Raw genomic sequence first — 144,179 nt, forward strand, 5'->3', positions numbered from 1 at the left:
ATATGATGAAAGAGAATCCGATTTCTTTGTGTTGAAATGCTACTATTGAAGTATATAATATCAGATCAACCATGATTTGTCGATATCATATCAGATTTGATTTGAGGAACACAAGGATGATGAATATAAATATGTACGGAATGAAAACAGAGAAGAAGAAACAGAATTAGTATTGAATGAAAGATATAACTTTTGAAGCTGAAACTGAATAGTTAAGCAGAAAAGTATTCTTGAAACATCATTCAATTCAGAAGTAAAACAGAGCAGAGTTGTTTTACAGATTTAGAATATGAATGAGAATACTGATTTTGAAGCGATGAATAGAATAACGGTGTAGACTTGATATATCTTCTATACGGAGCATAGAATGATATCGAGAAAGAAATAAGTCGTTACTGAAGTTGAATTTCACTGACTGAGATATCAGATGGAATTGATGGTGTGAATGAAAGATTTCTTCTTTTCAGTTTAATATGATGGATTTGATTTGTTTCACGTATCTATGTGAAGTATCAATCGATTTTTCCTACGTGCGTTAATCCGGTGAGATAGATATTGAAAAGATTCTGAGTTAAGTCGATTATTCGACAGATCCTTGATTGAGGAAAGAAACCACTCAGAAAGAATTCTTATCGGTTAATTAAGTACACGAAAATAGAAACAGATTCGAAGTAATAATCTGACAAGAGATTGAAAGATGAAGTGAGATACGAAATGCAGAGTTGGATGATTGAAGTGGGAATAACTGCAGATAAGCATTCAGTCTATCAGACTTGATATTTGGATTGACTACGATTTCGAGGACGAAATCATTTATTAGAGGGGAGGAATTGTAAGTTCCGAAAATATTAAATTATTAATTATGGGATTTGAGAATTTAATTCCATATTATGGGCTAATATTGAATTGAGAAGTTATGGAAATGATAGATTAAATTTTCGAACCGAAAATATTTAATTTGAGAATTTACGGATTTTGAAAATTAAATTCCGAGAATTCTTAAATTAAAAGAATAAATATTCGATTTGAATATTTATGGGATTTAAGATTAAATTTCATGTTTCGGGAATTAAATAAGATGAATTTTGAAGATACAACCCGATCAGGGACTGAGTTGCAAATATCAAAGTTGCAAGGGCTAAAGTGCAAAAGGTCAAGATTATTTAATTAATCCAAATTTATTTAATTTTAATCCGAGTATATTTAATTTGAGAATATTTAGAGTTTCGATTTTAATTCTAATATTCTTAAATTATTTAGGATTGAAATTGAATTAAAAAGAAGGCCGAGGATTGAATTGTAATTAATGACACCTTGAAGGACTAAATTGCAATTTATGCAATACATATCAGATTCTTAATTTGATTATCAGCTTGCAACGTGTATCTTGGACATGAAAATCAGAAATGAGAACAGAGGAGCTTGAACCCCTTTCTTTTCATTTGCTTTTCGATTTTCAAATCGCCGTAACTTTTGCGTCGGTTGTCCGATTTCGATTCAGAAAGATGTTCTGGAATCCTTGAGACGAGGGCTTCGATCTTGTATAAGTATTATGATGTTTGAGTTAGGTTTCGAAATCAGTATTTGACAGAATCAGTACGTTTGAGTTTATGACTATGTGTTTCAACGTATATGCGATTTTATATCGAAACCGGATTGATGAGTTCGTATTCAATGTATTCCATCATGATTCCAGCATGTTTTTGACTTGTTAGCAAAAGATTATAGCTGCTTATATGAGTAGTATGAATGATATGAAGTGATTAGAAGTTGATAAGAAGTTAATAATGAATTCGATACCGTGTCGGTTCTCAATTTTCAATCGCTACGCCGCCGGTTGATGTTTTGACATCGTTTTGATAGCCTATAACTGAGTTGAGATAGTTGTTTAGATGTTATGAATGTTATGGCATTTTTATTTCTCGCTTTCAGTTGAGTTTCGAAGGCTAACGATTCACGACTCCGAGTTGTACCGAATAAGAAGAAGTAAAGTTTGAAATGATGTTGATTGAATCTATATTGATGATTTTGATTCAATTCTGAAATGATTGAATAGAATGAAGTTTGATATGCATGTTTTAATGATATGTTTCGGAGTTTAATAGGAGACTTTGACTCAAGAACCTCAACTTGAAACCGAAGAAGAAGTGATCAAGATTGAAGTGAATTTGATTAAAGATTGATTGATGTTTGAATGATCAGATTCTTGTAGGAGTTGATGTATTTTCTATCCAGATGTGGAACATGACAAACTCGAGAATGAAAGGTATAAGATGACATCGAGAGTCAGGGATTCGATACTTGAGAATGATGATTTTTGAGTTATCCCGAACAAATCACATACTTGTTTAATACTTGTTCTTGAGGTAGAACTTATGTTATTGTCGATCCATCACAGGTAGTGGATCTTTATTGCTTTTGATATGATTGTATATTGAATTGATTCTATGCCAAGGTTGCGGTTAACCTTATTTTCTAGCCCGGAATGGCTACGATAGATGGATATCCATGTCAAGATCGTTTACAAATCTTGATGGCAATGAAGTGATAAGAATCAATTCTTGAGATAAGCGCGCTATATAAATTGAAGTCTTGATTTGAAGTTTGAGTCGATTTATGCGTTATTTTAACTCTATTCTTGAATTGACATGTTTAGAGTTGATATGAATTTATTTAACGCATTTATATATCGATTATACTGAGAATGATTTCTCACCGGAGTTTATCTGGTTGTTGTCTTGTTTTGTATGTGTGCATGACAACAGAGAGAGCAGGAGCTGTTCAACGACGTTATTGACAGCTGGGAGAGAGTCTAGCACGTGAAGACTCGGGTTGTAGATGAATTCTTGAGATCTAGAAGCATCAAACCTTAGAACTTGTTGGTTTTGAAATGCATGTATGAACTTGAGATAGTTTATGTCATTTATCGTTATTTAGAGACTTTTTCGATGTAACAAATGCATGTATAGATGCTTGAGATCTTGTTTATGTTTATATGCATGATTTGGATCTTATATATCATGTTTTAGACTTGAGTTTGATGGATTGAAAGGATCAAGTTGCTGATAAAAGTTTAGAGCAGAGTTTCTGCCCAGGATTCACCCGAGCGGCAGAAAACTACAGCCCGGGCGCACCCCGGGGCTTAGCCTACTGTTTTGGAAAAAAAACAGAGGCGCCCGGGCGGTTGTTTTTAACCGCCCGGGCCCACCACCCTTTGAAAAAAAAAATTTTTGATCCTTATTCTTTTCTTATTAGATTAATGATGCTTATTCATTAATTGCCCTTAAGATTTGAGATTAGCAACCCGAGGTCCTCACAGAAATGATGGACCGGGGTACGTCATGAAGACGTATAACCATTGAACAAAATAACTCCGCAACCTGACTTGCTTGGGATGTTGGCAGGAGACCAAAATGAGCATACTTCGTAAGCCTATCAATGACCACCAAAATGACTGTATACCCCTTTGATCGCGGCAATCCTGTTATAAAATCCAGGGCTATGTCTTCCCATATTTGTTCGGGGGTCTCAGTTGGTTGTAACAGACCATATGGTTTCTCAGTGGAGTATTTGGTAGTTTGACAAACTTAAAATTTAGCCACAAATTCTTGTGACTTTCTCATCCCTTCCCAATAGAAGTTTGCTGATAGGTGCAAAAATGTGCGTTTTACACCAGCATGGCCTCCCATGGGGGAAGTATGGAATTGTTGCATCACCAACTCCTTTAAAAGAAGAATTTGGAGCTAAATAATACCGCCTGCGAAACAAGAGCAACCCATTCCTCACTGTGAACTTCGAGTCAGATACTTGTGGATGGTCACTCATACGTTGGTGCAACTCCAATCTTGGTTCGTTTACGTATGTTTGGTACCAACTGTATTGTTACGTAGTACTAATTTGGAAAATCGTGGTACAATTAAGACTTTTTACAGTAATAAAAAAGTTAAATATACATCATATATATGTGTATCGTTATGGTCTTGGTTCTTTTACATATTTGCAGTACCAGTTACATTATTATGTATTATTAATGTGGTAAAATGTGGCAAAACTAAGATTAGTTGCAGTACCATAGTTAAAAATGGTACTGATACATATATAGTTTTTTTTTTTGACGGACATACATATATAGTTAATATACACATAAACTTGTCATCAACCAAAATATCGCATTGATTCAACTAAAATATATATTAATTCAACCAAAATATTGTTTCGATGCAACCAAGATATATTATAAATTCAACCAAAATATCGTTTCAATTCAACAAAGATTTATCATCAATTTAATAAAAATATACTATAAATCTCATCAATATAAAATATCAATTCAACAAAAATACATTAGCAATTCCATATATTCCTAAAATCCATTTTTAACAATCCATATTTTTCACTTATGATGTTTGCGGTAATGAGTGCCCTAATAGTGTCTGTGTTGAAATATTCTGATGGTTTCATGCAAAGAGGTTGTCACGACAAATAACATTCTACCCAGTGATATCTAAATACGCCACAATCCAAAACAGTCTCACCGTCTCTGCATTTTGGAAATCCTTGGACTTTACAAAATCATATTTTTCATTTTCAAATAAATATTCACAGGCTGTTTGACATACTCTAGCCTCATCACAATGAAAAACTCTGATGACATAAAACAAACCGATATATTATCTCCAACATTGAAGGACACATGAGGAACATCAAACCTTTTGAGCACGGTTTCAATTTTCAAACAATTGAAGCTAATTTTGGCATGTTTAACCATTTCGAAAAAGGAGAATCTTTGATTCACTGAGTTTTTTTCACCGATTATAAGTGAAATTTATTCAATCACACTACGAAACTGCGGTAGAGCAACGGTTCGGTGACTTGTACGGGCTACGGGTACTCGGTTTGACTTCATCTCCTCCTTGTTTCCAGATCATTTCTATAAATAAATTTAAAAAATTACCATCCCATTTTCATTTCATTTTTTGTTTTCAACTCTCCCACTATTCATTCGAACACAATACAATTTTCTTTCTAAAAATGATAAAAACTCATTTTAACATTAGAAAATTAAAGAATTGAGCTACATTTTTTAAAAACACTTCTTCTTGAAATTAAAGTAGTCCGAAAATTAATAGATCTCGAGGCAGAGAGAAACAAAAACTTTAAAACTTTTCTTTTCTTTTGTATTCCTGCAGGTGAGAGCGGTGAAAGTAGGATAAAATTACAGGATAATTTTTCAAAATCTCTCAATGATCACGCCGGTGAGGACAATCACCGTCGTCGGAGAACTTTGATGGTGAAGCTGGAGGAAAAAAACAGATAGAATTCTTACTTTATTAAAATTTTAATACAAATAAATGTAAAACAAAACTTTTATGTACCATTTAATTGAAATAGGGAGCTAGAATTAAAAAAAATTAACAGTAGGGAGCTCTTAATATTGAAATTTGACAGGGGAGCTGGAACTAAAAAAAATTGCAGCTAGGAGCCCTTAATAAAATATTCTGACAGGAGGACTGATTTGTAAAGTGAAAGTAGTGAGAGAGATTTTAGGCTAATTTACCGTTAATTAATTTATATTTATAATTATTTAATTAGAACAATGTGTAGAATAAGAGATAAGAAAATATATAGTAATTTGTATTCGAAACATTTTATTAATAGACAAAACCTTAAATATGTCGGGATTTTTTCTCTTTACCTGACGAGATCTCAAATATACAGGTCCCGAAATATATCGGATATGGGATCGAAAGAAAAAAAAAATCTCCTTATTCTTTTCGTGATGGAGATTGGGTAGGAGAGTTATACAAGTCCCAATCCGATCTAATATTATCTTTTAAAAAAAATAGATAAAAAAATTCCCGTGTCATATTTTTTAACTATCAACCAATCTAATTGATTCTGTTGAATACCTTCAACTAAAGCTAAATCAAGTAATTTAAAATAAAAAATTATTTTATAAAAGCATTACGTAAGATTTATAACTTGCATTACATACATGCGTTGCATGTGCCCCAATCACTAGTCATAAATGGAAGAAGCGAAGGGAAAATCACCCAGTAATTGGTATCTGCAAGAGGGACCAGAACTTCATTTAATTCAGATCAAATGTCAAAGACAATAAATACAGCGACATATAACATTTTTCAATACTATTGCCAGCGCAATCTGTACTAAATTTTCCCCAATCCATATGAAAAGGAAAAGGAAGTAAACAACACAAACTATATATAAAAAATTTTCACAGCTTGAGAGGCTTCAGCCCCAGGGAGGCTCTAAGCCTGTTTTGTTCTGCTATCTCAGGATCAGGATGGTCGGTTCCATCATCCTTCTTTGCCTTCTTTTCTTTCTTCTTTTTTGGTTCATCCCAAGCATCATCAGGCCCCTCCCCTCGCCTTTTTGGACTGACACTACGATGCTTCTTGCGACGGTCATCACCATCACGATCCTTGCGATCTCTGCTTCTACTTCGGCTCCTTGAATAACTTCTTCTCCCACGCTCCCTGTCTCGTCTCTCCCTCTCCCTGCCTTCCCTATCCCTTTCCCTGTCTTTCTCACGACCATAATCATCTTCGTCTCTTAAGCGATGTCGATCCCTGCCTCTTTCTCTATCCCTGTCTCTTTCCCTATCCCTGTCTCTATCTCTATCACGTCCTCTACCATAGTCTCTATCATATTCTCTGTCATAATCCCGGTCTCTGGCATAATCTCTATCCCTGAAAGTTCACGCAATTGATTAGCCCTACCTTCATCACACCGCTTGAATTCAATGAATCCTTTCAGGTAACCGAATTAAAACAATTAGAAGGCCTCGTTTTGGTTGTTTGGGTAGGGGCAGTCGAGATAACACTGCTTCTAATCACCCAAAATCAAGAAAAATAGAAATTTCATCAAATGGATCAGATAAAATGCAAACAAAATTTTTAGAACTATCCACTCTCGTCAAAAGGAGAATTAAAAATATAGGCAAATATCATTCAAAATCCTGCAGAATTCAAGATTGTATTGGGTTCAAACAAAAAGAATTCAAGATTGTACGATCCATCATACTTCTCAGCTGCACACTGCCAGTGCAGAGAAACCTGGCAGGATCATAATATAATGCTATAGGAAGCTGTACACGCCACTTTTGGCTTGAAATGCCACATTGGTTGAACACGTGAGTACATGTAATTCCTTAAGTTTGGTTTAAACAACAGCTTCCAGCTAATTTGTTGCTTGGATGGAAATGAAGAGAAAATTTAAAAGTTGAGAACACAATTTCTAGTCTCATATCATGTTACAACATTAGCAAGCATGTTGTGCACAACATCAATAACCATCACAACCAATGATACAAATCAGTGTCCAATAAAACAATGGAGCAAGTTCACATTTCAAACACCAGAAGTGGATACAATCAGTGACAATCCAACAGCAATTGAATAAATCACCTGAATGTTAACAAAAATATGAGTATTCCAAACCAGTTTAAAGACAAAAAATAAGACGTTCATCCAACACAGACAAAAACTATGTATGATCCTGTGTATGGACAGAAAGTAGCTTTGAGTGTTGGAATCATTAAATGACAAGAATGTCACAACTCAACTGGACGAAGACAATGAGAGGCCCATGGAATAAGGCATACCTGTATCTATGGCTTTCCCGTTTCCTCTCTCGATCTCTGTCCCTAGTCGGACTTCGTGCACCATAGTAATCCTGCACGTAAATATAAGTTATCAAACAAGAAACCAGCAGAAAAGAAACCAACTTCTACCAAAATGGATGATTACTGGACCTTGTCATGATCCCCAGAATCTATTCCATTTGCAAGCTGGTCGTCTTCATCCTTTTCTTCATCCTCCTCAAAATCATCTTCAAGAGCACTTCTTCGAGGTTCTAGTGTACCAATGGCTTCAAGTGTCAGTCTGAAAAAAGTAAAAATAAATGGTCATGAGTAGCTAAAGCATGGCAGAGTGACCATAACATCCAGAGCTTAAATTAAGGCAAGGAAACCAATGAGGAAGAGGAGAGAACAATACTTGATGCAAGTTAAAACAACTATCAAAAAATCAGGACCTGAGGAATGAAGATGTTCAAAGAGAACACAAGCTGATTATAAAAACGGATGCCAAGGGTTAAAAATAGTACTTGATAATCCAGATACCTTTTCTTGATCCGTGGCAATGCAATATCACAAGAGTAGTCTCTCGTTAGGAGTTCATCAATATACTCATCAACATGTGTCAACGTGAATTCTGGTGTAAGTCAAGCAAGGTAAGAAATAAATTAGGATGACACAAAATCATTGTCTATACAAAGACCAAATAATAAGGAAATAAAAAGGTCAAAAACCTTACTTCCATCATTTAGCTTAAGCCTCAGCTTTCTGTAATCATTATACAATGGTTCGAGGTAATGATACACGTCAACATCTGTCCCTGTGAGCCGCAAATAAAACGCTCCTAACACACGAACATATCTGCAACCAAAAACAGAGATGCTTGAGTTTTGTTCGCCAAAGCAAGAAGAAAAGAATCGGACAACATATATTCTTCTTCTTGAACCTGTAATTGAGCAGATTTTTTTAAATCCCATCAGAATGGATCGATTCCAAGAAACACAAAGGCCACTACCATATCATTAACAAATGAGAATAGAACTTTATTTTCTTTGACTCCAGCGGGCACATAGACAGATAATTTGCAATAGAACTAAAACAAAACAAACTAGCTGAAATTTCCTATAAGTTCGCCCAAGCAAAATTGAAAGAATCCCGACTCGCTACCGTCACAACTGAAAGGCAGAAAAGAAGTTGAAAAATACTTGTATTCGGGGTTTTTGATAAATTCAACGACGATTTCCTTGTCGGGCTGAATCTGGAGCATCTTCATGACGAGACAGATGAAAGGGGTGGGCTTTCGGTTCCCGCCGTGCGTACCGCCGAGGTGGTCGAGCTCCATGGCCTTGTCAACCAGCGTCTCCGCCGTGAGACCGAAGCACTGCTCCTTCCAGTAGGTGTTTTGATATATCTTAGAACGCAAAATCTTCTCTACCAAGTTTTGAGGGTTCGTACCTCGTATGCTCTTGGCGAGGGGATCTGTTCGATTCGCCATTGGAGAAATTTCCCAAACCCTAAAACCCACAGGCCACAGGTTATATTTATTTACATATATCTAGGGGTATAGGAGAAAAGCACTTTAAAAAAAAAAAAAAAATAGCTTTTTCAGTTAAAATAAAATGTTTGGATGGCCAAATAATAAGTTAAAATTAAAATTTTTCAAAAGCCAAAAATTATAGTTTAAAATAACATTTTAATAAATAAAAAATATCTACAAAATCTAAACGGGCTCTAATCAATCCAAAATTAAAATATTTTTATTGAATTTTTTTTATGATAGACTTTTGTATTGATTTTTATCAAATCCCAAGGAGTTCGTGAAAAGAATTCATGAAGTTTGATAAATTTTTTTGCAAAACTTTGCTGAGATTTATTTATTTTTTTTAAATAACAAACTTTCGATATAATTATCTTTATATATATGATTGAGTGTGTCAGTGTGTGTTGGTTTATGCATGTATCTTTTACTATTTATTAAGGAGTAAAATGTATTTTGGTACATGAACTATTGGTAAAATGTCATATTGGTACACGAACTATTGAAAATGGCTTAATTGGTACATTATCCAATTAAAAGGTCAATTTTACCCTTAATAGGAATTAATATTATATTTATTAATTTTAAAAGAGTAAAATGTATTTTGGTACACGAACTATTGGTAAAATGTCATATTGGTACACGAACTATTAAAAATGGCTTAATTGTTACATGATCCAATTAAAAGTTCAATTTTAATCTTAATAGGAATTAATATTATATTGATTAATTTTAAAATATCGTATTTATTTAAAAATTAATTATATATATAATGATAAACAATTGTTAAGTCAAATTATACAACAAATATTATAATATATTGATATGATAAAAATATATATCATCGAAGTCTGTTGATCTTGTGTTTAAATGATTGAAACAAGCATAATCACCGTTTTAGTTTTTCAAAATTTAGTATAAAAATTTTCAACATTAAAGATTAGATCATGAAAAAACAAATATCACAAAAAAAATCTCACTCATTATCTCAATTTACGTACTTCTAATAACCCAAATTTTTGTTACTCGATTTAATAATTTGTAATTTTATATTTTTTTACTCGCACTTAAATTAAATATAAATAAATAAATATTTTATCATTATTAAATATATTTTAGTCTAGCATATGATTTATTTATTGAGTTTGTGATTTTATTATAATATAATTTATATAAAAATTTTTAAATGGATAATTATTTACATAGATAGCAAAAAATACCATTTTATTTTATATTATTAATATTTTAAAAATTAAATCATGTACCAATTAAATCATTCTTTTATAGTTCGTGTACCAAATTGACATTTTACATATAGTTCGTCTATCAAAATGAATTTTACTCAATTAATTTTAAATAAATATGATATTTTAAAATTAATAAATATAATATTAATTTCTATGAATGGTAAAATTGACCTTTTAATTGGATCATGTACCAATTAAGCCATTTTCAATAGTTCGTGTACCAATATGACATTTTACCAATAGTTCGTGTACCAAAATACATTTTACTCATTTATTAAGCGTAGGCATATTAGAATAACTAATTTGGTGTCATGTTCTATTTTTTAATATACTCAAAATATCTTTCTTTTCAATTTTTTGTTTTCTCCATGTTTTTTACACGCTATCCTCACATCACCAATAACTCTCTTTGCCAATTTCAGTTCTTTTTTTTTTAATTAACCTAACCTGTTAAGCATAAAAATTCATATACATTGTAGTTATTATTTTATACACGCAAATGTGTGTGCACCGTTCCTAGTTTTTATAAATTTTTAAATACAATGAAATTATAATTAATTAATGCACAACATATATATATATATATATATATATATATATATAATTAATTAATGTTCAATAAGTGAATAAATAAATTAAATTATTAAAAATAATTTATTATTATTTTCAATTCTATGACAATAAAATCTTATTAAAAATTATGATTTTTATATGTATAATATGATAATTTATCAAGAAATTTCATGGATATAATTTGACGTAATAGAATTTCCATATTAGATGTTATAAAATAAAGATAATTATATTTAATTTATTTTAAAAAAAATTCTTTCAATTATATTAAAAATATTAATTTTTATTTTATAAAAAAATCTATAGCAATATTTGTTATTATTATTATTTTTCATCATTTTTGTGGCGTAAAATTTCTACTATTTAAAAATTAAATAACTTTGTATAGTATATTACAATTAATTGTATAAATTATGTATTAAAAATAACAAAATCATCTCCAAAATTTCATCGACCAAAATTTTTTTTAAAAATGGATTTTCAAATATTTTACGTTTTGATTTCATATTGAAAAAAGTTACATAAAAAAATTTAAAGGGAAAGAAGGAAAAGAAGAGGGAAACGAAATTAGAAATTCATTCAAATATTTGGATTCAAACAAAGATAATTCTAGACATTTTATTATTGTACCTTGAACTTGAAAGTTTGTACTTTAATAACTTTCATGGAGTCATTAAAAGTCTCTTGGAAATTTGAATAATTGTTGTTGAAAATATATTTTATATATATTAGAGTTGAATGTTGAAAATTGAGTTGTAAAATATTAAAAATTAGTGTGTGATGATGTAGATGATTATGTAATTATTTTTGGACTAATCTCAAATGTGGATCTATAAATAGGTCTTCATTTGTGATGAAAAATACAATTAAATTGAGAGAGAAAAATTTGTGAAGTGTAGAGTTTGATATATTTTGAGTTTTGAAGTTTTTACTTTTTACCATAAAATTTTACTTTTTCACAACACGTTATCAGCACGATCGCTCGTAGGTTCTCTATAATTTTCGACGCTCCAAAATACATGAAGAAGGAAAAAATATTCAACAAGTAAGAATATTTATTTTATTGTTTATATATTTTTACTATGTATATGTATTAATATATAATTTCATGTTATTATATAAAAGGATGTCTATGACACCGACCTTATAATAACGTGATATGATATATATTTATTATGTATATATACTAACTATATTAATATATAATTTCATTTTATTATATAAAAGGATGTCTATAACACCGACCTTATAATAACGTGATATGATATATCTTTATTATGTATATATACTAACTATATTAATATATAATTTCATGTTATTATATAAAAGGATGTCTATGGCACCGACCTTATAATAACGTGATATGATATATATTTATTATGTATATATACTAACTATATTAATATATAATTTCATGTTATTATATAAAAAGATGTCTATGGCACCGACCTTATAATAACGTGACATGATATATATTATTGTGTATTTATATACTAATTAACCATATTCATATAATTTTATGTTATTATAAAAAAGGATGTTTATGACATCGACCTTATAATAACGTGATATGCTATATATTATTGTGTATTTATATACTAACCATATTCGTATAATCTCATATTATTATATAAAAGGATGTCTATGACACCGACCTTATAATAATGTGATATGATATACATAATTATTTAATTATGATTATTTTTATATGCATCACATGATTATCACAAATTTTTATTCAACACATAATCATTTTTTTCTTACCCCCAACGGTCACAAAAGATAACAAAACGGCTAGTTTTTTGCCTATAAATATGTTCACTCAAACTCATTTCAATCACACCAAATTCACTCTTTCTCTCAAAATATTTTCTCCTCGGTTTTTTCGAAGAAAAAGAAGAAGATGGCGTTTTTAAGGGTATTTTTTTTAACTATTATGGTTATCATGCTTACGAGTCTTTTATTTATCGGTGATTATCCACCACGTACTTTTTCTCTATTTGTACACATACTTGTAATCTTCGTTCTTCCATTATTTTGTATTGTCATATTAATAGAAATTAACTAATAAAATGTATTGTTGTTTTTTTAGTACCACCATATCAAATTTGGCAAAGATTGAATTCGTTGCGCTCGATATCACTCTAAATAATTATATGAAATGGACTCTCGATGTAAAAATGCGTCTTGAGTCATTGGGTCTAAGTGATAGCATCAAAAAAAATAATATATCATCATCACAAGAAAAGACAAAGTCTATGATTTTCTTACGTAGACGTCTTGATGAAGGATTGAAATGTGAGTATCTCACAGAAAAAGACCCAATGATTTTATGGAAAGGGCTGAAAGAAAGATTTGAGCATATAAGGGAAGTTATACTTCCGACTGCCCGTGATGAATGGAATACGTTGAGATTCCAAGACTTTAAAAAAGTCAGTGATTACAATTCTGCGATGTCTCGCAATTGAAATTTTGTGGGCATGTTGTTACTAAAATGGAAATGCTTGAAAAAATATTTTTCACTTTCCACGCATCGAATATAACTTTACAACAACAGTATAAAGTGCGTGGATTTTTGAGATATTCTGAACTCATCACATGTCTTTTTGTGGCGGAAAAGAACAACGAATTGTTAGTAAGAAATCATCAATCCCGACCCACTAGATCAACAGCATTTTCAGAAGCAAATGTCGTAATAAAAAATCAAAATCAAAATCAAAGGCATAGACAAGATTTTGGTCGTGGACGAGGTCGAGGACGTGGGCGTGGACGTGGACGTAAAAATGATCGCGGTCGTGGTCGCGGCTGTGGATATGAAAATAATCGAGATAGTTACTTCAATAACTCATCTCAAAAGAACGTTACGAACCACCAACCAAAAAGGCAGCATGAAAACACGAGTGAAAATGAAAATTACTCAAAAAGATCTCAGAGTGTTTGTTATAGATGTAGCACTCCAGGACATTGGTCACATATTTGTCGAACCCCTGAGCACCTATGTAAGCTCTATAAAGAATCGACAGAGGGGAAAGGAAAAGAGACCAATTTTGTTGAAAACAGTGATCATTCAAGTGGTTCAACTCATTTAGATGCTGCTGATTTTTCAAATGATTTTGAGGACAATGATTAATATATTGGTGGGACTAGAATGTAGCATTCTGTATTTTTCATGTATTTTTGTATTATGAAACATGTTATATTTTTCATATAATGTCATTAATTTTCTTTATTGCATATTTTCTTTTGAAGTTCAAAATGGAAAACGGTATGAGCAAAGCTAAACAAGAAAATAATCCCATGAAAATTTGCATACCCGATAGTGGTACAACGCACACTATTCTCCGAGATAAAATATATTTCTTGGAATTAAAACCAACAAAAACAATGGTGAATACAATATCAAGTCCTGTAGACTTGATTGAAGGTTGTGGAAAAGCACATTTTTTGTTACCTAATGGTACAAATTTTTGATAAATGATGATTTATATTCACCACAATCAAAAAAAAATTTGTTGAGTTTTAATGACATATATTCTCATGGGTATGATACTGAGACGATAACTGATGGAAATCAGAAATATATGTGTCTTACCACATATAAATCATGAAAGAAATATGTGGTTGAAAATTTATCAATGCTCCCTACTGGATTGCATTATACACATATAAAGCCAATCGAATCAAATATGGTGGTTAATAGTTCTTCAATATTAACCAATTGGCATGATCGATTGTGACATCCTGGTTCAATAATGATGCGAAGAATTATTGAAAATACACATGATCATCCATTGAAAGACCAAAAGATCTTTCAGAATAATAAGTTTCAATGTAAAACATGTTCTCTTGGAAAACTTATTATAAGACCATCGCCAGCTAAAATCCAAACAGAATCACCCATATTTCTTGAACGTATTCAGGGTGATATTTGTGGGCCAATTCATCCACCATGTGGACCATTTCGATATTTTATGGTATTGATCGATGTCTCTAGCAGATGGTCGCATGTATACTTATTGTCAACTCGGAATGTGACATTTGCAAGATTAATTGCTCAAATAATAATATTGCGGAATCAATTTTCAAATTATACAGTCAAGAAAATAAGACTTGATAATGCTGGAGAATTTACTTCCCAAACTTTCAATGATTATTGTATGTCAATGAGAATTACTGTTGAACATCTTGTTGCTCATGTTTATACACAGAATGGATTAGCTCAATCATTGATTAAAATTCTACAACTGATTGCTAAACCAATGATTATGAGAACAAAACTCCTTATTTCTATATGAGGACATGCAATTTTACATGCTGCGGCATTAATTCGCATCATACCAAGTGCATATCATAAATTCTCCCCATTGCAGCTTGCATTTGGTAAAGAACTAGATATTTCTTATCTGAAATTTTTTGGATGTATGGTGTATGTGCCTATTGCACCACCTCAACGATTAAAAATGGGTCCTCAAAGAAAAATCTGTATTTATATCGGTTATGATAGCCCATCAATTATTCGATATCTTGAGCCTCAAACAGGCGATGTGTTTACAGCACGTTTTGTTGATTGTCATTTTAATGAAGAAATCTTCACAATGTTAGGGGGAGAAAAGAAACACATCGAAAAAGAAATCACATGGTATGTACCATCATTTTTACATTTGGATCCAAGAACCAAACAATGTGAAAAATATGTACAACAAATTGTGCATTTGCAAAGAATAGCAAATCAAATGCCAGATGCATTTGCAGACACAAAAGGGATAACAAAATCATATATACTTGATAAGTTCATTTTGTATGCATTAGTTCGTGATATATTTATGTCTATTTTGTATGCATTCATATTATTTTTATGTGTTTTTATGTGTTTTAGTGCATGATTGTGTATTTCACTCCTCGAGTTAATTTTGTAGGAAAATGAATTGTTGAAGAGTGAATTACGGAGCAGCCTTGGTCTAAAAATCATATTTAATTTTAGAAGGATTCAAATCCAATCTTCGCCGTTCATAATTAAGTTCCAGATGTGTTGAAGCTGCTGTCCAAATTTCAGCTCGATCCGACGGCTATATCTTGAGATATGAATTTTTCAACATCGTCGCTCGCAGCAGAAATTTTGTATTGCGCGCGAGCGAGAATCAAGCTCGCCCACGCGCGAATCAGAGTTCCAGAACTCTGTTTTCTTGTTCTGCGCGCGCGCGAGACTTATTCCGCGCGCGCGCGTGTGTTTCGGCATCAGATTTGTTCCGAAAAGTCCTTGTTTTGGAAGGAAATTAATTGGTATGGGTTGCGGACCATATAAATAGAAGATATATCATATTTTTGGGAGTTCGGAAGTTCCAGAACGGAGACAACACAGAGGGAGGCAGCTACAGGCTTGAGAGAGAAGATTTTTCTTTTATTTTCTTTTTTTCTTCTTATTTTATTTTTGAATTATTGTTTTTAATTATTGAGTAGTTTATTTTCAACCAAGATGGCGTGATTGAGCCGAACAAATTTATGTAGAAAACTTGGATGTTTGTTTGGGATTTTTCAGAGTTGATTTTATTTTATTGATTGTCATATTTATATTTGTCTTGTGAATAGTCTGATCAACTGTTTGCTTTCATGTTAATTGATTTCAAGTCGACAGAGGAGGTATTGATTTTGATCACTTTGATAATCATCATATTGTAAAATCGACTAGAAATAGAATTCGGTTTCAGTGTGCGGTTTGGGTGTAAACTGAATTTTCACAAATATTTAATGCATTCAAATTTAATTAGAATTACGAAAGATTAATCCGTCAATATTTGAATAGGTTTGATTGTTCTAGAAATAGACCTTTGAACAAGATAGGATAATTCCCGTGATCTAAGATTAAATCTGAGTCCTGAATCAACTACATGTTACATGATTTGTTTGGTACCTACGTGTGTCTTGGTTATCTCGTTTTAATTATTTTTATCTTCAGTTATTTTAATTCTTATTTCTTTAGAAGTTTTTATTTTAAATTCTTATTTTATTTAAATCAAATTGCTTTTATGATTTTGTCTAGATTAAGCTAAATAATTAATTCTTGAGAATTGACTGCAGTCCCTGTGGAATCGATACTTGGACTCTCAGTCCACTTTACTATTACTTGACCTGGTGCGCTTGTCAGTAGATTTTTATCAAACCGATTTAGCCGGTCAATACCTGCTGTAAATGCCCCTGCTCGAATTGAAATGTCAAAGAAACAAATTGAAGACACTCATGATGTCATAAAACGCTTGAAGCGTGGAAAATCAGTCGGTTCCAAGAATAAAAATCCTTGAAAAAGAAAAGTCATAGAGAAACACGATGATCACAAAATAGAAAATGGTGTTCCAGAAGAAATATCTGATGATGAAAATGTTCTATCAGAACCACAAACTGACGAGAATCGTGAAATCTCTATCAATTATATTAATACTGAAAAAATATGGAACCGAAAAGATATAGAAGATATTGATGAGATATTTTCTTATAATGTGGCATGTGACATCATAAATGAGAATTAAGATCATGAACCAAAATCTTTTGGTAAATGTAAAAATCGACATGATTGGGCAAAATGGAAAGATGTCATCCAGGTTGAATTGAATTCGCTAAATAAACGTAATATTTTTGGACCTATAGTCCTCACACCTGAAGGTATAAAACCTGTTATATACAAATGAGTTTTTATTCGAAAGCGAAATGAGAAAAATGAAATAGTAAGATATAAAGCTAGACTTGTTGCACAAGGTTTTTCTCAAAGGCCTAGAATTGATTATGAAGAAACGTATTCTCCTATTATGGATGCAATTACGTTTCGATATTTGATTAGTTTGGCAGTGTCTGAAAATTTGAAAATATGTCTTATGGATGTTGTTACAGCTTACTTATACGGATCACTTGATAGTGATATATACATGAAAATCCCTGAAGGATTTAAGATGACTGAAGCACAAAGTTCAAAACCCAGAGAATTTTATTCTGTGAAATTGCAAAGATCATTATATGGGTTGAAGCAATCCGGCCGAATGTGGTATAATCGGCTAAGTGAGCACTTGATAAAAAGGGATGTGTAAATGATCCAATATACTCTACCCTTGTGTTTTCATCAAGAAAACAATATCCGGATGTGTAATTATTGTTGTATATGTTGATGATTTAAATATTATTGGAACGAATAAGAAAATTCAAGAAGTTATGATATACTTGAAGGAAGAATTCGAAATGAAGGATCTTGGAAAAATCAAGTACTTTCTGGGTTTGCAAATCGAACAAAAAGAATGTGGAATTTTTGTTCACCAGGCAAATTATACAGAAAAAGTCCTTAAACGTTTTAATATGGATAAATCAAATCCATTAAGTACTCCAATGGTTGTTGGATCTTTAAATATAGAAAATGATCCATTCCGTCCATGTGAAGATGATGAAGTTATTCTTGTTCCAGAAGTATCATATCTAAGTGTCATTGGTGCCCTTATGTGTCTTGAAAATTGTACTAGACCTGATATATCTTTTGCTGTAAATTTATTGGCAAGATTCAGCTCATATCCAACAAAGAGGCACTGGAACGGAATTAAACATATATTTCGTTATCTACGAGGAACGACATATTTGAGACTTTTGTACTCAAAAGACACCAATCAAAGTATCATTGGTTATGCTGATGCTGGATATTTATCTGATCCACATAAGGCACGTTCCCAAACCGGATATGTATTTACTCATGGAGGCACTGCAATTTCTTGGCGTTCACAGAAACAAATACCTCGTAACAACTTCATCAAATCACGCCGAGATTATTGCGCTACATATAGCAAGTCGTGAATGTGTTTGGCTAAAATCAATGACACAACATATCCAAACTTCTTGTGGACTATCAGTAGACAAGAAGCATGTGACGCTATATGAAGATAATGCTGCATGTATTTCTCAAATGAAAGAAGGATACATCAAAAGTGACAGAACCAAACATATCCCCCCAAAATTCTTTGCCTACACTCAAGAACTTGAGAAGAACAAAGATATTGATATCTGTTACATTCAATCAAGTGAGAACTCATCAGATCTCTTCATAAAGGCACTTTCTACGACAATATTTAGAAAACATATATATAACATTGAGATGCGAAATCTACGGAATATGTGAAGAATCACTCGTGTTAACATGAGGGGGAGTTTACGTGGCTGCACTCTTTTTTCCTTGCTATGGTTTTTATCCCACTGGGTTTTTTCTAGTAAGGTTTTTAACGAGACAACATAAAATACGTAATAAAGACAATCATCGTATGACGATCATCATCACAAGGGGGAGTGTTGAAAATATATTATATATATATTAGAGTTGAATGTTGAAAATTGAGTTGTAAAATGTTAAAAATTAGTGTGTGATGATGTAGATGATTGTGTAATTATTTTTGGACTAATCTCAAATGTGGATCTATAAATAGGTCTTCATTTGTGATAAAAAAAAATACAATTGAATTGAGAGAGAAAAAATTGTGAAGTGTAGAGTTTGATATATTTTGAGTTTTGGAGTTTTTACTTTTTACCATAAATTTTTACTTTTTCACAACACTTATGAACTTTTATAGAGTTTTTAAAATTCATGGTTGAATACCACATGAATTTTTAAAACTCCATATACTTTTATTTTGGATACCACTAGATTTCCATAGAGTTTATAAAAATTTGGATTGAATACATATTGACTTTTAAATTCCACAAGACTCTTTAAAAAATCATGATTTCTTCCACTTTGAATACACACCCTATACTGTATCCTTTACTTCTTTTACTATTTATTATTATTATTATTATTATTATTATTATTATTATTATTATTATTAACTTTGAAATTTCTTGAAGGACCCGTGTAGTGCTCTGGAGAGAAGAAGAGAATAAGAATGAAAAGAAAAAGAAAGAAGAAAAAGATAGGCGTGAAGGAGGGGATGCATGGGAGACAAGCTCATAAAGAAATGGGGAACGTGGTAGAAGAGTGTTCCTTTCAACACTTAATTCGCATCGTGGTGACTAATTAAAATGCAGTCTACCACTCTTCCTTGACTCAACTGATAAAAATACTATCTTCCAACTCGTTTATTCAAAGTATATCAATATTATATTTAAAATACTTGTGAAAAGAAGTTCTAACACTTCGTTCGTAGGTTAGCCTCGTCCCGCGAGTCCAGAATCAAACTCGACCTAAAATCATTTACTTAATCAAAATTGTTAAACGTAAAATAAACAAAATCATGAAATCATAATCATTAAATCATAACTTAAACAATTTAAGGCATAAAATCATTTAAAAATTATTTTAAAATCATCGTGAGCGAGTTTAGTGGATTCGGACCTTACACTTATGATGAAGATGTTGTCCCAACTGGCGGTGAAGGTGTATGAATGTCAGAGCAGCTAGTTTAGCCCGTGACCATATGATGATAATGTTTTGAAGATTTATTTTTAAACAGTATTTCATTTTCCGCATATGTTAGAATTTATTAATGTTTATTTTCATGATTTTGCATGGTTATGGAATATTTTACGTATGCATGGATTTATGGAGGAATATTGTGTGAGTATTTAAGTTATGAGATTTCCATTCATGAATATTAATTAAGTTTAAATATTTAATTTAATGTTTTTAATTGCATGCAATATATATTTATATATTTTATGTTATTTTATGAAAAATTATTTTAAGCATAGTATATATATGTATGGGCATATATATATAGTATTAATATTTTATAGTAAAGAAATAGATTAGAGAATAAAGTATTTTTAAAAAAAATTCAGTAGTAGTTTGGGTCGTTTCCCAGAGAACTCGGTACAAAGACGAAAAACCGACCCGCCACGCCTAATGGTGGGTTGCAATAGGTTGTAGTCCGGTCCGCCCACTAGCCCGTTTTGACACACTATGTACCAAATTATACCTCAATGCATAGATTCTGGACATAGCTTAGAAATTCCTTTTCAAATATTATTACATCGATTGCATTTTTTGAACAGACGGAAATGCAGCAAATTAACACAAGGGAAACATATGCACAAATTAATATTAGAATGGTGAAAGATACACGTGGCAAATTACAGACGTTTTTTACAATATGAATTTTCTAGGCATGACAGAGCTTGATCTGACGAGGGGCAAAAGAGTGACTGAAAACCTACAATCTATACTAATTAAATACGCACTAGTGACAAATTTAGTGGCAAAACAAAAGAAACTTCATCTTTGGACCTGATCTGGTGCATGGCTGCCCGCATTGATCGATGATGAACCTGGCCTACCGTTTAACATCGGATTCTCTGCTGGAGGAGATTGTCCCCATGATCCTTCGGATTCTGGGGGTTCTATCACTTTGACAGATCCATCCGTCAACCCAACTGCAAATTGGTTTGGCTCCTGTGGATATGCAGCGACAGCAACTGGATACGCGGATTGGTTTCTGCTATGAAATATAAACCGTGTAAGCGATATCATTAACTCTTCAATTGAAGCACCAGGAAATCGGACTAAGAAAGAAATAGAGAGGGATGCCACTTAAGAATTTGAATGTCAACAAGGAGAAGAAAAAGCAGCATCGAAAAGTTCAACTGATAACGTGAAGAGATCTTTGAATTTGAAGAAAAATGAATGACATCTAAACGAGGAAGGAAGGAAAAGGGATAGTAATCAAATGTGTAGCATAAAGTCTGATCAACTGGTTGAGAGAAGCTTTTTGATCATTCATGAACCTAAACTATCATAAAAAGAGTTGAAAATATTTGTGATGTTAATCACGAGGTCAAGGTGATGGTTTTCTTACCCATTAAATGCTGTCTGGGACATATATGCAGATGGGGCAATGCGGCACCTTAATCTCAGAGTATCAGCGTCAAAAATTCCAATGTTTCCATCACAAAAGGAAGCAAAAACAAGTTGACTGTTGCAGGAGTACACAGCACATGATATAGGAGCAGAAAGAGCACCTTGTGGAACCCACTGTTATGAGCAATGTACTTAGGACACAGATCATAATAAATGCAGCCAAAAGAGAGAAAACAACACATTGTATTATGTAATTTCTTTACCTGCCGTATGCGCTCCATCTTGGAGGCATCATAAATTGCCAACTGCGTCTCATGGGATACAAGCAAGCGAACCTGGTCTAAATGGAACTGCACCCGGGTATCACCAGTAGGTGCTTTGCCAGCTGGCAGTTGCAATGGAACTGCCTTTCTTTTCTCCCATGTGTCAATGCTCCAAATGCAAAGCTGTGTACAGCCATTTGTCAAGCAAAAGAAACAACTTTGACAGACGGAAAAAAAGAACTTGCACAAAACTCTGTATAAGAGGGGAAAAAAGAGTATAAACAAACTAACCTGAGCATCAGCACCAGATGATACCAATATGTTGAGGTTAGTGGAAAAAGCTAAACCAGTAATGCGCTTCTGGTGGCCTTTGAGTTTTGATTTCACCTGTCAAAATTGCAACTAAATTATATTAGCCAATGTAAATTAGGCGGTAAACGTGTGCAGCACAACAAAAGAGACAAAGTTACAAATAACATAGAACAGATAAAGTTACCTCGTCAACTCTGACATTGTAGATGTGGATAGAAGAATCCTCCATTCCAATTGCTATTATGTTGTTATCTTGTGGGTGGAATGCCAAGAAAGTAGAAGCTGGTGGCGGTGGCATAAATGTAGTCATAACCTGCCACAGAGTATAAATATTAACACCTAATATCTGGTCAATCAGCAACACTTGGCAAATGGAATCTGTGAACTTGCCTTAAATGTCATCATGTTGAACAATGAAACTTTCCCACCAGCAGCAGACATCACATAAGAGTCATTTTTAGAAAGAGCAATGCAGGGAACTGCTTCTTCAAGGTTGACACCTGTGAGGTCATTAGTCATAACAAGACCACTGTTTGGTTGCCACTGTTGTGGGACGACATTGGCAGTGGCCTTAGACAACAGCATATTTAGATACAATCTATGAAACGGATCAAATACGCTGACAAGCATGAGTTGAACACCTGAATTCATTCCATTACCTTTCCAATTGGGTTTTGCTCATTGCGCACCCACTTCCACAGCTTCTGGATACCATTTGATCCAAGTGCTAGTATTCCAACGCCTGAATTTGTATAAATAAGCCGTGCAACCTGTACACAACAATTATAGCATCATATAGCAGGAAATGTTTACAAAAAGATAAAGCATATATTAATAGATAGATACCTTGTTGGTAGCATCAGTGCTATCTGGCATGGTTATCATGCGGCATTGCGCAGGGTCTAAAATTTCAGTCAACTGCCAGGGTTTAATCTTATCGTTAACATCATCTAAAGCTCTTGGCTTTTCCATGCTTCTAGCCATGGATTCAACACCATTCTGAAACAAGATGCCCATGATTTGAACTTCATAATCGAAAGCAAAGGAAATGAGATGCAAAATCAAATTAAAAATAAAACTCCATTGATGGAGTAGGAAAGTAAGAGAATACGTATATTCCAAATTAATCCACACTTTTAATTCAGGCAATCAACACAGACACCAAACACAATAATTGAGATCGAGTTAACAGTATCTTTGAAAATCAAAACAGAAGGAACAAAAAACTATTTAACAAGGCTTTGACCGCTTGAGCATGCCGTCGCTGCTTAAAATGAACTCTAAAGACAACTTCAAAGGCGTTGAAAATTTGACATACAAGAATCGGTGATGGCCTAACAGGAGAGCTCCTCTCTACTTTACAGTTTACAGGAGGAACATTTGCAACAGAAGATCCAGAGACCTGCTCAAAAGAAAGAAAAATATTGTCATGCAACGAGATTGTTACTCAGCAAAATATTCGGATGAACAGGAATATGGAGCACCTTAATCCCTGCTTCCATTGGAGATCTTAAAGCTTCGAAAGGCGAGGCTTCGACAGCTCTTAAGGACCGCATACCAGTAGCATTTGCTAAAATCTTTATTCCATTGTCAGCAGTGGTAACAGCAAGCAGATTCCCTTCCTTGTTAAATCTCAAGCGTGGAAGACTCTGCATCAAAATATGTTTCAGAATCGGATTTCTTAAATTTTTTTGCTATGAAATAATAATGGAGATAGTTAAGTTTTTATATGATGTGAGTCATTACAAATAAAATTCACAACTCACCGGAAGACCACCTTCCGCATCTGTGCACGTAAGTATGTTAATATTATCCATGTCCCAAAACTTTATTTGATTTTCTTCGCCAACGGCCAGAAAGTGGTTCTGGGTTGTATCAAACTGCACAACACCATTTGACTTCTTCCTGAACCCAGTATAAGTTCTCTTTATGGCACCTTCACTTTCATTCCATTCCACTAGAAAGGAGTCCCCATCTTTACCCGTTCCACAAGAGAACAACCTAGAAAGGCAAATGAATGTCCATTAATGAACAGGCAAAGCTGACAAGTGATTTGACCGTTTGTAATTAAAAAAAATAACTTAACAAAGCATATGAATCAGCTTAACCAAATGCATCAGAATTGAGCAACAAATGGTATCTTACCTACTTCCATCTGCACTATATAGCATAGTGGTGCACCAATGCCCTGGAGCATCATAGTCAACTCTGGATCCCATATTATCATAGAGCCAAGCTTTAATTTTTCCATCAATAGCAGTTGAAAAAATAAACTGCACCCACAAAAGAACAATTATTCAACACTTAAAAGAGTGTCCTTTAATTGTTAATGCAATGGATCCTGCAAAAAAATGCCTGCATTACAGTACTGTAGAAACAAGTGACCTCCTGTACAAGAGTTGAAAACAAATTGCACATGCGAGGAACTACAACTATTAATATTTCCATGAGGACCGAAGATGCTGCAAATACAGTTAATATTAATAAAATGAGTGATTTTTGGTTAGAGATGTAAATAGAAGATTTCTGTCGTCTAACCGCTTCACTTCTATTTTTAGGATTTCCCCACTATATGTTGGAGAGCATGGTTTAGCTCACCAAAAAAAAAAAGCTTTTACATTTGCGGAAGTGAGATTACTGCATTTTATTTTCCTCACCCAGCAATATTGGGAGCGTCTTTATTTTGTTCATTTCAAGTTCTTTGTACCGTCTTTGTAGATCAAGTAAACAATTCCACATCCATTGTCAACATTGTCAGGATTTCAAGAAAAACAAGATAATCTCCTGGCAAGGTTGAGGTCATTATGTGTCCTATACTGCACATGAACCTATTAGGAGACATATGGCTTGAAATTATGGCATTTGAGACCAAAAAAAAAAAATCAGCAAACTATCAAAGATATTTTCATCTCTCCATCAACCTCAAACACTTAAAATTGATTGCAACAGGAATCCTCCACCCCAAAAAGAACCAAATCAACAGGGAAAGAAATGAGAGTAGAGAAGGCCACTATAAATTATACCATTCGGTCCATTCTTCAAGCAGAAATCCTTAAATACCTGATTTCTGTAACTTTGCCACTTAATCTTCTCTAAAGAACTAAAAAATTTTACTAGTTAACTTTCTTGTAGATATTACAAGAATTAGCCAATATTGAACTTTTTTTAAAAGAAGAATATTCCTTCTCTGCTGGAATACCTGAATATTCTCTTTCTGATGAGGACAAATAGAATAAACTGGTGCTTCGTGTCCTTCAAAGTTAAAAAGTTTTCTTCCTGTTACATCCCACACCTGTTTCAAGCGTATCCTTCAGTCATTTTGTGATATAAGAATCTAAATATCATCCTTCCAAACAAATTTCGAAGTTTCATCGTCACCTTTATCAACTTGTCGTCTCCACAAGTCACAACACAGAGCTGTTTGTTTGGATGAGCAAAAGCAATGTCATTTACGCTTCCAATATGAGCATCAATCTGCAGAAACAATTAAATTATTACCTTCGTTTCAAACACTTTAATGACTAAAAAACATACACAATACCTCAAGATGCTGGCGCAGGTCATTTGGTCCCGTAAAGGCATACAAATGGATTAAATGCTTGGAAAATGCAGCTCCTGCATCATTGAGAAACACATATTACCATCAACGGATCACAAACATCATTCTACCCACAGCATTTGGGGAATATAAATTTACCACAGAAAGTCCCATCTGGGCTCCATGTAACTCGGCTCACGGCAAATGGTGCATCCTTCGCAGCAGAAGTCTGTTCAAAAGTTTCGCTTTTAAGAAAACAGTAACATAAACTGAAAAGTACAAAAGGAATGGTCATAAAAATAATTGGGAGTATATTAGCTTAAAAAAAATTGTCTTTGCAACAGTGCAACAACACTTATACTGCAAAATACCACTACTCGGAGTCTCAGAATATAAGGGCCGTGAATCATTATATGTGAAGGGGTATAATTTAATACTACTAATATTCAGCCTTCGTTATTAACCTGGAATGTTGATGTACAAGATTGTATATCCCATATTTTGAAGGGCTTTGAACCCAGCTTCTCTCTAATTCCAGCTTCCCAAAGCGTTATCTCGCCATTATTGCATCCCACTGGCAATCAGCAAAATCAAGATAAACAATGTAAAAAATTTACAGCTGGTGCAATTCACATGGAGAAACATGGTCTAGATTTGTTAAAAACACAGATTGCGAGAATGTGATACCAAGAAGCAACATATGGTGTGAAGGATGAAACTCCAAGCTTGTTACAGGAGATCCTTGATTCAAGGTGAAAGCTACATTTCTTGGTAAGTCATCCAGGGACCAAGATGCTGGTTGACGAACAGTGGGATATGTAACCTGGACGTAGCATAAAAATTATGGTTCACATATCGCACAAACAGCTTATTTTTATCGTAATAGTTGTACTCCGAAAACAACAGTCTTACCTCCTCAACTGATTGTGCAGGACGCAATCGCTTCATCAAATGCTCATGATCAGCACTCTGATACTCAACCATACCAAGTGTAGCTGGAGGAGTAATTGGGCGCTTCAAGATAGAAACTGTTGCAAAAAATAAATAAATAAAAATAAAAATGTATCAGTACCATGCTATTTCAAACGATTATCATCCCATCCTATTTGTTGCAGAACGAAACTCGTACAAAAAAAAAAAAGAAAAAAACTTGTCATCATTCAGCTTCTTCAGCACCAAATTTCGGACAAAGGTCAAAGTTTTCACCTTGATTAGGTTGCACAGGTAATGAAGATGCTGTAACAACCGCTGCTTGAACAGATGAAGTTGCAGCAGCATTTGCCATCCAACCAGCTAAAGCATTAGCATTCGCAGCTGCTGCTGCAGGCGGGAAGGGCTGCAAGTATTGAAAAGAAGTGGATACGAATTATTTGATTATTTGATGAGCATCATAACTAGATAAAATAAAATTTGATGATTGGACCACAAAGACAAAATAGAATCAGCAAGGAACATCAACATTGATCAAACATCCTTGTATACCCCGTGTGCTCCAAGTGACGTGTAAGCGACAGGCTTCACAACTGCAGTGTTTGGAAGATTGACAGGAGTTGGAGCAAGAGCCCCATTTGGAGGATTGCATGTGTGATCGGTGAACAAGGTTCTGATGTCTGGGTTTGGCCTTGGATTTTTACAGAGCTGGTGCTGCCAATTCAGACTGCAAAGACAAAGTTAAGCTTCAAATATGATACAAAATGGGAAAAGACAAGATAAATAGCAGAAAAGTATGCCACTCTCAACAATATACACATAAGATTAAACAAGGGATTGAAATTCATGGCACATGAGATAACAGCAGTTGATCTCCCGACACACATTGACATGGTTGTAGAAATCAGAGACCACTATACCTTTGATTAATAAGGGTTCTCAATCTAGAGGACTTTAAAGTAGGGAAAACAAGTTTTTCGCGGAAAAGAGGATTTGCTTCAATTAGCTTTTTGAGCTCAATCAACATTATGCTACGAGCTGTCTTAGTGTCACCATACTTGGAGAGCTGCTCATTTTCCCTGCCATCAATAACAATTAATAATTTTAGAATAAACAAAATTTTCCATCATAATTTCCACTATAACATATTTTTTTACTAATGGGTGTGTACCTTGAGGAAACAAATACTTACATTTCACAACAAAAGAGTGATTTATTTAGTTAATTAATAACTAAACCCAACAAGATAAACGCACAAGTTCCTTCATTACTCCTCAATTTTATACGTTATGTAATATCTGTCACTCATATCAGGGAAAAAAAGTTATAATTAATTAAATGAAAAAGAAACATCTTATCTACCACATAACCACCACAAATCCACGTCCTCCGACGTTAGGGAATGTGTTTTTAAAGTCACACTTCAAATTCCTAAGCCAATTATCAGTTGTAAAACAACACGTCTTCACCATTTTAATTGTATAACATAAGATAATCAAATCCAATCCCTCTTTGTTAGGCCAGAACGGCGACATATTAGTTTTGATAAACAAATTGGAAGTTCTATCGCTAGCATATTTTATGCACAGTTGGTTGTGGTATCGAAACAAAACTACGGGTGACAACATATAAAGCAATTCCATACTTAACTGACAGAAGAGCTATTCAGTTCTTAACTGATGTTGTCAGTGTTTAACTGGCAGGTTGCCGGACATAAATTTACCCGAGGGGTTGTCTTGCCCATTTGTACAAGAGTTTGTCAAGTGGATTCATTTCCGGAGTGGATGAAGAGAGGAGAAGGATTTATCTTTCAAATATCTATAGCCTTATGTGTTATTTACATTCCGCAAATTTTACGTTTCCGCATGTATTTAATTACTCATTTGGTCGAGTATTTTGAATATGTTTCTATTATTCCGTGTAAATGGTCTTCCTGCCCCTGCTATCCCTCAACCAAAGCATACCATACTGCTTCAATCCCGGCAATCACTTCGCATGTGCCCTCGGTTCTAAATCCTATTATATCTCGCCCAATATAATGTGTTCATATATTTCAACACAAATAAATGATTACATTTCACTTCACTTGGATCAATAAGAGACTACAATGTAATTTCAAAAAAGGTAGTCCACGACAACTTCAGGACACTTTGTAATGAACAAAACAATTGTGACAAAGTATTAGTCATTTTCTCAACACTCCTCTGGGCTGTGACACCATCCATAATAGAAAACACTTCATTTGCAAAATGAAGGTAAGAACTTTTAGCATGAGTTAGGCTCTTGTCAATTTTGTAATAATGAATATATATAGGTGTGTACATGTGTGTGTTTATATACACACATATATATAGCATGTGTTGGATACCAAACATAAACTTTTGTAATGAATCATAAAAACTATATATTCAGACAATCTTCAAAAGCCATGTAAATTTGTCGATATACATTGTTATATAGTATAAATAATTTCACAAGAATGATTCCTAGTCTTATAGAGACAAAAGTTGATCTCATTTAAACCTGAGTAATATGATCAAGAATGAAAAGTGAAATCTTCTTGTTGATCATCTGTATTTATTGACTCGCGGACTTCACACACATTTCCAAGATTCAAGGAGCCACAATATTCTTTCAATGTATGTTTTTATTTCTATAATAGAAATGAAGAAGATTCATAATTACATTCATTTCATTTACCATTTAAAAACATTCCAATAAAAATTAGTAAAGAAATCATACACTAAATTTAAGACAACCGTAAGGGAAATGGTGTCATCATCTGACCTTAAAGAGGCACCAATTTCCAAGACAATTATGAAAAAGGCATGAATCACAACCAGTTGATGATTTCAAGAACCCTGTTTAATAATGAATACTACCTGAAATTGCCAAGAGTTAACAGCTGAGTGATTTCTTTATACAAATCCTCGTTGAATGTTGAGAATACTTTCAAGTCATTCACCAGAATTTCGACTGCCTTTGCTTTGTCTTGCCTAATGATACAAATTTTAATAATCAAATGGGAAGAAACAAAATAATTTGGATCGATAGATTGAATTATAACATGAAGAAGTCTATTTAAAGTTTAATACCAAATACGAGTTTTGAGTTCACCTATCAAGAGCTTCAAGATACTTTTGCTTTCGTATCTCAAAAAATATCTTCATTGAATATCTGTTGTCATCAACTTTTGTAAACCCAGACAAGTATTTCTCAACTTCCTCCCAATCACCAGCATGCACTTTCTCCTCAAAGTATTTCATATTAAAGAAAAAACCAGATTCTTGCTCAAGCCTACAAGATAAAGTATCAAATGATTGCTGAAGCCAAGCATTCTTGTGTTGTATCAATCTCAAGTTGAGTTAAAACAGAAGGAAACAAGGAAGTTCGGAGTTATTACAGTTCAAAAAAACACTCTTCAAACAATAGAGACCCCAACTTCTCAACTCAATAACTTGTTGAACAGAAACAGTATTTCTAATTCAGTAATTCATGATCGTTCATTTTTCAATCCGAGAAAATTACAGAAGTAACTGTCATTAAAAATTATTCGATTTGATTTGTATTTGCCTCATTTTCCTCATAGACAGCTATTAACTGAATCTGTAACAACATTTGAAGTGATCCTAAAATGTCATGTTAACAAAGTGCCGAATCACATGTCAGAATCGAAAAACAATCAACTGCAATAACATTAGTATCGAACTGTACGAAATTCGTTAAAAGGAAAAAGTTCGTCATTAAACTTACGTAACTAAAACAACTAATCATATCAAATCACCTGTTACGTAACTAAAACAACTAATCATACCAAATCACCTGTTTACATTCTCATATTTTATTTTCGACATTAAAAATAAATAACAATAAAATACTAAAGCTCGGCGCTTTACCATCCTATTCTCATAAAAAAATCTTCAATCACGTATACTCAGACACAAAAACCCACAGGCAAACAGAGGAAAAAAAAAGTTGCTAACTTCAACCACATAAAAAAAATTAAAATATAATAGAAAACAAAAAAGACGAAAGCTTAAGATACCTGTGAACAGACTCCTTGAATTTCTCCTCCTCCAGAAACTGAAGTATCAAAAAAACTAACTCCCTGCTCAACGACGACATTTCCCACCTAAGATTCAACAAAATCAACAGATCGACACCCCCAACAACAAATCTCAGCCGCCAACCGACGGAACCTCAGCCCCGAATTTCACTATCCTCCTAGGGTTTCCTCCGTCGGGCACACGATAGAAATGGAAAGAAAGGCTGCGACCAGAGAAATCGTAGAGAGATGTAGAGAGAGAGAGAAAGACTACGATATATAGATACATACATGCGATGCGTATATATATAGAGAGAGAAAGTAGAATTGGAGGTGGTGGTGGGGAAAAAAGACTTGGTCTCGCTATCTTCGATGCGTTTGGCAGGGGTCTATCTTTTCCCACTGACCTATCACTGATAAGTAATCGTTCTTATAGATTCCCTCTGACCTATCATCGATAAGTAGTTTCAATTATCAGAAGAGTTGTAGTTTGCGTGACACGGAGGACAAAGTGTTGTGAGTGGACGGATTTGAAATGGAGGACTTAAATATAGTTAATCTTGGGGTTTGGGTTACGTCCATAGATGCTAATCTATACATAGGCCTACTGAATACTGATGTCGCTTTCCTCATTTAATTACAAGCAACAAAATTTTAAGATATTTAATTCATCATTAATTAAATTATATAAAAACTCGTCTCTTTAATAATTTTGGTATGATTTTTTATTTCACAATATCTACTATATGTTTTTTTTTTTTTTCATGAGAATCCATAGCAGTTATTTTTCGTGCACACTTGGTAAACTCCAAGACGCAATAACCTGTAAACCAAATTAGTTAGATAAAGGGTGTTAGGCAAGCCATATGCGAGAAACTAGTCTAAGAAAGCGTAAGTAAAAAAAATTGAACATCTGACCATTATCCAAATATTTACCTGTTTCACCAACGCAAACATCCTCTTGATGCATATGTTAATTTCTTAATCTCATCATACTTAGGTAATGTTTGGGAAAGCTTCTACAAAGAACCTCTCAGTTTTTCCTTAACAAAATTTTAGGTAGTGTTTGAAAGAGTTTATACTAAACACTTCTTAGTTTTTGTGAAGAAAAAACTTAAAAGTGTTTTTAGAAGTTCTCTCAAATACTACCTTAATTCTTCCTCCGTCTCAATTATATAGTTCACGTTTTTTTTGTCCCAAATATATAGTCATATATCATATTTAGTAATATTTTTTAAAAAATTTCTTACTAATATATCTCTATTAGCTACACCTTGAAAATTGTGCAATCATTTTTTAATACATTAAATAGGGAAAAAATAGGAAATTTGTATAAAATTTGTTTTCCCAATGATTTTTCTTAATCTGTGTGGAAAAAATAATAGGACTATATAATCGGACGGAAGGAGTACAATTTAGTATCTTCCCATATATTTATTATTTTTTATAATATCATTTTCTCTTATAATGATATCCAAATTATGTTAAGAGTTTTTTAATCTTCATACGTACTTTTATTTTTTAAAATAATACTTGATGCCCCGGAAAATCAGGGGTATCGGGGCTACGGAAAAGCAGAGACACCAGGGCTGGATAAAGTCGGACTAATGGCTCAGATACAAGGGAGTAGCTCACCCCGGAGGAAGGCTTCAAACCAGGAAGGCCAAGTCTTTAGGACTTGAGCAAGACCCATTTTTCAGGGGCATGATCCCCACGATTGCCATAATTTCGAGTCTGTCGGCTTCATCGTGTGTGATAGGTAAACGTGGGCAACTTCTGCACCCATTATCCAGATCGTGGCCACTATCCTTGAAATGCGGAGTGACTCTCTCACTCTAAACTATATAAATACCTTACATCAGGTATCGTAAAAGGTATGTTCATCTAAATCTCAAAAACACTATACTCATTTTTCCTAAAAGCCCACTCTATTTCTAAGTCTGACTTAAGCATTGGAGTGGCCCCGCCGAAAAACCTTCCGGCGCCCTACTAACGTGCTTTCATTTCCTTTTCTGGTGTGCAGATTATTTCGATCAGGAAAAGACAGTTTACATATCATCCCTATCAGCCCCGGTCATTCTCACCAGACCCACTTCACTACACCTGATAGCCCGGGCACTCGTTTTTATCAAACATCATCATTTATACTAAACTATATCCTTATTTATATATTTTTAATGATAGTATACTATTTATATTTAAAAAGATATCATATAAATGTTCAAATCATGTTATATTATACTAACTCCATTTTTAAAAAAAAATTGAGGGAATTTTTGTGTTAAAATTGATTTTCGAATCATAGACATTAGAGATCCTCCCAAACTGAAATTATGGGTGTGATCCAGGTCGGATACCGTAAGTTCACGTTTTTCAAGACAGCCCATTGTGTTTCTCAATTTGCCTTGTATCATCAACCTTCACCAATGTTTTGGGTTGGGGGACTTTTTCCTATTTGGCTTGTGGATGTAGCCAATAATGATATGTAATTTAAATAAAATTTGCTTATTTCAAAAAAAAAAAAAAAAAATGTAGAGTGTCTGAAAATTTTTTAGTATTTTTATTAACCAAACCTGACCCTAAAAAACCAATACTCTAGAAATTCGGGTATGGACAATAATGGTGCCCAAAATTTCAGGATCCTTCTTTTTATATATAAAAAAAAAATTGAAGGATTTTTTTTTTTTTTTTTTTTTTTTGCCTTGAGTTTCTTTTTAGACAACAATGTCCAAGGTTCTGTTATGTGGCTTATGTCTACATACTGCTACCATGGAATCATTTTAAGTAACATCTACCGTTCATTCATTTAGACAAATTACGATGATTTTTTCAAATTATCATTCAATATATATATGCTAGCTAACAGGAGTTTTGTGATTTTATATTTATCAGTATCTCGAAGCACGCGTTACATGCTTGTACAATCATAAAAAAATTTAATTTATTTTTGTTTCATAAATTTTGTAATTAAATTATAAAATAAAAAGATTTGTATAAAAAAAAAACCATTAAAGTTCGGAAGACAAAAAAACTAACTGAAGGTATTATTGATATATTAAAAAAATTTCACTAAAATTTAGTTACTATTCACCCCTCCCTTAATTAACAGTACACATATATAATATTTTCCCAATATTGTTTTATAATCGACAAAGTAGGACATGAAATAAATCAAATATAAATTTCATATCCTTAGTTAATTAATTATCGTATTAGATTTATTTTATAGAAAATTTAGGACCTATATATGTTGGTTACTCTCAAAATACTACCCAACACCAATCCGAAAAAAAAAATTATCGTGTTTGGTCGAGAATAACAAATTACCCGATCGGGTAGGGTCGGATATCAAGCTGAACTCCCATTCTTAGTGATCATGGTATGATCTGATCGGTTTATCCATAAAATTGAAACCGAATTTTTGTGTATGGTACGATTAGTTATATTTTTGAACTTCAGGTTTTTCAAATAAAATTATGTGTTCAATTTTAGTTTCAAGTGGTTAGACAGTTTTTAGAATTACAAAACAAACAAAAATAAATGAAAATTAAAGTATCTAACAAGAAACGGTATTTAGATCAATGTAGCTTGTCTATAAAAAGATCATGATTCATTATAAGATTGTTCGATTAAAATTAAGTATAATAAAAGCAATTAATCATTGAGTAATACATGATATTGACATGTGTATCTATATATAAAAAGAGATTGTTCAATATAAAAATTGGTATATAAAATACAAAGACAAACTTCAGATAAAGAATAAATATTTTTTGTCTAAATTGGATCAAAATGATTGTAACCTAATTAGTCAATTTATTTTTTTACAATAATATAATTAGTCTTATTTATAAGTTTAATAAATACCCCCATGAAATAATGCATAGACTTGTATTTTCATGTACACGTTGCTTGCTTTTAAAATCTATGTTTTTTATAAGAAAAAACAAAAGAAGAAAAGATAACTTTTAAATTAAAAAAACAAAAAATATTGTGTTTTCACTAATAAATAGTCACTAAAACACAACAAATACATCAATTTTACAGGTGATGACATTTTCGTAAATAAAAAACGTCAAATGTGATCTATCTTTCTCGGCTTTCGATATCAATTGAACAACAAGTAAATGTGAAATGTGTGAAATGACGTCGTAAACTGAAGTTGTAGTGACCCGACCCAGATCATCTATTGATTAGAACTTAAGCATGCAATTTAATTAAGCATATAAACGTGATCAAAGTAAATTAGCAGAAACTTAAACAAAAAACTAGCCCGACATAATAAAATCGGAAAATAACTATAAACCAAAACCAGAAATTATACAACCCAATCGAGTCGAATACAATACCGAAATAATGACTTGATCTATATTACCGGCAACCTCTGCTCCCAAGCCTGGCAACCTCTGCTTCCAAGCCTTGGTCACCAACTATGCATAGATCAAAATTCCAAGCAACTGCAACTGCTCTGGCGAATAGGATTTCCAACAATACAACAGAGGATGTGAGCGAGAACAATGCTCTATATTAAAGTAAGAGTATACATGAAACATCTACTACTAATAAATGCGGAATTTTTTTTTTTTTTAAAATAATACTACTATACATACATGCCCATACATATATGTATAAAATTTAAAAATAATACTAACAAATAAATTCTTTTAATAATAACTTAAATAAATAAAAATCTTGAAACATGCAATATTAATAAAAATCTGTAACTCAAAATTCAAACCCATGCATGCGAAAATAAACATAAATAAAGTGAAACGTGTTTAAAATCCTTGATAAAATATTTCGAACATAATAAAGCTCTAAGGAAACGGTCACGGGGTCCATTGCTCCATGAGCTCATAAGTCCTCACCACCGGTAGGAGCTACATAAACGTCATCATGCTCACCTGCACCATATAAGCGCAGTGAGCCTAGGGGCTCAACATGTCTAATCCTTTATAACAAGGTTAAAATAATGCATCACATAATTACTAATACATATACATGTACATGAGCATGCATGGAAATATTTTCATCACATAATAAAACTGCTGAATCATAAACTGAATCATAACCATAATCATAACCATATTATTTCTTCATCATATATAACATAATTGAGCAATGCTTTTGAAACCTGAAGATGGTCCTATCCATAAGTGTGACACTCATGTGTCGACTGATCAGTCTCATGAACCAACGTACGATGGCGGTGATAAATCACCTCCTATGGTAGTAACCTATCGAATCATATGGTGGATAACCACCCCTATGGTAGTAAAACTACCGAATCATATGGTGAAAAACCACCCATATGTCACACATACTTCAATTTCCACCAAAATTTTATTACTCATCATTTACATAATTATATACATAAAAAATTTCATGAATGCATGCACTGAAAATATGTCCGTAATATATATTTAATTTATTTTCATAATAAATATACTTATACTTAAAATATAAACTTTATGCATAAAATAATTAAATATATATTCCGGACTTATTTATTTTTCATGGGTTGGTCCAAACTGCTGGTCACTCACTCTAAGCCCATTATATTAAAATTAAAGCCCAATAATCATATCTTAACTCAAATAACTTGATTAACTTAACTGGGCCTAAATAAAAATATTTAAGCCCATTTATTTAATTAAACCCAATAAAATTCTAGACTGGCCCAAAAATCCACCGACTGGCCCAAAAATTCTCATGGGCTCCCAAGCCCATAAAATCATTGGGCTAACTTAAATAAATTATTTAAGGCCCAAATAAAATTATTTGGAGGCCCAAATAATTTTCAAAATAATTTTTAAAGCCCAAAATATACTTAAAACTATTAAATACTTAACAATTAAAATACCCAAGCCCGGCCCACCTAACCCGGACCCGGACCCTACTGACCCGATCCATGACACCCCAGACCCGACCCGGACCACCCAGCCCAAGCCCAGCCCGAAATAAAACCCAAAAGTTCAAAACTTAACCCAAACATATTTTTGCTCACAACCAACTCCGTGCAGCTGTACTAATTCCTTTCGTTCTCTCTGATCAAACAATATTTGACCATGAAACCAATTCTAGAACTTAGCCAACATCAAGACGTTTCCATCAAGCTAAAAATCAGCCAAAACGGTGGTTCGAGGAAGGAGAACAAAGCCTTGCAACATGCTATTCTCCAAGCTCGCGTCCAGCCCTGAGCGGCTGCCGTAAATCTGATCGTTCTCCCTACTACGGCCATATTTTTCTGTGAAACTACTTCTCAATCCTAGACAACATCTAGGGGGTTCAAACCCTTCACACCTCACCCCAAACCATGGTCTGAGGAGGTAGATCGAAGCCTTCTCCCTCAGAACCCAAATATGCGCGATCTGGTGCACCAGAGAAGAAGTGCTTCATTTCAGACCCTTCCAGCCCCAAGCCAACCACACCAATCGACCATAAGGACCCTCACACATGCACCCAGACGTTGTACATCAGCTTGGACCATCCCATGCATAAAAAACATGAGCATGAATCATGAAAGCAATCAAATTTGTGGACTGTTCATGCCATGAATGAAAATTCTGTACATAATCCATATATAACCTTAAAAAAATGATGATTACAAACATAAAAACAAAATACATAGCTTATATGGTGTTTAAAGGAGAGAATTCAACATGTCTTGCTAATTATTATCGAATAATATCGCGTATACGGCTCCGGGACGACGAGACGGCGAAGAACTCCACAAAAATCCTGAAGGGCACGGCTAAGGGGCTGAACAAGATGATGATAAATCTGATGAATGATGTGGGGGAGGCGGCTAGGGGATTAACATGAGTTTGGAGTTTTAGGTTTAGTGAAAAAAATAGATTTTTAGATTGATAATATGTTAATTAGGAGATAATTGCATAATATATATAAATAATACTTAATAAAATTCAATATAAAATTACCATGTTGATAAAATACTTAAATCCCGAAATTAATAAATATGCTAAAAAAGTCAATAAAGGGACTAATTTTGGCTAAAAATCAACCCTTAAATAAATATATAATTAAATACTAAAATTTTCTTGACCAAAATATCATAAAATATTATTTTTAAGGCTCATAAAATCTCATAAAATATTTTTGGCTCAAAAGTTGATATCTCGTCCGTCTTCGGTCCCGTTTACGCGATCAAATAACTTATTTAATCAAAAATCTAAAAATACAATAATTGCGGGTTAAATGCTAAAATAAATTTAAATCATGCATATAATTCACATAATAACACATAAGTGTCATTTAACCCAAATATAAATTTTAAATAATTATTTTTCCTAATTATGCATGCGAATTTACGTATAAAAATTTCCGGGTGTTACAATACACATGCTATGAGTGCGTGAATACAAGTTTACAAGGTACCGAAAACCTAACACAGGCAAACTTTACTCAGTCAAGAAGGCATCGTGGTATGAAGCACTCTTTCCCATCGCAGTAGAAAGTGGCTCAAATACCTGAATAATATGTGGATATAGGTGACCTTATCCCATACTAGCGGGTCCAATCATCCACTAAGGAAATAAGGGGCTGAACGACTCTACTACAGGCTAGATCAAGGGTACGGACTCAACATGAAAATGTATGCAGCATAATAATCATGACATAATATATGCACATAAAACATGTTAGACAAACATGCAACACATAGAACATGCATACTCAACCAAGATATCTCGGAAAGTACTTTTGTACCTCAACAATTGGCCTAGATGTGCATGCATCTACAGTCCATCACTTCGTCAAGATAACACTATATCACTAACACTGTTGTAAAAGCCTTAACTAAGCTAATAAATACTCACTAATACTATTAGGGATCTCAAACTATACCTGCGAAAGCCCTGACCCAAGAACAACTCCGCTACAAGCCCTGTAACACCTCGCTATCGCCTAACCCTTGAGTATAAGGCTAAAACACTAAGAATATACACTGAACTAAAACCAAACACCTAAAACACACACTGAATTGTGAGTTTTTCGGTTCCTATTTATAAATCAAGATCGGAAGCTCCGATCCTGAGTTTGTACCTTCCGAAATCGCATGATTCACACGTGTCAATGGAATCTTGACACCTTGCTTAGCAGTTGAGTTCGGACCTTTCGAACTAGACTTCGGACCCTCCGAACTCCAACGTGTCCGTACGCTGTTGACACTTCACTAATGTTCATGGCCTAACCTAGTTCGGACATTTTTCTCTTTAGTTTAGACGTTCCGAACTCACCCTTTGCATCCGAACACGACCCTTGCCATCCGAACTACTTTGATCTTCTGAACTCCCTATGGTTCAAGTTCGGTGGTTCTTAAATACTCATGCCCACTTTGTCCTACGGACCATTCCTAGACATTCCAGATTTGATTTTCCACTTGATTTCATCATATTAAAACCTTTTAATTATGTTTTACTATTTTAAACATGTTTAGCTAATTTAATTACGTATAACAGAATTCGGGTTACTACGGAAGTGCAGATGAAAACTGAATAGTAAGAATGAAGGGTTGTTTCTGGATGTTCGAAGACTTAAAATACTTCTATGTCACCCCTTCTTCTAGGGTTGGAAGGATTTCAATAGAATACTTTGAGTGTTACAATAATTTGAAAAACCTCAGTTAAGTTTTAGGCTTAACACTGCCAAAACTGAAACTCCTAGTATCTCAAGTGATTACAATAACAGTCATAGACTGATCTAAAGATACAATGATTTACAAGTGAATTCTAAGCACAAATTTATCTTTCAATGATCAGATACAATACTTTGAAATTGTTCTTTGAAACTTCAAGTTTCGATGATAATTTGAGTGTTGAAAGCTTGATGATTTTCTCGTAACCAAGAAAATGTGAGAGAGCTCTCAATTGAATCTCCATGGATATTTATAGGAAACGTAATGTAACAGTCATATTTTTCGAGGTTGATATGCTGCGGAAAACATTAGCCGTTTGAGTGTCTTTTTGTCCATGTCATTTGGACTATTCCTCGTACACTGGTAGGGGTTGTAGCTTTAAATATTATCGTTAGGATGTACGGAAAAGTTTATACGTAAATAGCTTGAATGACAACTAATTATACTCTGAAAAGATTTACTGATATTATTGAATATTCCTTGAAATACATCAATTTTTCTTTTCTTTAGTTGTGGTCTGGACCAGTTGAGCATCCTTCACTAGTCGATAAAATTATCGAGTTAAGGTTCAGTCAATGTGAGAGTTCAGTAAGGGATCTAAAAGTGCCATTTTTCTCATTTTTATTTTTCCATTTTCATTTAATAATATATATTATATTATATATAATAATTTTTTATTTTGTCATGGTTCGATCGCTCTACTAGCAAGGACAATTATTATTACCCAACACTCTCACATGTAGAGACTTTTGGAACATTAAAATTAGTTTCATATTGTGGTTATATTTTATTGTTGGAAAAAGACATTTAATTCCAAATTTTTTCCAGAACTTTGATTTCAGTTTCAAGACTAGTATCAAATAAATATTCTTTTATTTTTCATATTTATCATTTAGTTCAGCGTATAAATCTGATGTTTTGGAAATGATACTTTGTCCTACTTTATTTTCACATTAATTTAAAATATGTATTCATTAGTGTTACAATGTGTGTTGAAGAAAATATTGGATCTGTGGATGTAATTCGACTTTATGCAACAACTCTATCAACACACCAATGAAACAACTTACATTAAGTATTTTCAAGAATATATCCACGACTGACATTATGCAAATTTGACTGTATATAAACTACACAAAGTATTAATTTTATCATGTTATTTTATAACAGAATATGTACTATTGAGTTCATTCAACTCGATTTCTAAGCTACACTCGCATGCTCTACTTCCTTCAGATTGGAACATTTTCTGTGGAAAAAAGCATATAAAATTTATTGTACATGTAAATGGCCTGTAATTGGTGGCAATTCGAAGAAAACTCAATAATATAAAACTTTCATTTGAACTTCAACTTCGAATCATGTAACAATAAATATTAAAGATAAAAAGTACAACATACCATTGCACAAACTCGACCATCATCAAACTCAATCAATATCAAATCTCAATCTATTTTGTACTAGGTTAGATTTTTAACTCAGAACGCATTTAATACTAATTCAAATTACTCGTATCATACACGAATGGAAACCAAACTCAATTTACCACATTTTAACATAAGACACTGAAGTAAAATTCATTAACCCATTGAAGCTAATTTCCACCAAAACAAAACTGAAAAAAGAAAGGTCACAACATAATTCCAGATTCGTCAGTCGGTAGTATAAAATCATATGTAATTCATCTTTGATCCAAAGCAAGTTTTGTAAATTGGAAATGAAAGCTAACTCAATTTTCTACATTTCATATTCTAAAGATTTTCCAAATAAGATCATTTAATAAGTGTAATTCTATCTTCAAAAACACAAATAAAATCGAGTGAAATTTGGAGCAGTTTCAGTAGAAAAATCATATAAATTCATTTTACATTCAAATGGCTTGTAACTAGTGAAAATTAGAAGGAAACACAATCATATATTTGAAATTTAACTTCAAATTATGTTTCAATAAATATCAAATATCAAAAGGATAGCTGACCATTGCACAAACTCGATCAGAATCAAACTCAATCACTAGAAAATCTCAATTATTTTGTGCTAGGCTAGATTCATAACTCATTCAATATTAATTCAAATTATTCATATCATACACGATTGAAAACTTAACTCAATTTTACATATTTCAATAGAAGAAACTAAAGTGAAATTTGTTCATCAATTTAGGCTAATTTACACCACAACAGAACTGAAAGCAGCAAGGTCACAACATAATTCTATATTCTCCAGTCTATATTTTAAAAATTAGATGTCATTCATCTTTGATCCAAAACAATTTTTGTAAATTGAAAATGAAATATAACTCAATTTTATATATTTCATCTTCCCAAAGATTTTTCAAATAAGATAATTCAATATACCTAATTCTTTGTGCAAGAATACACATAAAACCCGAGTGTAGATTGGAGCAGTTTCCATAAAAAAAAATTCATATAAAAATTTATTTTATATCTAAATGGCTTGTAACTAGTGGACATTCGAAGAAAATACTGTCATGTACAAGTTTTATTTGAACTTCAACTTCAAATTATTTCTTAATCAATATCAAATATCAAAAGGACAACATACCATTGCACGAACATCATCAAACTCAATCAATATCATATCTCATTCTATTTTGTACTAGGCTCGATTTTTAACTCATAACTCATTTAATACTAATCAAAATTAGCCATATCATACACGGTTTGAAAACTAACTCAATTTTTCACATTTCAACAAAAGACACTAAAGTGAAATTCGTTCATCCATTGAGGCTAATTTACACCATAGCAGAACTGAGAGCAGCAAGGTCACAACATAATTCAAGATTCGTCAGTTGGTAGAATAAAAATAATATGTAACTCATCTTTGATTTGAAATAAGTTCTGTAAATTGGAAATGAAATCTAAAACAATTGTATAAATTTCATGTAATGTCCGAAAAATCCATAAATTCTCTCACGATTAATAGAGAGATTTTAAATAAATGTTAAATGATTTTATTTTATTTATCTATTAATTAAAACTTATATTTAATTAAATTTTTTTGTGTGATGTATTAATGATTTAAAAGTTATGTTTAAAATATTTTGTACTATGTATATTGCATGAGATTTTATGTTTCAAATTTGAGTTTTTAGGTGTTAAAATATATGTTTAAATATTGTGTTAAATGATTTAATGTTATGTAAATTTTTTAATGTTCAATGGTTGCAAGTTAGTTTTAATGTGTTTTAGGTATGAGTTTCATTCTGATGACGAAGGAATCGAGACTAGCCTACGAATGAGGTTTATGGATTTTTAAAGAGGTAGATGACCATTATGCAACTTTTGATTAAAAAATTATGTATGTTATATAATTTTTAAGTTAAAAGTATTTTTGGTTTAAATTATTTAAAGTTGGGCTTGACAGACAAGTTTTAAAGTAATTGAAGAGAATTTAAAAGTCGGTATTTTTTTATTTAATGGGTCAGCTTTCGGCCCATTAGATACAAATATAGTTGGCGTACAGAGGGAGAATTTTCTCATCCCCTGGCCACCAATCCCCATTCCATTCTCCCCCAATATTCAAAAGATCCACTCTGGAGTTTTGAAAAGAAAATCATTCAATGATCTGTTTGTGGCAAGGTTAGGTCGAGATCCTGAGGTACCGATTACTTCCTACCAAAGAGAAAAGACAAGTTTTAAATTCTTTTGAAACAAACAATCAAAAATATATGTATTTTGATATGAAAAACATGTATGTTGATGTGTATGTAATGTATATTGCATTAATTTTGAGAGATCTGAGCATGATGTAGTAATGTGAATCGTGAATCGTTCATGACGTTTTGTGTAAAGATTTTTAATGTTTGATGAGAAAATGATTTCAAGATACTTAGATCAGAGATTTTTGGTGTGAGTAAATTTCTTATGAGAAAAGGGATCAAAAGAGGAGTAGATCCAAGAGTTTTTATCGTGTGTTCTGTGTATGTGTTTTTGGTTGAAAGCTTTTGAAGATGGTTATTTTTGGTTGAATATTTTTTAAGTTTTTAAAGTTTTTCTTGTGTATGATCAAAAATTTCAATGTGTGCGTGAGCTTGATTGAATTGGAATCGAAAAAGGGACCAAAATATCATTCTGTATCCCTTCTTGTGCGTCGAAACAACGCCCCAACGCTAGACAGGAACGTGGCCCTGATGCCAAGGCGTTTTCCAGAGGCACCTCAGCGCTAGAGGTCACCCGGAACTTTTTTTTAATGCATTTTTAATGTCCTAAAGCTACGTTTAATGTCTTTTAAGTTGTTGAAACTATTTTTTAAATTTTTTCATGGAAATATGTTCAAGTTCTGAATTTAGAATGAAAAGAACGGCTCACGTGGATCGGTTTAGTTATATAATATATTATATGTTACTATGTTCTCACGAAAGATATGTTCCTTATGAAAACATTAAATGTTGTGAAATTTTAATGAACATGCTTATCTTTATTTTATTTAGCATGCATGATTTTCAAGTACGAAAAATTTCAAAGAGCATGACATATCAAGCATCAAGTTATTTTCAAGGTTCATGATGACATGATGATTTTAAGATGTTTTTATGTATGTTTCATTACGATAAGAAGTTTTATGATGAAAATATTTTATGATGAGAATGATGAGGTTATGAGAAATTTTATGATGAAAATGTTTATGATGAGAAAGTATGACAAATTTTAAGATGATGATGATGTTATGATGATGCATGAAAAATATTTTTATGTTGTATGTGTTCTTGTGGTAGCAGTGCGGGATTGATACTCCGGATTGAGCCCCAGAGGGGCCCTTCCAATGAATGAAAGTTTAAGCGGCTAAGACCAAGATGAGGCGCATATTGGCAAAGGCCAGTATATTTCATATTCTTTTTGTACAAAGGCCGTGATCACGAGAACCCAATATGCTCATAAATGGTGGTTACAAGAATTACATGTATTTCATCACCCAAAATGAAGAATTTTATGATATATATATTTTTATGCATGATGTTTATGTTTAAGTCTTGCACATCCAAAGCATGATGGTTTTTATTATGTATTTATTTTGTATATGAATAATTCTTGTTGAGTATTTAGACTCATTATGCTTGATTGGTGCAATTGGAATTGAGAAGTAAGGAATTAAAATTTTTGGTAGAAAGGCTAAAGAGTCCAATAGGTGAAAGGATTGCATGGCACGACTGTTCGAATCTCTAGCATTTAAAGCGAGAATTTTTGCGTATGTTTATTGTTCTTTTGTTATTACATTATTTTGATGTTCGACGGTTAAAAGTCAGTGGTGAAGAAAGTTTAGATTTGGTATTTTCAATGACGGTTACATGACGATGGGTTTTAATGATTTTAAGTTTTTATCCTTTTATATTGTTTATTTCATTATGAGAATTAGATGTGTGGTTTCACGAATGTTTTAAAAAGTATTTTCCGCACTAAGTTTTTTTTTATTGAAACTTATGTTTCGCCTGCTTTCTTAAGAATGTAATCGTCGATTCAGGTTTGCTATGTAAGTAGTAGTTTTGGCGTGCCCGTAAAAGAACAGGTCGTTGATTGTAGGGTTGCATCTTATGTTACAAATCTTTTATGCACGTTTGAGTCACTAGATTTATAAGTATTATTTACATAGATATTTCAATCATGATTTATTGAACTTGCAAACGTGGTGTATGCCCTGCACTGCTGTATTTGAAAAATTTTCCCACACTTTTCCACATCTTAATTCTTGAAAATGTCTAAAAATACGAGATTTCACAGTTGGTATCAGAGATGTTGGTCTGTGAGCTTGTTTGTGCATGCAATCTCGCCAAGGTCTCGAATTCTTCTGCCTCCCTGACTGTAAGGTTTATGTTTTAAAGTTAAAATTATGATTTTTCTTACAGCTATGACTATGCATGATTTAGAATATTAAGTGTTGTGTTGTTTGGATAGACTTTCGGATTGTGACTGTGGTGGATCTGAACTGTTTAAAAGTATTTTCGGGAAGGAATGATTCATTGTTCGAAAGTATTGATTGAGATTGATATTATTTCCCTATTTGGATTAATAGGAGGGTTCTACTTTACTGAAACTAGGTGATTGTTTTGAGATTTCAATGAACCTTCTTTGGATTCTATTAATTCTGTTGAAAAGTCCCGTGTTGGCATATAAATGTTTGGTAAAATTTTACCTATGAGCATTATGACTAGGATTATTTTCTTTTTGAGAAAGAAATTACATCATAAAGAATTTAGTATGATGGTTGATTGTTCTCTTGCATGCCTTTATTGTATGGGATATGTAAATTGATAAAGATTGTGTCTTGTGTTTGTTGTTCTGGCCTCTAGAAAAAATGATTGTGGATTTAGTTTTGACAAAGAACTTAGTTGATATTTGATGTGATTTTTGGGTCCGCATGGTTAAGTGTTACTAAATTAAGTTTGATATTGGATTTGATATTTTAATTTCCATGTTTAAATAAAAAAATTTGGGAACATAAAGTTTGGTTTACAGATTTTCGAGGATAGATAAGTGAATTGTACAAGCATGTGTAATTAGTCAAGTTGTGGTATATTACAATTGTTGTGTTTGGGAGATGAATATTAGAGTTAACCTTTGGGTTTTATGTATGAGTTGATGTAAGCATGTCGTTGGACTTTCACTTATGGTACTAAGAATTGTGTAAAAATCTCAAATTTGGGTTATAGTGGGACATAAATAAGTTTCAATAATTCACTTTAAGTTGTGCTTAGAAACGAAAAGTTTATAAAAGTAGGCTTGATTGAGATGAGAAAGACACGTGAGAACGATAAAATATTTTGTTTTATCAAAGCGCGCAGTGGAAGCATGATTATTGAGACACTGATATTTGGAAGCTAGACACGTAAGCGTGGATTTAGTATATCAGATTTTTGAGAGCCTCTATTATTGGAGTTTGATCAGTCAAATTTTGATGACGAAATTCTTTTTAAGGAGGGTAGATTGAAATGTCCGAAAAATCCATAAATCCACTCACGAGTATTAGAGAGATTTTAAATAATTTTATTTTATTTATTTATGAATTAAAAATTGTGTTTAATTAAATGAATTTATGTGATGTATTAATGATTTAAAAGTTATGTTTAAAAGATTTCGTGCTATGTATATTACATAAGATATTATGTTTCAATGTTGAGTTTTTAAGTGTTAAAATATATGTTTAAATTTTGTGTTAAATTATTTAATGTTATGTAAATTTCTTGATAATTAATTGTTGCAAGTTATTTTTAATGTGTTTCAAATATGGGTTTAATCCCGATAACAAAGGAATCGAGATTAGCCTACGAAAAAAATTTATGGATTTTAAAGAGGTAGATGGCCATTATGAAGCTTTTGATTAAAAAGTGATGAATGTTATTTAAGTTTTAAATTAAAAGTGTTTTTGGTGTAAATTATTTAAAGTTGGGCTTGACAGCCAAGTTTTAAAGTAATTGAGAGAGAAATTTAAAATTCAGTATTTCTTTATTTAATTAGCCAGCTTTCGGCCCATTAGATACAAACATAGTTGGCGTACAAAGGGAGAATTATCTCCTACCCTAGCCGCCAACCCCCATTTCCTTCTCCCCCAATCTTCAAAAGAAACACCTGTGGAGTTTTGAATAAGAAATCACTCGATTATCCGTTTGTGGCTAGGATAGGTCGAGATACTGAGGTATCAATTACTCCCTATTAAGGAGAAAAGACAAGTTTTATATGCCTTTGAAATCACCAATCGAGAATATATGTATTTTGATATGAAAAACATGCATGTTGATGTGTGTGTAATGTATATTGCATTTATATTGAGAGATTTTGAAGAGTATGATGTAGTACTATGAAACGTGAATCATTTATGACGTTTTGTGTAAAAAAATTTAATGTTTGATAAGAAAAATTATTTCAAGATACTCAGATCATAGATTTTTGGTGTGAGTAAATTTTTTTATGAGAAAATGGATCAAAAGAGGCGAAGATCCAAGAGTTTTTAGTGTGTGTTATGATATATGTGTTTTTGGTCGAAAGCTTTTGAAGATGGTTATTTTTGTTAAATCTTTTTCTAATTTTTGAAGTTTCTCATGTGTATGATCAAAATTTTCAATGTTTGCGTGAGTTTTATTGAATTAGAATCGAAAAGGATCGAAAAAGAGACCAAAATATCGCTGTGTGTCCCTTCTTATGCATCAAGACAGTACCATTAACAGTGTTGGGGGCCGAAGCCCAAGAGCCATAGTGCTGCTAGGCAGCGCCCTAGGGCTACCCAGGGCCGTCGCTCTAGCGCCCCAGTGCTAGACAAGGCCGTGGCCCTAGCACCAAGGCGCTTCCCAGAGGCACCTCAGTGCTAGGGGTTGCCTCAAAACTTCTTTTTAATGTGCTTTTAATATCCTAAAGCTACTTTTAAGGTTTGTTAAGGTTTTGAACTATTTTTAAAATGTTTTCATGGAAATATATTCAACTTTTGAAGTTAGAACGAAAAGAACGACTCACGTGGATCGGTTTAGTTATGTAATGTATTATATGTTAATATGTTCTCATGAAAGCTATGTTTCTTATAAAAATCATGAAATGTTGTAATGGGAGTGTTTATCTATATTTTATTTAGGATGCATGATTTTCAAGCACGAAAGAATTCAAAGAGCATGACATATCAAGTTTCAAGTTATTTTCAAGATTCATGATGACATGATGATTTTAAGATGTTTTTAAGTATGTTTCATGAATGATAAGAAGTTTTATGATGAAAATGTTTTATGATGAGAATGATGAAGTTATGAGAAAGTTTATGATAAAAATATTTATGATGAGAAAGTATGACGAATTTTATGATGATGATGATGTTATGATGATGCATGAAAAATATTTTTATGTTGTATGTGTTCTTGTGGTAGCAATACAGGATTGATACTCTGGATTGAGCCCCGGAGGGGCCTTTCCAAGAATGAAAGTTTAAGCGGCCAAGGCCGAGATGAGACGCATATTGTCCAAGGTCAGTATGTTCCATACGCTTATTGTACAATGACCGTGATCACGGGAACCCAATGTACTCATAAATGGTGATTTCCACAATTGCATGTATTTCATCACCTAAAATGAAGAATTTTATGATATATGTTTTTATGCATGATGTTTATGTGTAAGTCTTGCACGTCCAAAGAATGATTCTTTTTATTATGTATTTATTTTGTATATGAATAATTCTTATTGAGTCTTTAGACTCACTATGCTTGATTTGTGCAGTTGAAATTGAAAAGTAAATTAATTTAAAGTTTTGGTAGAAAGGCTGAAGAGTCCAAGAGGCGAAAGGATTGCATCGCACGACTGTTCGAATCTCTAGCGTTTAAATAGAGAAGTTTTGCATGTGTTTATTGTTATTTTGTTATTACATTATTTTGATGCGTGACCGTTAACAGTCAGTGGTGAAAAAAAGTTTAGATTTAGTATTTTCAATGACGGTCACGTGATGATGGGTTTTAATAATTTTAAGTTTTTAAAATTTTAACATGTTTATTTCATTATGAGAATTTGATTCTTGGTTTCACGAATGCTTTAAAAAGTATTTTTTTCACTATGTTTATTTTATTAAAACTAAATTTTGTCTGCTTTCCTAAGATTTTAATTTTCGGTTCAGATTTACTATGTAAGTAGTAGTTTTGGCGTGTCCGTAAAAGAACCAATGATAGATGTCGATTTTACATGTCTAAGTGTGTCATTTTGAGTCCATTATTGCGTAGTTTTTGTTGTGTCGACTCTGTTTTCATGATTATTTTATTTTTTTTATATATTTTTGTCATTAATAATTGAATGTGTTTATTTATAGGTAAAGAGGAAAATGACGAGATTCTAAAGTAGTGGTGAAAGATTGCACAGAAAATTTGGTTCCAAGCTTGATTTGCTGAAAAATAATAAAGCTGAAAAAAAAAACAAGGAATTTGTGCTTAGGCCGAAAAAATTTCAGCCTAGGCGGAAAAAATTACTGCCTAGGTGGGATCAAAAAAGTTTTAAAGCGATGAAGAGTGAAGGCCATCCGCATGGAGGTAGTTTTTTGCCTTCAGGTGGGACACGAGATACAGAAGCACGAAAAGAAGAGGAGGACGCGCCTAGGCAGAAATTTCTTGTGCCTCGGCATGACACGCAAACTAAAAAAGGAAACTTTCGTGCGGAAAAGGAAAGATGGGATGCTTGGACTCTTAGGAGGATCGTTAACCGCAAAAACTCATTTTTATCTTTTCTACTTTTCTTTTTTATATTTGTTGGGATTAGGGGATCTTACCCCCAAAAACAATTATGTTTTGATTTTTTTTGAAGATTGAATTTTATTTTTAAGCATTCTTGATTATGTTAATGGGCTTATTGCATCTTTGAAGCATGATCAACTTCCAAGTGATTTTATATGTTATAATTGAGACAGAAAGGAGATTTTATAACGTTATAGATTAACATAATCCATGAATCTACAACTTGCATAGACATATGAGGTTGGGTACATGGTGATAGTCATAGTTCAATAGGTCAAAAGCTAGAGGATTCCACGGTTCATTAATGTGACTGCAATTGTTAATCACACAAGGACACTTGGCTACTGCATTTTGACAATTAGATTAATATAGCTCGACATAATATATTGATAGATTAGGGGAATCCCGTCAAAAGCATGGCTTGAGAATTGAAATTCAATTATTAGAGAATATTAAGGAGTAAGTTAACCGAGATCTTAACTATCGTTTATTTAATATTTGAATTTAATTTATTTATATTGCATTGGTCTCATCCTTCATTTGAATTTTAATTTAGTTTATTAATTTATTCACTTCTCATTTTAATTAACTAAAAAATTGTGATTGAATGTAATTTTATCATAAATCAATCTTTGTGGGACGATACTCGTACTTAGTACACTATATTATTACTTCACTCGTGCACTTTTGATTTATTCGAGCTTAATTGATGCATATATATATTTACATTGATTTTTTGGGGTAAGAAAAGCTCGATTAACCGATCATTGATTGTAGGGTTGCATCTTCTGTTTTAAATCTTTTATGCATGTTTGTGTCACTAGATTTAGAAGTGTTATTGATATAGATTTTCATTTCAATCATGATTTATTGAACTTTCAAACACGATGCATGCTCTGCACTACTATATTTGAAAATTTTTCCCACACTTTTCCGCATCTTAGTTCTTAAAAATGTCTGAAAATAGGGGACGTCACATTTCATATTCACAAAAATTTTCTAATTATGATCATTTAATAGGCATAATTTTTTCAGCAAGAACACACATAAAACCCGAGTGCATATTGGAGCAGTTTCCGTAGAAATTTCATTTTACAATTAAATGTCTTGTAAATAGTATCAATTCAAAGAATAAACAATCATATACAAGTTTATTTTTGAACTTCTGCTTATAATAATTTGTCATCAATATCAAATCTAAAAAGGACAGCAGACCATTGCAAAAACTCGACCAGCATCAAACACAATCAATATCATATCTCAATACATTTTGTACTAGGCTATATTTTAACTCACAACTCATTCAATACTAATTCAAATTATCATATCATACATGGTTTGAGTATTACCCATATGCTAAGATATTATCTACCACAAGACAGAGACAATATTAATTCCGTGAAAGAAAAGTATATAAATAGAAATCATAATAAATTGAAAGGGTCCCCCAGGCTCCATGGCCATGTATCAATGGGATGCGTGGTATATTAAATGACTTTTAGTATCATTATGCTCTTGGTGTTCACAGCATATTCTTGGAGGCAAGCTATCACTTGGATATTCTGCGATTGATTCGATAGCCAACATGTCGTGTGCAATTTTGAAATTATGACTTGTCATATCTGAAAGTTCCAAATTACCCTCAACCCCATTTCACAGTTTCAAATATTATTTTATTAACCATTTACGTTTTAAATGCATTAGCCACTACAAACTTCACGTTATCACTTTCAATTTTCCTACGCAACAATTAGTTTGTTCTTAAATATATTTTATGTTTTTGATTGTAAATATTATAAAAACTAGTGGTACCGGCAATGTATGTGTTAAAAATAAAGAATATAATAATTTTTTTTAAAAATTTAAATAAAATTATTAATATTTACATTTAAATGATAGGAGAGAAAAACATATATACATTTTTTTTAATAATAATATAGTACTGAAGCCATGTAGATTGGAGAGTGTCAGTTAATCTAAAATTAAACCATTTGAAGCATGTTCAAACAAAAAAAAAAAAATAATGTAGGTTGCTCTTAAAATTATTATGTAATGCTCTTATATTATATATGGTAAAAAATAGGAATATATATTCAGTGTCAATTATTCATTTTCTAGATAAAATATATTTTTTCAAAGTGATTTATAAACGTCAAATATTGTTGAGATATGTCTCACATCGGTTGGACATAGTTCTTTGAAGTTCAATATATAAACAAGGACAACCCTCCTATCTTAAATTAGATTTTGAGGTAGAGTTAGATTCAAGTCCAATTCCTTAACAAATAACATACAAAATTCAAATATTAGTTATATGTGTTTTAGTGTTTATGTAAAAAAATTTATATATATCTATAAATATTAAACATTTCAATGTTACATACCTATCCAAACCTTAGAAAATCATTTTATTGGGATTAATCATATATAATAGTTTGAAAAATACAGAACTATTTAAAAGAACTCAATTTTGAACTGAGGATCCAACCATATAAATAAAGCAAATCAAAAACCAAATATTATTCATAACTTTATATTGGACTTATAAATTTATTTATTTCACAAATCTATGTTCTATAATTAAATAGAGATATCTAGATATAATATCTAACTTGTAATTAATTAGTATTGTGTAAAACTACGATCATGTCCACATTATTTAATTTTATCGGCAAATATTTTTTCTCTATAATGTGACCACTTTGTAGAAAACTTTCGATAGTAATTTTAAGGAGATAAGAGATAACTATTTTAAATAATTAATAATCTTTTAAACTCACTTAAATTACAAATAAAAATAATTTTTGTTTTTATTTTCTAAGTGAAAAAATAATTTGTATTTTGCTTGTGTAATGCATGTGCTTAACTGCTTAGAATTTATAAAATATTAATCATGGGATGCATAGTTCAGAAAGAAAAACTTTACTCTTTATATTCCGATGTGATTCAAAGTTAGGACATCAACAATGATAAAATCCACTATTACTCTTTTGTGGTCTTCACCTTGCAACATAAAAAACAAAAAAACTTCATTCAAATTTGCACTATAAAAAAAAATCCAAACAATTTTTTTATGAGTCTCACACTCAATTTAAATATCTCTCCTAATATTTAGTGGGTCTATTTAAAAAGAAGTAATTTATAATTGCCACATTCAAACGTCTTGTAATGTTTAGTTTCAATAATTTGTGAAAGTTCAAATAAAATTTTCATGTGTACTAAGAAACTATAAGATAATCGAAAAAAATGTAAGATTTCATCTATATTTATATAAAAAACGAACAATTTAATTTTAAAAACATATTAGAAATGCTATTTGAAAAAAAAAGATTAAAAAGAAAAAGAAAAAGAAAAAATAAAAAATAAAATGAAAGTCTAAAAATATAATTTTTTTTAAAAAAAAACTAGAAAAGAGAAAATGATTCTCTTTATCCGCTTTAAATGAAGAGCGCCGTTTTCTGACAATAGAAAAGAGTTCCTTCCCCTTTGCCACAATCAGATCTGATTAATAATTGGGGTGAATTTTCGGTATATCGTATCAACAATATCGATATGAAAAAAATTCATATCGGTACCGATACTGAAATTCAGAAATTTTGATATAGAAAAAATTTATATTGATATCGTATAGATACCGAAAAAATGTCTGTATATCGAAAAAATTACGATATAATATCCCGAAAGTTCAGTATTTTTGGTTTGGCATGTGAAGCCCTAATTAATAATATATGAAGAAAAATTCTTGCAAAATTATAATAGAAACCCAGGGTAGTTTCGTCATTTGACACTTCCGCGGGACCCCTTGGGTGTCCATATAAAAGCCCCCTCGTCTCCCACTTACTTGCAATGACACCCCTCGTTTCGTCTCGTCTCCCACTTACAAATCTAAAATCACTCACCGGACTTTCACCGAACGAAGCACAGCCATTTAGACTACACGTGGCGCGATTGGATTCGAGTTTCACTGAAATCCTGCTCACCCATCCCGCTCTCTTCCGATTTGGGTTTTGCTGAACCGCAAAATCGAATCTCTTATTTATCGATTAGCCCAAATTTTGACTCCGAAGCTGGGTGATTGTGGCCTGTAATGTCGACGGAGAGGCTCATCTCCGGCATTCACTCGGCGGTTTCGTCGTCTCACTCTCTTCGGTTGGCGGAAGAAGATACGGTGAGGATTTTCGAGGAGTTACCGACGGCTACTATCATTTCGGTATCGCGGCCAGATGCGAGTGACATCACGCCGTTGCTTTTGTCATACACTATTCAACTCCAGTACAAACAGGTAAGCTAACAGCTAAATAATAATATTTTAACCTTCACATTTACTCTGCACGTGCTTTCCTTTGGGCCTTGAATTTCTTTTCTTATTTGTTGCATGTTCGTTACCATGCAGTGTGAATATCTTTGCTTCATACCGCCGCTGAATTTCTGCGTCAATATTACGTCAATGCTATTGTGATTGCGTATTTTATTAACTTGTCTAGTAGCAGTGTTATCATTTGAAAAATTACAATGGTTGGTGTAAATGAGGAGGTATCGTAAATTTGACGACTCTGATTTTATTTTATTTTATTTTTTCAAAATTTTTGAGTAACACTAAAAGTTTATTCAACATTTTATGGGTGGGAACTACATAGTTGGCTGACCACTTGTAAGAACTGAAAATCAGATTCTTTTAGAGAAAGATAAGAAACTGTATCCTTGATCGAATACATTATTCTAAAATATAATTTACGGTGTATGATGAAATTGAGGTCCTATTTCTGCGATATCTCATATCAGCTCAGACTTTGGGGTAACTATTAGTAACTTAATATAATGCAATTGGTTGAATTATTGATTATGTGAAGTGCAATTGTAATCGGATTGTTAATCTTTTACTAGTGTTTCTCATTTCATTCTTTTTACATTTGTTTCTATTCACTAGTAATTGTCCCATTTGTTTTAGTTTCTAGTCACATCTTGGAATTTGGAGAGCACAAGAATGCTTTGCGTCAGGCACCAGATTTTAATTTTAATCTGTAATTTGAACTTTATTTTGACAGTTCAAGTGGTATTTGTTGAAGAAGGCTTCCCAAGTTATTTATTTGCACCTGGCATTGAAGAAACGTGCAATAATTGAAGAACTTCATGAGAAGCAAGAGCAGGTCCTCTTTCTTATTTGTGCTTCCGTTTTTCATTGCCGAAAAATCCTACCTTTAATATTTCCATTTTTTTATCATGTGTCATAGTGCATATTTAATTTTGTAGGCTCGGTCCTCGATGATGTATCCATAGTTTATTTTCTTATGTTTTGCTGACGATCTTTGTTTTTTTCGTGACAGGTTAGGGAATGGCTTCATAATGTAGGATTAGGTGATCATGCAACTGTTGTGGACGATGAGGATGAGCCAGATGATGGAGCACTACCAATATCCAGTGAAGATAGTGTTAAAAGCAGGTGATGAGAATACATCCCACTGTATTTTTTTTCAAGAAGCAGCGATTACCCGATTATAGGTTCTTACATTATATTTACTTTTTCAGATATGTTCCCTCTAGGGCTGCTTTGTCCATTATTCGTCCAACAATAGGCAGGCAGCAGACTATATCAGATAAAGCAAAAAATGCTATGCAAGGTTATCTGAATCACTTTCTGGGAAACTTGGACATTATTAACTCACCAGAGGTGCTCAACTGAATTAGTCGGATTTACAGTGAATAGTAATTTTCTTTTATTTAAATTCTTTGAATTTTAATCAAATCCTCGTTGATCGATTCAATCATTTACTGTATGATTTTAGTTACTTCACAATATAATTCAGATGTCTGATCAGCTAGCCATCAAGTTGTGCCAAAACTTTTTAGATAGCAATGAAGTAAATAGTTGCGGCAGTTGGGCTTATCTTTCCAGATGTGATTTACACGAATGATTAATTCTTGCCCATTCCATGATTCTCATCTATTTCCTGTCCTCTTTGGGAGGGCCTCCTGGACACCCCCCCCCCCCCCCCCCCCAACACACACACTCACGTGCACACACACTCCCACCGTTAATTTGCAAAAAAGTTCCATTTGGATAGTGGCTGAACATGCTATTATGCCGGATTTAGGATGACCTTTCCATCAAATTAACTTGTTCAAATTTTCTATTTGCATAAGAACATGAAAAATTGGGGTCTGTCATGTTTAAAATTTTCTTCGTAATTTAAGAATTCGTATTGAAACATCCATGCTTGACGTCTTTAATTCTTTCTTGAATAACACTGGTTTGGCTGATTATCAGTATTATCTTAACTGGTGACAACAATATCAGTAATTAGCATAAAATGTAGATAAATCTTTTCTTGATTTTTTTATGGTTTTTTTCTTCTTTTTGATGGTAAGGATATCGACAAACATTTTATAGAACAACAAAGTCTACGTTTACGTTTATATTATTCATCCTTAATTTCTCAGAAACAATGTTAGAATCGAATTTTATCGTTTTCATGAATTCTGACACACATATAGTAGTTTCTGTGAACATAATAATTTTTTTAGAATAATAAGCTGAATCATGTCAATCTACTGAGTATATTCTTATGATGTAGTTAACATCCCATAGCTGTTCATAAAATAAGCTGATTCATATCAATGCCCTACAATTCCCTTTCTTTCTATTCCATAATTTTTTTACTTAAATGTGGTTTCAATCGGTCAACATGTGCCCATAGCTGTTCATAGCCATAGATCACCCTCATTCTTATACCATTGATCTTATTGAACCCCATTTTCATGTTACACGTGTTCCAGATGTAGCATATTCGAACCTTAAGAACCTTAAGATCTTTTCTTCCGTCATTCTAGGTATGCAAGTTCTTGGAGGTATCTAGGTTATCATTTCTACAAGAATACGGCCCAAAACTTAAAGAAGGTTATGTGATGGTAAATCATTTGACACTCCCTTCAGAGGATGAGGCATGTTCAATATGTTGTCTGTGTCATTGCTCGTGTTGTTGTGGCAACGATTGGAGAAAAGTAAGTGTTCCCGACTGAGAATATTTTTCATGCTAATAAGTGGCATATTACTAATCTATCCGGTCATTACCAGCACATATGGTAGATTTCATGTCTTAAATTTTAAAATTTATTTCTATGACTAGGGACAAAATGTTTAAGTTTATTTTCTTGTTAACATATCTATAGTTCCATCACCATATTTTATGCCAGACTCATATTTTTATACAAATCAGATCCGATTTGTTATAGAGTGTAAATAATGCTTCGAAAGAAAACGAAGGAGAAAGATAGAAATTTCTTTCTTTTCATATATAATTCAAATCTCATTATATCGTTAAGTAGAAGAAAGCGTACAAGTCCGAATCTCACAAACTGAGGTATAATCTAATCCTAATAATTTCCTTCCTAAATTTATTTCAATCAAATAAAATCATGACATATGTAATCTAATCAAATCATACCTAATTTATTGACACTTCCCCTCAAGTTTGGCAAAGATGTTCATCATGCACAACTTGCTAACTTGTGTTTCAAAGAGTTATCTTGAAAGACCCTTGGTCAAAACATCTGCAACTTGTAGCATGGTTGGAACAAATGGAGTGCAAATTGTTCCATCTTCCAGCTTCCCTTTTATTACGTATATCAATTTCACTGTATTTCATTCTATTATGTGAATTGGATTATGAACAATATTGGTCGCTGCTTTTATATCATAGTATAGCTTCATAAGAAGGCTTATTGGTCTCTTTAGTTCATCCAAAACTCTCTTTAGCCACACATAATCCTTGAGCCATTGATCTAAACTCAGCCTCTGTACTGCTTCTGGCTACAACACCATTGGTCTTACTTCTCCAGGTTTCCACGTTGCCCCACACAAATGTACGATACCCTGAAGTTGACCTTCGATGTAACAGGGCCTGCCCAATCTGCATCTGTATATACTTCAATGTCTCTTTCCTCATTCTTTCCGAGGAAAAATTCCTTACCAGGTGTTCCTTTTAAATACCTTGGATTCTATGCACTGCATTAAGATGTTCTTCGTATGGAGAATGCATGAATTGACTGACAACGCTCACTACGAAAGTAATGTTTAGGCGAGTATGAGACAAGTAAATTATTCTTCCAACAAGTCTTTGGTATCTTACCAAGTCTCTCAGCTTTGTATTTTGTTAAGCAGAACCCCACTCTTGTGCTCCCAAGGACCCTGTAGCTGTCCGTCGCATCCTCACTCGTGGTGTCCACGACACGAGTGGCAACAAGCTGTCACACGTGATGTCCACGGTCCTTTGTTATTCCTTGCAAAATCGTTGTCTGCTCCTTGTGGGTAAATGACATGCACATCTTGGAAAAATCCCGCTGAATTGGTCCAAGATTCCAGAGCTAATCACGCCCAACACACCTCCAAACCTCTGTAACGGAATAACCAAAAAGTTGACGTAGAGGGGTTGTTCACCCAAGTTGAGAGATATCCCACGACAAACCCCCAAGCATTGTAGGCGACGTCCAATGGCAACAATCACCCATAAAGAAGCTTGCGGCTAAATAATGATTGTCAGTTTTTCTGCCAAAGAAGCATCCAAGAAACATTGTGTACATCTGGAATCAAGTGGGACAATGAAGGGAAGTTGATTGATATATCATGGGTCATCAAAAGCCTATATCCAAAGCAGTATCTTACAACGGTGCCCTGGTGAATTCAACTCACCACAATTGTAGCACAGTCCTTTAGCTCTTCGCTCATCCATTTTGGCCCGACTTAATCGTTTGACAAAGGGTTGAGTTGAAAGAGTACCAGGTGGTTTCTTGGCATTAGTTCGACAAGACAGTGATCGACGTTTGCCAAATCATTATTCATATAGACGTGAAAGTCGCATCACTCTCGGTAGACTCATGGGGAGATGCACTATTACTTATACCGAGATGTTTTGCTTTAGACCTGAAATAAAGAGTTCTACTTCCTGATCCTTGGATAGGGTACTCGCCCAAACTGACAATGGCTCGAATTGTCTCTGATATTTGTCGACCATCCCAGTTTGACGTAACCTCACTAATTCACCCGATTTGGTACATCGCAAGGCTGGACCAAAGCATTGGTTACAGTGCTCCTTGAAATCCTCCCAACTCAAAGCCATTTCATCACGCTCCACCTTCAAAAACCAAAGTTGTGCATCCCCTTTAAGGTGGTAAGAGGCCATTCCCACCTTCACGTGATCTGCTGTGTTGTTGTGGCGAAAAAGTATTAACAGCGGCTGAGCCAACCCAAGGGGACGGTGAGGCCATCAAATCTGGGAAAATCAAGTTTTGAAAACCTCTTAAAATTCAAATTGTAGACACCTGTGTCCTCTTCTTTGTGCCTGTTGTGTCGGAATTGAAGTTACCATTGCTATGCTCTCGGTTACTGATATTTTCAGTGCGTATAGTGGTCATCTCCATGGATAGTGCCTCCATCTGGGTGCGAAGCTCCTGCCGGTCCTGTTCCTGTACCTTTTGGTCGTCCATATACATCTTTATGAAGGCCTCGAGTTGTTTCTGAGACGCAGATGATTCGCCCATACGGCTTGTTTTTGGTACCAATTTGTTACGTTGTTTGGTTTGGGATCTCGTTACAAGGTTGAGGAATAAAATTGTTCAAGTCGGGATGTAATTCCTTCTTGTTCGATCGTCTACCTTGACGCCCAACTGTGACGAATAAAAATTAAGGCTAGTTAACAATAGAACCTTCTATCTTGAGAATTATTTTTGTTTGATAAAATTCAGATGTATTATTTCATTCGATATGATCAAATAAATACACCAGAATCAAGACTCCAACCTAATCCAAATACCATCCTGTCCCTAACTTTAAATTCAGAAAAAAAAATCATTGATGATCCTAATCTGCAGAATTTATGAAAATAGAAAACGAAACAAAAATAAAGAATCCAAAACTGGAACACTCCGATCTGCATACAGGGGTAGATTAGTCCAACTGCAGCGGCTTCAACCGCCCATGCGTGAACCTCTTGTACACCCACTGCGTGGGCTCTTCAGGGGACATAACATCTCCCTTGCATGCTTCATGCATTTATATGGTTTACACGCTTAAAGAATCTGGCTTTCGTTGGGGTGGCCAACAAAAGTAACACGTTTTGAGAAACCAATTAAATGTTTAGGAGTGAGAAAAGTCCAAACAATTAGCCAGTGATATGAACAACATCTGAAAGAACAAAGAGTGTTTGAAAAAAGTAATGAAGATAGTGATATCTAGATTGTGGGAGAATATAAGATATTGGGTTGCACCTGTAAAAGTATCTCAAAAAAAAAAAAACACAATTAATAGTCGAAAATCTATATTATCCTAATTCAATATGTGTTGAAGCTAGCAGAATCCTTCAGCTACATATTTCACATTTCTTACTGATAAATAACCTAAGTAGTGGTATCAAACAAGACTTTGGACATCTATCCACAGTTGTCTCAATGATGGTTATGATGGTTTTTTTTCTTTTCAGAGGATATTATTTTGGCATTAATGTTTGTTCTCAATTCACTTTTTTGACTATGAAACGGTCTTTGACTTGCTTCCAGGTTTGGCTGGTGCTTAAGCAGGGATTCTTGGCTTTCCTTGAAAATCATTCTGAAGCTAAACTCCTAGACATAATTATCTTTGATACCCTACCAGCTTCAAATGCTAAAGGCCATGATGATGTGTACTTTGCAAGAGTGTTAAAACGACGAAATCCTTTGCGTCATGCATTTCAGGTTTGCATTTTCTCACATTCTTCTAAGTTCCTCATGGATATAATAGCATGTGAAAGATATAAAGCAATCTGTGTCAAAACTTCATTAGAAATTTTGTGTTTACTGCTGTAACATGCTTCTTTTAATCTCATCATTAGCTTCCTAATGTCAAAAGTAGTTTTGACTTTGGCATTTTAATTTATTAAGTTAAACATAGCCCAAAGGAAACTGGAAGCATTTGGTTAAATATATGCTGGAATATTATGAGAGTCGTGGAATGTTGAATAATTATAGAGAAAATAAAAGATATAGGCAGAAATTTCACTATTGGAAAGATGAAAAATGCAGTAGCATTTGAGTAAGTGAAATAATAATTATAATTGTCACAAAATGTGGGGGTTCATTATTCTTTCGATGTATTTTGACTTTGAAACTGAAAATATCAAACTTCTTGTCCCAGTTTGCCTTGATAAATACAAAATGTATCTTAAAATTATAGTGGATTTGAGAAGATATCAAAAAAATTTACCTCCAATCACTAAGTTGTAATCATAGTTCAATGGTAAAAAAGGTTTCTGGCGGGAATAGGAACGTAAAGTTAAGGGCAACAAGCCATGCTAAAGTGCGAGAATGGGTATCTGCCATCAACGAGGTTGGCTCAAAGCGATCTGAAAGTTGGTGTTCTCTTCATCGTTTCAATTCATTTGCCCCAATTAGAGGATTGGTTGAGGATGGAAGCCAAGCTCAATGGTTTATAGATGGCAAAGCAGCATTTGAAGCCATTGCATCCTCAATAGAGAATGCAAGTTCAGAGGTTAAGTTTTCAAACATACAAACGGTGTCATTTACTTGCTGAATTTGTCACTACAATTGCCCATTATTGGTTCTGAAACAGTAAAATTTCTGGAATTCATTCAGATATACATAACTGGGTGGTGGCTTTGCCCCGAATTGTACTTAAGACGTCCATTTCACAACAACAGCTCCTCTCGCCTTGATGTTTTACTAGAGGCTAAAGCTAAGCAAGGGGTTCAGGTGCATTTTTAATCGTATCCGTATTCGGTATTTTTTGTGGCTCATGACTCATCTTATCGATTGTCTGTCTCAACAACTTGTAGATATCATCTATTACTTATACTCTCCTTTTAATGTAATAGTGTGTATAGTACTATAAGTCATGGTTTTCTTAACATCTATTATCTATTTTGAGGTGGAGTATTGAAATCTGTGACCTGATTTTTGGGATTGATTGATTAGTTTGATTAGTTTCATAAGATAAAGGATATGGATATTATGTTATGGATTCCTTATTCAATAATTTTCTCATTGAGCTCCTCGTTTTCAGGAGAGTAATCGAATTTCTTATCTCTTATTTACATTCATCATTGTGAATGTTCAGATAATTTTGTAGATATGTTTTCCTGTTTTTAATCTTCCAGCCAAAGTTATATAATAATTAGATTCTGAATTTTTCTTATCCTAGCTCATATCTATTTGCATTCTTGTGCAGATACATATTCTTCTTTACAAGGAAGTTTCTCTTGCTTTAAAAATCAACAGCTTATACAGTAAGAAAAAACTTATAAATATTCATGAAAATGTTAAAGTTCTGCGGTACCCTGACCATCTGTCAACTGGAATCTACTTATGGTAAATTGTTGCTTCAGAAATATAATAGTGGACATCGATACAAGAATTTTCCACATTCCATTATTTCATAAACTTAATTACTTTACGGGAAAATGCAGGTCTCACCATGAAAAACTTGTAATCGTCGACCAAAAGATAAGCTTCATTGGCGGGTTGGATTTATGCTTTGGCCGTTATGACACAAGTGAACATAAAGTAGGTGATCACCCTTCCTCTTTATGGCCCGGAAAGGACTACTACAACCCAAGGTAGAACAAAATTCTACGATTGATGCCAAAAGATTCTTTGTGCACAATTGCCTTTGGACTTCTATACATAAAGAATAATTTTATTACAAATTACAAGCACATGTTTGTTTTTGCCTTGAAAAGTTTATTGTCTACAATAGTAAATTTGTAGAGTCACATCATCGATTGACTATCATGGCAACATCTCTTACAAGCACTGGAAAAATGGTAAATGACTGAAAGTTATGCTGATAGTGTATCATCAGATAGCACCTTGATTAAATCCTGAACAGGTTCCATAAGGTTTGCCGGTTTGATATATTTCTTTGTTCAAGGAATGTACAGAGAATCAGAACCAAATTCTTGGGAAGATGCTATGAAAGATGAAATGGATCGACAAAAATATCCTCGTATGCCATGGCATGATGTTCATTGCGCGCTATGGGGACCACCTTGCAGGGATATTGCTAGACACTTTGTTCAGCGTTGGAACCATGCAAAGGTATGTGTTTAGTTTTTCTTTGCAGATTTTTTATTTTTATTTTTTAAAAACTTAGTGTCCGACATATTTCTACCTTCGGTCCAGAGAAGCAAAGCACCGAATGAACGTAAAATACCACTGCTTATGCCTCAGCATCACATGGTTTTACCACATTACATGGGAAGAACCAGTGAGGTAGACGTTAAAAGGAGGACCTCTGAAGTAAATTTTGAGAAACTCAGTGAGAAGGGTTCTTTTTCACCAAAATCACCACCAGAAAATATCCCACTTCTGTTGCCTCATGAAGCAAGTGTGCCAGATGCTTCCGTTATAGAGAATGGCTTCAGTACAAATGGATGTTATCAAACTGAGCCAAATATTCATTGCAAAGGTAGTTCATTTTTTAAGAGAATCCAAATGTATAACTTCTTTCTAAGATATGAGAAATAATTTCTTTGATATTTATGGTAGTTCAAATTTTGATAGTGGAAAGTTAACAGAGACAGCCTTAGAATCTACTTTGCAAGTTAATAATGATTGGTCAGAGCCAAAAGAGACCAAATTCCAGGTTATATCAGCCAATGAAGTAGCACAAGTTGGCCCTCGTAGTTCATGTCGCTGCCAGGTTAGCTCAAGATATTAAAAGTCTTTTAAGAGCGTTTGAATTCTCCTTCTCTTGAACTTATGTGGAAGGGTGCTTTTATGATCTCTATGTAGGCTCACAGTTGTGATCGTTTTTCTTTTGTGTTCCTCTTTTCTTTGGTTTGCAATATTACATATAGTATAACATAAACTAATAAGATTGTCTTGAAAGTACCTTGGGAATGAATATGACAAAGAAAATCACTACATAAAGAATCACAATAAAACCATATGAAATGTTTATAACATTCTTGATTAATATCCATTATGATTCCAACACATCTATTTCAGCCTTTTAGATTCGGAAACCCACTCACTCTTTAAAACAGGATAATTGGCAAAGATGCAAAATATTCGAAGCATACCCCGGTACAGGACATTAGTGTATGCATTGTTACCATGTCTAGCTAAACCCACTATTTAAAAAATTGGTCTATGACTCAGCTAATGAGCAGCTAAGCTTAACTGGTCAAGCAGGGGAGTAGCTCGTGAGATAATTTTGGCCTTAAAATATTTATGTGCAAAATTTCAAATATTTTCATTGAGTTAATTTTCGTTCCATATTATTGAATAGGTTGTCAGAAGCGTCAGCCAGTGGTCTGCTGGAACAAGTCAAACTGAAGACAGCATTCATAGAACTTATTGTGCTCTTATTGAGGAAGCAGAATTCTTCATTTATATCGAGGTGACATTTATGTGCATATAATGAGTTGAACTATGATGCCATCTTTTGCATATTCGTTCTTGCCCCATTTAACCAATGTGAATTTAAAAATCGTTCACATAAACTCTCTGATGTCAAATTATTCAGAAACTTAAGATCTCAAGGATATACGTGGGTAGGACCTATTACCTTTTTCTTCACCATAGTTCTCCTTCTATGCTTGACTTGTATCTTTATTGTATTTGCACATGTGCTTGATTTATCTTTCAATTACAACTTGAATATACCTTCAGCTTCTCCTCAACAAAGTATGTCACATGCTGTGAAAGATATTTCACTTCCTGCCAAAATGCCGCCTTCTAAGATTCAATTTCTTTATAATTAGCAAATTAAACTGTCATTCACCAGCACTGACGTATGTATAAGGCCTTTTTGGACGTACTTTTTCTAGGGTTATTTCTGACTTTGAAATCCTTATTAATTGAGAAATAAGAACATAATATGCTGATGTGGCCGTCAGCCCTATCTATCACAATTTGATAAGAGCATCTAAATGTTTTAGCTGTTAATTGTTGGTTTTGAACCTATCTGAATTGTTATTGTCTCTGAGTTTCTACTCCCAAAAACCTTGTGTTTGTCAATCAACTCATTTCATGTTGAATGTGCCATCATGGTGGAAAATTTCATGATGGGGCTATTATTCCATAGTCCTTCACAAACTTGCGGTAATACCCTACAAGTCCTAGGAATCCGTGCAGAAGTTGGTGTAGGCCATTTAGAAATTGCTGCAACTTTTTTGTCATCAACCTTAAGCCCAGATTGCGTACTATATGTTCAAGATATCCAACCTCAGTCTGAGCCAGAGAACACGTGGATTTTATAGGAAAAATGGTTGTGCCTTTAAAGTTGAGAAACCCATATGCACTTGAATTTGTTATAAATACATAGTTGATACGGTGAGTACCAAAATTTAGATAACTAAAAGAGACAAGTGTTATATAGAGTAAGGATATTGCTGTCATTTTACTAAAAATTAAGCTTGGAAGTAAGTTTTTCCAAACATTAAACTGTAGCTTGTATTAGCTTTGAACTTTTATTCCGAACACTCACTACTTTTCCTTCTCAGAAACTTCTTTATGATCTCTAAAAGAATCACTTCAAAATAAAGTAGAAACTCTTGCAAACACTCCCTAAGTATCTTCCATATGAGAAAATTAAATGGTATCAGCTACAATTTTTTCTGCAATTAGGTTTCTGTTGTGCTGTAGTTTGTTTATTATTTTGTCCTACATGATCGAGTACACGGATATGCTAGTATTCAACTTGTGTATTTTAGAAAAAACATTGGTCTCTACATCCTTCGTCATTTTTCTGTCAGAACTGAACTTAAAAAGATGATTTTATCTTACTTCTTATTACCAATAACTTCCAGAATCAATTTTTCATATCGGGCCTGTCAGAAGATGAAGTTATACAAAACCGTGTGCTTGAATCTCTGTATAGCCGAATAATGCGGGCACACAAAGAGAAGAAGTGCTTCAGAGTCGTAATTGTCATCCCACTCTTGCCCGGGTTTCAGGTTAGTCTCGTGTTCTAATATGAGTTCCAGTTTGAATGTTTTCATTTCCATCTTTTATTCATACTTTTCAGTGAACAGGGGGGTGTGGATGATAGTGGTGCGGCTACTGTTAGAGCCATAATGCATTGGCAGTATCGCACTATTTGTAGAGGACATAATTCAATATTACAGAAACTTTGCTCAAAGTTGGGTGCCATCACACAAGATTTCATAAGTTTCTTTGGCTTAAGAACTCATGGCAGACTTTTTGATGGTGGTCCTGTGGTTACGAGCCAGGTGTAGATTCTGAAAATCTATTTGAAACTTTAATGTATGTTGTATCTTCATTGTCTTGAAATATTTTTGTTTGCCCTGAAATTTCGCTAAATTTGGTAAGTTATTGTTAACCTATTCCCAAGCTTTTGGTGAGTAACCATTTAAGATGTTTCTCATTTGATGGGCTGAGCATTATGTTACTGTGTTTCTTTAATAACTTGTTCAAAAGAAAAGGTTCAGATTATGATTGTTAACCTCATCAATCTTCTACGCTGTATAATCTCTAAAGTCACAATCTTTTTATAATCCCTATCATTGGAAGATGCTTTTGAAGAGGAGAATGATTTCGATGTTTGTCACATATTTTTCTCATCTTGTGTAAAATACAATTACTGATCAGCATTTGAACGAGCATAGGCAACCTTTTCTCATCTCAGTGCCTGTAATTTTTTAGATGAGCAATTTAACATATTCCTGCTTTTGGTTTACTTATTCTCAAACTTCACTATTGCCTTACACAGGTGTATGTTCATAGTAAAGTGATGATAGTTGATGATCGTTGCGCTTTGATTGGATCATCAAACATAAATGATCGGAGCTTGTTGGGGTCACGAGACTCAGAGGTGAATTTTTAATATTCCTAATGATATTTATAAATCAAGTCACACCTTTTTTTTTTCTTCCATGTTATAGGTTTATTACGAATGCACTCTAAATAGTTATTTGAAACACAAATTTAATAAATCTTATTTTTCAAACTTAGAGTGTGTTTGGCCGAGCTTATAAGCTTTTGAAAATAGTTTAGCTCTTCAAATTTGTTTGGCAACAATTTGGTTAAACAACTTAAGCTTTTTGACAGCTTATAAGCTGTTTTTTAAAAAAACTGGGTGACCCTACTTTTTTAGAAAGATTTTATTTTAACATTTTACTTCACCAAAATAGACTTGTATATTTTGACAAATTCCCACCATGTCCTTCACCCATTAAATATTAAAATTTCCACAGAATATCAGTTTTTCTAAATTAAAATATGTAAGATTTTAATTTTTTCTAATATTAAATTAAGATTTATGATAAAATTCTAAAACTATTTTAAATAACCTTCATATTATTATACCTTTTTTGAAAATTTTGACAATAAAAAGATCTTATAATGTGAAGCTTGTCAACATCGTTAAGTTGTTTAAAATAAGTTTATCCTAACACTTTAACAACTTATTTCTAAAATAAGTTCTGAAAGCTTATAAGCTCCTAAACCAGCTTATTTAAGAAGTCTGACAGCTTATAAGCTTCTAAACCTAAGTTTAGCCAAACACTCGCTGATTGATCCTCCAGAAAGAGTGAGGTAGATGAAAATGAAATACTATTTCACATTAAGTAATGAAACAATGGTTGTTGGAGAGAGAATTTCACTGCTAACATTTCAGATATATCTATCGGTTTATGCCTCAGAAAATTATTCATACTTTTCCCATCTGTTATGATTCTATCCTTCCTCCACAAGTATGGCGCAAATGTGTTTTTTCACTTGAAAATTTTACCTTGATGATGTAGTAAAGGGGAATATCATTCTGGCATCTGATATGTTGATAATAAAATTTGAATTTTCCTTTTCTTACATTTCGAATTGCATTCAAAAAGATAAATTTCATCCATTAAGAACTTGGACCTACTTAAATGGAGATGTGACCACAATAGCTAGATTACTTTTAAGACATCGTTATTATAAGATAATGTAATTATAAATATACATTAGAATTCAAATTCCTTGCATTATCATATTAAAATAGTTCATGCTTAATTCAAGAGAATAAAACCATTTTATCTTAGTTTGAGCAACTCAAAAATCGAATGTAATTAAAAACTCAGCTTATGTATTTCTAAAGTTAAAAATAATTACTGAATAATAGTCAAGTTTGTGTTTAATATTCGTATCTATTCAGGTATGAAGTGCCATTAGACAAATGAAAGAAAAAAGCGTTTGAAAGGGAATAATGTCCTTTCAATTGGAAAAGTTTGCACATTGTAAGACATGTATATACGTAGATGTAGATAGAAATTTCTCGTTCCTTCTTTTCTGTCTCACCTTAGTTATTTGATGATCAAGTTCTAGTATATTTTGGTTATTTAATCTTTCTTTATCAGCAAAACGAACAATATTATATTTGATCTATTTCTATACTTATTATTTGATCTATTTCTCTGCAGATTGCTGTTGTCATCGAGGATAAAGAGTTTGTTGATTCATACATGAATGGGAAGCCATGGAAAGCGGGAAAATTTTCTTTTGGTCTCAGGCTTTCCTTATGGGCAGAGCACCTCGGTCTAAATATGGAAGAGGTGGGTATAATCAATAATATGAATGATAATGCTTGTGAAACATCTGTATATCACTTAGAGATGTAAAATTCTAAATTATGAATGAAGATTTTAGGCATTGTTTGGGATTTTCCCAATAGTGTCTTTCTTTTTTCTAAGAAATAATTATCTCATATTTACTAATACATCATGATGCCAAATATTGATCATTTTAGGTTGATCAAATAAAAGATCCCATAACTGACACAACATTCAAGGACCTTTGGTTTGAAATTGCCAAGGTAAGATTTTGGTTTTGAATTAAGTTTTTGTCTTTTGAGAGTATTTTAAGTATATTCTGTACAGAGAAGTTTTAAGCTTCCCAACAAATTCCTGCCCACTTCATGCCCGACCACTAAAACCCGGTGCCGAGTTTTAGTTGTTTTTGTTTTTGATTTTTTGCACCAATAAAACATGGCATCGAGTTTTAGTGGTCGGACACGAAGTGAACATCATTTGTTGGGCAGCTGAAAATTTTTATTCTATACATAGAAGGAGTTATCATAATCTTCTCTAAAGTGTGATTTTTCACTCATGTGCGTGTTTATATTGTGCATTTGTTTCACTTATAAACATGTGATTTCACAATGTTGTTGGTGCGTAAGTCTTGATAGTTTAGTTTTATCATCCCACCAACTTACCCAAGATGTCTGGAATTAAATATTTTTTTTGTTACATGATTTTATGGTATGAAAAAGTTATTATTGCATTATTATCACCACAAAAAAAAAACGACGATTAGCGACACTTTTATTAGTCGCAAAACTGTAGCTAATTTCAAAGAAGGAACGGTTTTGCGACTATGTTTTGAATAGCCGGGGTTTCCTTTGTCGCAGAAATCAACGACGTTGCAAATGCGTCGTTAATTTTTGCGACAAGTTTATACATGACCATTGGTAATAGCGACAAAATTTTCTTCGAAGACCGTTGCTGACATTAGCGATGGTTTTTATATAACCGTCACTAATTGCGACCGTAAAGTCATGAAGATCGTCACTAAATTTACCGACGTTTTACATTAAACCATCGCTAAATTTAGCGACAGTTTTAAGTAAACAGTCGCTAATTTTAGGGACGGTTTGCACTAAACCGTTGTTATATATATATATATATATATAATTTTGATCACCTGCACCCTAGGGTGCAGAGTTTTTCGTGTGCGATCAAACTAAAACACGATACCGAGTTTTAGTGGTATATAATCCATCCAAAGGTACATACCACAAAACTTGGAGTTCAAATCAGATGTTCGACCACAATAGTGCAACACACACTGGAGTTCAAATAAGATGTCATACAATCCCGAAATAATAGAACTAAAATCACAAATGGTAGGAGCTATGGTCCAGCATCTCCTCGTCATCATCAACATCAACATCCTGATCATACAACAGGAAATCGTTGTCGTCGCCATACTTGCCTCCATACTTGCCTGGCACGTGCTTTAATTTTTCAACTGAAGCCGGCCCCTACGATGACGAAGACAAGTTATGTGGAGGTGCAACGGATGCATCAGCTTTTTCCTTTCCGGATCCCAAACTGGCAATTAATGTGCGAACTGTCTCTTCTAACGACCCTATTCTATCACGGAGCTGTATCTTGCGATTATTTCTAGTATGGAATGAGTCAATCATCCACTTTGGCATCTTTATTGAACAAAAAGGGTGATATTTCATTTTCATCCCTATACATCCGCACCTCCTCTCGTGCCGTTTCCATGTCCGCTTTTGAAGCGACAGCTGTGCTCCGACTACCACTGTGATGCTCACGTTATGCAGTGGCCTCAGGATAAAAACCAGATGTTGTGTTCCTAATCATATACTTTCCTCGCCTTTCTGCATACCTCCTTCAACCTTCAGAATACAGCTTATTCATCGTCGGGCCTTTTGAGGGGGATGGGTTGTGAGCTGCCAGCACCAGACGCAGATGACAATAATTCACGCTGACGTTCGAAAGTCTCCTACGTTATGTAACACATATATCAATAAATTGATTAATGTCGATGATTTCAAATAAATTTTAAATTTAAAAAATACACATATATGATTTAATAAATACTAACGCTAAAAGATCTAGGTCTCTCATCGGCAAATTCGCCCTCTTTGTTTGCGTGTGTCTTGTAAAACAGCTCGTATGAGTTGGGCTCCTTTCCCAGCTCTGCACGCTATAAGGCCAAAAAATTTAATTAGAATTTTATCGTTATTCATTTACTTGAATAAAAATACAGAAAACTCATACCATCGCGTGATTGTGATCGAAAAACGATCGTGAACCTGCTGTATGCTTTGCCATCTCCATCCCCGGACCTGTAGACTCACTGTGTCTAGTTTCCTTGTATATTCCTGATCGTTTTAGCCATTCCCCACTAGCCCAAACATCCTTCCACGTTGCCCACACGTCTGCGGCTAAGCACTTTGGTTTCTGATCTCAATCTCGCCATGCATGCACTGTCTTGCGATACTGGGTCGATATAATGGAACTCCATGCCTTCTTCACTCTGGAGTCAAATCGCCGACTCTACTTATATATTGTTCAATTTCAGCTGAGAAAAGTGTCCATTACAATGCATTATAGTTTTGTGCAACTAAATGATAGCGTACCACAAACTGATCCCAGTACCACTGATGCTACGTCGGAGTAACATACTTCCTACAATGACCCTCCTTACATATGTCCAATTTGATCTGCTAAGTAATAAAAGTAGAAATCTTGTGACTGCTTGGCTGCAACCACTAACATTTATTTCTCCCATATTTTTAAGTTGATTTGTAACACTAATGAATTAAGTTGAAAAAATATTATTAATAATTAAGTAATAAATTTAACTTACTTCCCAGAAACAACATATATCAAATCTTGTAGATCATGAGGGTCTACGCCTTTCTTTAGGGTCCTCGAAGTGCTCTTGTTCATTGTCAGCCATATCTCTGCATTGATTTCGAGACAAGTATGCATGTGTATAACTAAGAAAGCAACCACGATATGTGATTACTAAGAAATCTCTGCTCTTCGCTAAAAATCGGCATCCTGAAAATTTTTCTGTTTTAGTTGAACTTTTCAAATTCGTGCAAGTAGAAGTTATTTACAATGAGGTTAATTTTTCTAGAATACAAAAACATATTTAATTTTCTCATTATGTTAAAGAAGCTCTCCCATGCATCCATTTCTCTCTTGAATGTTTGTACTTCGTTCAAATGTTTATATATGCCACAGAGTGCTAAATTTTGTTTTCTGTTACTCACTTTTTCAAGTCTTTTCTAATGGTAACAAGTGCTTTCGAATTACCAATTAATCAATGGCAAATACTTTTTAGTAAAAAAAATATTTGGAGCGTCTCTTTAGAGAAATGTGTAAAAACTTCACTAGAAGATTTGCCTAAGGATTAGAATTACTCTGAACCAATATTGTTGCCCCAAGGTCTAAAATGTGGCTATATTATGGGGAAGATATTTCACATTAGCCCACCCTACTTATGTTAGTAAGATAATAATACAACTTTATACAAGTAGTTTGACTGAGCTCCTTCTTGTCAACATAGGATTCAATAGTACAAGTTTGTCTTCTAGCGATTATGGTGCAATAAGGCCAAATATATTTCATGTCCTTGATAGATTATATTATGAGCACACTTGTATACTCATGGAACAGGGGAGCAACTCTTTGGCAAGTCATACTTCATCACTATAAAAATAATTTATTATACTCGAGGCATATAGCATTTCCACTTGCATGTTGAACATGAGAAATGATGCAAAAACAGATCATGGGCACAAGTTTTTCAGTTGTCAATGTATAATTGCTTGTTTCTTTCATTCTAATTTGTAAACTTTCTTTTAACCAGCAGTTTAATTTTTCATTTTCAGTCAAATACGAAGATTTACCAAGATGTATTTTCTTGCATCCCAAATGATAACATCCACTCCAGGTGATTTACAGTCAGTTTTTGTGTCATTTCCCACTTTGTGTCACACACTGATCATCGAGATTGATTTCCAGAACTGCTCTTAGACAAAGTATGAGTCATTGGAAACAGAAACTCGTGAATACGACCATTGATTTAGGAGTGGCTCCCAAGAAAGTTGACTTGCATCAGAACCAGGAACTCATAGCTGCGGACCCAATCACAATGTTGAAATCCATAAAAGGACATCTTGTTTCTTTTCCTTTGGAGTTCATGAAACAAGAAGAAGATTTGAGACCAATGTTTATTGAGGGTGAGTTTTATGCATCTCAACAGGTGTTTCACTGATGTAAACGAAGATAACTTCAATTTCTCAATGGCAATAGATATTTATTTATCAATAGATGTATGTATAGTAGGAAGGGTGGGTGGATCCACCAACTTGGAACATCCACTCCTGCAGCAAAGAAAATTTGTATTTGTGTAATGCTCTTTAAGAACATAAATTTCTATATGAATTTAGATTACATCATCATGTCAACTAGGATAGTATGTACAAACTGACCGTATTTGGTTCATTAGAATGAGAAATGGCGGCATAGTTTGAGAACATTTTTCGAGTTTATCAGTTTTTACGTATTTTTGGTTCAAATCATTTTAGTTATTTCCACTACATAAATCATCTTACGATATATACACTCAATAAATACATAATTTATATTCAATGGTTACATAATGATTAAGCAATGCCTTCTTCAATACATTGAAGATGATTGTTGTCATGGTTTGCGGTAGTATGACAAAATGTATTATGCCTACCAATTATTCTCGTGACAAATGCTAATACTCGATTTGATTCAAGAAACTCGCTGCGTTAACAATTAACGAGGCCAACACCATTCACGCAACAATAGAAAACAAAAACATGAATGCACTCAAGATCGAACAATCGATTATAGTGGTTTATGCCTACGTCAACTCTAGAAACCAGGAGAAACTTTTATGATTCACGAAAAAGAGAGAGTACAGGAGAGTTTCAATACATCTGATAGCCCATGAATGGATCCATCATATGTTTAGGCTCAATTGGAGTCCATAGCCAAGAAACAAGGCTCGGTTCAAGGTATAAGTGGTAAGATTGGCCCATGACGGTAGGTGGTGGAGGCGAGACATGTTGGAGTTGGAGTTGGAGTTGGGGATGAGCCTAAGAGTTGAGGAGCAGAGGAGGTGGGAAGGTGATGAGGTGTTAAAGAGGTGTGGATGAGCCTAGGAGTTGAGGATGACGATGTCGGAGGAGAGTAGCTAGGGTAAAGCATACCCGATGTGGGTGAGCCCTTAGCCTAAGATTCGTCTCAAGGGCAAGGTGTCTTAGCTTCAGCCTCGCCTCAAGGACGAGTCCCAGATGAACAAGCGCGCGAGTCTTACTCTCACGTGGTCTCCTACGAAATATGTGTGGTCCCCTACATTCTCCTCTATAAATACCAGATTTGCTCACTTCATTTGAAACTTATTACTTTCATTTTGAAAGGGCTCCCAAGCTCTCCTCTTCATTTATCTATTTTTCGACTCTGACTTGAGCGTCAGAGGGGCTACGCCGGAACATCCTTTCGCCCCCCTCTAACACTCTTTTCTTGGTTTCAGGTTCATTCCGGACTTGAAGTTTTGGGCTTAGGTTGGACTCGGATATTGTATTGGACCCTCCAATTTTAGTGAGTATCACTTGGCGCCTTCTGTGGAACATTGAGTTAAGACGTAGAGATGGTTGGAAGGAGACAAAGTAGAAGGGCTCACACTACCTCATCTCGCCTAGGGCCGATGAGGGAGGAGCCTCCCCCGAGGAATACGGTAGGGAACATGACCTTGGAAGAGTTGGGTAAGTTTATCACTAAGGTTGTGGAAGAGGTTGTGAAGAAAAATCAGGAAGCCTCGCAAGGCCAAGGTCAAGAGCAAGATCAAGAGCAGGAGCAAGTGCAAGTGAAAGGTAAGGATACAGTAGGCCAGCAGAGTCAAGTAGGAAGAACCCACCCCCTATGGGTATGGATGATCAAGAGAAGGAGAAAATGTGAAAGAAGATAAGGATGTTGAGACAACAACTTGGAAGCAAGGGTTCGAATATTAAGAGGGAAATACCATTTTCCCTCTATATTTTGGAGGAAGAACTTTCAGGTAGTTTCAAGAAGCCAAACATGGGAGAATATGATGGAAGTACGGACCCGGAGGAGCATATGGGAAGATTTGAGAATGCCGCCTTGTTGCATCAATACTCTGACGATATAAAGTGTCGAGTATTCTTGAGCACGTTAGTAAAGTCCGCTCAGCAATGGTTCAACATGTTGAAGCCCGGTTTCATAAGGTCTTTTGAGGATTTCAAGGTGGTTTTTGTGCATCACTTTTCTAGTAGCAAGAAGTACCAACAGAACTACTTGAGTTTATTTGTGATGAAGCAACAAAACCAGGAAACTTTGAGGGAGTTTATCCAACGCTTTAATGGCGCGGCTTTGGAAGTGCCGACTGCTACTCCTGATATACTGATAAGTTCCTTTACCCAGGGGTTTAAAGGAGGTGAATTATTCAAGTCTCTGGTTAAGAAGCCTCCGTCAAAACTACGATGATCTTTTGGTACAAGCGGAGAAGTACGTGAATCTAGAAGAGTCTCAAAGACACAGGAAAACTAAGCAAATACAAGGAGGTAGTAACGTGGAAGAGGCAGATAAGGGAAGTAGGAAGCGAGAGATGAAAGAAAGAGAAGATGAACGAGCTCGAGGCAAGGGGCAGTTCTCACTATGTCTCCTTGGCTCAAAAACGGGACAAGGTGATGAAGGCCCTAAGTTGCCTCTACCTATGAGGAGGGAGAAAACTCCGCCAAGTGGCAATCAAGAGTTCATTCGCCCCCGAGGCGAGGGCAAGGTCCTCCTTGGATAAATCTAGGAATGAAGGAGCCGAGAATGGAGATAGAGGGTCAAAGTCCTCCTCAATAATTTGACTAACGAAGGAGGAGGATGGACGAGGCTAACAATCCTACAAGAGGTGTGATTCATATGATTTCAGGAGGTGCAACTGACAGTGATTCTGGTCGAGCACGTAAAGCACATGGGATGAGGATGGAGAACTTTGAGATATCTAAGGAACTGAATTTACCACAAGATCCCAGTATTAGTTTTGGACCTGAGGATCTCTGAGGTGTTGTGGTTCCGCATAATGACGCCTTGGTGGTGACAATTAAAGTTGCAAATTATTATGTAGCAAGAATATTTGTTGACATTGGGAGTTCAGTGAACATATTGTTCAAAGAGACGTTGGACCAAATGAAGATAGAAAGATTTGAATTAGAGTCTATCTCTACACCATTGTACGGATTCACAGGCCATACTATCCTACCTATGGGACAAATTGATCTCCCAGTGTCCATGGTAAGTGATCTTAAGAGGGTGACGAAGATGGTGAGCTTCATAGTAGTAGATGCTCCATCATGGTACAATGAAATTTTGGGTCGGCCAGATATGAAGGACTTTAAAGCCATCGCTTCTACATATCATCAGAAGCTCAAGTTTCCAGTAGGGAGAGAAGTTGGGGTACGTCTTGCATGGGGATCAAATGGTGGCGCGCCGATGTTATGCATGGGGTACGTCTTAACATGATAAGAAGTGGAAGGAGTATGTTGTCGGTGGTTAATAAGAAATTCAGGTACTTGAAGAAGAGGAAAAACATGAAGAAGTAGAATTGGAGTCCTGGAAGGAGAAACTTAGTTCTTGAGCTCACTATTGGGAGATGCACATGTAGGGATTTGAAGAGGTCTTGGAACCCTTATCGCCTTAGAAAATATTATCCTTAAGCTAATTGTTGATGTATTTTATTTTTAATTATTACTCGTGTAATCGTTTGAATTCTAATGAAATCAATTTCCCTTTTTAAAAGTAATAAGTGTTATTTGATCGAGGGTGAAGGATGGTTTTGTTGGGTCCCTAGTCCTTGGGTCCTTAGGTGTATTTCGCCTATAATTCGTATTTTTCCTACTATGGCTAAGGTCAAATAGAGGAGTAGTGGATGGAAGGTGAAAACTGAAGAGAAATACATGGTTCAAAATCTATCTTGCTTTATTGACTAGTCAATCCATTATTTGCAAATCAGCCCCTGAAACTCCAAACTAAATCAATTCAATCCCGGTTCAATTTATTCCCTTCAATTCAATTCTAATAATTTAATAAATTCCGCTAATCACGAAATAATTAATTCCAGGGCCTTACAATTCTCCCCCTCTAAGAATCGATTTCGTCCTCGAAATCACAAATCACAAAAGTTAAGAGAAATAGAATCGACTAAATAAAAACTTACATCACCGAAATAAATCTGGGAATCGCTGCTTCATATTAGATTCTGTCTCCCACGTCGCTTCTTAGACTCCGTGTCGACTCCACTGAACTTTCACTAACTGAATCAACTTAGGTCTGAGCTGCTTCTCCTTGCGGTCAAGAATCTGTATCTGTCGTTCAAAGTAGCTCAAAGTTTCGTCGAGTTCTGCTTCATCATGCTGAAGAATACGAGATGGATCTGGTTGATATTTCCGCAACATCGAAACGTGAAATACATCGTGGATTCCTGAAAGGGATGGAGGAAGAGCAATCCTATAGGCAAGATAGCCTATCTTCTCCGAAATCTCATACGGTCCAATAAACCTTGGAGACAATTTCCCTCTCTTCCCAAACCTGATAGTACCTCGGAACGGAGAAATCTTCAAAAACACTCGGTCTCCCTGATCAAAACACAGTGGTCTGCGTCTGATATTCGCGTACTTGGCATGTCGATCTTGGGTTGTCTTCATCCTAACTCGAATCAACTTTACCTTCTCTGTTATATCCCGAATCATATATGGTCCTGTGGCTGGAATCTCGGAGATATCGTCCCAATATAGAGGAGATCTACACTTCCGTCCATACAGTGCCTCGAATGGAGCCATACCGATCTAGTCTGAAAGCTGTTATTATAAGAAAATTTGACCAAAGGTAAGGAATCCTGCCAACTCGTGCCAAAATCAAGCACCACGGCTCGTAGCATATCCTCTAGAGTCTGAATCGTACGCTCGGACTGACCGTCTGTCTGAGGGTGATATGTTGTACTCAAATGCAACCTCGTTCCAAGTGCCTCTTGAAGACTGTGCCAGAAGTAAGAAGTAAATCGTGGATCTCGGTCTACCATCTGATCGTGTCGGTAGGTCATACTGTACGGAATGAAGCAGGCAAACTTCGTCAATCTGTCAATCAGTACCCAAATCGCATCACAACCTCTGACAGATCGCGGTAGTTTCGTGACGAAATCCATCGAGATGTGATCCCATTTCCACTCCAGAACAGACAAACTGTGCAACAATCCTCCAGGTTTCTTCCGCTCTGCTTTCACCTGTTGACAGTTCAGACATCGAGATACGAACCTCGTGACATCGATCTTCATCCTCTTCCACCAGAACTGACTCTTCAGATCATTATACATCTTCCGGCCACCTGGATGAATACTGAACCGACTGCAATGCGCCTCTTGAAAAATTCGCTGTCTCAACTCTGAAACATCAGGCACAACAATACGGTTATTCACAAATAAAACATCATCACTCACCCGGAACTCAGACTGATGCCCTGATCTGACTCTCTCTATCAAATTCTGTATGCTCAAATCGGATTTCTGTGCCTCTCTGATTTGAACAAATAACTCTGGTTCGGCTCGAATAGTAAATACTCTAATCGGTCTCGAATCTGTCTCAAATTCTAAACCAAAAGTGCAACAGTCGTCGATCAAATGAGAAACACCGATAGTAGAAAGAGATAGAGTACAAATCTTTCGACTCAAAGCATCGGCCGCTGCATTCGATTTCCCCGGATAATACTTGATCTCACAATCGAAATCCTTCAGTAGATCAATCCATCTTCTCTGTCTCATGTTCAATTCGGACTGCAAAAATAAGTATTTCAGGCTCTTGTGATCGGAGAATATATCGAAAGTCTCACCATACAGATAGTGACGCCAGATCTTCAATGCAAAGACTATAGCCGCAAGCTCGAGATCATGAATCGGATATCGAGTCTCGTGCGGCTTCAGCTGTCTCGATGCATAGGCTATCACTTGCTTCCTCTGCATAAGAACACAACCTAATCCTCGGTGAGAAGCATCACAATAAACAGAGAAATCACCTGAACCTGACGGAATATCCAACACTGGAGCACTAGTCAATCTCTTCTTCAACTCCACAAAACTCGCCTCACAAGCTTCATTCCAAATAAACGGTGCATTCTTCTGAGTTAATTGCGTGATCGGCTTTGCAATAGAGGAAAACCCCTCGATTAATCTGCGATAATAGCCTGCCAATCCCATGAAGCTGCGAATTTCAGGAATTGATGTCGGTCTAGGCCAATTCATAAAGGCTTCAATCTTGCTCGGATCGACTGAAATACCATCACCAGAGATAATGTGACCAAGAAAGATAACTCGATCCAGCCAAAACTCGCACTTAGACAACTTGGCATATAATTGTTTGGCCCGCAGAGTCTGTAAAACAAGTCTCAAATGCTCAGCGTGATCAACACGGTTCTTGGAATAGAAAAGAATATCATCAATAAAAATAATCACGAAATCATCCAAAAACTGCTGAAATACACGGTTCATCAGTCCCATAAAAACTGCCGGAGCGTTTGTCAACCCAAACGGCATAACCACAAACTCAAAATGACCATACCTCGTTCTAAATGCAGTTTTCGGCACATCCTCTTCTCGAACTCTTAGCTAGTGATAACCCGACCTCAAGTCAATCTTCGAATATACCGCTGAGCCCTGCAATTGATCAAACAAATCATCGATTCTAGGCAAAGGGTATTTGTTCTTTATCGTGGCTTTATTCAATTGGCGGTAATCGATGCAAAGCCTCATAGATCCGTCCTTCTTCCGCCCAAAGAGAACTGGTGCGCCCCACGGAAAAACACTAGGTCGGATATATCCTTTGGCAATTAAATCTTCGAGTTGATCTTTCAATTCCTTCAACTCGATTGGTGCCATTCGATAAGGAGCTTTCGATATCGGTTGAGTTCCCGGCGTCAATTCAATGGTAAATTCGACTTCTCGCATCGGAGGAAATCCCGGAACATCCTCTGGGAAATCGTCGGGGAACTCTCTAACCACTGGTATATCGACCAATTCTGGGCTAGACTTCCGAAGATCAACGGCAAAAATCAAGAATCCCTCTGTTCCTTTCTGCAACACACGGTTCATCGACATAACAAAAATCAAAGGAATCTTAGAGCGAGAACCCTTACCAAAAAACTTCCACTCATCGACCATTTCGGGTCGGAATCTGACTACTTTCTGAAAGTAATCCACAGTAGCCCTGTACTTGGTTAGTGCATCAATGCCAACTATACAATCGAAGTCGGATAACCCAAGTACGATGCAATCCAACTCAAGGGTATTATCCTCAAATCGAAATTCACAACCCCTCACCATTCTCACAGAAATGATGCCTCTACCCAAGGGTGAAGAAACGGAAACAACAGCAGTCAAAGACTCAAATGATAATGAATGCATCAAAACAAACTTCTCTGATATGAATGTATGAGATGCACCCGTATCTATCAACACATAAGCAGGAAAACCAGAGATAAAACAATTACCTGCTATCACATCATTCGGAGCTGCATGAGCCTGATCCTCGGTCAATGCAAAGACTCGAGCTTGTTGTCGAGGAGGTTGATTCATATTTTGACTTCCTCCTGTTCGGTTATATTGTTGAGGTTGAAAGGAGTGAACTGCAGATGATTGCCTCTCGGGCTGAGCCACCTGCCTCGAAGAACTCCCACTCTGAGATCTCTCTGATCCACGCTGAGGGCAAACTCGAGCGTAATGTCCTATCTGGTTACAAATATGGCAACTTCGAAAAATACCTCGGCATTGGTCGGAAAGATGACGCCCTCCACACTTGCTTCACGATACGCCAGATGACCCAAAACTCTGTCCTGCACTACTCTGTCTAGAGCCACTGGAGCTAGACGAACTGTTCCCAGGCTTCTTGAACTGTTTCCCTTTTGGTCGGTATCGATCTCGTTGACTACTTCCACTGTTACCCTCGTCATACCTCGGTGCCGAATTCTGATACTGTGGCTGCGGATTCTGGAACTGAGACGACTGACCCTGAAACTGTCTCGGCTGCTGGGATGCACACTGATATCCTCTTTGTTTCATCAAACCCGCCTCGGCTCCTTTGGCTTGATCCATAGCATCGGCAAAATTATTCGGTCCTCCGGTATTCACAAGAGTGAATATATAGGGGTTCAAGCCATTGATGAAGTGATCCGCTTTGGCTTTCTCACTATCGGCAACATGTGGTGCAAACCATAACAGGTTATCGAATTTTGTCACGTACTCCTCAATGTTCATATTCCCCTGCCTCAAGTTAGCGAATTCCGCTCCCTTATCTTTTCGGTACGAGACTGGGAAAAACCGCTTGTAGAATTCTGTCTTGAATAGACTCCAAGAGATCACAGTACCTCTATTCTCCAAAGCTTTCTTCGTAGTATTCCACCAACTCTTTGCAATCCCCTGCAACTGATGGATTACTAACCTGATTCGGCGATCGTCGTTATAGTCAAGAGAATCGAACAACTGATCTATATCTTCCAACCAACTTTCACAATCCACCGGATTTTTTGTACCTTTCAAGGTCAGCGGTCGGAACGACTGAAATATCTTCAATAGAGTTTCCATAGGGGTCGCGGTAGCATCCATTTGATCTACTCCCTACTACCCTGATCATTCGGAGGAGTTACTACTGGTCGTCCCATGCTCGCACCTCTTCTAGGAGCCATATCTGATAACAATGGTTAGGACTCAAATACTCAAATTCAACAGTTCAATCGGTGTCCAACAACCTCTGTCTTGATTACTCGAGCAATACGATGAAATCCGGATTCGAAGTATGGAACCACAGTTTATATTTCAAATAATTCATGCTTTAAAAATTAAATCACAGAATCATGTAATTCAATTAATTCTTCAAGTAATAAAGCATGCTCGCATCGTACGTAAATAAATCAATCACATGCGAGAATTCAATTCATGCGGACTCAATCTACCCCGCTCACTCTAGTTCAAACCAAGAATCTTATCGCTCTGATACCATCTAATGTGAGACCTCGTTTTCTAATCATCTAATCTCGGGCTAAACAATACATAATCAGACGAGCACCGAATTAAAAAAAAAAAATTTTTTTATGCCCCGTGCTCGCGCGAGATCTTCATCTCGCGCGCGCGCGGGCTTGCTAATTAGTGCCCAGCGGAAGATCTCGCGCTCGCGCGAGATGCACACCTCGCACGTGCGCGGGGTTCCAAACCAGAACCCGCAGAAAGGGCTCGCGCTCGCGCGCAGGCCACAGGGACAGAAAACACAGGATTTCCAGAAAATGCCAACCAAAATCATCTTCAATCAAATTAAAACCCATACACACATACAAACCAACATTTAATCATTGAAAACTCCCACTTCTAGAGTTAAACATGCTCGATAAAAGAACATACAATATTCTAAGTTCTTCCAAAATACAACACAACAAGTTCGATGATATCAATCGTTCGACCAATCAAAATACAAGAGTTCTACAAACACAACCCTTCTACACGGTGTCTCACTTCTAACATCCACCCCAAGCTATCCAAGACGACTCGGTCCTGCTCCTGCCCCATCTATTGTCATGCACACATATAAACACTACAACAGCCGAAATTACTCCGGTTAGAATAAGGATTCCAAGTAAAAGCAACAATTTTCACATAAGTCAATTAGGCAATTAACCATGCTATCATCATCATAAGTACAACAATGAAAATATATGAGATGAAATGAATGTTCTTTGGGGGTCAAGTCAATCTCAACGGTTATTCAAAGAATTCGTTCTTTCATTGGGATCCCGAGGCCAAGACATCAACACAACCCACCGACTCTCCCTATCGAGGTGGACATAGCATGTCTGGCTTCCTCTAGACTTCAAGCAACTACATTGAGTATTCGGGCACACTGGGGACGACTCCTCACCCAGGCCACTCAATATAGCTCTCAAATCGTCTAAACAATATCAATTCAAGAAAAGGCGACTCAATATGAAATGCATGTGAATTAACAAACATAATTCATTCAAGTCAAGTAAACATGCATGTATGTGGTTCCCGAGGGAAACTCATATTCGAATCCGATACGAGTCTTCATCCCATTCACATAAGTGTCGACTTTTACCTTTCAAAGTTCGTCGGCGATTCAAATCTGAAAACAACGATGAACTAAATCAATATCGAATCAAATCAAGTCGAGCCATCTCAAGAAGTTCAATACTATACCGTTCTTCAAACTTCAATCGGTTCAAGCCTTCAACTTCATTCAAAATCGAATCTCTTCAACCAAAAATCTGAAAATGTAGAACATACGGATTCGATATCAATCTACTAACTCAAATAACCCGGAAATCAAACCGTACAATAAAATCGATAAATTCAAATTCGATTTCGACGGCATAACGACTATAAACGGTCAACCCAAAACCAATAACCATCAATCAACAACTCAAAACCATCCACAAACCCTTCAAATCATCAAACCCAAGCCAAATCCAACAATAACAAAAAAAACCCCATTTTCGAAATTCAAGGGAAAAATTACCAAAAATCCAAATTTCATTCTTTTTCCGATCCAACTTCAAATACACGGTCTATGCTAGCTCAAGAACAACATACCCGAAAATCATCAAATTCCAACAACCCATCAAAAATCGAAGTTCAAGAGATCGAAGCAACACTTACGGCAAAACGACGCCTTCGGTTCGGTGATCATGAATCTCCACTCGGATCTAAATTCCAACGGTCGGATCTTGAAGAGATGAAGAAACAAGAGCTTGAAAGATCTCCAATGTCTTCCCTCGGTTTGTGCGTGAAAATGGAGGAAGGAGAAGTGAAGAAGAGAAATACATGGTCCAAAATCTATCTTGCTTTATTGACTAGTCAATCCCTTATTTTCAAATCGGCCCCTGAAACTCCAAACTAAATCAATTCAATCCCTGTTCAATTTATTCCCTTCAATTCAATTCTAATAATTTAATAAATTCCGCTAATCACGAAATAATTAATTCAAGGGCCTTACAATTCGCCCCTGCCGATGCCACCTTGTATCGTCAAACGGTTGGTAGTCTACAGTATCTTTCGTTTACTCACCCATATATTTCTTTTGCTGTGAAAAAGTTGTCTCAGTTTATGCATTCTCCATCGTCTGTGTATTGGGGGCGGTCAAGAGGCTTTTGCGCTATCTCAATGGTACGCGCTCCTATGGTATTCTTCTCCCATGTCACAATTCTCTATCCCTGCATGCTTATTGTGATGCGGACTGGGCTGGTGATGTGGATGATTGCACGTCCACTGTTGCTTATATTGTGTTTCTAGGTCCCAATCCAATTTCCTGGAGCTCTAAAAAGTAAGGCTCTGTTGCTCGATCTTCTACGGAAGCTGAGTATCGTATCGTCGCCTCTACCACTGCGGTGCAATGGGTTTGCTCTCTTCTTGCTGAACTTTGTGTTGTTTGTGCGTCTTCTCCGGTTCATATCTATTGCGATAGCATCAGTGCTACCTATTTATGTGCGAATCTTGTGTTTCATTCTCGCATGAAGCACATTGTTTTGGATTATCATTTTGTACGTTAGCTGGTTCACAGCCACCCAATTCGTGTTTCTCATGTCTCGTCCTCTGACCAGCTGGATGATGCCTTAACAAAGCCGCTATCTGGTTATCGTCTTCGTCTACTATGTTCCAAGATTGATTTCTCTATGAGCCCACCATCTTGAGGGTGCCTATTGGAATATATTGTATATTATGTTTCTTTTTATCTTGCAATCTTTTATTCTTTGTTATCTTTATCTTTTTTACGCATTTATTGTTGTATATAAACATCTTGTGTATTCATTCTTTGGGATATTTGAAAATATCATTCTCTCGTTAGTTTCTACACACCATATATATATATGTATGTATTGAACAGGAAGTTTATGCTCAACTGGGTGAAGATTACCCCATCGAACATAGTGAAATTTAAATCAGTGAAGTAGATAAGACTTGTGGGCCAAAATTATTCACTGTCCACAAATTATTAAGCTCTATGAGACCTAAGTAATAGAGGAGTGAAGAAATTTAATCGTGTCATAGGCGATTTGGCGAACTAACTTTTAGGTTTACAATCAGAAGATCAAAAGTCCTTGACAAACTTTGTGCTTCTTTCCTTTAACTATGCGACCTATGACATTATCAAGTTGCAAAAAATCAAGAATTAGGTTCTCAGTTTACTTTTTATTAGTTAAATCAGACGAGAAAAAATTGTAAATTAGGTGTTAATTTGTTTACCTTTTCACGATTTTGGCATATATTATAGGTTATGTGTGGACAAAATATCTCTTCAAATAATTAAATAAAAAAATAGAAAATACAATTAAATTCTAGCTAGGCAATAATCACCCAAAAACTATAAATTGTTGTCAACTTTTAAATCTATCAACCTTTCTTGCCAACTAATGCAAATGGACGTCGACAGTTACCAAATCCCTGATGCTTTTAAGATATATGTATTAGTCAGTTACATATATATATATAGAAAAACTTATTCCCGAGAAATAGAATTAGGTTCCTGCAACTGCATTTCTAGCCAAAAACCTTGAATTCTAATCAAGATGATGACATTCATGTGTCACAATGTCAACATGACCGAAATTCATGTTGTAATAATAATAATAATAAAAATTTATTGGTTTGAAAAATTGTAATATAATACATCTAGATAACTAGTAATCTGAAGATTACACAAGTGCCCTTTGTCTATATATATAAATATATATTATATATTTTTCATATATGTGAAACGAAGGCAGATGGAAATGGCGATGAGGGGAATAGATTCGTTGCCGGAGGAATGCGTGGCTCACATCCTGTCGTTAACTTCTCCACGCGACGCATGTCGATCATCCACGCTCTCTTCGTTTTTCCGAGAGGCAGCGGACTCCGATCAGACGTGGCAGAAATTCCTGCCGTCGGATTACGCAGAGATCGTGTCAAGATCAGTTCACGCCATCGAGTTCTCTTCCATGAAGGATTTGTTTCTCAAGCTCTCTTTCACTCCGCTTCTGATTGATGGAGGCCGCAAGGTATATTAATAATATTCATATTCATATTCATATTCATATCCATATCATATCATATATATATATAGCTAGTTTCACTCAAATATATATATAGACAACACTGTCAACACCATCATCGTATTCGTACCTAGCTAGCTGTTTTCAACTTCGGATACGTACACATGATAATATATATGTGATTATTTGGATATATAATTACTAATTAATTGAGTACTGCATGCGTATGGATAATATATATTTAACTTTTGTTAAGTAATTTCTTTCCAAAACTTTTGTTAATTAATTAATTCAAATGATCAGGTGTGTATAATTTTTACTATCATGATGTGAGGGAGAGGTACCTCTCTTACTAATTTTATGGTCCGATTTTATATTTTATTGAATTAGAATGTAATATAATATTAATTGATCGGTTCGGAAAGTAAAGTTAAATAAAATGTATATGTAAATTGCAATGCAGACGTTTTCAATAGATAAACATGCAAATAAGAAATGCTACATGTTGAGTACGAAGGAACTCTCAATTACATGGGCAACCAATAATCTCAACTGGTGCCGGAAAACCCTCCTCCAATCAAGGTCCATTTTCCAACTGAAGTTAATTAAATCTCCATATTATATTATATATTTATCTTAAATTAAAACATGAAACTTTTGTATTGATATATTAATAATTCACGCATGCATCCAGATTTCCAGAATCAGTTGAGCTGATAATGGTGAGTTGGTTAGAAATACATGGGAAAATAGAGGCTCGAATGTTGTCTTCAAACACGATTTATGGTGCATACCTAATTTTTCGACTCGCGGACCGTGCCTTCGGGTTAGAGACATTGCCTTCAGATGTTATTGTTGAAGTGGGAGATTATAAAACACAAGGCTCGGTGTATCTAAAATTGGGAAAGGAGCTTGATCAGAGGGAAGTTTGTGAGCGTGATGATAAATGGCTGGAGGTAGAATTGGGAGAATTCTATAACGTTGGTTGTAAAAATGAGGTGAAAATGTGGTTGAGAGAAATCAAAGGTGAGCATCTCAAAGGGGGACTTGTTGTTGAAGGTATTGAGATTAGACCTAAGCGCTAGCGTTTTCGTATTAAAAAAATGCACGTCATTAATTTGTATAATAAATACTAGTCTAGCTAGTGAATTACTTTATAACAAAACATCATCTATGAATCCGGAGCAAGGCTAGCTGTGGGTTCCCCATTACGCAAAATTAAAGGAAGGCGTCTGGAGTAAGCATGATATATATATATTGGTCCGATGATAAGCTTACAACATGACCATATCATCCTCAATCTAAAAAATATAACAAAATATTAAAGAGAACCAAATATTAATTGAAACTAACTATAATTATCTTATTTAAAAAACTAATTTAATTTATTAATTATAAAAAAAACATCCTAAAGACGTTCTTTAAAAGTGTTTAATGGTTGATTTAATTACAAAGGGTTGAAACTATTTTTGATCTAAAATGACCGGTCTAGTAACTCTATTATAAGGTACGAGAGATGTAACAAATGTTTTGGTCAACCTGATATATAGAGCATGAACAATAAATGAATGTGTTCTGAATTGATTATGTGATAGCAGATTTAATGAGCACACAAATTTGTTTTTGAAAGTTTGAGTATCAAATCCCTCGACGTCTCTCTTTTCTTATTTCCTGGATGATTCCATTAGAAGACTGTGATTCATACAAGCATGTTGTATAAACCCATATTAGCTAATATAACACTTAGCATACTCATTCAATCAAGATGACAAACCCTAACTGACATACAACTGATCTGCCAGACAACAAGTCTGATGATCAATTCTAACTTTTACAAGTGTACTACATCAACTAAATTGATCTTGGACTGAAGATTGAGTAAAGGTTCCACAACAGATTACTACATGGCGTGCACATTTATATATATCCTTTAAGACGACATTAAAGTTGTGAAGAAAAAACTAAGAAGTGTTAGAGTAGGTGCCCGTAGAGCCGAGTGTTGGCCGAGGGTCTTTGTAATAATTTTTGTGTGACAATTTTATTTTTAATAATATTTGAATTATTTAATTGGGAAAATTGCTTTTTTGGTCCTGTATGTTTGTCACTTTGCGATTTTGGTCCTTTATATTTTTAGATTGCAGTTTTAGTCCGCTATCTTTATTTTTTGGCAATTTTAGTCCTTTTTCCGATGTGGCGCTGACGTGGCACAAATTCAATGCTGATGTGGAGCTGACGTGTACAGTGCCACGTCAGCATTTTCGAAGAAAAAGGACCGAAATTGCCAAAAATCGAAACATACAGGACTAAAACTGAAATGTGAAAACATAAAGGACCAAAATCGCAAAGTGACAAACATACAGGACTAAATTTGCAATTTTCCCTATTTAATTTGACATATTTTTATCTGTATACCCATGCTAGTTGCATAGATAAGCCCTTGAATATACAAATAGTAGAAAGAATATGAGATGGTCATGTGATGACTATCATGAAACTTGTAAGGCCCTGAAAGATTAAGTTATTAATTATTTAATTGATATTTAAATTCCGAATTTGGGAAAATATCAATTGGATAATTTATGAAAATTAGAGATTTAATTTTCGAGTTGAAAATATTTAATTTGAGAATTTACGGATTTCAGAGCTTCCAATGTGCTCGGTGCTTCCGAACACATCAACGCCTTCCGAACTTAACAAGCTTTAGTTCGGACCTTCTGAGCTTCTCAGACCATAGAAAGCTATCGGACCATTTTCGAACGTCTTGAATATGATTTTCTATTTATTTTTCTCAAATAAGGTTTCTTTAATCATGTTTTAACCATTTAAAACTTCTTAGAGAGTTTAATTGCTCAATTGGGAGTCGGGTCACTACACAAAATTTGTTTGAACTAGTCGCGTACGACGAGAGTGATTGAGAAAGGGAATTGTCCAGTGCATATCTCGAGTGAGCCGCCATTTCTTTGTCCTCAAGATTTGGCGACACTATCTGTGTGGGGAGAGGTTTGAGACATCCTCTGATCACGAAAGTCTGAATTATTTGTTCACTCAGGCCAAGTTGAACATGTAGTAACCCGTATCCAAAATCAAGTGATTAAGTTGGTAATCACGATTATAATAAGTTAAACATGATTGAGGGATCCTCAAATGGATTTATGGATTTGAGAAATGAATTCAGAACGATCACAAATGGTCCGGTAGAGCTTTGAGCTTCGGGAGGATCGGAAGCTCCGAACAAGGTTCTGAAGGTCCGAACAGATCGGAGCCATGGTTCCAGTTCGGAAGCTACAGGGAGTAGCTCCGAAGCGGGACCGGAAGCTCCGAATGTCCCAATGCCAATTGTCCGGAATATTATGTAAGCAATGACGTCAATGAGATCGGAAGCTCCGAAGTGGGATCGAAATCTTAGATCTACTGTCAACAAGCAAACTTTAGAAGAAAGACACGTGGTTGGAGAAGGGAGATCGGAAGCATAGATCGGAAGTTTCGATCAGATCGGAAGCTCTGATAGTGCGATCGAAGGTTCTGATCGCTGTCTATATATAAGGGTGCCGAGGATCACTTTCCACTCGCCCATTCACATTCTCTCTCTCTCTATTCTAGTCCCTTATAGTCGGTTTTAGGGATTTCTTGGCGTCTTGTTGGAAGGCCGGGAGTGGCGGAGCGCTATGGGGATAGTAGCGGAGCTATGCCTAAGTTTTGAGGCACTCGCCATCAGTGGGCTGACGACGGACGCAGGTATGGTCCGAGATCCCTAAAAATATTAGGGAGTATTTTACAGCTTAGTTAAGGATTTTAGATCATGATTAGTGATGCATGAATATTTTGCATTGTATTGTTGTAATGTAGATGCGGGGACATCTAGGAGTATTCTATTGAGGTACATAAATACTGACTGATATTGTCAGCGGGTATGCATGCTTATGTGTTACATTTATGTGTCATGATTTCATGTTATTACATTGATATATTGTGCGGAATTTTCATATCATTGTGTCTGTACATATTTTGAGATAAGCCAGTTTAGTAGGGTCGCTCAGCCCTGTTGGACGGTTGGGGCACTGAGAGTCACTCTAACTGACGGTTCATGCAGGCTCTAGTGTTTCCGGGGACATCCTAGATCCACGTCCAGTTAGGAGTGAGTGGTTGGGTCTAGAGGTTTGATTCCCAGAGGCTACAACTCATGTCCTAGGTGCCAATCTGAGCAGGTTGATACAGTATATCCTAGATACGGATACCCGAGCATTTCATATTGCATGCATCATGTATGTATATTTACTCGTACTAGCGTATTGAGATTTAGCACTCACATCCAGTGTTTTTTGTGTTTTCTGGACGCCCCATTCGACGGAACAATTACAGGTGTTTCACCAGGATTCATGATTAGGTGGAGATCAAGTAAGAGCTGCAGGAGTAGTTGCTAGGTTGTTGTATTATTTCAATTGGGTTGTATATTGGTTATTATCCGATTGTATTCTGCCGATTATTTAAGTTTCCGCAATTTATCTCTGATTATTGTATATTGCACGCTTAATTAAGCACTAACCTTTGATTAGTAGTGGATCGGGGTTGGGTAGCTACAGAACAAGAGTCAGCGATGCAAGATGGATTTGTTGGAAGAGTATGACTGCGAGATTAAGTACCATTCGGTTTCTGAAAATCTCACTGTTGATGCATGGATTCGAAAGTGAGAAAGGTATGGAGATTATCCATATTTCTTCGATCATGTATGAGCTAGCCCTATATACGATGATCCGTAAGGCACATATGCCTGCCCTCAAGACACATCGATTGGCTTGTTTGGCCAATGGCTATAACACATATGGTTTCTACTACTAGTCTTATGGGTGATTATGTCTGTCTAGCATGAGGAACCTAAGGATGACACTATTAAGGAAGTTGACTGTTATCTCAAGCACATCTCATTAAGTTGAGTGTTCATCCTTGAAGCAATAAGATGTACAGAGATTAGAAGACTCAGTTTTGGTGCAAGGATTTGAAGCGTAACGTATACCAGTATGTATCCAAGTGTTTGGTGTGTCAGCAGATCAAGACACAACACCGACGATCTGGAGGTTTGTTACTGTAGGAACGAGTGCTTGTCGCTTTACCAAAATCTATACTGGTGGCAATGGTGCAATTCAAATATTTTAAACCGCACAGAAGCTCAAGCATCATGGTTCGATCGTTCTATCACGCAGGGACAATTATTGCACCCCAACAATCTCTCTCCCAATAATTGCACTACTTGCAATCAATATGAATAGAACCTATGACCTTGGATCTAATACCAATTGTTGGATTGTAAATGTGTGTAGAGGAGGAGGGAGGGAGGGTGAATACACACTTCAAAATTTTTCTGCTTCAAAAAATCAGTTTGGTTTTGCTGTCACCTGAACCACTAATTCTTCCTTGGTTGTCAATGTCAGTTAACCAAATCATTTGCCTTTTTCTTCAAGGAATTGTGATGTTATTTAGGTTGTGGTAGACCGACTCACCAACTCAGCGCATTTCCTTCCACATAGCCGAGATTTCACTATCGACCGTATGGCTCGTCTGTACATATAAGAAATATTACGGCTTCGCGGGTTGCCAGTGAGTATTGTTAGCGACAGAGATTCTCATTTTACTTTAGATTCTGGGGTAGCTACTAGCGTGTTCTATATACTACTCTGACCCTTAGCATCGCTTATCATCCGGAGATCAACATGAAGTCTAAGAGGACGATTAGTACTCTAGAAGATATGTTACGAGCTTATGTGATGGATTTTGGGAAAGCGTTGCAGGATCATCTACCTCTGGTTGAGTTTGTATACAACAAAAGTTATCATCGTGGCATTGGTATGATACCATTTGAAGTGTTGTACGGATGCCGTTGTCGTACCACATTGTTTTGGGAGGAAATCGGAGAACGAGAAGTGAAAGGACTAGAGAAAGGTCATCAGGATATTGACTATGTTGTGTTGATCAGGAAGAGAATCAAGATTTCTCAAGAAAGGCATGCTAGTTATGCGTAGGAATGATCACGATGCGGTTTGGGTGGTATTTTCATAAAAACCAAACTGAATTGCTATGCACGGTTCGTTCAAAGATAGTTTTTAATTGCGGTTTTTCATGCAAATATAGATATGCGGTTTGGGGCGGTTTGGCGGTTTTTTAATATAGAATAATGATCATCGAGTAGACAAAAAATACATTATGAATACAATAACACCAAAAAAATATAAGTTGATATTAAAATATTTAATGAACGTATTATATTTTTTGTTCAATGCGGCATGAACTCACAAAGATTAATTTTCAATTAAAAAATGAAATTCAAAATTCAAAATCATTAAAAAATAAATGACATAAAACAATAGTCAATTATTTAATCATGAAATCTCATAATTCAAATTAAATTCTCCATCGAAAATTAATTTCGAGTTTCAAGGTCTAGTTACTAGTACATGCAAAGAAAGAAAGAAATTCTCAACAAACGTATAAAAATATCCTCATATTTTTTCAACATGCAAGATTTAAAAAAAATATAAGAAAGGCAAAACAAAAAATGTTTTAAAAAAAATTGTAGAGAAAAAAAATTTTATGAAGTCGTATTTAGAATATTAATCAATACATTGAATTACCTCTTTTTCCAATAGAATTGAAGTCTTGACAAATTTTCGAAGATAATACGGACTAAAGTTTGAGAATTAATAAAAAAGTTGAGACAAGCAAATAAAATTAACTGACGAAAATAAGAGAAGACCCGTGAGAGAATACACTAAAATTAAGTTATATGATTTTATATAGTAGTTAAGTTAGGTTAAATATTTATTTGGGAAAATTGATTTTTTCGTCCTGTATGTTTGTCACTTTGCGATTTTGATCCTCTATATTTTCAGATTTCAGTTTTAGTCCGCTATCTTTGTTTTTTTTGGCAATTTTAGTCTTTTTTACGATGTGGGAGCTGACGTGTATGGTGCCACGTAAGCATTTTCGAACAAAAAAGGCTAAAATTGCCAAAAATCAAAACATACAGGACTAAAACTGAAATATGAAAACATAGAGGACCAAAATCGCAAAGTGACAAACATATCGGACCAAAATTGCAGTTTTCCCTATTTATTTTAAACCTGTAGAAAAATTTTACAAAGTAATTAAGGATGATTTTTTTGCTTACAACTTTCCTAAATGTGCATGATTTAATTTGAGGACAACATATCTGGTGAAATAAAGTTAATTTTAATTCATATGATATATTATATAGTATTTTTTTGTACATAAATTTCAAATTTCAATCATTATTATGGTATTATATTTAGATATAGACATAGTAATGTTCAATTTAAATAAATCTGTTGAATTTAAAATAAATTAAATAAACGATATCCATGATCATATTAATATACCATAAATAATTTTAAAAGTATTTATTTATTTATTTATGCGGTGCTGCCGGTGTGGTTTTTCGTCAAAATTGCCACCACACCATATTATGCGGTGCAGTTTGCTATTTTTTTTTCAACTGCGATTTTGGTCAAAAAAAATTGAACATAGCGGTGTGATGCGGTTCGATTCGGTCGGTTTGGAAGGTTTTTCATTAAATTTGATCAGCCCTAGTTATGCGGAGACCCCTACAGTTCCATCCAGGGGAAAAAAGTGTATTTGAAGGTATTGTCTTTTCGCAGGATTTTGATATTTAGATTCAAAGGTAAGGTGTCTGTGAGGTTTATTGGTCCATTTGAAGCACTAGAAGAAAGAAAGTCTAACGGTTTTTCACCGTTGTCGTAGTCTCTTTAGACATGTTGTTAAAGACCGTGTTGTTAAAAGGAGAGTTAAAAAACAATGGTTAATTGCTCGGGCAGATCCACCATTAGGACCCGGTGGGGCCACGGCCCCTCCCAAAAATTAAATTTTTTTTAGTATTATATAATTAATTTTTTACTGAATGCTTTCAAAGTTAATTTCCATCCAGTTCTCTTGCTAGCTAGAATCAAGATGAATCACTTGATTATGATAGATAACAAACTAATTCAGATAAATCATTGTTTTAATATTTGTCACCATTGCCTAAAGTAGTCGAATTATTGTAGTGGTTGTCATGAAATGTCTCCTAAACTTTTGACCACCATATTTATTTGAAAGGCCATCCCTTGTTTATGGCGAAACAAATTACTGTGTTCACTCATTTTTCCCTCCAAACCTCATGTTTCTCAACTGAATTAACTCTCTTTTAAATTCACTATCAGTTCCCATTTCCAAATCACATTTACAACATTTTCCCAAAAGCTTGAATAACAAAGGGGAGAGGGTCTGAGTCGCCCTTCTCCGCTTCATTTGTCTGTTCTTCTATCGTTTCGTAATACTTTTATAATTAAATATGGCAGACGATCGGAAGAAAAAGATCGCAGTTGTCAGTGTTTGTTCTTTAATCCTAGTTGCTATGGTGGTTGCTCTTACCATAGGCGTTGAAGATAAGGATAAATCGGACGTGGAAGTCTCGGCGTCCCAGAAGGCTATCAAAACCATTTGTCAGTCCACAGATTATCAAGAAGCTTGCGTCAATTCCCTTGAATCCGCTGGGAACAACACCAGCGACCCGAAAAAGCTCATCCAGATAGGCTTCGAGGCTGCAATCAAATACATGAACGAGGCAGCCGAGAATTCAACCCTCTTAGAGGAACTTGAGAGTGATCCCCGGGCAAAAGCCGCCCTCCAAAACTGTCGTGAGCTTGCGGATCGTGCTATTAATGACCTCAGGAGGTCGTACGCGAGGTTCGATGACTTCAACTTCATTAATGTGGATGACGTGCTGGACGACTTGAAGGTGTGGCTCAGTGGCGCCATCACATACCAAGAAACATGCCTCGATGGATTCCAAGACGTCCCCGGGGACTCCGGAGAGAAAATGAGGGAATTCTTGACTCAATCCATGCAAATGAGTAGCAATGGCCTGGCCATGGTGGTGGATATCTCGTCCGTGATCGATCAGTTGGGTGTTCAAGGGTTCAGCACTAGTACTAGTACTAGCCGCCGTCTCATGTCGGAGGATCTTCCCGTGTTGGGACATGGTGACGAGCTTCCAGATTGGCTTGATTACAATGGGCGGAAGCTACTCAGTGCTTCGGTCGATGAGATTAAGCCAGACCTGGTTGTGGCCAAGGACGGGAGTGGTAAATATACGACCATTAACGAAGCTCTAGGAGATGTACCTAAAAATAGTGATAAAAGGTTTGTTTTGTATATCAAAGAGGGTGTTTATGTAGAACAAGTGAAGATTAATAGCAGCATGGCAAATCTGATGATCATTGGAGATGGCCCGCTCAAAACTAAAATTACGGGGAACTTGAACTTCATTGATGGAACCAGCACTTACCACACAGCAACTGTTGGTATGTACGTACTATAATTAAATTACTAATTAAACTACTACTGACGTGCATATTAATTTTGATAGAATAATCTAGCTTGTTTTAAACATATATATATGCATCAATAGATAACGGGATTGTGTAATTTAATCCGCAGTCGTGCAAGGAGACGGCTTCATTGCAAAAGATGTTGGGTTCGAAAACTCAGCTGGTCCGGAGAAGCACCAAGCCGTGGCATTGAGAGTCAGCGCTGACAAAGTGATCTTCTACAAGTGCCAAATGGATGGATACCAAGACACCCTCTACGCCCACACATACCGCCAGTTTTACAGAGATTGCGTGATCTCAGGCACCATCGACTTCATCTTCGGTGACAGCGCCGCCGTTTTCCAGGGCTGCACGTTGCTGGTCAGAAAACCACTGGACAATCAGCAAAACATCGTCACCGCACAAGGCCGAAAGGACCTACGTCAGCCCACAGGACTCGTCCTACAGAACTGCTCATTCGTGGCGGATGCCGCCTATTACCCCTTGAGGCACAAACTCAAGTCCTACCTGGGCAGGCCCTGGAAAGAATATTCAAGAACCATTATCATGGAATCTTTCCTGGATGATTTGATCCAGCCTGAGGGATGGCTGCCCTGGAACGAAGATTTCGCCCTCAAAACACTTTTCTACACTGAATTCAACAACCGTGGCCCTGGGGCAGATAAATCTCATCGGGTTAAGTGGCATGGTGTTAAGGAACTTCCCGCAAACAGGATTCGACGTTTCACGGCTTCAAAGTTCATCGAGGGAAATAAATGGGTAAAGAAAAGCAAAGTCCCATATGCTCCCGACTTCATTTTCCCCTTGCCTGAAGATGATGACAATGTTAAATATTCCAAAGTCACACCCGAAGAAATTAAGGATTTAGGAAAAAAGAGACACGACAAATCATCGTACGTGGCTAGTAGCGACCCCAAAAAGGAGTCACATGAACATTCGAGTTCGGTTCCTGAATCGAGTATAGCAGCTTCCCCAACAGCTGCAGCCTCATATGCTGCGGCTCCAGCTCCAAGCCCGATTTCACAACCCCAAAATAAGTCGTTTTCTTTCCTGAAACTTTTATATAGGGGGGAGTGATTATTCTCAGGAATATTGCTTTGATTTCTAGACGCATGTGATCTTGTTTCCTCATTCTGATACTATGATTTCGCAATAGGTGAAATTTGGAGTTTGTACGTACTTAATTATGTTTTTTCTTTCCCTCTTTTTTATTTTTTAATTTTTACTCTTTCCATAATGTCCAATTTTGATATTATAATTTATTATTATTATTATTAGTAGTAGTAGTAGTAGTCGTAGTAGGTTCCTTCGACCCTACCCATGGGGTAATACCCCATGGGTGGTGTGGAGTATTTTGATTGATCCAATCATGTGGGACCCACATAAAATCATGTGAAACCCACATAATTAGATCAATCAAAATACTCCACACCACCCATGGGGTAATACCCCATGGGTGGGTTCGAATTTCCGTAGTAGGATACGTTGCCATTTTTTTTTATCTCTTTTGCTTTTCTCTAGGCCACTGCTAATTATAAGGGGCAATTTGCTCAAAAATCTCCAAATGCAAACATGTTTTGCTTTGGGGTTCCTAGTAAAAAATTGTGGTACAAAACAATACAAGATGTGGTACAAAACCATACAAGATGTGGTACAAATTAACAAAAATTGTGATACAAAAAAGTGGCTAAAGAGTGCAGAGCAAACATGTTTGTATTGAGGATTTTTGAGCAATTTGCACAATTATTAGTGCTAGTTCAACACACGTACATTGAATCAAGAGGTAGACAGATTTTAAATCTGTTGGGCATAATTTGTTTCGAAATATGCATATAAACATAAAAATATTACATATTATGTCAATATGGAGTTTTCTCTTTTGTATAATCAATCCGTTTAAATATATCTCATTTTCCGGAAATAAAATAAAAGTCTCGAAATATGTCATTTGGATATGTTCCATTTTTATTACGAGTACTATAGTTCTTGTAGCGACTTATTATAAATTTTTTCATCAATTCATCACTTCATGATATAAATAAAAGGATGGGAGATATATATACATATTATATCAAATTTGATGAATATTGTAAAATTGAGTCCAAATTTCATAATATATATTAATTTGAAATATTCTACGATAAAAAATTTATTTTAAAGAAAAATTAGCATACAGAGCTGATCTTATTTACTCATACATTATCCAATAAAATTTTTATTATTATTTATTAGGAATGAGAATGTGTACTTTCATGATTTTTTAATTAATTAAATTAACATGGTACAACATTAAATTCAACATATATAAACATACATGTTAATTCATGGGTAAATTAGCTTAAAATCTCTCTTTCTACTTTCACTTTACAAATCATTCCTCCTGTCTTAATATTTTATTAAGAACTCCTCGCTGTCAATTTCTTTTTAGGTCCAGCTCCCCCTATCAGAATATTTTATTAAGGGCTTTCTATTGTCAAATTTTTTTTAGTTTCAGCTGCCCCTGTCAAAGTTCAATATTAAGAGCTCTCTACTGTCAATTTTTTTTTATTCTAGCTCCCTATTTCAATTAAATGGTACATAAAGGTTTTGTTTTACATTTATTTGTGTTAGATTTTTAATTAAGTAAGAATTCTATTTGTTTTCTTCCTCCACCTTCACAATCAAAGTTCTTCTCCGACGACGGTGATTGTCCTCACTGGTGCGATCATTGAGAGATTTTTACAAAATTTCTTATGATTTAATCTTACTTTTCACCGCTCTTGTCTGCAGGAATACAATATCAAAGAAAAGTTTTCAAGGTTTTGTTTGTCTCTTCCTCAAGATCTGTTAATATTCAGACTACTTTATTTCAAGAAGAAGTGTTTTCAGAAAATATAGCTCAATTCTTTGATATTCTAGTATTATAATGAGTTTTATCATTTTTATAAAGAAAACTAACTGCATCGTGTTCGAATGAATAGTGAGAAATTGGAAAACAAAAAAATGAAATGAAAATGGGATGGGATGGGATGGGATGGAAATTTTTAAATTTATTTATAGAAATGGTCTTGAAACGAGGAGGCAATGAAGTCAAGCCGAGTACCCGTACGTAGCCCATACGAGTCACCGAATTGTTACTCTACTGCAATGTTTCGTAGTGTGATGGAATAAATTTTGCTTATAATCGGTGAAAGACAACTTAGTGAATCAAAGATTCTCCTTTTTTCGAAATGGTTAAACATGCCAAAATATTAGCTTCAATTGAATGAAAGTTGAAACCGTGCTCAAAAAGTTTGATGTTCCTCCTGTGTCCCTTACTTTTGGAGACAATATATTGGTTTGTTTTATATCGTCCGAGTTTTCCATTGTGATGGGGCTAGAGTATGTCAAACAGCTAGTAAATATTTATTTGAAAATGGAATATGATTTTGTCAAGTCCAAGGATTTCCAAAATGTAGATACCCTAAGGGTGTTTTGGATTGTTGCGTGTTTATATGTCACTGGGTGGAATGCTATTATCGTGACAACTTCTTTGCATGAAACCATCATAATAATGCAACACAGACACTATTAGGTTATAGCGTCCCAAAACTCAAGGACATTACTAAACATACATTCTGTTAAAAATTCGAGAAAAACTTGCGAAAATAAAATATTTATTTAAAAGGGGTAAATGTGCACCATCATTTGAATGAAATAATCCTTATTATCGTTTGTCAACATAAACCAACACTAAAAGAAATAACACTTGTTTTCCTTTCAAATAAACTAAAATGTGCACAAAATAAACAGTTCTTCTGAAAACGCGCTCATGCATCTTCTGCCCGCTCGACCGTTTGCTCCGCTTCAAGTTACCTCCATACTCGTCAATAAAATCATATAGAGCATCATTACTTGCACCATTCAAGTATAGTGAGTCTAAAAACGCAGCAAAAATATACATACATAAATCATATATAAAACATGAGACTTAATGCAATGACATAACATAAACATATCATAAAAAACTTGTCATTTATGGGTGTGAGATACATGCAATTGCGGCAACCATCATTATGAGCACATCATTGGTTTCTCGTGATCACGGATTCTTTGTACAACAATCATATATCATAATGGCCTTAGCCACTTAAACTTTGATTCTTTGGAAAAGTTCTCCCCGAAGCTCATCCCAGTGCGCCAATCCTATGTTTTCGTCTCGTGAGCACATCATTTGGAATGGCCCTCCCCGGAGCTCATCTTGAGACGTCAATCCCGTATTGCCACCACAAAAAAACATACAATATCAAAATATTTTTCATGCATAATCAACATCATAATTTCGTCTCATAACTTCAATCATAATGTAGTGAAGTTGGTAACTTGATCACATGATGATTTCACCGTTGATAACTTCATTGTATGCTTTTATAGTGATTAATAATGTTGTTGAGATAATGTTGAAATATTATTATTATTTTCATTTCATTGAATAACTTTATATTTTAAATAAAAAAATTATAAAATTTTTCATAATTGAGAAATGTCAATTACACATAATTAAATTTTATAAACTTAAACTTTATTTTAGAGAATATAATAATATAAATAAATTAAAAAATACAAATAATTAAAAATAAAACATGATTAAAACACACAAATTTTTTTTAAAATTTTAATTATTTTTTATTTTTTTAAAAAGCTTTATAAAAACTAGATTGATATCAGAAGTGTTAAAGTGGGTTGGGTCTGTTGGGTTGGCCCATCCAGCCCCACCCCGCCCCGCTCCGCTATATAGCTGGGTTGAGGTGATAAATTTTTAATCCGCCTAAATGGTAGGTGGGTCGGCCCGCCCTGCCCCCCCAAGTGGTGGGTTTTGAGCCAACCCACCCCAACCCGTCAAATCTTTAATATAAAATCATATTTGGTCATTTTAATGTATTTTCAAATTTACTCTTTATCATTCTTCTAATATTTTTAATAATGGAGGTCCAAAAAAATACATTTTTTATTCAAAAACTTCCCACATTTTATTACACTATCCCCATTATCCTAACCACTATCACATTATCCTAACATTTAAACAAAAATTATAATTAAATTCAAGTTTATAAAATAATATTTAATTTTAAATAATATATATTTTATGCACATGCAATACATGTGCTCCGTGTACAATGGCAAATCCAGGATTCAAAATCCACCCGGGCTAGAAGTTTTAACAAGAAACAAAAAATAATGCATAGGAATTAAAACGATGAATAAGATACCTTTTCATTGTAGTTTTAAAAAGTTTTTCGATCTTCAATAATTTTTTATGAAATCATACTTAAAATTTAAAAACTTTTGACTAATATCACAATCCAAATTTATTTTCAATATGACATCATATCAGGATACATAATCTAATATAAATAGAAACTTGAACGGAAGAAACAATTAAACTTTTTTATGAATAAAAAATTTCAAATCTAAAAAAATCCTTTCATTGCAATGCAGTCATTGTTAAAATAAAATAATATCACAAAGCAGAAAAAATTAAAAAATGTTAAGAAGAAATCTACCTTATAGAAGTGGAAAATATTATTTAAAAGACGGAGATTGATAGAGATGAAATTTAAATTGAATCAAATCTAATCAATAAGACAATGACAAAAAACGTAATTTTGAAACATATGAGTTACTTAATTTTTTTTAATTGGACTACATATGAGCTATTTAATTTTTTTAATTTGACTACCCGGACTAATATCCATTTGGTTCAAAAATAACACAAAAAAATTATTTCTAAAAATATATCTAATACATAAAAAAAATTAAATGGGCCACCCGGGCTCCCGGGTGGCTTATAACGTGCCTTTGCCCTTGTCCGTGTACTAGTGTAACTAAAATTGACGGGTCGTCCACTCCGCCCCGTACCGCTAAATAGACGGGGTGTGTTGATAATTTCTTAACCCGCTTAAATGGTGGACCGCCTCGCCCCATCCCGCTAACTGGTAAGTTGCTGGTTGATCTACTTCGCCGACTCTTTTTTACACCTCCAATAATTTTGCAATTAATCTTGAACGATTTTTAAAAAATAAAAAAAAAATAAAAAAATTGGTGAACTATGGATACGGGCCGAGGAAGTTGGGCTTCTCACCCGTTGTTCGTGAACTGGTCTCAAAATAGTTTAAAATAAATAAAATTTGTGCATCCCTTTTCTTAAATCTTCCTAGCTTAGGAGCTAAAAGTCGCACATTAATTTCTCTCTATTGAATCTCGATGGCTGCCTCATCGTCGTCTTCGTCCTCAGACGATTCTCGCCGCCGGCGCCGGCGCCGCAGAACAGATCGAGATCGTGCTTTGAAAGTACGTGAAAAGAGTCATTCCCAAAGACGACGTCGTAAACATCATTCATCCTCGCCGTCTGATAGCTACTCTTCTTCCTCCTCCGACGAAGATCACAGGTGTCTTACATACACGTATGGCCTTTGATATTGGTTCTTTCTTTTTTTTGTAGATCTCGATTTAAAATAATTTTGAGTTGAAGTTGGATTTCTTATCCTATCACACTGTCTGAAACTCTATGACACTATAGAATTAGGGTTGATATTTTGGTAACTGGATTCGGTTAGAAGTTATGAATTTCCGCTTAGAAGCTGTAGGAACACATGATTGGGTTTTAAGGGATTTGTCTTGAGTTCCCTAACATAGTGTTTGGGCAAATTTCGCTTTGAAAAAATTGAAAAGTGCTTCAGTGTTTGTCCCAACACTACCTACATCAAAATTTTGATGAAAAAGGTTTGAAGATCCCTAAGAATTTTGATTTATGAATATGTAGAAATAAGAAAAATTTTCTTGCAACTTGGCAACAAAAAAGGTATTAAACATTAAAGTTTTGTCATGAAATAGCCTTTAGTCTAATAATACATCTGGAATGAACCCAATTGTGATTGAGAGTTGTATTCATAATTCTAAAGGTGTATACATTTCTTTCAAAAATCAAAATCCATAGCAAGATTATGACAAGTGGTTCTTAGACTTGTGAAAGTTAAGCGTTTCCATCCAGTTTTAACTGTAAGTGAAGATCATCTAAGCTAATTTTGCAGAACTTTGGGCTTGGCCACCTTAATGTATTAATCTTTCAAGTGATTCACTTAATGTATTAATCTTTCAAGTGATTCACCACAGATAAAATGATTCATGTAACTATAGTTTTTCTTGTTAACCTGGGCCTTTGAGTGGGGATTCCTGCACTCTGGGAAAATTGCAAAAGTAATTTTTCCCAACTATCGATACTTCATTTCGAATAAAGAACTTTTGACCATTTTTCACTATCACATTATCACTCCCAACACTCATATAAATTCTCTATGCAGTTTTCCATGGAAAAAAATCCATACATCCTTCCAAACGACAAAATATCATATCAACTCTTAAATTTTTTACCGAACGTGCGAGTGGTCAACTATGTATGCAAAAACAAAGTTTTAACATTCTTTAGATCAAACTCCTCTGTGCTTCTGAAGATAACAAGGATAAAATTCCACCTATTATCTATCTGTTCTAGTTATGCTACTTTAAGCTTAAGTATATAGTCTACTCACAGCCAAGATTTCTCGTTTGGAACCATATAATTAATGGAAAGTGCAGGTCTGTCTCCAACTCTTCCTTGTCCTTCCAATTTCAAGGATCTATCAACGTCTATAAAATCTGTTTTTTTTTTAATCTTATCTATTTTTTTAACTTTCCATTTGACAGTGAACAACAAAAATCCCATCATTCAAAGAGGCATAAACCAGATCATAGATCTAAGAAGGTAGCCATTTCATGTTGTGTACTAATTTCTAGATTAATATACTGTCTGTTGTTGTACTGATTGGCTGGTTGGTTATATTCAGAACAAAGAAAGAGAGAAAGGGAAAACTCAACGAAATCGGCTCAATAAGCATAAATCTAAAGAGGTAGACCATTATGTTCTATTTATAGCTTCTACCTTATTTTTGTAAGTGGGAGCATAATATTTATGTGTGTTTTGAGGCCAGTGAATTGCTTTGAAAACAAAGTTTTAATATACTCTCTAGTCATTATTTTAATATGTTTTTCTCATTATTGTGTATTATCCCTTTGAACCGTGGTTCTTATTGAACTTTTTGCCTCTTATAAATGGCTCTTTGAAATTTGAGCTGTGGTCTGTTACATGATGACTGGACTCCTGATTTGCTGGCCTGGATGTCTGGTTTTTCTTGACCTGGCAATATGAGCCATATACAGAAGGAACAGGAGGAAAGTAGCGGTCCTGTACAGCTTTCTAAGGTGTCTACTTCTGCTTCCATTGTCTGTATTTGTTTTTCTACTCATCCGCTGGCAAACAAAAACGTATGAAAAATACTTTTAATTGAAGGCTGTAGGTATATTTGCTCATGTATTTAATGATTTATCCAGTTCTTGGGAAGGGGCAAAGATGACAGTGTTCGCCGCAGTGCTGTCTCTGGTAAAAAGGTATTGCTTCCCGCTAACAACTCCCTGATATTCAGAATTTTTGTGACAACTAAAATGGACCCACTTGTAATTGTAAATGACAAAATTTATCCTTTAGGTACTGTACTGTCTGGTTTGAGCGATGAGATAATTGAGGATTGATAATGAGACCTATAAAAAATTGAAAGATACAGATAAGTAATGTAATGTGATAATATATATTTTGTTTGGTATGATAATTTTAATAGAATGGAATAATTTTGTGTAATGCTTTGACCATAATTTCCCCATTTTATGTGCATAATTACCTAAACTAGTGATCAATGAGATATGCTGGTGGTAGTAAAACTACAATCAAACCAATTATGATTTGTTTTTGTCTTCAAATATAATTTAGCCAATCAGTTATCACTATAATAATTACAAACAATAATCTAATAAATTTATATTAAACGAATTTATAAATGACAATGACATTTAAATTTGTATTCCATTTAACATTTTTATGTTAATCAAGGAATTAATTGTTTTTCTTTTCGTTTTTTTAGTCTGATTTATCCTTTTCATTTTTAGTTCTTTTTCTCTGTCTGTCACCTTTTATGAAACACGAACTACATTTTCTTCTTCATGCTCGAAGTCAAGCTCCCACTGATTATTATTTTCCTTTACAAGTCAAATTTTAATTTTAATAATCCTCATTTGAATTTTTCAATCTTCTTCTCCAGTTACCTCTCATCTTGAACTAAATATTAACCTTGTCACATTATTCGGTCTACCATAATAAAAACCATTATTTGAAAATTTCTGTTATCTGTTTATTTTGTACCTCTTATAGCTGCCATTATTTGGGAGAGAAGTTTGAAGCAAAAAAATGTCATCCTTATCCACTTTGTTGAGAAGGGTAATATTGTAGAACCGCATATTTACAAGAAGTGTCGTACAAAAATGATAGATAACCTGATAACCACATTGGTTATTGTGATAAATAACCTGGAAAATATTGTCTACAGTGCGGGGGGCTTCACGCAGGATTTTCGGGCTTTCATGATAAATGATAATGTAATACTCCAACCAAACAGCGGATAAGGCATGATAATGTACCAATAATCTGTTCTGATTTAAACCAAGCAGAGCCTTAAAGTTGTAAATTATGATCGTTCTTGGTAATATTTTTAAATTGGTCAAACATGCTTGTGCGGAGTAGCACTTGCGCCTATAGTTGGCATGATTCTTCTTTCTATGCTACCTCTACTGCTTGCTGAAATTTTTATTTTGAATATGTGGAGTTCGAAAGTAAGCAGAAAAAGCAATAGCTTTATATATCTGAACATTGTGCTACCTAACATAGTAACTTTGAAACGGTGAATGATTTGGTGCCACTACTTAATTTTTAAGGATAATTTGTTGAAAATAAAATAATAATGTTACTTCTTCCAAATATGAAATGGAACCTTCAATAAGGGATATGGAGCTTGTTAATCATTCACATGATTCTCAGTAATTTTATACAACTTTTTGATTGAAAGATAGTATCCAGTTAAATGTAACTGGTTTGAACTGTACGACTACTGTTTAGACTATCCAAATGGTTGCAAGTTTGAACTGTAGGACTTCTGTTTAGACTATAAGAATGGTTGTGGCTTGTAATATTAAAATATAAAATATATATCTGTCTATGGAAAAAAATTCAGTTATCAATGCTATGGAGAACATTTTCCAGGATTGACTATTGACTGCATCGTTGTGCTTCGAAAGTTGTTTAATATTAACCAGAGTTGATTGTGGAAGCAATCTGTTGAATGCCGCCTCTGACTTTTTGCAATAGCCCGTACTTTTGTTGGTTGTTTATGTATTTGGATATGAATTCGTGCTTGATGAATATTTACAGACTATTTTTGCATCATTGTGGTTAACAAAAATGTATAGACTTCTGTTTCTTACCCTAAAAAAATGGATGCATGAAGAGCCATGTTTAGATCACGAATAGTCATAGTCAGTGTTCAGTAGTGGACAAGCTGAGCGTACTGAAGTAGAAGTAAGTTGATTATTTTGTAGAAAATTTTCCTGGTATAATTTTTACTGTTACAACTCATGTATCCACTTTTTCAGTGAGAGCTGTCAATACTCGCTGCATTGCACATGTGCATGAGTACAATCTATTGTTCCCTTTTGCAGATATTATTGAAGCTCGAGAAAACAAAAGAAGACAAAGTGGCAGAAGACAACCGAAATGAACTACTGAAATTCTTGAATGCCAGTTATGATTGATGTTGTGGTAGCAGTACTTTCGGCAACCATTGAAGGCAACATTTGAAGTTTTGTTGTTCATAGAGTTCATGGTTGAATGTGTGGAAATGTTTATAACTTTGATGGTCCTATAAATCTCCAGTGTTAGTGTCCGTGCTTGTCAGAAGTTATGTGATCCATCCCGTTTTTGGAAATTTTTATGTGCGACAATACTTGTGGTCTTATTGTTATTTAACAGCAGCAAGAAATATGTTATTTGTGGTTTCATCCTTCTGTAGCTTTGGATAACTTCAGATTTGTAATTGGATGTCACGCTCTCAATGTCCCCGATGAAATGTATCGCCGATTAATCCATATTCGTGGTAATATATAACATAAAACATTGTTTTGTTTAAAGTAATTTATTAGTGTTTTTGTTATCATATAGTCATGGATGACAATGAGTCGGATCTAAATTCGATATCGGGTTTAGACATAGAGAAGCGGGGTCCAAAAGGAGTGTAGAAAATAGGAATAAAAATATTGTTTTTTTTATCTTAATATTAGCTTTATATTTTATTCCTTCCTTGTATCATTTAAGTTAGGTTAGATAGTGATTAGTGCCCATAATTAAAAAAAGTAATTTAGAAAGAGACTATATATATTAGGGTTGTACACAATGTATGATATGTGAAGATTATTACACGTTTATCAATTTATGGCGCTATCTTTTTCAGTCATTACCTTCCTAGGCTCTGAATACGCATTGGAAAACGAAGGCAAAAATAAAATGTCTTCGGGCGAAAGTATTGGGGCGAAAGCACCCACGGTGAATACGTTGAATTTCACAAGTTTCGAAAGCTCTCCAACCCAATTGATCATCCACAAATTGAATGACAAATTATTTGGAATGAGCTCAATCAATGAAACTCATAATCAACGGCAAAGGGCGTTTAGGCCATCTAACCAGAGAATCTTCAGAACCAATCACAGACGATTGAAAGCAGACGATGTGGAAATATGGTGACTCTATGATGATCGCATGGCTTATAAATTCAATGGAGCCATTGACTGGGAGAACATATCTATTTCTACCCACTGCACGAGAAGTCTGGGAGGCAGTACGTGAGACCTACTCAGATTTAGAGAATTCTTCTCAAATTTATGAACTGAAGACAAAAATATGACAGTCTCGACAAGGAGACAGAAGTGTTATAGAATACTATAACGAAATAAAGGGCTTGTGGCAGGAATTGGACTTGTGCTATGATGATAAATGAGAATGCAAAAATGATGGAAAAAGTATCATGAGCGCATGGAAGTGGACATATTATATGTTGAAAGGATAATTATTTCTTGATATATTTTTATTTTTGAAAGATTATATTAATGTGTTTTGCCTTTCTAGGATTGATAGTTAATATTATGTTTCTTATCTATATGCTTGATATATTTTAAACTAGGAATAGTTTTGATTTGAATTGAGATAATATAATATTCCTAGATTTGAAATATGGTTTCTTGGATTGATAGTTTATTTTAAATTAGGAATTGTTTTGAATTAAAGTGATATAATATAATTTTCCTATATTTAAAATAAGATTGATGCGTTTAATTGTGATGGGAATTATTTTATATTAATTATCTAAGATTTAGTCTTTTGATATTTTTGGTAGGAGATATATTTGGACTTATCATAATATATATCTATCTCCTAACTTATCTTTGTTTTCTTATCATTGTAGATTCAAGTTTGAATTAGATCAAGACTCTTTTTGGAGATAAGGATTGTTCACGCTTAAATAGAAGAAGAGCGTAGAGATTCAGGCGGCTTGGAGAAAAGAGAGATCAAGCCGTAGATGAGAATTTGAGCGTACAAAATAAAAGACACGACCAAGTGAGATTTTCTAGAGAGCTTCTGAGCGTACATCACGAGAATTCAGAATAAATATTTGAAGCTCGTTTCTACAACCATTGGTCGTGGTCTACTTGATTGTCATTGAAGATTTGAGAGCATTGAAGATTCAAGAGTGTTGCTCTCGTGTGTTCGGCATCAATGATTCATCTCCGTGTTTCTGTTTATTTATTCTATTTCGTATAGAATTTTAGGAGATGCTTTTATTTGTTTATTTTCTCACTCGTTCTTGAGAAAATTGAGTTTTGAAATAATTCACAAGTTTTAGGGTTTTGTAAACTCTTTGATTTGTTTTCTAGTGAAAGTTTTGCCCTGAGGCGCTGCAAGAGTATTTTATACTATTGCTTAAAAATCTGAGTCTGATTTGTTTGGTTGCTTATCTATTTTATTCATGCTTTCATAAATTCTGATGCATGTTAATCAAGGTGTTATTGAAGATGTTGTCAACACCTTGTGACAACATCTGAATCTATTTGTATGCGCAACTTTTTATTATTTTAGTACTTGTGCATATTTATTCTTGAGTATTTTTATTGTTGGTTTGCTATTACTATTCACGTTTTAATATTTCCGCTGCATGTTGTGTAGGATGTTGTCAACACCTAGTGACAACATCTGATTCTAATAATTTTTATGAACCATGATATCCCTTACAAGTGGTATGAGAGCATAATCTTTATACACTAAGAGCTAATTCTGGATTATTTTTTCAGGAATATTATGGATTCAACAACAGCAAACTCATTCTTCAAACCTCAAGAAGTCTTTGAATCGAATTTGGGAGATGACTCGATGTCACTCATTACAAAGAAGTTTGGTGATTATCTGAAGAATATGAGGGAGACAAAGAAGACCGAACAGAAACTCAAAGCTCCACTTTTTTCGGCTGCTAACAAAACTCCGAAAATAGGCGGGCCTGATCAATCATCAAGGAATTTTTCTGATCCTCAAAAGCCTCGAATTCTGTTGGAAAGAAGAAAACAATCCATCCCAAAGAAGATTGAGTTGGTTCAGTGTCATGCATGTCAAGGATATGGACATTATGAAAATGAATGTGCAAATAGGCTTCGAAAAAGGATGAACACGTCGTTGAGTAATGGAGAATCTGTTGAAGATAAAGAACAGACTGGAGAAGAAAGTCACACAACCCTGACATCATTGATGGAAAGAAAGAAGCTGATGCAAGTCAATCCTTTAGGTGTTGCCGCAGGTGTTGCCACACCTGGCCGCAACATCTCCCAAAGGTCAGTATGTTTAAATTCTTTTACTACTGATAATGTGTGTAATACTGATGCAGGTAATGAGACAATGTCTATAGAAGAAGCTCGAATGATGTTTAAAGAGCTACATACTGACTGGATTGAAAAGAATAAAACGAATGCTATTCTTTCAAGAGAAAATTCTGATTTGAAGGCTGATATTTCAAGACTTGAATTTATGCTCAGTAAGAAGGATCTAGAATTGAGTCAGGTTAAGGATGAACTCATGAAAGCTAAGGCTACACTGGCTAAGTTTAATTCAAGCACAACCAAGCTTGATTCTTTGCCCATGATGGAAAGAGATGGTAAGGCTGGACTAGGTTTTGAAAATAGTAAATTTGAGGTTGGTGAATGTTCAAAAGCTCCTGTGTTTGTCAAAGAAAGTAGCTGTCCAGGAAGCTTAACAGAAAAGGTCACAACAACCAATCCTCCAAAATCAAAGCCACAGCCTACTGTTCCTATAAAGTCTGGAAGAAAACGTAAGTTTGTTTGTCATTACTGTCATAGACCTGGTCATATCAAACCATACTGTTTTAAGCTGCAAGAAGATTACAGACAGAGATCTGCATCGAAGGTGTTGCCTATGGTGTTGCCAACACCTTTCCACAACATCTCCAAAAACAGATCTACTGTAAGACAGGTTTGGGTACCAAAAGCTGATATTCACTGCTATATGATTTATACTATTTCGAAAACTAATGTTTCAGGTGCTTGGTACTTTGATAGCGGTAGCTCACATCATATGACAGGTTCTAGAAAGTTTCTCACAGATTATGTTGAACAAAAGAGTGGGAAAGTGACTTATGAAGGAGGTTCAAAGGGAAATATTGTTGGAAAAGGCACACTGAAAGTTGCTGGACTTCCTAAGCTTCGCAACATGCTTCATGTTGAAGGACTAACTGCAAATCTAATAAGCATTAGCCAACTTTGTGATGATAATTTTCTTGTGCAGTTTGATAAGAAATCATGCAAAGTTTTTTATAGTTCTAACATGTGTGTGATGACAGGTACGAGGTCGTCTGATAATTGCTATCTACTTGGAGAAGAGATGGTTTGTAGGCATACACAGGTGGATGAATTTAACCTTTGGCATCACAAGTTGGGACATGAAAACTTCAAGACTTTGAAGAACTTAAGTAAGCTTGATGCTGTTAGAGGTATGCCTAATTTAAAATCTGGAATTCCATTTATTTGTGAGGCATGTCAGAAAGAAGCATACCAGGGTGTTGCACCAGATGTTGCCAACATCTAAGACAACACTCTGTCTTCAGCTTGTATATATGGACTCGATGAGTTCAATGGATGTGAAAAGCTGTGGAGGTAAGAAATATTCTGTTGTTTGTGTAGATGATTTTTCACTATATACTTGGGTAAGATTTGTGAGAGAAAAGTCAGATATATTTGATGTTGTAAGAATTTGCTCACAAGGATTGTGAATCTTCCTGGCCAGAAAATTCACAAGACAAATATAAATTCGATAATCAATAAAATAAAATAAAGTCTAAAAATTCTTGAATAAACCATCAAGTTTTCTACATAAATTGTCTGGCCCAATCACGTGGCCTTGATCGAATAAAAACTACTACTAATTAATAAACATAATTAATCAAACCAAGTCTAAAATCATAAACTAGAAATACGAAAAAATAAGAAAAACTGGAGAATTGTTCAAGCAGCCGCCTTCAGCCTTCGTGCGTAATAAAAAAGACAAAAGTTTTCAAAAATAACATAAAACTTCTATTTATAGGGTCCGCGCCAATTAGAATCCTCCTTGACCCAGATATTCTCGAACATAACAAATTCCCGAACACGCGCGCGCCTGGGCTGGATCTCGCGCGCTCGCATTTCAAATAAACAGTGGTTTTGTAAACTCTCGCGCGCGCGCGAGTTAGGATCTCGCCCACGCGCGCCCCTCCTTCAAGTATCTGGAACTTCCTTCTGCGCATGCGCGAGAAAGGATCTCACCCGCTTGCGCCTTGAATTTGAGGTCTCTGGAATTTTACACGGCGCACGGGCGAGAAAGGATCTCGCGCGCGCGCGAGTCTTCCGCATAGTTGGTTCCTAAAAACTCCATTATCCTACAAAATTCAACCAGAAGAGTAAAATACATGCACATAAAATAAAATACTAACAAAACACACGAAAATAAAATAAATGCATGTGAAATAAATATAAAAATGACACAAAATAATGTATACACAACACACTTATCAACACCCCCATACTTAAACCTTGCTCGCCCTCGAGCAAGACATGCAAAAACACAATGCAATGACACAAGTATGAATGAATCATGTTCAAGATAGCCTCAGACGAGCTCTACTTCAATTTCCCAGAAACCAAAACAACTTTCGATTGTCCACAATACACTGTCAGTTGAACGCAAACGTGTGTGTGTGCCATGTTATTCCAGTTTCGTGCAACTTCAAAATAATACATCCTAAGAATGTTTAGTAACCTATGACAATTCAATGCAAGTATCACAATCTAGCACTCTGTCATCTCAACAATCCCAAACAAAAACATGCACTTTCTTGAGATTTAAAACATACCACTTGATTTTGCAATTAACTTTTTTACGCCCCAATAATTACCCGCAGACTTAGCTATAACTAAGATAGGATTAGAATTTCAATCCCCTCGTCTATAGCGCGGATGGAGCTACAATCCCTTTTAACCCGCAAACTTAGCTATGGAGCAATGATTAGGATTTCAATCATTGTCCAAGCCCGGATGGAATTAACTTATATTTCTCTTCTTTTTTTTTAATCTTTTTTCATAAAAAAAAATTTATAGGTACGCCCCAAAATCATGCATGCAATGTCCAACAACTATCAAGAATCCAAAACACTATCATGATCAACAAACATCTATTTTCGTGCAATGGTCAAACAAACACGAACATCATCAATTACATCGCTACACTACACTAGTCTAACATGCGTGCTTAATATGATCCCCGAGTCAACCAACAGTTTCTCATGTTCAATCAAAAGCAAATTTTTTTTCCAAAAACAATTTCTTTATCAACTCAATCATCATTGGCTAACATGAATCATTCGACTTGCATTTTTAACACAAACAACAACAAAATGATATGCATGATTACGAACAAAACACAAAAAACTAAACCAAATGAATGCAAACAGAATGAACACAAAACATGATAACTAAACACTCCCCATACTTATCTAAAGCATTGCCCTCAATGATTCAGAATACATAAACGACAACAAAAAACATAAACAAATGCAACAAACAAAATGCAAAACAAAAAGACTCCCCTGGTGACTAATCTTCTTTTTCTTTATTGGTGGGACGCATCCGGAGGGACAATTGGAGAAAATTGTGGCTGCATATCAGATTGGAATGGGAATGGTGGCGGATAATGAGGTGCTGCACGGAAGAAAGATGTATCCAGCCCCAACTGAGTCGCCATGCTTCTCATAATATCTTCCACATTCTGGAGATGAGTGGAGGTGACTTGAAAATAATCCATGGGATAATGGTTGAAGGCGGAGCACTCAATGGCCATGTCCTGGACGGTACGGCGAGGAGGTGCTGGCGGCGGCGGATGAATGCTAGAAGAACTCCCAACAGGAGGTTGGCCGCTATGAAACTCTAAATTGCGCTTTGCTTTCTTGGAGGTGGCGAGCTTCTCATCCACTGTCTTAAAAGGTAGCATCCATTCCTCATCTGGACTAATCGGTACACCCACTTGACGACAAAATGCGGTGATGGTGTGAGGAAAGTAAAGGCCCACCGACAGAGTACGCATCGAGTAGACAATGGAATCATGGACGAGGCTGCCCACATCTATCGTCCATCTCTTCGTAATTGCATACACAAGAATAGCCTGATTCGCTTGCACATCAACAGTGTGGAGCACTGGCAAAAGCCGTTGTGCTATGAAATCATACCATAAAGCCAGCTCAAGCTTCAGAAATCGCTCCGAAAAATGAGTGAACCAGAGAAGATCGTGCCACTGTGCACCCGCATAACACATCTCTCGCAGAATCAAATTATAATCTAGGTTCTCCTTAAAATTCCAAAACTGACTATCATCAGCAGCAGGTGTATCAAACAACCTATTCAATGTCTCAACATCAAACGGAACAAGTTTTCTGATGTGATCATGGATAGCTCGCATGTTGATCAAGTGGTTAAGGATCCGTTGGAGTTGCCTAGAGGACCAATTACGAGAGGTCGAGCTAAGAGATTCAAAGATGCGCTTCAATCTTTGATGGTGGAATGTCAAGGAAGCATTGGAATGCTTGAAGATTATTTTGAAGGATGTTACAATGTTATTGAAGTTCAAAGAAGTCAAGAGAGCGGAGAAAATGTCGAAGAGAATTCAAAAATATGCAGCAGAGACGCATGCGCGCCCGCGCCTGTCTGACGCGCGCCCGCGCCTCAGTCGAGTGATTTCAAGAGTTCCGAACAGACCTCTATGCGTGCCCGCGCCAATCGACGTGCGCCCGCGCCGCGGAGTTTTACACACAGTTCGGCATGTTTGTGTGTGTGCGAGACTTTTTGATATTTTAGCATTATTTTATATATTTTGAGTCTTTTAATTATACTAGAAAACTTTCTAGATGATATCTTTGATATTTTTAGGCTATATTTTGCGTTATCTTTTATTTTTGATTGTAAACTATAAATACTTTTGTTTTATTTCATTAATAAGAATTCAGATTCAGTTTGTACAAAAATTATTGAAAATTCTCTCAAGAATTTTATTCAAAGCTTTGCTTTGTTCTTCAAATCAAACTTTCTCAGTTAATTACTTGGAAAAGTTTGTCGATTGTTTCTCACTGAAGATTTTCAGATACAAGTTTATCTGAAGGTTTTCTTTGGTTTCAATTGTTGTGGTTTCTGTTGTTAATCGTACCGTCGATTAAAGGTGGAAATCCAAAACCCTATCAATTTTACTTGTTTCAAAGATTGGGCAAAATTTTGGATCTTTTGTTTATTGGTTAGAGGGTGCGATTCAAATTGTAATCGGGTTTGCTAATCATACACATCCAGGAGGTTCGTGAAGGATTTTAGTACATTGGCGGCGCCTATGACTGCTGTTATCAAGAAAAACGTTCCATTCCATTGGGGCGAGGAGCAAGAGAAGTCTTTCAGTGTAGGGATTGGAGGAGTTTTGATGCAAGGGGGAAAGCCAGTGGCGTATTTCAGCGAGAAGTTAAGTGGAGCGTCTTTGAATTATCCTACCTACGATAAGGAGTTCTATGCGTTGGTAAGGGTACTCGAGACATGGCAGCATTACTTGAGGCCAAAAGAGTTCGTGATTCATACGGATCATGAGTCCTTGAAGCATCTCAAGGGACAAAAAAAGTTGAATAAAAGACATGCCAAATGGGTAGCATTCGTAGAAACTTTTCCTTATGTAATCAAGTACAAGCAAGGTAAGGGGAATGTAGTGGCGGATGCATTGTCGCGAAGGTACGTGCTCTTAACTACTCTAGATTCTAAATTTTTGGGATTTGAGTATGTGAAGGAGTTGTATGCCAATGATCATGATTTTGGTAAGATTTATGTCTCATGTTTGCATGGTCCGAGGGATAAATTTTTCATGCATGATGGATATTTGTTTAAGGAAGATAAATTGTGTGTGCCTAAATCGTCCATTCGTGAGTTACTTGTTAGGGAATCACATTGGGGTGGTTTGATGGGACATTTTGGTGTGGCTAAAACTTATGATACTTTGCATGAACATTTTTATTGGTCACATATGAAGCATGATGTTGAGAATATTTGTGAGAGATGTGTAACTTGTAGAAAAGCTAAGTCTAGGACACAACCACATGGATTGTATACTCCACTTCCTGTTCCTAGTGAACCGTGGGTAGATATTTCTATGGATTTTATTTTAGGACTACCAAGGTCTAAGAAGGGGAGGGATTCTGTGTTTGTGGTGGTTGATAGATTTTCTAAGATGGCTCATTTCATTGCGTGTCATAAATCTGATGATGCATCTCATGTTGCGGACTTGTTCTTTAATGAAATTTTTAGGTTGCATGGCATGCCTAGGAGCATTGTTTCTGATAGAGATACTCGTTTCTTGAGCTACTTTTGGAAAACATTATGGTGTAAGCTTGGTACTAAATTACTGTTTTCAACTACATGTCATCCTCAAACGGATGGTCAAACTGAGGTTGTTAATAGGACGTTAGGAACTTTTTTACGTGCTATAATTAAAAAGAATTTGAAAAATTGGGAGGAATGTTTGCCATTTGTTGAGTTTGCATATAATCGTAGTGTGCATTCTACTACAAATTTTTCACCATTTGAAATTATGTATGGTTTTAATCCTTTAACCCCGTTGGATTTGATGTCTTTGCCTATGAGTGAAAGGGTTAGTATGGATGGAAAGAAAAAGGCTGAGTTTGTGAAAAATTTGCATGAGAAAGTACGTGCAAATATAGAGAAAAAGAATTTGCAGTATACTAAACAAGCGAATAAGGGAAGGAAGAAAGTTGCTTTTGAACCCGGTGATTGGATGTGGTTGCATCTGAGAAAAGAGCATTTTCCGGAAAAAAGACGTTCAAAGCTTCTACCTAGGGGTGAAGGACCTTTAATGTTTCTGATTTGTCGTGAGTACAACGTGAGTACTACTTTTAATGTTTCTGATTTGTCGTTGTTTGATGTAGGAGATGATCAAGATTTGAGGACAAATCCTTTTCAAGAAGGGGAGGATGATGCGATCATGGATAGCTCGCATGTTGATCAAGTGGTTAAGGATCCATTAGAGTTGCCTAGAGGACCAATTACGAGAGGTCGAGCTAAGAGATTCAAAGATGCGCTTCAATCTTTGATGGTGGAATGTCAAGGAAGCATTGGAATGCTTGAAGATTATTTTGAAGGATGTTACAATGTTATTGAAGTTCAAAGAAGTCAAGAGAGCGGATAAAATGTCGAAGGGAATTCAAAAATATGCAACAGAGATGCATGCGCGCCCGCGCCTGTCTGACGCGCGCCCACGCCTCAGTCGAGTGATTTCAAGAGTTCCGGACAGACCTCTATGCACGCCCGCGCGTAGGTCCAGAGAGCCATGCGCGCCCGCGCCAATCAACGTGCGCCCACACCGCGAAGTTTTACACACAGTTCGGCATGTTTGTGTGTGTGCGAGACTTTTTGATATTTTAGCATTATTTTATATATTTTGAGTCTTTTAATTATACTAGGAAACTTTCTAGATGATATCTTTGATATCTTTAGGCTATATTTTACGTTATCTTTTATTTTTGATTGTAAACTATAAATACTTTTTTTTTATTTTATTAATAAGAATTCAGATTCAGTTTATACAAAAATTATTGAAAATTCTCTCAAGAATTTTATTCAAAGCTTTGCTTTGTTCTTCAAATCAAAGTTTCTCAGTTAATTACTTGGAAACGTTTGTCGATTGTTTCTCACTGAAGATTGTCAGATACAAGTTTATCTGAAGGTTTTCTTTGGTTTCAATTGTTGTGGTTTCTGTTGTTAATCGTACCGTCGATTAAAGGTGGAAATCCAAAACCCTATCAATTTTACTTGTTTCAAAGATTGGGCAAAACTTTGGATCTTTTGTTTATTGGTTAGAGGGTGCGATTCAAATTGTAATTGTGTTTGCTAATCTTACACATCCAGATTCATATCATTTCCCTCGGACAAAGGCTTTAGAATCATCTCGGGCTGGAGAATTAGCATAAAATTCCCTAACCATCGGGACAATGGCGGGTTCGGGCACTTTGAAAAATATATTCCATTTACGCTTATTAATCCCCAAAGCAATAAATTCATTACAATCCAGAGATAACCACTCTCAGCAATTGGATTACGATTGAGTATAGCGTGTTCATACCTCTCTTGGGCCTCCCGAGAGACGAATCGATTGGAGTGCGTGGCGGATAAAGATGAGCTAGCGATGGCGGGGCCGGATGAATGGACTCTTTTGACTGGCATGGTGGTGGTCGGCCGGAATCATAGGCGGTGAGAGGCGCGCGGCGGTGGTGATTCGTGATGGCTAGGCAGAAATTTGCGGATACCAACTGGAACTATGGCGAGAAACTTCAAGGATCTGCAAAATATGGGCAAAATGGTATAGGAATTTAGTGAAAAATTGGAGATTAGGGAATTGGGGGTTTAGGGGAGGAGATGAGAGAAGATGAAGAGGAGAATGGGGGAGAAAAAGTGAGGAATCCCGTTTTTTTTTTTTCAGTCTGAAACTCTCTCGCGCGCGCGCCCAATTCTTTGATCTTTTGGATTTCTATGCTGCGCGCGTGCGAGGAGGAAGCCTCGCGCGTGCGCAGTTGAAAGAAACAGACAATTTTGGGCTCTGCAAAAGAAAAACAACTAACATTAAAACAAAGAAATGAAAAATAAAAAACGAAACCAAAATAAAAATAAAACAAAGTAAACTATAAAAATAAATACTGGGTTGCCTCCCAGCCAATGCTAAATTTATAGTTTATAGCCCGCTGTTCCTCCCTTTCATTAATTTGTCGGGTTATGCAATTCGACAGTGGTCTGTGTTGGATCCACGACACCACCTTGATAAACTTTTAACCTCTGCCCTTTGACTTTGAATGCTCCTGTTGCAGGAATATAAATTTCTACTGTACCATATGGAATCACTTGGTTGATAGTGAACGGTCCTGACCATCTCGAACGTAGCTTTCCTGGCATGAGCTTCAAACGTGAGTTATATAATAAAACAGTTTGACCTACCTCAAACTCACGTGAGACGATGCGTTGATCATGCCATTTCTTTGGTTTTTTCTTTGTAAATCCTAGCATTCTCATAGGCATCTAACCTAAGCTCCTCAAGCTCATTCAATTGCAACAAACGCTCTTCACCTGTAGCCTGCACATTAAAATTTAGAAATTTAGTAGCCCATAGTGCTTTGTGCTCAAGTTCAACAGGAAGATGACACGCTTTACCATATAACAACCTAAAGGAAGAAGTTCTTATAGGTGTTTAAAAAGCAGTACGATAAGTCCATAACGCATCATCCAATTTATTCGACCACTCTTTTCTGTTTGAATTCACAGTTTTTTCTAAAATTCTCTTTAACTCTCTATTTGAAATCTCAACTTGCCCACTAGTTTGGGGATGGTAAGTTGTTGCCACCTTGTGAGTGACCTCATATTTATTCAAATGTGTATCAAATTGAGTATTACAAAAGTCAGTTCCTCCATCACTAATTATGGCCCTAGGGGTACCATATATAGCAAAGATGAATTTTTTCAAAAATTTCACAACCACCCTATAGTCATTTGTCTTACAAGCAAGTGCTTCAACCCACTTAGACACATAATCGACCGCAACCAGGATATATTTGTTCCCTTCAGACATAGGAAAAGGTCCTATGAAATCAATACCCCATACATAAAAAACCTCACAAACAAGAATATTATTTAGGGGCATCTCATGTCTCCTAGAAATATTACCAACCTTCTGACAAGTATCACACGTAATCACATAGGTATATGCATCCTTAAACAACGAAGGCCAATAAAATCCCAACCGAAGTACTTTCGCAGCGGTACGACCCGCGCCGAAGTGACCTCCAATCGAACCTGTATGACAATGGGAGAGTATAGAACTTACCTCTTCCGCTGGAATACACCTACGAATAATACCATCTGCACAGATCTTAAATAGAAAAGAATCTTTCCACAAAAAATATTTCAACTCAGAGAAAAATTTCTTTTTCTGTTGATAAGTTAAATGCGAGGAAAGAAACTTAATTGAGAGGTAATTTACAATGTCTGCATACCATGGTAAATAGGATACCTCAAACTGCTGTTCGTCTGGAAAATCATCATGAATCACTTGAGTTTCAACTCCATGATTTTCCAAACAAGAAAGGTGGTCCGCAACTTGATTCTCCGAGCCCTTCCTGTCAAAAATTTTCACATCATACTCTTGCAACAATAAAACCCATCGAATTAACCTGGGTTTAGCATCCTTCTTTCTCATCAAATACTTCAACGCCGAATGATCCGTGTGAATGATGACTTTGCTTCCTACCAAATAAAACCTGAATCTATCCAAGGCAAACACTACTGCGAGAAGTTCTTTTTCAGTAGTTGAATAATTCAGTTGGGCGGCTGACAGGGTTATACTGGCGTAGTAAATCACATGAAGAACTTTGTCCCTCTTTTGTCCAAGCACGGCTCCCAACGCAGTGTCACTGGCGTTACACATCAACACAAACGGAAAATTCCAGTCAGGCGGTACTATGATGGGTGCGGTTGTCAATTTCTGCTTCAAAATCTGAAAGGCCTGCAAGCACTCAACAGAAAAATTAAAAAGCACCTCTTCTATCAACAAATTAGTGAGGGGTTTAGCAATAGAAGAAAAATCTTTAATAAATCTCCTATAAAAACCCCCATGCCCAATAAAAATCCGAATTCCTTTCAAATTCGTGGGAGGTAAAAGTTTTTCAATTACTTCAAGTTTTGCCCTGTCCACCTCCACACCTACCTCGGACACCTTATGTCCTAAAACAATGCCTTCTCTCACCATGAATTGGAATTTTTCCCAATTCAAAACAAGATTACTTTCTTCACATCTTTGCAACACTTTTTTCAAATTAAATAATCATGCATCAAAAGACGACCCAACCACAGAAAAATCATCCATAAACACTTCAATAAATTTTTCAACCATATCATGAAAAATAGCCATCATACACCGCTGAAAAGTGGCAGGGGCATTACAAAGACCAAACGACATCCGTTTATATGCAAAAGTACCATAAGGACAAGTAAAAGTGGTTTTATGCTGATCCTCAGGCGCTATAGGAATTTGCATATATCCGGAATAACCGTCCAAAAAACAATAAAACACATGCCCTACAAGTCTCTCAACCATCTGATCAATAAAGGGAAGGGAAAAGTGATCCTTATGAGTGCCATCATTCAATTTCCTATAGTGTTCTAAAAGGCGCCGCCTAGCACCGCCTAAGCGGCGCCTAGGTGGTGGGCGGTGGCCCACCGCCCTGTTTTCTTCCTATGGGCGTTGCCATATTAATCGCCCGCCTAGGCGGGTCGGACGCTGCCTAGGCAGATTCAAATGGGCCTAGGCGGATACAAATGGGCCTAATCCACCTAGGCCTTAATTATCCATTCAAATAAGAAACATTAGTAGCTTTGGTGTATATATATACTCAAGATTCCCTTTTTTTCTTTCTAAAAAGAAATGTGGGACAACCATTTTGTCAACCCTTTTTCCCAATTCATTATTTTACCTTTATTATAATATATAATATTTTTTTATTTATATGTAGATTGGATTTAGATATATTTCTTTTTAAATTTATTATTATAATAATTTTATTATTACAATTTTATAAGAATTTCATACAAAATATAAGACATAAAATTATATTTTTTTTTTAATAAAACTTATGAATATCTCAAAATATTTATTATTTAAGCTTAAAAAAAATCGCCTAGTCCCCGCCTAGGCGGCTAGGCGCTAGGCGATAGGTCACCGCCCGCCTACCGCCTAACGTTTTTTAGAACATTGATTTCCTATAATCAATACAAACCCGTCATCCCGTAACATTTCTAGTAGAAATCAATTCATTATTTTCATTTTCAATGACAGTCATCCCTCCTTTTTTAGGCACTACTTGAATTGGACTCACCCATTTACTATCAGATATAGGATAGATAATACATGCATCAAGGAGTTTTATCACCTCCTTTTTCACTTCCTATTGCATAGCCGGGTTGAGTCTTTTCTGTGGTTGAGTAGATGTCTTGTGTTCCGCTTTCATCAATATTTTGTGCATGCACATGTTTGGACTAATCCCCTTGATATCGACCAAGCTTCATCCTATGGCTCTTATGTGTTCTCGAATCACCCGCAACAGTTTTTCCTCCTCACAACCTGTCAAAGAAGATGAACAGATTACTGGAAGTTTATCATTCTTTAATAAATACAAATATTTCAAATGACAAGGGAGTGGTTTAAGTTCAAGAGTGGGGGGCTCCTCGGTGGATGGCTTTAGTGGTTTTGGAGTATGGTCAAGCTCCCCCATCTTAGTATTGATGAGTCTGTCAAAGGGTAAACTCCAATCCAGATATCGTGCAACTTCATGAACTTCCTTGCAGACATGCTCCTCAGCGATTGTTCCTGTCAAACATATTTCTAAAGGATCCACAGACAATTGTTCCTGCAAAGAACTCAACCAAATCATTAGTAATATCAATTCTGAAACAATCAGAATTGTCTGCAGGATATCGAAGTCCATGAAAAACATTAAATATAACTTTCTCATCATTCATACGCAAAATCAACTCTCCCTTATGCACATCAATCAATGCCTTTCCAGTGGCTAAAAATGGTCTACCCAAAATAAGAGGTATCTCACGATCCTCTTTCATATCAAGCACAACAAAGTCCACTGGAAATATAAACTTATCTACCTTAACCAACACATCTTCCACAATCCCCCTTGGATATTTTATGGATCTATCAGCTAATTGCAGGGAAATAGTGGTTGGCTTAACCTCAACAATTCCTAGCTTTTCAAAACATGAATAAGGCATAAGATTAATGCTTGCACCTAAATCACATAGAGCCTTGTTAAAAAATAAATTTCCAATGGTGCGTGGAATTGAAAAGCTACCGGGATCCTTAAGTTTCGAAGGGAGTTTATTTTGTAAAATGGCAGAACATTCCTTCGATAACTTAACAGTTTCAAAGTCCACTAGTTTTCTTTTGTTAGACAAAATCTCTTTCAAAAATTTTGCATAACTGGGCATTTGAGCCAAAGCATCTGCAAATGAAATATTGATATGAATATTTTTGAAAATTTCTAAAAATTTTGCAAATTGATTATCCAATTGCAATTGCTTTTCTCTTTGGGGGAAGAGGAGTTTACTTAAATCAATATGATCATTAATAATGGGGTTAGAAGACTTAACTTTCTTGCCCGTAGGCGTCGAGTCTGTCTGCTTGGTTTCTTCCTCTAGACCTTGTTCCTTGAGTGACTTACTTGCTTCCTCACACTCAGTATTCTTTTCTGCAGTCTCTGCTTGCAATCTAGTCACCGCCAGAATAGCATTGACATCCTTGGGATTCCTCTCAGTATTACTAGGCAACGATCCTGCTGGCCTAGTTGACAGCTGTGTTGCTATCTGGCTCATCTGTGTTTCTAACTTCTGCAACATTGCCTCCTGATTCTGTAGATGGGTCTCAGTACCAGCTACATATTTCATCATGATTTCTTCAAAGGAGGGCTTCTTCTTGACCGGCTTTGATGTGTTGGCTGTAGGATCTGCAGCTTTCCACGAGAAGTTTGGATGATTCTTCCAGCCAGGATTGTAAGTATTGCTGTAGGGATTGTATGGATGTCTCCCTTGGTTTCCCATAAAATTTGCCACATCAACCTCAAATACTTTCTGTTCCTCGGGCTGTTGAACTTGCACTTGTTTGGCTGGAGCTGTCTGCATAACTGCCATCTAATGAGTAAGAGCGTCAATTTTTCGCATTCAGTGTTGTCAGTGCATCGACTTCAAGTACTCCAGCCTTTTTTATCCTTCTTAACATCTGGCCATCCAATGTTGCTTTCAGCCATATTTCCAATGATTTCCCATGCTTTTGCCGGTGTCTTCCTGAATAGGCTTCCGTTAGCAGCAACATCTAACATGGATCAAACAGATTGATTCGCCCCATTGTAGAAGGTCTAAGTCTGCTGGCTCTGAGTAAGATTATGTTGAGGACACGTTCTCAACATCTTTTTTAATCGAGTCCAAGCCGTATGTAGAGATTCAGATTCCTTCTGCCTGAATGATATGATGTCAGAAAACAGTTTAGCCATCTTCGTGGGAGGAAAATACTTGTTCATAAAAGTCTGAACAAGTTGGTTCCATGTAGTAATAGAACCCGCAGGCAATTCATCCAGCCATTCAACAGATTCGCCTTGTAGAGAGAAGGGTAATAACCGCAGTTGCATTGCATCAGATGTTACCCCATTAACCTTGAACATGTCGCAGATCGACATAAAACTCTCCAGATGAGCGTAGGGGTCTTCCACAGAAGTACCCCCAAATCTTGCTTGCAGCTGAATCATCTGAATGATTAAGGGTTCAATTCAAAGTTATTCACCTCGACAGCAGGGCAAACGATACTAGATCCATAGCCTTCAGTAGGTGGATGAATGATGTATAGAACAGTTCTGTTGTCCGCCATTTCAACTTCTGATTCAGATTCTGACTCTAATTCAAGATTGATAGATTTCTTGGCTTTTCGGATCCTGCTAAGCGTGCGTTCGATCTCCAAATCAAGTGATAATAATTCCCTAGATCGAATGTTATGCATGCACAACAGAAGGTACCTAAAAATCACCAAGAAATAATAGTCAAAATTTAAGAAAATAAATTATGTCTAATCTCAAGCGAAATAAAAATTTTGATATCAAACAGTCCCCGACAATGGCACCAAAAACTTGACCGCTAAAATCGGTATGATAAAAATCAACTGGAAAGCGTATCAGGTCAAGTTATAGATAGTGAATAAAACCAGATGTCGAACCCAGAGAGACTGTATAAATATTGTAGTGACCCTTACCGAGATCACCTACTAAACAGAACTTAGGCATGCAATTAACTTAATCAACAGTAAACCAGAAATATGCTGCGGAAACAATATATATTATTCAATTTCAAGGAAAGGAATCTACAATACCCGAATAGTTTATACAACCAAATCGAACGCTGTATCAACCCAAATACAACAGAAATAAAAACCTAGATGAAGCTCCAGCTGGCCATCCACTGCCTAGCCCCTCTTGGAGCCACCCGCCTCATCCAATCGCAAACCTGCCCCATGGAATAGGGTGTCCAGAAACACAGAGTACGAGACGTGAGCATAAAACGCTTAGCAAGATAGTATGAGTATACATGAATGCAAGTATACCGCCTACTGACTAGAGGTCAAGAATCAGATAACAAAGATAGACCGGGCCCTGGTATGTAGCACGATGTGCCGTCGCTTCAGGAGGTGGCTCACATACCGAAAATACTAGTGGATACGCCGGACCCAAATCGATGGAAGTCCATCCACTAACAGATAGGGTATAACCCTACTAACAGACATCTCAAAAGAGATAGCTCAAGATGTATATGTATGCAGCATAAAATCATGTAATATAAATCATGCAGTCACATAATAAATGTTACTCAGTCAGGATATCTCGAACAGTACTTTCGTACCTCAAATGCTAGGCGCGCTCTACCAGCTCTAGATCTACGCCTATAATCCGCACTACAATGCCAAATGATACTAATATTATTATAGTGCTCTAAAAGCCTTAACTAAGCTATTGCATACTCCTAAATATTTTTAGGAAGCAAAAGCTATACCTGCGTCCGTCTTCAGCCCCTTGCTGTTGCTTGCCTCAAAACTAGGCCACAGCTTCGCTACAACGCATGGATCGCTATGACACTTCCGAATTTCCAATGGGATGCCTAGAATGCCCTATATCTAATCTAGAAGGCTGAAGAAACGAGAGAGAAGAGGTGATTGGTGTGTCTGAAAATGAACCTCGGCACCCCTATTTATAGACCACAAACGGAACGTCTGTTCCTCATCGTTGCGTCTGTTCTGCCTGACGAACTTTGCTTCCGTTCTCCTTGGTTCTTCCAATGTCCCATCAAGTGCGTAAGCAATGACGCATTTCTGATGGCACGAACGTTGCGCCCAATCCCCGTACGTTGCGTCCATTCCTTCTGACCCTCCGGACCATTTCTGATCATTCCGGGTCTAATCCCGGACTCTGTTAATCCATTAAGAGTTTCCTTAATCATGTTTATTGGATTAATTAATAGTTACTCATTAAATCTGGGTATGGGCTACTACATTCTCCCCCACTTAAGATATTTCGTCCTCGAAATCAGATCTTAAGTACTGAATGTAAAACAAGATGCATAAACATTCTTTTATTCAAATGCAAAATTCACAGAGTTTACAACTGAATACAAATCGAAAAGGAAATCATAATAACTCAGGATGTTCTGAACGCATCCTGATTTCCAGCTCCCAAGTGGCTTCTTCGGTGCCTTGGCGCTGCCACTATACTAACAGCAGAGGAATGACTTTATTCCTTAAGAACTTATCCTTATGATCCAGGATACGAATAGGTCTCTCTACATAAGTCAAATCTGTATCCACCTGAACTTCAGACGGTTGTAGAATATGAGACTAATCCGCCACATACCGTCGCAACAGAGATACTGGAACACGTCGTGAATACTAGACAGATACGGTGGCAAGGCTAGCCGATAAGCCAAATCTCCAATGCTCTCCAAGATCTCAAACGGACCGATAAATCTGGGAGACAACTTGCCCTTAAGGCCAAATCTGAGAATCATGCGGAAAGGTGAAACTCTCAGAAACACTTTCTCCCCAACCTCAAACTGCAAAGGCCTACGCTTGGTATTAGCATAGCTGGCCTGCCAATCCTATGCAGTCTTAATCCGTTTCTTGATCTGATCAACAACATCTACTTTCTGCTGGACTAACTCCGGTCCCTCAGCCTGTCTCTCCCCCAATTCTTCCCAGAAGAGTGGAGTGCGACATTGTCGCTCGTAAAACGCCTCAAAAGGAGCCATCCCAATGCTACTATGATAGCTGTTGTTGTACGTGAACACAATCAATGGCAAATGATCCTGCCAGGCTGAACCAAAGTCCATAGTGCACGCTCGAAGAATATCCTCCAAAGTAAGAATAGTGCGCTCTGACTGACCATCTGTCTCCGGATGATAGGCCGTACTCAAACTGAGAGTAATGCCCATCGCACGCTGAACACTTCCCCAGAACCTAGAAGTAAACCTGGGGTCTCGATCACTGACAATGCTCACAGGCACTCCATGAAGTTGAACGATCTCCTGAATGTACAATCGTGCCATACGATCAGCAGAGTACTCTCGGCTATAGGCAATTAAATGCGCTGACTTGGTGAGTTGGTCTATCACTACCCAGATAGCATCACAATTCCTCGAGTTCATCGGCAAATGGGTCACAAAATCCATCGTGATAAGCTCCCATTTCCACTCAGGAATAGGTAGACTGTGAAGAAAACCTCCAGGTTGTCGGTATTTTGCCTTGACCTGCTGACACACCAAACATCTCGAAACATACTGATAGACACTACGTTTCATTCCCTTCCTCCAAAACCGAGTACGTAGATCTTTGTACATCTTGTTACTCCCCGGATGAATACTCAACTTAGTGCGATGTGTGCCTGAGACAAAATCTCCTCTCGCAACTCCTCATCCTCTGGAATCACAAGCCTACCAGACAAAAACAGAAAACCATCTGACTGATAGTGAAATCCAGACGTGCTACCCTCATTGGCTAGACAAGCCAAATGCTGATTCTTTGAATCAGACATCTGAGCCTCCCGAATCCGCGAATATAAAGCGTGCTCAGATAGTATCGCAAAAATATGGATACTCTGCATACCTTTCTTTACTTGAAGGTATACACTAAAGAACAACAATCCCTGATCGCACTAGACATCGAACAAGTCTGAAGTGCGGATAGTCGCAACTTTCAACTCAATGCATCAGCGGTGAGATTAGCAGCCCCCGGATGGTACTTAATCTCGCAATCATAGTCCTTAAGCAAGTCCATCCAACATCTCTGCCTCATGTTCAACTCCGCCTGAGTGAAAAAATACTTGAGACTCTTGTGGTCAGTGAAGATCTCAAATTTCTCGCCATACAGATAATGACGCCATATCTTCAAAGCGAACACGATAGCTGCCAACAACAAATCATGAACTGGATAATTGTCTTCGTGCAACTTCAAATGTCTAGAAGCGTATGCAATCACATGCCCATTCAGAGTCAGGACACAATCTAACCCCCGAAGAGAAGCATATGTGTAAACCACATACCCTCCGGATCCTGACGGTAATGCCAACACTGGCGCAGAAGTCAACCGCCGTCGAAGCTCGCAAAAATTCTCCTCGCACTTAGAGGACCACTCGAAATCAACACCCTTGCGGGTAAGCTGCGTAAAAGGTCGAGCTAGCTGCGAGAAGTTTAGAATAAAGCGACGATAATATCCTGCTAGACCCAAAAAACTACGGATCTCAACAACCGTCGTCGAGCGCGACCAATTAAGAACAGCCTCGATCTTGCTTGGATCAACAGAAATCCCTTCCCTGGAGATGATGTGGCCAAGAAAGACCACTCGATCCATCCAAAATTCACACTTGCTCAGTTTAGCGTACAACTGCTCATCCCGAAGAGTCTGCAGTACCAACCGCAAGTGAGAAACATGCTCGTCCTCATTACGCGAATATACCAGGATGTCGTCAATAATGACCACAAAAAACTTGTCCAAATACTCCCTGAAGACACGGTTCATCAGATCCATAAATATAGTCGGTGCATTAGTCAAACCAAATGGTATCACTAGAAACTCGTAAAGCCCATAGCGAGTACGGAATGCAGTCTTGGCTACGTCCTGATCTCGGACTCTCATATGATGATACCCAGATCTCAAATCAATCTTGGAGTAAACCGAAGTACCCTGCAGCTGATCAAACAAGTCATCAATACGAGGCAAAGGATACTTATTCTTCACAGTAACTCGGTTCAGCTGCCGATAGTCAATGCACAACCGCATAGATCCATCCTTCTTCTTAACAAAGAGAATAGGAGCTCCCCAAGGAGATACACTAGGACGGATGTACCCCTTGTCCAAAAGATCCTGTAACTGATTCTTCAACTCTCGCATCTCTGACGGAGCCAGATGATATGGTGCTCGAGAAATAGGCGAAGTACCCGGCATCAACTCTATGCCAAACTCGACTTCCCTAGCAGGAGAAAAACCCAGAATCTCATCAAGAAATACATCTGGGAATTCATTCACAATCGAAATACTCTCTATCCCAACGCTCTCAGCGGACAGATCAACTGCATAGATGAGGTAACCTTCCCCGCCAGACTCTAGAGCTAGACAGGCTCTCAAAGCTGATACTAACGGCATCGGGGGTGGCGCTCCCTCACCATAGAAAAACCAGCTATCACTCTCATTCGGATGAAAGCGTACTAATCTCTGATAACAGTCCACTGAAGCTCGATAGGTAGTCAACATGTCTATCCCCAGAATACAATCGAAGTCATCCATCGCAAGAACCATGAGATTCGCTATCAGAATCTTTCCTTCGAACTCTAAAGGGCAATCCAATACTAGAAGCTTAGCCAAAGCAGATTGGCCCGTCGGAGTAGAAACAGAAACTACTACGTCTTATGCAATGCATGGTAACTTATGCCTCTTAACAAAACGTGCAGAAATTAAGGAATGAGATGCACCAGTGTCAATAAGTACAAGAGCAGGTATACCATATAACAGAAGTGTACCTGCGATGACCTTCACATTCTACTCCACCGCCTGGTCGTGCATCAAGGCAAACACCTGGCCAGAAGCCCGCGGCCTCAAATGAGAACTCCCAGCAGACTGTCCCTGCGACCTCTGCTGAATGGGAGCCTGAGAACCCGATCCTAAACCAGAACCAGAACCGCCTCCCCCAGATAGTGGACAATCCCTCCGAAGATGACCCACCTCTCCACAACGGAAACAAGCTCCAGAAGCTCTACGACAGTTGTCTGACGGATGGTTCTTCCCGCAATGGTCGCACTTGTCCTTCTTCCCAAAACGAACAACACCAGCGGAACCAGAGGAATAAGAAGTAGATTCGGACTTCTTGAAAGACTGAGCACGGGGACCCAAAGAACTCGCAGGCCTAGACTGAGAAAAGACCTGTTCCGCCGGATGATATCCTCCGCTTGGTGACAACGGCTAACCAAACCCTCGTAGGTCATATCATCACCAACCGCCACACGGTCATGAATCTCAGGGTTAAGGACCTGAAGGAACAGATTGTACTTCATCTCAGAGCTGTCAGCAATCTCGGGACAATAGGATAACAGATCAAAGAACTTCTGCTGATACTCCTCAATAGACATGGCTCCCAGACGCAAGCTTAGTAACTCACCCGCCTTCGTCTGACGGAGTGCAGGAAGAAAATACAGCTTCTAAAAAGCTGTGCGGAACATGGCCCAGGTGGCCACTCCTCTCACCGCTACAAAGGGTGTAGAAGTAAACCTCCACCACCTACGGGCTATCACATCTAGGAGATAACCAAGCGTCTTCATCTTCTGCTCCTCAGTATAGTGGAATGTCCGAAAAGTAGTCTCCATGTGGTCTAACCAGTTCTCCGCATCCTCCGGAGACTCGCCTCCAACCAAGGTCTTAGGACCCATAGATAAGAATCGGCGCACACTGAAATGCTGATCATCATGGCGACGATGATGGCGTTCCCGACGACGCTCCCGGTCAGCATCGCCCCAACGTCCACCTATACTGCCATGGATGCTCTGATCATCATGGTCTGCCATCTACAAAATTAACCTCACGGTTACCTTTATGCAGAATCTAAACCCCAAGAATACTATGCATTCTCTAATACCATAAATGTAGTGACCCTTACCGAGATCACCTACTAAACATAACTTAGAAATGCAATTAACTTAATCAACAGTAAACCAGAAATAAGCTGCGGAAACAATAAATATTATACAATTCCAAGGAAAAGAATCTGCAATACCTGAATAGTTTATACAACCAAATCGAACACTGTATCAATCCAAATACAACAGAAATAAAAACCTTAATGAAGCTCCAGCTGGCCATCCACTGCTAGCCCCTCTTGGAGCCACCCGCCTCATCCAATCACAAACCTGCCACATGGAATAGGATGTCCAGAAACACAGAGCATGAGACGTGAGCATAAAACGCTCAGCACGAGAGTATGAGTATACATGAATGCAAGTGTACCGCCTACTGACTAGAGGTCAAGAATCAGATAATAAAGACAGATCGGGCCCTAGTATGTAGCACGCTATGCCGTCGCTTCAGGAGGTGGCTCACATACCAAAAATACTAGTGGATATGCCGAACCCAAATCGATGGAAGTCCATTCACTAACAGGATAGGGTAGAACCCTACTAACAGACATCTCAAAAGAGATAGCTCAAGATATATATATATGCAGCATAAAATCATGTCATATAAATCATGCAGTCACATAATACATGCATACTCAGTCAGGATATCTCGAACAGTACTTTCGTACCTCAAATGTTAGGCGCGCTCTACCTGCTCTAGATCTACGCCTATAATCCGCACTACAATGCCAAATGATACTAATATTATTATAGTGCTCTAAAAGCCTTAACTAAGATATTGCATACTCCTAAATATTTTTAGGAAGCAAAAGCTATACCTGCGTCCATCGTCAGCCCCTTGCTGTCGCTTGCCTCAAAACTAGGCCACAGCTCCCCTACGACGCCTGGATCGCTATGACACTTCCGGATTCCCAATGGGACGCCTAGAATGCCCTAGATCTAAGCTAGAAGGCTGAAGAAACGAGAGAGAAGAGGTGATTGGTGTGTCTGAAAGTGAACCTCGGCACCCCTATTTATAGACCACGAACGGAACGTCCGTTCCTCATCGTTGCGTCCGTTCTGCCTGACGAACATTGCTTCCGTTCTCCTTCGTTGCTTCCGATGTCCCATCAAGTGCGTAAGAAATGACGCATTTCTGATGGCACGAACATTGCGTCCGATCCCCGGACGTTGCGTCCTTTCCTTCTGACCCTTCGGACCATTTCTGATCATTTCGGATCTAATCCCGGACTCCGTTAATCCATTAAGAGTTTCCTTAATCATGTTTATTGGATTAATTAACAGTTACTCATTAAATCTGGGTATGGGATACTACAAATATGACTACAAGAATATATTTATTCCTAATTAATCTAGACTAATCAAAAAGAGTGAATTTAGATTTTTAACTAAGAAACAAATTGCAATTAAATTTTAACTCAAAAAAAATGCACATAAAATTTTAGATTAAAATTCAAATTGGAAATAATTTGATCAAGGGCACACGTAGGTACCAGACAATTCATGTAACAAGCAGTCGATCTAAGACATCAGACTTAATCTTAATTCACGAGAATTTTCCTAATTTGTTCAAAGTACTATTTCTAGAACAATAAAACCTATTCAAATATTGACGGATTAATCTTTCGTAATTCTAATCAAATTTGAATGCATGATAAACTGTGAAAATTCAGTAAACACCTAAACCGCACATTGAAACCAAATTCTATTTCTAGTTGGTTTTACAACATGTTGAATATCGAAGTGATCAAAATCAAAAGCTCCTCTGTTGAATTGGAATCAATTAACATGCAAGCAAATAACTGGCCAAGAAATTCACAAGGCAAATATAAATTCGATAATCAATAAAATAAAAAAAATTCTGAAAATTCTTGAATAAACCATCAAGTTTTCTACATAAATTTTCTGGCCCAATCACGTGGCCTTGATTGAATAAAACTACTACTCACTAATAAAAATAATTAATCAAACCGAGTCTAAAATCATAAACTAGAAAATATGAGAATAAAAGAAAAACTTGAGAATTGTTCAAGCAGCCGCCTTCAGCCTTCGTGCGTAATCAAAAAGACAAAAGTCTTCAAAAATAACATAAAACTTCTATTTATAGGGTCCGCACCAATTAGAATCCTCCTTGACCTAGATATTCTCGAACAAAACAAATTCCCGAACACGCGCGCGCGCCTGTGCTGCATCTCGCGCGCGTAGTTCAATTAAACTGTGGCTTTGTAAACTTTCGCGTGCGCACGAGGCAGGATCTCGCCCGCGCGCGCCCCTCCTTCAAGTCTTTGGAACTTCCTTCTGCGCGTGCATGAGAACGGATCTCGCCCGCGCGCGCCTTGACTTTGACGTCTCTGGAATTTTACACGGCGCATGCGCGAGAAGGGATCTCGCGCGCGCGCGAGTTTTCCGCACAGTTGGTTCTTAAAAACTCCATTATCCTATAAAATTCAACCAGGAGAGTAAAATACATGCACATAAAATAAAATACTAGCAAAACACACAAAAATAAAATAAATGCAAGCGAAATAAATATAAAAATTACACAAAATAATGTATACACAACACACTTATCAACATCTAATTTAGCTTTAGATTGTATGAGAAAATCATTAGATGATCAAGCCAATAATCAAACACACAAGCATGACAATAAATTCCAAACAACACTTGATACTCAAATAAAAATCAAAAGATGAAAATCAAAATCTCACGAGATAAATAAAATTTCAAGGGTTTGTCTTCATCAACCAAGTATTAAAATTTAGCCACAAATATTCATGAATTCTCGTAGAGAAAAATTCAAAGGAAAAATAAATCTAAGAAAAATAAGAAGAAAAACCTACCCTCCAAGAGTTTTTCCACGCTTCACCGTCCAAAATATAATGATAGATCCATAAAATTCGACTGATATATGTTAATTAAGGCTAGAGTCCTCCCCAAGTAAGTTTTCTTATTAGATAAAAATTTCCCAAATTTCTGTCGCGATCGATCTGTCAAAATCTTCCGCTTGATGGGGCCCTTCTCTGTTCCACATCTTCTTTTTTTCTTGCTCGATCGGTGAAAAACTATCGCTCGAGCGAACAAACTTCTATCTCTCACTTCACTTATCTCTCGCTCGATCGGTGAAGACACGCAGCTCGAGCGAGAACATTTATGCTCCAATTTCTTCGCTACACAGCATCCGCGAAAATGCAAGCGCAATAGCGCTTAAACTAGAGCTATAGCGCTCCTTCATTCTCAACATGGCACAATAGCTCTCCTTGTTCCCTCAATCTAGCGCTATAGCGCATGTTTCTTTCTTAGGTAGAGCTGTAGTTTAGAGCCGTAGCTCTAAAAAACAGCTCTACTTCTTCCATGGCGCTAAAATATTATTTCTTTTCTTTTATTTTCTTCTATTCTTTTTCTCCATTTCTTCTCTTTTCCTACATCAAATCACAAACAATGATTAGGAACTATAAAATGTATTTAATCAATGTAAATTCTCCTAATCATACAAACTAAGTTAAATAAATATAGGAAATTATAACCGCATCAAACTCCCCCATACTTAACCCTTGCTTGCCCTCGAGCAACACAAAATCAAAAATAAGTTCCAGCTCATATCTCATAATGAAAAATAACCATGATTTACACATGTGTGCCTCATAAATTAACTCAATGCATGAGCAAGAAAGGAGTTAAAATGCTAACAACGGAACAAGTTCAATAACTAGACATTTTAACTAGAGATATAGCCTCAAACGTGTGTGTGTGTATGGTCATTAACGAGTGTCTTGCACACTCCACAGATCCATTCAATGCAAAACCCCAGAACAGCTCAAGTTGCACACTAACAAATCAAGTTGAAACATTGAGAAATTCTCTTTTTTTTTAACATTGTCGGATAATTGCTCCATACATTCTCCTCCATATTTAGCTCTTGGAATTGGCAGGATTAGAATTCCAGTCCTCATTCCAATGCCTCAACTCACCTTACTAACTCCTTTCTTTTCTCTTTTTTTTTTTTCCGATTAAGCTCAAAAGAGAGGTTGATATGCTGGCGACTTCTTAAGAATATCACAAGGCTCACACGACCTTCACTATGTCATATACATTTCACAATCCATGACTCATGCTTGATTAAAAATATTCAACAACCATATCAAATTCTAATTTTCATTGGAGATCAAAGTGTTCCAAGGTTAGAAAATCATTTATTTTCAAAAGCATGCATGCCATCAATTAGATATCCTCATGGGCTAGTGATTTTCAACAGTCATATTCATCATTAACTATGAGCTCTAAATTTTTTTTTCTTAAGAAAACCGGTTAAATAATCTAATTAACTGGCTAAGTCCTCTCTTCCATACTTAAAATCTTACATTGTCCCCAATGTAATTAAAAAAAATACAAAACAAAAATAAGTACTATGAATGAAAAGAAATACTTCCCTTGGGTTGCCTCCCAAACAGCGCCTATTTTTATTGTCGTTGGCCCGACTGCATGCTTCAGTTGCTCATGGTGGTTCATATCGGGTTCCTTATCCACCTTCACCCATTTGAACATTTTCACAATTAATTTTTGTCAATGCTTGCTCTTCTTTGATTTATTGGAGATCCCCGTCTTTTGATGACATCTTCCTTTCTCCATGGGTATTCCTTTTGATCGATTTGGAGGAAGTTTTGGTTCAGTTTTAGATGCCTGCAAATCAGAAAGAAAAATTCTAGCATTAGAATTTTCAGTAGGTCTTTCAATAACCTACTTCAAATTATCATCATTCACAAATTTTTTGTTTTCTTGTGACAAGTGATCATTGATATCAAGAGTAATAATAGCACTTTCACAACTAAGAATTTTCAGGGTATCAAAATATTAAACTTAACAATTTCCCCATCAACTTACATAGTGAGAGTACCATTATTAACATCTATGACATACTTTGAAGTTTTTAGAAATGGTCTTCCTAGCAAAATTGGACTATTCAAATCATTATTTTTCATATCAAGCACATAAAAGTCAGCAGGAAAAAACAAATTACCAACTTTCACAAGAACATCGTCAATTACACCTCTAGGATAAATAGTAGACCTATGAGCCATCTGAATTACAATTGCAGTTTCATTCTAGGGCCTTAGTTTTAAGGAAGCATAAGAAGAATATGACATGATATTAATCGATGCTCCTAAATCTAACATGGTCGTGTCAAGTTGAATCTCCCCTATCTTACAAAGAATAGAAAACATACTTGGATCCTTGCATTTTGCAGGTATCTTTCTCTGAATCACAGCATAAACCCGTTCTCCTACTTCTATTTTCTTGCATCCCTTCAATTTTTGTTTTCTTTTCGCAGTACATAATTCTTTCAAAAATTTAGCATAGAGAGGTACTTGTTTAATAGAATCTAACAAAGGAATATTTACCTCACATCTACGAAAAGTTTCATACAGCTCCTTAATACCTACATACTTTCTAAACTCTTTCAATGCTAAGGGAAAAGGGGCTACAGGTTTATACCCAGAAAGAGGAAGAAACTTACCTTTTGGTGCATCTTCTTGAATTATCTCATTCTCCTCCACCTTGGATTCCTTGTCATCTTCGTTCTTTGACTGAGCTGGTACCACTCTCTTTAACCTTCAACTCCCTTCCACTCCTCAAGGTGATTGCACTTACATTTTCTTTTGGATTCAGCACAGTCTGAGATGGTAAACTATTAGAATATTGTGCTTCCAACTTGTTTATTGCGGTTGCCAACTGCCCCACCAGAGTGTTCAAGTTTTGGATACTTGCTCTCATTTCCTACTGAAAATTCAAAGTGTTAGTGGCAAGATCCTTAACAATATTTTCTAAAAACTCACCAGGGGTTGGAATTTTAGGATGCTGCGGTTGTGGAGGATATGGTGGCCTGTATTCTTGATTATTTAGTTGCATGTGAGGTGCAGGCTGGTTCATTGCAGGATTGCCATATCTGAGGTTTGGATGATCCCTCCAACCTGGGTTGTATGTGTTCAAATAAGGGTCATAATTTCGCTGTGGTGGCCCTGGAAATTCTCTTTTTGCATTCACTTGCTCGATCGATTCCTCTTGAAGTGTGGGACACATGTCAGTTGCATGTCCCATTGAAGTGAATATTCCACATATCTTCACATTCTGTCCATTCCCTACAGCCATTTGACGAACAATAGATGTCAGTTCAATCAATTTTTGTTCAAGGGAAGAAACATTTACCTCCCCTTCTAGGTGATGGATCACTTCTGTTGGTACCAAATTGCTGAGAATTGGCTGCCATGTTTTCAATTAAGTTCCTTGACTCTTGCGGTGTTTTTTCTACAAAAACTCCTCCAATGGCCACATCCACCATGCTCCTATCATGAGGTAACAAACCTTCATAACAATATTGAATCAAGATATTTTCACTTATCTGATGTTGCGGACATCTAGCACAAATCTTCTTGAACCGCTCCCAATATTCATGAAGTGACTCTACCATATGCTGTTTGATGCCATAAATCTCTTTTCTGATGTTTGCTGCTCTCGAAGCTGAAAATTACTTCTCTAAGAAAAAACTCTTTATCTCTGTCCAAGTATTGATGGATCCAAGAGGTAGGTAGTATAGCCAATCCTTTGCAGCATTCTTTAGAGAAAAGGAAAGGCTCTCAGCTGAATTTGTTCCTCTATCACTCCATGGGATTTCATTCTTGTGCAGACCACATGAAATTCCATCAGATGTTTATGGGGATCCTCACCTTCAAGACCATGGAACGATGGTAAAAGATGTATTATCTCGGATTTCAGTTCGAAAGTAGCATTAGCTTCTAAAGTAGGAAAAGTAATGCATAAAAGTTGTTGATTCAGATCAGGAGTGCCAAGCTGTCTCAAACTCAAATTTGCATTTGCAGCCATCTCTCCTCTAGGCTCTTCGAATAGAAACTCTTCTTCCTCTTCAAATCTCCATCGAGCTTCCCTATTTCTTCTATGGAATGTTCTCTCTATCTCCAAATCGTAGGGAAATTCTTCTTCAGAAGATTCACCTGTAAGCATTAACAAACTAGAGAAGCACTAGGAGAAAGAATATAAACAAAATAAAAACAATCACAAATAAATTAAACGCCGTCCTCGGCAACGACGCCAAAATTTGGTAACGCTTAGTCGTATCGCGCCCAAATTACCCAATTCAACTCAGATAAATAAAATGTAATAGCGAGAGTAGGAATCGTTCCCACGAGGAAAGTGAAATTATTTGTGTTCTTAAATATACTAAAAATAAATAATGGGGGTTTTGGATTTAAAAATTAACTAATAATAATTAAAAGCAAATTAAAATAAATTTTATCAACTAGCATGCAGATTTAAAGTTATACTAAAACAATAAATTAAAACAAGCATTGGTAACGGTCGACTATGCCCTTGAAGTTATTCACTCGGTCATCGTTTCTCTAAAAATAATTAATCCCCATTGAATATTCATCATTGAAAATTAAATTTCTATCCCACCTTAATCTTAGTTAATTAGACACAAGCGTTCTAAATTAACCCTTACCAATGAATTAACAAAAATTCAAGCGATTAAGATTTAAATCCAAGGTAGCATTCAAATTAGTGAAATTGATGAATCCAGACAGCACAAACACAATCGGTTGTATTTAATCTAGTCAATCATTGTTCCTACAAATTAAAAAATTCACAAGCGGAAATTATTAATCATAGTTGCTTCACAAATTAGAGGGATCAAACAATTACGGATTTGATATCTAATTTATCTTTAGATTGTATGAGAAAATCATTAGGTGATCAGACCAATAATCAAACATACAAGAATGACAATCAATTCCAAACAACTCTTGATACTCAAATAAAAATCAAATGATGAAAATCAAAATTTTACGAGATAAATAAAACTTCAAGGGTTTGTCTTTCTCAACCAAGTATTAAAACTTAGCCACAAATATTCATGAATTCTCTAGAGAAAATTTCAAAGGAAAAATAAATCTAAGAAAAATAAGAATAAAAACCTAGCCGCCAAGAGTTTTTCCACGCTTCACCCGTACAAAAGATAATGATAGATCCCTAAAATTCAACTGATATATGATAATTAAGGCTAGAGTCCTCCCCAAGCAAGTTTCCTTCTTAGAAAAAAATTTCCCAAATTTCTGTCACAATCGATCTGTCAAAATATTTCGCTCAATCGGAGCCTTCTCTATTCCAATCTTCTTCTTTTTCTCTCTCTTGATCGGTGAAGACACGCAGCTCGAGCGAGAACATTTCTGCTCCAATTTCTTCGTGACACATCATCAGCAAAAATACAAGCACAATAATGCTTAAACTAGCGCTATAGCGCTCCTTCATTCTCAAAATGGCACAATAGCGCTCCTTGTTCCCTCAATCTAGCGCTATAGCGCTTGTTTCTTTCTTAGGTAGAGCTGTAGTTTAGAGCTGTAGCTCTAAACAACAGCTCTACTTTTTCAATGGTGCTAAAATATTCTTTCTTTGCTTTTTCTTTTCTTCTATTCTTTTGCTCCATTTCTTCTCTTTTCCTACGTCAAATAACAAACAATGATTAGGAACTATAAAATAAATTTAATCAATGAAAATTTTCTTAATTATACAAATTAACTTAAATAAATATAGGAAATTATAACCGCATCAGTTTGATTTTTATTTGAGTATCAAGAATTGTTCAGATTTATTTGTTATGCTTGTGTGTTTGATTATTTGCTTGATCACCTAATGATTTTCTCATACAATCTAAAGCTAAATTAGATATCAGATCTGTAATTGTTTGATTTCTCTAATTTGTGAAGCAACTATGATTGATAATTTCCGATTGTGAATTTCTTAAATCGTAGGAACAACAATTGACTAGATTAAATACAACCTCTTGTGTTTGTGTTATCTAGATTCATCAATTTCACTAGTTTGAATGCTACCTTGGATTTAAATCTAAATCACTTGTATTTGGGTTAATTCATTGGTAAGGGTTAATTTAGAACGCTTGTGTCTAATTAACTAAGATTAAGGTAAGATAGAAATTTAGTTTTCAATGATGAATATTCAATGAGGATTAATTATTTTTAGAGAATCGATGACCGAGTGAATAACTTCAAGGGCGTAGTCGACCGATACCAAGTCTTGTTTTAATTTATTATTTCGTTATTTTAATCCTTCATCCTAGTTGATAAAATTTATTTTAATTTGCTTTTAATTATTAGTAGTTAATTTCAAATTCAAAAAACCCCTTTATTTATTTATTTTTAGTATTTTTAATAAAACAATAAATTTTACCTTCCTTGTGGGAGTGATCCCTACTCTCGCTACTACATGTTTATTTAGTTTAACTGAGTTGGGTTAATTTGGGCGTGATACGACTAAGCGCTACCAAATTTTGGTGTTGTTGCCGGGGAAGACGTTTAGTTTATTTGTGTTTTGTTTTTATTTTATTTATATTCTTTCTCCCAGTGCTTCTCTGGTTTGTTAATGCTTACACGTGAATCTTCTGAAGAAGAATTTTCCTACGATTCGGAGATAGAGAGAACATTCCATAGAAGAAAGAGGGAAGCTCGAAGGAGATTTGAAGAGGAAGAAGAGGTTCCATTCGAAGAGCCTATAGAAGAGATGGCTGCAAATGCAAATTTGATCTTGAGACAGCATGGCACCCCAAATCTGAATCAATAGCCCCTAAGCATTACTTTTCCTACTTTAGAAGCTAATGCCACTTTCGAACTAAATCTGGACTAATACATCTTTTGCCTTCTTTCCATGGTCTTGCAGGTGAGGATCCCCATAAACATCTGATGGAGTTTCATGTGGTCTGCACAAGAATGAAACCTGCTGGAGTGACAGAGGAACAAATTCAGCTGAGAGCCTTTTCTTTCTCTCTAAAGAATGCTGCAAAGGATTGGCTATACTATCTACCTCCTGGATCCATCACAACTTGGAAGGAAATGAAGAGGATTTTCTTAGAAAAATACTTTTCAGCTTCGAGAGCAGCGAACATCAGAAAAGAGATTTATGGCATCAAACAAAATATAGGAGAGTCATTTCATGAATATTGGGAGCGGTTCAAGAAGCTTTGTGCTAGCTGTCCGCAACATCAGATAAGTGAAAATCTCTTGATTCAATATTGTTATGAAGGTTTGTTACCTCGTGATAGGAGCATGGTAGATGCGGCCAGTGGGGGAGTTTTTGTATACAAAAACACCGCAAGATGCGAGGAATTTAATTGAGAACATTTCAGCCAATTCTCAACAATTTGGCACTAGCAGAGGTGATCCGGCACCTAGAAGGAGCAACGGTGTAAATGTATCTTCCCTTGAACAATAAATGATTGATCTAACGTCTTTTGTGCATAAAATGGCTGAGGAAATGGACAAAATGTGAAGGTGTGTGGAATTTGCACTGCAATAAGACATGCAATTGATATGTGTCCCACACTTCAAGAGAAATCGGTCGAGAAAGTAAATGCAATAGGAGGATTTCTAGGACCACCACAGCGGAATTATGACCCTTATTTGTACACGTATAATCCAGGTTAGAGGGATCATCCAAACCTCAGATGTGGCAACCCTCCGATGAACCAGCCTGCACCTCATGTGCAGCCAAATAATCAAGCATATATGTCGCCATATCCTCCACTACCGCAGCGTCCTCAAATTCCAACCCCTGGTGAGTTTTTAGAAAATATTGTTAAGGATCTTGCCACTAATACTTTGAATTTTCAGCAGGAAACAAGAGCAAGTATCCAAAAGTTGAACACTCAGGTGGAACAGTTGGCAACCACAATCAATAAGTTGAAAGCACAACATTCTAGCAGTTTGCTCTCTCAGACAGTGCTAAATCCAAAAGAAAATGTCAGTGAAATTACCTTGAGGAGTGGAAGGGAGTTGAAGCTTCGAGAGGAAGTAGTACAAGCACCAGTAAAGAATGAAGATGACAAGGAATCAAAGGTGGATGAGAATGAGATAATTCAAGAAGATGCACCAAAAGGTAAGTTTCCTCCCTTTTCTGGGTATAAACCTGTAGACCTTTTCCCCTTAGCAATGAAAGAGTCTAGAAAGGATGAAGACATCAAGGAGCTTTATGATACTTTTCGTAGATGTGAGGTAAATATTCATTTGTTAGAAGCTATTAAACAAGTACCTCGCTATGCTAAATTTTTGAAAGAAAAATTGAAGGGATGCTAGAAAGTGGAATTAGGAGAACACGTCCGGAAAAAAATACCAGCAAAATGCAAGGATCCAGATATGTTTTATATTCCTTGTAAGATAGGAGGTGTTCAACTTGTAACAGCCATGTTAGATTTAGGAACATCGATTATTGTCATGCCATATTCTACTTATGCTTCCTTAAAACTAGGGCCCTTGAATGAAACTGCTATTGTAATTCAGATGACTGATAGGTCTACTATTTATCCTAGGGGTGTGATTGAGGATGTTCTTGTGAAAGTTGATAATTTGGTTTTTTCGGCTGACTTTTATGTTCTTGACATGAAAACTAATGATTTTAATAGTCCAATTTTTCTAGGAAGACTATTTCTAAAAACTTCAAAGTCTGTCATAGATGTTAATAATGAAACTTTAACTATGGAAGTTTATGGGGAGATTGTTAAGTTTAATATTTTTGGCACCCTGAAATATCCTAGTTGTGAAAGTGATGTTAATACTCTTGATATCAATGATCACTTGTCACAAGAAAACAAAACATTTGTGAATGAGGATAAGTTGAAGGAGGTTATTGCAAGACCTGCTAAAAATTCAAATGCTAAATTTTTTTTTTTCTGATTTGCAGACATCTAAAATTGAGCCAAAACTTCCTCCAGATCGAGCAAAAGAAATACCCATGGGAAAAGGGAAAAATCATCAAGAGAATGGAATCTCCAAAAAATCCAAGGAAAGAAAGCATGGACAAAAATTGACTGTGAAAATGCTCAAATGGGTGAAGGTGGACAAAGTTATCAAATATAAACAACCATGAGCAACAAGGAAGCATGTAGTCAGGCCGACGAAAATAAAAAGATGCGCTGCTTGGGAGGCAACCCAAGGGGAGTATTTTATTTTCATTCTTAGTATTTATTTTTGTTTTGAATTTTTTTTACTTACATTGGGGACAATGTAAGATTTTTAGTATGGGGGAGAGGACTTATCCAATCATTTAGAGAATATAGCCGGTTTTTGAAAAGAAAAAAATAAATTTTAGAGCTCATAGTTAGTGATGAATATGACTATTGAAATTCACTAGCCATGATGATATCTAATTGATGACATGCATGCTTTTGAAAATAGATGATTTGCTAACCTTGGAACACTTTGATCTCCAATGAAAATTAAACTTTGTTATGGTTGTTGAATATTTTGAGCATGCATGAGTCATGGCTTGTAAAATGTATATGACATAGTGAAGGTCGTGTGAGTCTGGTGATAGTCTTGGAAAGTCGCTAGTGCCTGTCTAAACTTGAATACATATATCTTTGAGGAGTATATCTAAACTACGAGCGAATATGGAAATGATATAGGCTATTTTTGATTCATTTGAGCCTTTCGAGCCTACCATGTAAATAAAATTTTCCCATAGTGTCCCCTTTGATCTTAATTGAAAAGAATGGTATATTCTTGGAATATATTTAGACGCCATTCGACATTCTTTGGCTAGCCTATCAACTACCCTAATAAGCTTAAATATGATATTTTAATTCATACCTCTGAAGGGAGTATGATGTGTTTGTTATATGCAGTGTGTTATCATGATTTATCTATTCTTGAGTTTGTTATCAAAAAGATCAGTGCATGAAAGAGAAAGGAAAAAAAAGAAAAAAAAATGTATGTGTCTCCCAATAGAGCATGAAAAAAAAAGGAAAAAAAATGAAGAAATCAAAGTATGAGAAAGAAGAAAGGAAAAAGAAAATTCATGCAAAGAAAAGAGAAGTTTTCATTGTGCATAATTTCATACTCTCTTATTTGTTATATCCTTACCTTTTTTTCATAAGCCAATACCTAGGCCCCGTTACAAGGCAATAAAGTCCTACTTTATTTGTATTTGTAAGTGGTTAGATAGTGGAGAAGTGTGTGCAAGTGAGCTTATGCGTGTATTGGTATGCAACTTGAGTTGTTGTGGGGTTTTGCATTGAATAGATCTGTGGAGTGTGCATGACACTTGTTAATGACCATTCACACACACACATACGTTCGTGACTATATCTCTAGTTGAAATGTCTGGACATTTAACTTGTTCCGTTGTTAGATTTTAATGCCTTTCTTGATCATGCATTGAGTTAGTTGCTTAGGCACACATGTAAATCATGGTTATTTTTCATTATGAGATATGAGATCGAACTTATTTTTGGTTTTGTGTTGCTTGAGGACGAGTAAGGGTTAAGAATGGGGGAGTTTGATGTGGTGATATTTTCCTTTGTTTATTTAAGTTAATTTGTATGATTATGAGAGTTTGCTTTGATTAAATTCATTTTATAGTTCCTAATTATTGGTTGTGGTTTGCTTGTAGGAAATGAGGAGTTTTGAGCACAAGAAAAGAAAAGAAAGAATGAAGGGCCAGGAAGAATGAAGAAGTAGAGCTACAACTCTAAATGTACAGTTGCTGCTCTAGGAGAGAGTAAGAAGGAGTTGAGAGAACAAGTAGCGCTAGCGCTTGGGAAAGAGATGTTGCGCATGAGAGTAGCGCTACTGCGCTAGGGAAAAGGAAGAAGAAGCGTTGTTGCGCTTGTGAGAGAAACAAGGACAGCGCTGCTGTGCATGTTGGAGCGCTTCTTCGCTTGCAATATGTCTGTGAAAGAATTCGGGACAGAAAGTGTGCGCTCATGCGCGATTTTTTTGTCCGCGCGAGCGCGAGTGCAAAATGCAAGAATATGAGGCAGGAAGTTAGCGCGCGAGCGGGATTTTTTGCTCGCGCGAGCGCGACAGGGAATTCAAGAAAATATTTTTAATAAAAGAAATTTTCTTGTTAAGGACTCTAAACTTTAAATATCATCTAGAATCGAAAATATATATATTTTGGACGGTTGAAGAGGGAGAAAATTTTTGGCGGCTAGATTTTTCTTCTTTATTCTTAGATTTAATTTCTTTCTTAAATTTTTCTAGAGAATTCATGAATTTTAGTTGCTAATTTTTAATTATTGGTTGAGGAAGACGAATCCTTGAAGTTTTATTTATCTCGTGAGGTTCTGATTTTCATTGTTTGATTTTTATTTGAGTATCAAGAGTTGTTCAGATGTATTTGTTATGCTTGTGTGTTTGATTGTTAGTTTGATCACCTAATGATTTTCTCATACAAAATAAAGCTAAATTAGATATTAGATCCGTAATTGTTTGATCCCTCTAATTTATGAAGCAACTATGATTGATAATTTCTGCATGTGAATTTTTTAAATCGTAGGAACAAAAATTGACTAGATTAAATACAACCGCTTGTGTTTGTATTATCTAGAATCATCAATTTCACTAGTTTGAATGCAACCTTGGATTTAAATCTAAATCGCTTGTATTTGGGTTAATTCATTGGTAAGGGTTAATTTAGAACGCTTGTGTCTAATTAACCAAGATTAAGGTGGAATAAAAATTTAGTATTCAATCATTAATATTCAATGGGGATTAATTATTTTTAGAGAATCGATGACCGAGTGAATAACTTCAAGGGCGTAATGGACCGATACCAAGGATTGTTTTAATTGATTATTTCGTTATAATTTTAATCCTGAATGCTAGTTGATAAAATTTATTTTAATTTTCTTTTAATTATTAGTAGTTAATTTCAAATTCAAAAAAACCTCTTTTTATTTATTTTTAGTATTTTTAAGAACACAATAAATTTTACCTTCCTCGTGGGAATGATCCCTACTCTCGCTACTACATGTTTATTTAGTTGAACCGAGTTGGGTTAATTTGGGCGTGATATGATTAAGCGTTACCAGATATGCTAAGGGCGTGTTCCCTGGACTTTAGCAGCAATTGGAGAGAACATTTTCCTTTGGTCGAGTTTGCCTTCAACAATAACTACCACAGTAGTATCGGAATGGTTTCGTATGAAGCCCTTTATGGATGCAGATGTCGATCGCCCCTATGTTGGGATGAGGTAGGAGAAAGGACCCTCCTTTGGCCTGAACTAATCCAGGA

The 144,179-nt window shown here is 35.6% G+C and overlaps 7 protein-coding genes and 2 non-coding genes across 11 annotated transcripts; 5 read left to right on the forward strand and 4 right to left on the reverse strand.

The window, feature by feature from the left end:
- Positions 1 to 6,060: 6,060 nt before the first annotated feature.
- Positions 6,061 to 9,147, reverse strand: LOC140882284 (uncharacterized). The gene is made up of 6 exons (XM_073288203.1): positions 8,806 to 9,147; positions 8,340 to 8,461; positions 8,147 to 8,237; positions 7,778 to 7,907; positions 7,628 to 7,698; positions 6,061 to 6,713 (listed from the first exon to the last, which is right to left on the reverse strand). The coding sequence occupies exons 1-6, from the start codon at positions 9,093 to 9,095 to the stop codon at positions 6,239 to 6,241; spliced, it is 1,179 nt and encodes a 392-aa protein (XP_073144304.1). The 5' UTR covers positions 9,096 to 9,147; the 3' UTR covers positions 6,061 to 6,238.
- Positions 9,148 to 20,981: 11,834 nt separating this feature from the next.
- On the reverse strand, positions 20,982 to 31,203 carry LOC140884499 (topless-related protein 3-like). Its single transcript, XM_073291274.1, has 25 exons — positions 30,856 to 31,203; positions 29,928 to 30,107; positions 29,693 to 29,806; positions 27,731 to 27,889; positions 27,363 to 27,537; positions 27,087 to 27,216; positions 26,793 to 26,908; positions 26,568 to 26,703; positions 26,345 to 26,454; positions 26,040 to 26,109; positions 25,884 to 25,957; positions 25,721 to 25,816; positions 25,542 to 25,634; positions 24,488 to 24,615; positions 24,109 to 24,343; positions 23,827 to 23,991; positions 23,661 to 23,744; positions 23,189 to 23,341; positions 23,002 to 23,112; positions 22,733 to 22,912; positions 22,527 to 22,655; positions 22,322 to 22,417; positions 22,031 to 22,213; positions 21,766 to 21,941; positions 20,982 to 21,405 (listed from the first exon to the last, which is right to left on the reverse strand). Exons 1-25 carry the CDS (start codon positions 30,933 to 30,935, stop codon positions 21,186 to 21,188), a joined length of 3,393 nt encoding a protein of 1,130 aa, XP_073147375.1. The 5' UTR covers positions 30,936 to 31,203; the 3' UTR covers positions 20,982 to 21,185.
- Positions 31,204 to 53,588: 22,385 nt separating this feature from the next.
- Positions 53,589 to 72,772, forward strand: LOC140880655 (phospholipase D zeta 1-like). The gene is given in 21 exon segments (XM_073285284.1): positions 53,589 to 54,006; positions 54,770 to 54,871; positions 55,049 to 55,164; positions 55,251 to 55,392; positions 56,553 to 56,723; positions 60,273 to 60,446; positions 60,997 to 61,239; positions 61,344 to 61,460; positions 61,936 to 62,075; positions 62,174 to 62,323; positions 62,648 to 62,804; positions 62,889 to 63,202; positions 63,204 to 63,408; positions 64,000 to 64,110; positions 65,522 to 65,668; positions 65,747 to 65,944; positions 66,445 to 66,546; positions 68,132 to 68,263; positions 68,458 to 68,523; positions 72,145 to 72,206; positions 72,278 to 72,772. Coding segments are annotated over 21 exon segments (3,297 nt in total). The 5' UTR covers positions 53,589 to 53,811; the 3' UTR covers positions 72,531 to 72,772.
- Positions 72,773 to 76,575: 3,803 nt separating this feature from the next.
- Positions 76,576 to 80,942, reverse strand: LOC140878756 (uncharacterized). Its single transcript, XM_073282374.1, has 5 exons — positions 80,270 to 80,942; positions 79,478 to 79,789; positions 79,138 to 79,411; positions 78,362 to 78,546; positions 76,576 to 76,778 (listed from the first exon to the last, which is right to left on the reverse strand). The coding sequence occupies exons 1-5, from the start codon at positions 80,940 to 80,942 to the stop codon at positions 76,576 to 76,578; spliced, it is 1,647 nt and encodes a 548-aa protein (XP_073138475.1).
- A 4,011-nt stretch (positions 80,943 to 84,953) lies between these two features.
- On the forward strand, positions 84,954 to 86,675 carry LOC140884823 (F-box protein PP2-B15-like). The gene is made up of 3 exons (XM_073291691.1): positions 84,954 to 85,381; positions 85,839 to 85,957; positions 86,070 to 86,675. The coding sequence occupies exons 1-3, from the start codon at positions 85,109 to 85,111 to the stop codon at positions 86,458 to 86,460; spliced, it is 783 nt and encodes a 260-aa protein (XP_073147792.1). The 5' UTR covers positions 84,954 to 85,108; the 3' UTR covers positions 86,461 to 86,675.
- Positions 86,676 to 93,625: 6,950 nt separating this feature from the next.
- LOC140883976 (pectinesterase-like) lies at positions 93,626 to 96,028 on the forward strand. The gene is made up of 2 exons (XM_073290611.1): positions 93,626 to 94,746; positions 94,883 to 96,028. The coding sequence occupies exons 1-2, from the start codon at positions 93,735 to 93,737 to the stop codon at positions 95,848 to 95,850; spliced, it is 1,980 nt and encodes a 659-aa protein (XP_073146712.1). The 5' UTR covers positions 93,626 to 93,734; the 3' UTR covers positions 95,851 to 96,028.
- Positions 96,029 to 100,950: 4,922 nt separating this feature from the next.
- On the forward strand, positions 100,951 to 105,708 carry LOC140880411 (uncharacterized). Of its 3 annotated transcripts, none has more exons than XM_073284826.1 (6): positions 100,951 to 101,195; positions 102,475 to 102,532; positions 102,615 to 102,677; positions 102,988 to 103,029; positions 103,159 to 103,215; positions 105,370 to 105,708. In XM_073284826.1, exons 1-6 carry the CDS (start codon positions 100,996 to 100,998, stop codon positions 105,460 to 105,462), a joined length of 513 nt encoding a protein of 170 aa, XP_073140927.1. In that variant the 5' UTR covers positions 100,951 to 100,995; the 3' UTR covers positions 105,463 to 105,708. The 3 variants fall into 3 exon arrangements, with proteins under 3 accessions (XP_073140927.1, XP_073140928.1, XP_073140929.1); XM_073284827.1 differs by having other exon boundaries at positions 100,951 to 101,180; XM_073284828.1 differs by having other exon boundaries at positions 103,118 to 103,215; positions 105,370 to 105,410.
- A 29,771-nt stretch (positions 105,709 to 135,479) lies between these two features.
- Positions 135,480 to 135,586, forward strand: LOC140885896 (small nucleolar RNA R71). Its single transcript, XR_012151308.1, has one exon. It is a non-coding gene; the product is annotated as a small nucleolar RNA R71 (small nucleolar RNA).
- Positions 135,587 to 139,049: 3,463 nt separating this feature from the next.
- On the reverse strand, positions 139,050 to 139,156 carry LOC140885747 (small nucleolar RNA R71). Its single transcript, XR_012151164.1, has one exon. It is a non-coding gene; the product is annotated as a small nucleolar RNA R71 (small nucleolar RNA).
- Positions 139,157 to 144,179: the final 5,023 nt, after the last annotated feature.

Source organism: Henckelia pumila, chromosome 2 (genome assembly GCF_033568475.1).
Source record: "Henckelia pumila isolate YLH828 chromosome 2, ASM3356847v2, whole genome shotgun sequence".
NCBI classification, from domain to species: domain Eukaryota; kingdom Viridiplantae; phylum Streptophyta; class Magnoliopsida; order Lamiales; family Gesneriaceae; genus Henckelia; species Henckelia pumila.

Excerpts from the sequence above, each read along its gene's own strand:
- LOC140880411 (XM_073284826.1), top strand. The coding sequence starts at position 100,996 with ATGGCTGCCTCATCGTCGTCTTCGTCCTCAGACGATTCTCGCCGCCGG. Across the intron at positions 102,678-102,987 it reads ATAAGCATAAATCTAAAGAG|AAGGAACAGGAGGAAAGTAG; the intron begins GTAGACCATTAT and ends AGCCATATACAG. Across the intron at positions 103,030-103,158 it reads GTCCTGTACAGCTTTCTAAG|TTCTTGGGAAGGGGCAAAGA; the intron begins GTGTCTACTTCT and ends TGATTTATCCAG.
- LOC140884499 (XM_073291274.1), bottom strand. The coding sequence starts at position 30,935 with ATGTCGTCGTTGAGCAGGGAGTTAGTTTTTTTGATACTTCAGTTTCTG. Across the intron at positions 22,656-22,732 it reads TCAACATGATGACATTTAAG|GTTATGACTACATTTATGCC; the intron begins GCAAGTTCACAG and ends ACTCTGTGGCAG. Across the intron at positions 21,406-21,765 it reads TCCCAGACAGCATTTAATGG|AAACCAATCCGCGTATCCAG; the intron begins GTAAGAAAACCA and ends ATTTCATAGCAG.
- LOC140878756 (XM_073282374.1), bottom strand. The coding sequence starts at position 80,942 with ATGGATGCTACCGCGACCCCTATGGAAACTCTATTGAAGATATTTCAG. Across the intron at positions 79,790-80,269 it reads TGACGAGGGTAACAGTGGAA|ATACGGGTGCATCTCATACA; the intron begins GTAGTCAACGAG and ends ATGTGTTGATAG. Across the intron at positions 78,547-79,137 it reads ATCCGACCTAGTGTTTTTCC|CTTCATGGGATTGGCAGGCT; the intron begins GTGGGGCGCACC and ends TGAAATTCGCAG.
- LOC140883976 (XM_073290611.1), top strand. The coding sequence starts at position 93,735 with ATGGCAGACGATCGGAAGAAAAAGATCGCAGTTGTCAGTGTTTGTTCT. Across the intron at positions 94,747-94,882 it reads TTACCACACAGCAACTGTTG|TCGTGCAAGGAGACGGCTTC; the intron begins GTATGTACGTAC and ends TTTAATCCGCAG.
- LOC140884823 (XM_073291691.1), top strand. The coding sequence starts at position 85,109 with ATGGAAATGGCGATGAGGGGAATAGATTCGTTGCCGGAGGAATGCGTG. Across the intron at positions 85,382-85,838 it reads TGATTGATGGAGGCCGCAAG|ACGTTTTCAATAGATAAACA; the intron begins GTATATTAATAA and ends ATTGCAATGCAG. Across the intron at positions 85,958-86,069 it reads AAAACCCTCCTCCAATCAAG|ATTTCCAGAATCAGTTGAGC; the intron begins GTCCATTTTCCA and ends GCATGCATCCAG.
- LOC140882284 (XM_073288203.1), bottom strand. The coding sequence starts at position 9,095 with ATGGCGAATCGAACAGATCCCCTCGCCAAGAGCATACGAGGTACGAAC. Across the intron at positions 8,462-8,805 it reads ATCAAAAACCCCGAATACAA|ATATGTTCGTGTGTTAGGAG; the intron begins GTATTTTTCAAC and ends TTTTGGTTGCAG. Across the intron at positions 6,714-7,627 it reads CGGGAAAGCCATAGATACAG|GGATAGAGATTATGCCAGAG; the intron begins GTATGCCTTATT and ends GTGAACTTTCAG.